General features: G+C 36.6%; 5 protein-coding genes across 9 annotated transcripts; 3 read left to right on the plus strand and 2 right to left on the minus strand.

The window, feature by feature from the left end:
• The first annotated feature begins 53,229 nt into the window (after positions 1 to 53,229).
• Positions 53,230 to 63,558, plus strand: dnaja3a (DnaJ heat shock protein family (Hsp40) member A3a). Of its 2 annotated transcripts, XM_059561814.1 has the most exons (12): positions 53,230 to 53,458; positions 54,136 to 54,272; positions 55,219 to 55,302; positions 55,384 to 55,590; positions 59,643 to 59,795; positions 59,871 to 60,018; positions 60,092 to 60,156; positions 61,314 to 61,442; positions 62,346 to 62,461; positions 62,540 to 62,637; positions 62,732 to 62,834; positions 63,460 to 63,558. In XM_059561814.1, the coding sequence occupies exons 1-11, from the start codon at positions 53,293 to 53,295 to the stop codon at positions 62,818 to 62,820; spliced, it is 1,392 nt and encodes a 463-aa protein (XP_059417797.1). In that variant the 5' UTR covers positions 53,230 to 53,292; the 3' UTR covers positions 62,821 to 62,834; positions 63,460 to 63,558. The 2 variants fall into 2 exon arrangements, with proteins under 2 accessions (XP_059417797.1, XP_059417805.1); XM_059561822.1 differs by lacking the exon at positions 62,732 to 62,834 and having other exon boundaries at positions 53,232 to 53,458.
• Positions 61,626 to 79,240, minus strand: hmox2b (heme oxygenase 2b). Of its 2 annotated transcripts, XM_059561935.1 has the most exons (7): positions 79,042 to 79,240; positions 78,639 to 78,680; positions 77,780 to 77,878; positions 77,549 to 77,666; positions 75,717 to 76,208; positions 71,684 to 71,813; positions 69,674 to 70,932 (listed from the first exon to the last, which is right to left on the minus strand). In XM_059561935.1, exons 3-7 carry the CDS (start codon positions 77,857 to 77,859, stop codon positions 70,805 to 70,807), a joined length of 948 nt encoding a protein of 315 aa, XP_059417918.1. In that variant the 5' UTR covers positions 77,860 to 77,878; positions 78,639 to 78,680; positions 79,042 to 79,240; the 3' UTR covers positions 69,674 to 70,804. The 2 variants fall into 2 exon arrangements, 1 of the variants encoding a protein (XP_059417918.1); XR_009436599.1 differs by lacking the exons at positions 78,639 to 78,680; positions 79,042 to 79,240 and adding an exon at positions 61,626 to 61,652 and having other exon boundaries at positions 70,054 to 70,932; positions 77,780 to 77,974.
• An 837-nt stretch (positions 79,241 to 80,077) lies between these two features.
• cfap70 (cilia and flagella associated protein 70) lies at positions 80,078 to 95,487 on the minus strand. Its single transcript, XM_059561309.1, has 26 exons — positions 95,279 to 95,487; positions 94,554 to 94,737; positions 94,040 to 94,138; positions 93,857 to 93,942; positions 93,582 to 93,761; positions 91,637 to 91,819; positions 91,461 to 91,555; positions 91,285 to 91,378; positions 90,341 to 90,475; positions 87,766 to 87,915; positions 86,707 to 86,781; positions 86,526 to 86,617; positions 86,378 to 86,438; positions 85,981 to 86,175; positions 84,612 to 84,743; positions 84,317 to 84,442; positions 82,962 to 83,095; positions 82,770 to 82,885; positions 82,421 to 82,615; positions 82,193 to 82,344; positions 81,778 to 81,930; positions 81,540 to 81,701; positions 81,372 to 81,461; positions 80,686 to 80,787; positions 80,350 to 80,397; positions 80,078 to 80,264 (listed from the first exon to the last, which is right to left on the minus strand). The coding sequence occupies exons 1-26, from the start codon at positions 95,345 to 95,347 to the stop codon at positions 80,184 to 80,186; spliced, it is 3,189 nt and encodes a 1,062-aa protein (XP_059417292.1). The 5' UTR covers positions 95,348 to 95,487; the 3' UTR covers positions 80,078 to 80,183.
• Positions 95,488 to 95,518: 31 nt separating this feature from the next.
• Positions 95,519 to 105,179, plus strand: LOC132152560 (tubulin epsilon and delta complex protein 2). Of its 3 annotated transcripts, none has more exons than XM_059561325.1 (10): positions 95,519 to 95,654; positions 96,203 to 96,315; positions 96,411 to 96,457; positions 96,551 to 97,052; positions 97,559 to 97,612; positions 98,114 to 98,192; positions 98,800 to 98,929; positions 99,148 to 99,246; positions 100,503 to 100,690; positions 103,087 to 105,179. In XM_059561325.1, the coding sequence occupies exons 2-10, from the start codon at positions 96,212 to 96,214 to the stop codon at positions 103,231 to 103,233; spliced, it is 1,350 nt and encodes a 449-aa protein (XP_059417308.1). In that variant the 5' UTR covers positions 95,519 to 95,654; positions 96,203 to 96,211; the 3' UTR covers positions 103,234 to 105,179. The 3 variants fall into 3 exon arrangements, with proteins under 3 accessions (XP_059417308.1, XP_059417299.1, XP_059417302.1); XM_059561316.1 differs by having other exon boundaries at positions 95,608 to 95,740; XM_059561319.1 differs by having other exon boundaries at positions 95,608 to 95,740; positions 96,554 to 97,052.
• Positions 105,180 to 112,200: 7,021 nt separating this feature from the next.
• LOC132152579 (transmembrane protein 100) lies at positions 112,201 to 114,777 on the plus strand. The gene has a single exon (XM_059561333.1). The coding sequence runs from the start codon at positions 112,382 to 112,384 to the stop codon at positions 112,766 to 112,768; it is 387 nt and encodes a 128-aa protein (XP_059417316.1). The 5' UTR covers positions 112,201 to 112,381; the 3' UTR covers positions 112,769 to 114,777.
• Positions 114,778 to 116,668: the final 1,891 nt, after the last annotated feature.

A 116,668-nucleotide genomic window follows, 5' to 3' on the forward strand; every position in this document is an offset into this window, starting at 1 on the left:
TTATCATTTCAGTTAATTAGATTTATGTATTAATCAAATAAAAAAGAAAACATAATTAAAAATAAATAAATACAAATTTTAATTTATAAATTAACAAGAACCTTAGATTACAATTCAAATGCATTACATTTCTATTAATTAAATACATAAATAATGTAAGTATTCTCATTAAATCTGAATAATAATATCGCAGTGCTTATTGCAAATCAAATTTATTTTACAGTCATTTCCTTTTTTATCAGCTTTTATATGAACAGGCAGTTCATTTCTGCTTTTTTTTGCATGGCTAGTTCAATACCAAATGCCAGCTTCAGCCAGTCTCATGGTGAAAAATTAAAAGACTAAGAAACATTGTGAAGGGCAAGAGGATGTGAACAGCCGCTGCCTACCTTGAATTACAACAAGAAGCCCGAGGACACACATTTTTGCACTGTGGGTGACTTGAGGAACACACACACACAGTGTGGAAGTGCAAACACAGGCCTCATAAAGCAGTGCAGCTAGAGGGGCTCAGAGCGTGACACAAGGAACACGGCCCAAAAACACAGCCTGCAGTCATAGATCCTGCTCATGAAAGAACAATATCTTGTGTGTGTGTGCGATTGTGTGTTTGTGTGCATTCGTACTCCACTGTCCCTCACAGAGAAAGCCTGAGCGGGATTCAGAAGCAGCTGTGTCGAACCACACAGACACAGACACAACACAAACACATCTTTGGTCACATAAAGGGCTCTTTTCTTGTGTGTCAAAACTGAAAATACAAAAACTTCCTGAAAGCTTGTAAAATCATTAAGGTTTGGAACTGAGAACCAGAACCAGAACTGAACACAAAAAGAATCAGTGTATTCAACCAAGTAGTTCAGTAGATTCAGAACTGAATGAGTCTTATGAACTGGTTCTTTTTAGTGAATCAAAATATACTGTACCATGCAACTAGTGAAGTTTAATTCCTGAACAAATGACTCTTATGAGCTGATTCTTTTAAGTGGATCAAGACCATGCAGCACAAACAGTGTAGTCTGATTCCCAAACTTTAGAATCTAATGGTTCTTTTTAGGGAATAAAAAGCATACAGTGCAACTTGTGTAATCCGATTCCTGAACGAATAACTCTTGTGATTCAAGTCTTTTTAGAGAATCAAAATCCTACACCTCGATCAGAGTAGGCTGATTCTAGACAAAAAAAAATATTCTTATGATCTGGTTCTTTTTAATTGTTCGAAAACTACAGCACAACTTGTGAAAGAATGATTCTTATGAAATGGTTCTCTTTAATGAATCAAAACCCAATGTATCATCTGACTGACTCTCAAACAAATGACTCTTATGAACTGGTCCTTTTTCATTGAATCAAAAACACGCACCATGATCATTGCAGTCCAATTTCCAGACAAATGACTCTTATGAACTGGTTCTTTTTAATGAATCAAACAGTATAGTTAAATTCCTAAACGACTAAATGAGTTGATTCTTTTTAGAGAATCAAAAACACAGAGCGTAGCCTGACTTTCAAACTAATGACACTTCTTGGTTTGGTTTTCCAGCATTTCCTTTCTCAGATTTTCCTTTCAGAGGTTCCTTGTAGTAAACCAAACACATCCGGCCTACAAATTTAAATCAGTGTAGATTCTCACCGGTTGTTCAAGTTTTTAATACTGTATATATGCCCAAGGCAACTTGATTGGATTTAAATTTATGCCTGAAAAAAAAGAGTCACTAAAAAATCTAAAAAGAGTGTGTTTTGATTCACTAAATATAAACTGCTCATAGAAATTTTATAAAAAATTCAAACTGCACCAGTCACAGTATATTTCCGATTCACTAAAAAGAACCGTTCATAAGAGTAATTTGTTCAGGAACCAAATGACAGATGTTTAGTTTTAGTGATCGCCCGCATTTCTTCTGAAGCACACAATTGCACACCACAATTAAAAGGATCTTCTACGATTCGCTTATTTTGAGTGAAATGAAGTCGAACTAACTCCACTAACACATGCTTGGGTGGGCCACAACATCAAATCTAGTTAAATCCCAAACTCAACAAACGCACGGCCGTCCCACTCTCACATAAATGCTCATAAAGAACTTCTTATATACCGCGAGCCAGGAGGAGACGTGACCTCTGACCGGCGTGACCTCGGCGAGCGCTTCAACAAACAGACGCTCACATGCAGTCACAGAGCAGGTAGTTGTTCAGAGAGACGCATGTGCTGGACTTTAATTGCAGGAAGAGTCTGGACATTGACATGCTGTCTGAGTCTGATTCACACTGAGAGCCTGAATGACAGCTCAGGAAGCACATAAGCTTTATGAGATGTTGTCAGGCCAATTAAGAAGCAGTTTAAACCAGCAGAACCATCAAACATGAGCACAAGAATGACACTGATGGGGAAAAGGAGGAGAAATAAGAAAACAAACGCTAAAAATTAGGCAAATAATAACTAAATCAAGTTAAAGTGCACTCAGAAGGGACGTTTTACTCATCCTCATGTCGTTCCAAACCCGTATGTTGTTATTTTTTCCGTGAAGCACAAAAGGAATAATCTTTACAAAGCTCATTTCCACACAACAATATATTTGAAGTCTTCTGAGGACATATGATAGCTTTGTGTGAGGAGCTGATGAATTGTCTGTGCTCGAATCTCATTCTCCAATTGCAAATCTTAACCGACAGCTCGTGTTTGCTTACAGCGCATTAGAAAACCAATGCAGTTTTGGCATCAATTGCATCAAAACCAGCCGTTTTTTTATATTTGTACAATACAATGGTGAATGAGATGTGACAGTTTAGGAAGACTGTCAGTGAATAAACAAACTTTTTAGTTTCCTCACGCAAAGCTATCATGTGACTTCTGACTCTACTGTAGCAGATGAGTCATATGGACCACTTATATGATGCTTTTTAAAGCGCTTGATGGCTAAAGTCATTTGTTTCTTTAAAATGTCTTCTTTTGTGTTAAATGCAACAAACAGCTTTAACAAAAAAAACAAACAGCTTTAGAATGAAATGAAATAACAAAATAATGACAGAATTTTTGTCATCAAATAATAATGACATTTTTAAAATTATTTTTGTATAATATTTTATATATTTAGTTACTTTAGACTTGAATAATAAAATATGGATTATACACACACACACACACACACACACACACATATATATATATATATATATATATATATATATATGGTACAAATAAAGTCCGATGCAACAAATGTGGAAAATGTAGTATTTGAATCAATATTATGACAAAGCTATCGCTTTTCTTATTCAAACTTTTTTTTTCTTTTAATGAATATGATTGACCTCAAGAACGAAAGCTATATCATACACTTGGAAAATGATGAGCTATTTCACCGCTTATTTACACTAGCTGTGTGACAATACTTATCTCATGAGATGAGACAAAATACAGGTATTTGGAGACAATAACAAAATATTTGTCTTTTAATCACAAAAAGTAAAACAATGCATATTTTGAAATGTTTTATCTAATCTAAGGCTGTAACTAACAATTACTTAAAAATCCATTTATATGCAATACACAATCTATGAAAACAAATCTTGATATCTCATGCACTGTTGCTTCTCCAGCAAATGTATCTTATGTCTAAATAAAACTGATTTCTGCAGTGCGTCCATTTGTCCAGCTCACACTGAGCAGTCCTCTCTCGAACATCTATAAACACGGCAAAATGGGCAAAAATGGTAACCACTATCCAGCTTTAAGATGGTTTTTGTTTGCGAGCTCAAGGCCGTGCGCTCCACCAGCCCACAGCACGGCCTGGCTCATGAGTGTGTGGTTCAGAGCGTCTGCTCTCTCTGTAATAAACCCACCAAACACAAATACCAGCGTCCACTCGCAGCCTGACGCCGATCCACTCCCCAGTGGAAAATGCAGATCAGCCCTAATGCCCCTCGTCCGACGGGCTCACGGACGCTCGACCACAACAGCTTCTAAATCCATCTCCTGAGAGAGAGAGATGAGGCCTGGGGAAACTCTGCTCCTCGCCACAGCATTTTTACCTCTGAAGAGATGTAATTTAAAATGAACCGCAGAAAGGTCAACATTGGAGCCAGCTCCTGCAGCCAGCATTCTTCATTTCCCGTCCTCGCTCGCGTGGATAGGTGTCTATTTATTCGGGGTCACATCCAGAAAGGTGGTTTGTGGAGTATGGGTTGAGATACGTGTCGTGTTGGTGCGTATGCGCGGTTTCTCTGCCGCTTTAAAAAGAAGTCTTTCTTTTTTAGGCTCTTATGTTTTCCATCGCACTCAAATTGAGGGGCAGTTTTGCTCCGGTGGGCTTCAGGACGCTGTGGTTTCAGCGCCTGCTCTCACACAAGAAGATTGTTATGTACGGGGAAAAGTCCCAGAAGAAGACCAACACAAGACGAACATTCACAAAAGCGAAACGGACACAGATGAATGCCAATCTCTGCAAATCGCTTCTGCTAGAAGACAAAGAATAATAGACAGATCAAGACATCAAACCATACTGTCAAAAAAAACCTTTGGTTTCTCAGAAAGTACAACCAGACAAATGAATCGTTAGTGCTAGTGAAGCGTGATAGACACACACACTCCAAACTCCATGCAGTCAGTCATCTTCCTCACCTAGAGACGGGGAACACTCACACCAGCAAAACTGAGAGTGTGATAGAGTGACTGACTACCAATACTTGTATTTATAGTCCAACATTATGACCTTTTCTTTATTTCTACAGAACACACAAGAACATATTTTAAAGATCACTGGTGACCAAACAACATTAGAGCTTACTGATTTCCATTGTATGGAGAGAGAGAGAGAAAATAAAACTCTAGATGGTGCAATCTGACATAATTACATTATTACCACATGGTCCAGCTGATTGGTTCTTTTCGTATCTGCAGTCAATGAGCTCGCTGCTCAACATTCAAATGCTGTAGCAGTTGCAGCCCACTTCAGACACCCTCCACCATCCCCAGCTCCACCTGTATAGATCTGCTATGGGGTAATTTAATGTATGTTATATATGGGGGGTTATTTCATATATATTATATGTGCAACAGCAGTAGTTCTTACATGCTCACAGCAGCATGTTGTGGATGGATTGCCATTAGTGAGTTTCAATACTTCCTCTGTCACAGCAGCATTTCAGATCTACCATATATATTAAAGGGGTCATATGATGCTGCTTAAATGTTATGTTATAATTATTTTGTGTATTTGGTGTAATGAAATGTGTTTATTAGGTTTAAGGAAAAAAAAAAACATTATTTTCCACATAATGCCTTTCTGAAATGTGTCATTTTTTACAAAGCCCATTGGCATGAAAAGTGAGGTGTGCTCTGATTGGCCAGCTATCCAGTGCATTGTGATCGGCCGAATGTTTCAAGCATCAGACGGAAATGTTATGCCCCTCAACATATACTGTTATGTTGTGTCCCATATAGTGTGTCAGAACACCGGTGTGACAGGACAAAAACAATAAAGCCCATTGCAAACGAGGTATTTGTTGCATCCAGTGGGGACATAATTACTGATTATAATGACATACTGTTTTTTACGCATTGCATATGGTGGGGATATTAAAGGAGTGGTGAGGGCTTGCAGCAGAATGAGCCATTTTAGGAGGTCGCGAACAAGTCTTAACTTTAAAAAGAATATCTCTTTGGATTTGAGACTTTAGTCTTTGCATTTCTACAGATCTTCTTCATGCACCAAGAGCTTGTAACACTCCAAAGAGAAAGGACAAATTGAAATCGCATCATATGACCCCTTTAATGTATATCACCATGCTTAACTCTGTTGTCATGACAGAAATATAATTTCTGCAGTGTTCTGATGTGTTAAGTGCTGATCATCTATAAAATGACCTTGGATGTCATAATAAACAGCCAATGACGTCAAAGAGGAGTTCTAATGTCATAATCATCAGCTGATCCAGGGGTCAGATTTAAAGTCTTACTCAAACAACGCTGCCTGCAGCCAGAGTCAAATAAAAATGACTGCAAAGACCAAAAACACACTTGGAGGCATGACTTTGGGTAATAAAACAGGCGTAAAAAACTATAATCATACAGGAATGTGGATATGACACTGTGATTTGTGTTAGTCTGTGAGTGATACATACATCTGTTTTATAGCACCTACCTTTTGAGCCAGCTTGATGAAAACTGGCTTTCATCGTTATCAACACATGCTGACTGAACCATCTACATAAAATCACAACACATTAAACATGTCCACAAATTAGAATAAGATGATGCTTAAACTTCACATTGAAGCCCTAAAATACATTTCAAGCACAATGAACAAAACAGAGAGGAAAACTCATCATGAATGACCGCTGCTGTTCTTTCAAAAGCCTCCCCACCTTTTCTTTTCATTCTCCTTCTCCCAGCATGAGGAAATTCTTTCGTTTCCCACCCACGTCCCACTTGGATGAAGTTGGGAATCTCATTAAAGTCCTAATTTCTTCCGCTCGCCCTCCACGCAAGCAGGTGAATGACTTATGCTGTCAAAACATCTTGAGGACCTGACAGACAGACCCATCTACACCAACCCAAGGAAAACTTCCTCAAATTTGTCCACAAACACTCAGACTAAAAGTGCATCGGATCGCTAGAGTAATCGAGCGGCTCTTCAACTGACACTAATATGTTTCTGTTATACTATGGACAAACAAACAGCATCAGATCACAGCGTCACACACTTTACCTTCCTGACAGGAGCTAAATGCAACATGTTTGCTAATAACACAAACGCTGACATGAAGTGAATGCTGGTAAAAGTAACAGACACATGAAAGAAAACTCTCACTTCAACCATTGATTGTGTTTGACATTACAGAGACCAAAAACAGATGAAAATGCAAAGGTAGTCAGACAATTTTACGGCATTGGTTTTGGCGATTTATCGGAGAGAAAATCTAGATCATTACTTCCAGATCAGTGGTTTTCGACAGGTGCGTCATGTACCAAAAACTGGTCGCCGGTCTGTTCTGACGTATATGGTAGAAGAAATCAATGCTAAACGCAAATAATACGATGCTATTAACCATATAGATCTCTCCAACATGAGGCTGCAAACATGAAAGCCAATATTATAATCAACCTGTTTAACAGACAGCCAAAACATGGATAAAACGATACAAAATAATTCCCAGATCTAAACAAAACCAGTGTCAGGACAGTTTAAAACGCCACATAAGAATAACAGCAGCTCAGCAGATGGAAGAAGAACAAAATTCTAATTAAAACCATATTTGCGGAGGGGGAAAAAAAGGTGGAAAAGGGAGCATTTTTCTTCTTTTACTTTTTATTATTCTTTTTCGACGGCACAAAAAGGAACTTGTTCCACAGACACTTTGAAAATACCTGTGGGACGGATACAAAGACGCCAGGGATTTATGGGGGATTTCAAGCGCCAGCTGTCAAATATTTCCACATCCATCTTTCCAAGAGGCCCGAGAGCTCTTTATTAGTCCTCGGCATGCGCCCTTTAATTGGAATCCCATTGCGTTTGAGTTGGAGGTCACCAGGTAAAAAGCGCAGACGTGGGGGGAAAAGCAGCGAGTTTTTGACATCTTACGCAAGCTCTGGAGAAAAGATTGAGCTGCGGTACTGTACTGGGCCGTATTCGGCGTCCCATTATTTCCACCTCAACCTTTTCATCCCAAAACGTCTGCCCATCACCTCAAACTCTTTATTTCTCTAAACTAAAGCCCCTGAAATGACTAACAGCTTCCATTGACCTCAAAACTGGGTCGATTCACCTCAACACCTGGACTCTGAATCCTGACGTGACTTTCGCATCCAGATCTGAGCAAGACCGCAGCTCTGGCTCTGTCCACGCAAAGTAGCTCAAAAGAAAACCAACTGACGGCAAAAAAGAGCGCCGAGGGAGGAAAATGGAACTACTGTATGCTCTGCCCAACACACGCCAAATGTAAACACTGCGTTCCCCCTCTTTTTGCAGCGCTGGTACTTGGAGTACAGCTGCCGGTAATCCAGGCCTGCCGGCTTCATCTGGGTTTGATTTGAGAAGCGGGGAGGAGGGGGGCGTTTATTAGCCAGGCTCCTCAATCCGGCTGATTAAAGCCAGTTTGGATGGATTACAGCAGATGCCTGAGCGTGCTGTGGCCGAAGCAGGACCAGAATGAATAGGCAAGTCAAATAAACCAACCCCACCCAAGCCCCTGAGACCCTGTTAAACACAAAAGACCCGTAGAGATCCAGGACTTGACAATTTTGTTCGCTGTCAACAGTTACAACACGTCCTCAGCAGAGAAAAAGCGAAAGGCTTTCAGTCCTCTACAATCTTACTAATAAAGGGAGATCACACTGTGATGCGTTTTCATTCCCCAAGGAGCCTTTCGGTGATCCGTTCTCAATAGAATGTTGAAGAACATTCTAAAAAACATTTTCCATTATAAAGATTCTTTTGTGAAAAAGAAAGATTCCATGGATGGTCTAATTGGAACCATCAATGCCAGTAAAGCCATAATAATACGTACATTTTTTAAACCTATGAGGTGGAGTTTTTTTTTTCTTTAGCTAGAGTGCAGCTTCCATGGTGCACACTTGATTTGTGGCATGAATCAAGAGAAAGTTCCAGCTATCAATATTTTACATAATTTTAAAATAGAAAAGTTTTTATTTTTTATGACAGAAATTAGATAACAATTATACGTTTACAGAATTTTTATTGTTATAGATATCGGAATTGTATAGACGTTTTGTTGAAATTACAGAAATTATATGGCAATAATGGAACCTTATTTTTAAGATACCATGGTACTGCCACAGTACTTATAGCCTATACAAATAAATGAATAAATAAATAAAATTAGGGCTGTCAAATGATTAATTGCACTTAATCGCATCCAAAATAAAAGTTTTTTTTTTTGTTTACATAATATATGTGTGTGTGATGTTTATATTTATTATTTATATAAAAAAACACTCACATATAGTATATAATTTGAAAATATTTACATGTATATATTTATATTTGTATAATTTATATTTAATATATAAAAATTTTTTTTCTTAAATATATACATGCATGCATGTGTATTTATATACACATAATAAATATACACAGTACACACACATATATTATGTAAACCAAAAGCTTTTATTTTCGATGCGATTAATCGCCATTAATTGTTTGACAGCACTACATAAAATATACAAAATAAAAAAATATTCTCAGATATTTATGATTCAAAACCACAGAAAAAATTGCAATATCTGTGTATTATATTATTATTACAGTTTCTGGAAATTAACATTTTTAATTCAATTTTAATATTTATTTTCATTTCTAAAATATATGTATATATATATATATATATATATAGAGAGAGAGAGAGAGAGAGAGAGAGAGAGAGAGAGAGAGAGAGAGAATTTCTGTGGTTTTGAAAAAGAATTACAAACAAACCAAAATATTGAAAATAAAAACATTAATTTCTAAAATAAAAACATTATTAAAACACATATTAAAAATCAAAAGATATTTTTTAATTTAAATTCATTAAAATGTAATCAATTCATTTCCAAAATTAAACAAATATATTTCCATGTTTTCTATGGTTTTGTAAAACAATTATTTGAATATATATATATATATATATATATACATCCAGGATTTCAATGACAATACATACATTTACATTTAGTAATTTAGCAGATGCTTTTATCCAAAACAACTTACAAAGGACAACAGAAGCAATCAGAACCAACAGAAGAGCAATGATATGTAAGTGCTGTGACAGGTCTCAATACTTGTTACTTTGATACACAGTATAATCCATTAGAAACAGAACAGCAGCCCAAAAAGTAGGTTTTTCACATGAGGCCGAAGGAGAACCATTTTTGGTTCCCTGAAGATCCATTCAGCGAACAATTTTTAAAAGAACCATTTTTTTTAGTATGAGGAAAATTTAAACCATCTATAAAGAAACGTTTCCACTTTAAAGAACCTTTTATGGAATGGAAAGGTTCAATGGATGTAAAAAATTCTTCATGGAATCATGCCAATAAAGAACCTTCATTTTCCAGACTGTGTTAAAGCTGCGAGAAACACTTAAACATCTCCAGTGCTTCACAGTTGGACACAGATTCATGCGATTGCATGTTAGCAGTACACATGGATGCATATATTTGTAGATATTTGCAACAACTGTGGACAATTAGCAAGCGAAACTCAAGTCTCCTGCAGGGTTTATGGTTTTTGAGCTACATGGGTAGCAGACAGACCTCCATTCCCCACAGCAAGACCAACTATAGAGAAACAAACAGCCACTAAACCCCCTCTCCATGATCAACTGCCTGTCTGTGTGTGATTGTCCACCTGAGTTTGTGTCCTGGAGGAAGAGAGTCTCCAGAGAAAACTAAACTGCCAATGTTTACTCAAAAAGCTGGTTGCAATTGAGTAAAATTGTAAAGTTTGCTGATTGCAACCGGGCCAGAAGGTCCAATTAAAGTCATTATAATTATGTTTATGAGGTGGGGGTGTGGACACAACAAGCTCCAATTGAGATTAAAATCAGTTCAATATGGAAAACAAGCATGAGGACTGTTCTATTCCATACCAATTAAAACACCCATCCATTTACCACAACTAGTCCAGCTTCAGCCCCACATATGGAATATACAGACTACAATGCATTTATTACAGAAAAAAATACAGTGTCAGGGTAAAGTCACTACATGGAAAAAAAGGGGGTGGGGGAAGTGTGTGCGTGCATATGTACGAAATTAGCAGCACTTGATAGATAAAATAATACAATTATATAAAAATTACAAACAAAAATTATTAGAAATGTTTATTATTATTAAATATAAATATTTAATAAAAAAAAAAGAATGGTTATTTTTATAACTAATTATTAGATATAAAAATGTAAAACAATTACAATAAAAAAGGATATTTTTATAATTATCAAATATAAAAATATAAATTGAATGCAAAAAAAAAAAAACTAATTATTAAATAAAATATAACCAAGTAAAACAGACATCAATTATGTCCATTTCTATTAATTAAATATACTTTTTTTTATATAATGATAAAATAAAAGAAAAGAAAATGCTATGGGAACCCTTTAATACCATGTCCCTGTTATATATATATATATATATACATACAAAGTACCACTGTTCTAAATGGGTGCCATATTCATGTACCATGGTAATTGGATAGTACTCCGAGGTCCAAAAGACATGTTACCATGGCACTGTCCAAAAAAACAGTTGTATTATTATTATTATTATTAAAAAATAGAAAAGGTACCTTTTTAGTGTCATATTTGTCAGTCCAGGATTTAATATGACTATTTACGCAAACACCAATTTATCCAGAATTATTGCAGAACTACAAACACGCACAATCAGCCTTCTTTCCATCCGTTTCTGAGAAACAGCTCGTAACGAAAGATCAATCGCACCACAGTGTTTGGCTGCAAAGTCAATCACAACACAAAACAGGCAAGACCCATAAAATCGTTATTAAACAAAGCAAACAAAAGGGTAATTCCTCTTCAGCGGCCTCAGGAGGGCAGTTACTTGTGGCTAATTTCATTTATAAACACAAAGAGGTTCAGCAACATGATCCTGCCTCAACTGACTCGATGTTTACAGTGCATTATTGCTAAAAATCCACATCCAATTGCTTTATCTACAAGTGAGCAAACAGGACTGTTGAAGCCAGTGCATGGACCATCACTTCAGTCAAACTCCTGCGACTTGAAATGTTTTCTGCAGTCTGAATAAAGCACAAGAGCACCGTGATGACTTCTCAGCAGGAATGCAGTGATTATCTGGCTGGTATTTCAGCGGTAATGCAGTGAGACATTAGTTTGCGTCGCAGCCAGTGCCAGAGAACGAGATCAGGATCTAGCAGTATCTCTCCTGGCTCGTTACGCTACACATTTTTAGATAGTGGACAACAGCTGACCTCCTGTTTTTTTGCTAGTGAGGGGAAGTGGTGATTGCATTTTCCCCCTAATTTACTTCTTGATTCCAGTTTGTGCTGGACTGCGACCAGTCGCGCAATTAAGTGCAGGGAAACTCGGCTCTGGAGGACAAAACTCTGGAAATAAGAGTAGTAGAGTTGATAGAGGATCAGCTTTCACTCAATCCGCTCTGATATGAGCAGATTATGAAACATAGTCACTGGAAGCTTTATTTTTAGGAGCGAACTGAAGCGTTTACGGCTGTCTATGCTGGTGTTGACATAAGGAAAATGGAAGAATGCTGGACAGCTTGACACCAGATGATCTGTCTCCGCTCTGTCAACCAGTAACACAACAATGGCAAATACTTCATCCCTCCTCCAACCAGTCAAGAACAGATTCACAGATGTCTCACATGTTTCAGTCCAAGCATTCGAATAAAGTCACAATCTGGTTGTTGAAACAATCTCCACCAATGAAGCACCAAGCATAAAAATAAAAATTTCGATTCCGTTCCATTGTTTCTATTGGGAAAAGGTTCTTTAGATTACTGAAATGTTTTTTATGAAACAACGGTTCTTCATTGGGAAACCAAAAATGGTTCTTCTATGGCATCACTGCAAAAACAACAACTTTTGGAATCTTCCATTCCACAAAAGGTTCTTTAGAACATTAAATGTTATTCATTCTAAGAAAAAATGTTCTTTTAAGAACTGATCAATGGAAAGGTCATTTTCTGGAAAGAATGGTCCTTCTATGGCATTGCTGCAAAACCCCCCATATTTTTAGTGTGAGGTATAAGAGTTTTCTTTATGAGGGGGATTTTGTGTCTGTTTTCCACAAGGCCAGACCTGGAGAGCTGGGTTTTTAAAACCCTACTGCGTATAACTCAAGCAAAAAAAGCATTATCCTTAGAGAATAACCTCTGTGTGTTCTTGTTGGAGAATCACCTCTCTGCTCGCCCCATACACACCTCTACGGCTGTCCAGAGCCGTGTAAACAGTGTGTTTCACTGCAGGGTTTCTACTGTAAACACACGAGTGCTGCTCGTCTGAATCTCCGCCATCACAACCAGAGCGCACAGCCACACTTCCCAAATAAACTCCAGAACGCAGAAACATGCATGCAGGAGCAAGCATCATAAAACTGCATGCATTTTTCCATTTCTTGTATTCTTGCATGTTGTTTAAGTCGCATTGATTATTAATGAACTCATGATGCATGATGCTCTCAAAGACAAAGCTTCGGTTCTGTCCAGCAAATGCATTCACACACCGCCAGACTGCAACACTTTTGCCTTCACAAACCACAGGAAGTGCATTAAATCCCATCACATGTAAAGCACATGAATCAGTTTGCTGTGTTTGACTTACGCATTGGAGGTGGCCAAAGACAGCGAGCTAAGAGACGAGGTCAACTTCCTGTTGTCCCAGAGTCTAACTTCCTGCTGCCTCATAAGTGCATTTCAACACAGATGCACTTACACATTACATTGAATTATAAACACCTCAGAGAAGCAAACCAATTATAAATGAGTGAATTATTACATTTACATCAAACTAAATGTTTTTTTGTTTGTTTGTTTTTTACTGTATGTTTAAGCATGTAGAAAACTTCAAAAGTACCTGGTTTAAGCCAGTAGAGAGTAAGTTGCCATCTTTGACCCAAAGGACATGAGAATCTCTATTCCCCTTATTCCCCTGGACACACTGCAGAGACACAGAGAGACACATTATCTTTTTTATTTCAAAAATGACAATATTTTAAGCTATTTTCTTATGTAGAGATAGAACAGAGAGATGTATAGAGATGAATGGCTTGTGTTCTTCCTCAACGAAACCTCTTCAAATACACTGTACCACAGAAAAAACACCTGATAAAGTCTGACATGACCATTGACTGATGTCTCTGAAAGCACTAGACACTGTTTTTGAAGCTGGAGTATTGATGGCACGGGTTAAAGAGTGACACAAGAGGAAGGAGGGTTAGTGTGAGTTTGGGTGTGGAGGTGATCATCTGAGTTTTGGATGTGAGCACTTATTGATTTCATCCGGATGGAATCTTATCTCCACTCCTGTTAGTTCAGGAGGAGTCAAACCACACACATTCATCATTTCCTGTAGCTTTAGTCATCCGGACCTGAATCACCAAATCTGAACAGGACAAAAGACTCAGTTGTGTTATGCTTTCTAAGACAAGATCCATTTGTCTGCCTGGGCCAAACCCACATTGGCATTATTGAAGACCCTTTAACACCCATGGAACCTTTCAAAAGCACAAAAGGTTATTTAAAGTGGAAAAAGGCACTCCAAAAAAAAAAAGGTTATTTTAAGAGATGTTCACTGAAAGGTTCTTTGAGGAACCAATAATGCAATGCATTGCTACAAAAAAAAAACACCAAAGAGAATTATTGTAGAAGTTAATTTATGAAATCATATATTAGGCAAATATTGAATTATTAGGCATGCAAAAAATACAGTAATGACATGATTGGTTTGACATATGATACGATATTTACAACAAAAACAAAATAGTTAAAATGGTAAAGTAATATATACATTACTATTTTTAATGTTTTTGAAAGAAGTTTCTTCTGCTCATCAAGCATGCATTTATTTGATCAAAAATACAGAAAAAATGTAATATTGTGATATATTATTACAATTTAAAATTATCATTTATTTCTGTGATGCAAAGCTGAATTTTCATTATCATCATTATCACCTGATCCTTTAGAAATCATTCTAATATGATGATTCATTATCAAAGTTGGAAACAGTTCTGCTGCTTAATATTTTTTCAGAACATGTGATACATTTTTAGGATACTTTGATGAATAAAAAAAAAAAGAAGCTATGTTTTTAAAATATAAATATTTTGTAATAACAATATACACTACTGGTCAGTAATTTGGGGTCAGTAATTTCTTTCTTTCTTTTTTTAAATAAAATCAATACTTTTATTCAGCAAGGATGTGTTAAATTGATAAAAGTGATAGTAAAGAAAATATATTATTAGAATTTCTTTTTATTTTGAATAAATGCAGTTCTTTTTAACCTTTTATTCATCAAATATATTAGACAGCAGAACTGTTTCCAACACTCATAATAAATCAGAATATTAGAATGATTTCTAAATGATCATGTGATAGACTGATGTTACATGTGACACTGAAGGCTGGAGGAATGATGCTGAAAATTCAGCTTTGCATCACAGGAATAAATATTTTTTAAGTATATTCAAATAGAAAACTATTATTTTAAGTTGTAATAATATATCACAATATAACTGTTTTTTTCTGTATTTTTGATCAAATAAATGCAGGCTTGATGAGCAGAAGAAACTTCTTTAAAAAAATTTAAAAATAGTAATGTTTCCAAACTTTTGGTCTGTACTGTATATATATATATATATATATATATATATTACAGACCAAAAGGTTTGGACACACCTTCTCATTCAAAGAGTTTTCTTTATTTTCATGACTATGAAAATTGTCGAGTCACACTGAAGGCATCAAGGGCTATTTGACCAAGAAGGAGAGTGATGGGGTGCTGCGCCAGATGACCTGGCCTCCACAGTCACCGGACCTGAACCCAATCGAGATGGTTTAGGGGTGAGCTGGACCGCAGACAGAAGGCAAAAGGGCCAACAAGTGCTAAGCATCTCTCGGGGAACTCCTTCAAGACTGTTGGAAGACCATTTCAGGTGACTACCTCTTGAAGCTCATCAAGAGAATGCCAAGAGTGTGCAAAGCAGTAATCAAAGCACAAGGTGGCTACTTTGAAGAACCTAGAATATGACATATTTTCAGTTGTTTCACACTTTTTTTATGTATATAATCCATATATAATTCCACATGTGTTAATTCATAGTTGTGATGCCTTCAGTGTGAATCTACAATTTTCATAGTCATGAAAATAAAGAAAACTCTATGAATGAGAAGGTGTGTCCAAACTTTTGGTCTGTACTGTATATATATAACTATTATAATTCGCCATTTCTTTGCAACTATAAAACACCAATAATATACTTCTATTCAAAACCCAATCCATGAACACAACTCTTAATATTTTACAGTGTTGCTTCTTGTTTTCATTTATCAAATTGCATCGACATTTTGTTATTGTGATGAACTGTGACTCAATATATTGCTACACCCATGTCAACGGTCAATAGCGGATAACTTCAGCAAATTAGGCCAAAATGATCCTGTGCCCTAGATTAGTTTTCAGACAGGTGGGGCTTCACAAAACATGCGTTCACACCAACTAAACAACAAACCGCTGACGTCAAAGAGGCAAGAGCTCTGGTGTGAAACGGCCTGAATCTCTGCTCCTCATGAATGCGGTCTGGAGTTCACATGAAGGCATCTATCAGCAGCGCACACGCCCAGCACATTAAACCACTCTCAATATATGTCCCTCAGGGGGGACGTAGCTCTCGGGCCATATTGTGCTCCATCGGACCTCATCTGGAAGGTATGGAGATCTTTGGTTCACATCCTTGAAGAAATACTGTTGCTGGATGAGGACCAAACATCTTCAGTCTCGGGGTCGAGGATGTGCAAGGAGAGAATCACAGAACATGGCTCAGATCTGTAATCGCTCGCAATAAACAAATCAACAGTAATGAGGGGGACATTTTTTGAAACTTGATACAAAAGATGCACTTAATTTTAATGTCTGCTCTTTTTCATTTGGAATTTTTCAGGTAGAACTTTAAAGCCAGTGCATCTCTGTTGAGAATACGAGTCTGAGCCCCGAAGATCAACAAATCAAAGTGAGAAGGAACAAGAGCTGAAGACAACAAGACGTGGCAGGAGTCCCTGGTCTGTCGTTGGAGTGTGTTGCCTGCAGATGGATGACTGAGAACACACACATTCATCAGTCTGTGTGAACTCTCAACCTCTCTTTCTCTCCGGCTCCCCCTCCTTTCCCTTTTGTCCTTATCGTTCTCCCTCTGTGAACTGGCTTGGCCAGGCCTCCGAACGACCTGCAACAATGTGTTCGCAACGCTTTGAAAAAACACTGGCAGGACTCGTCCTGAGAGAGACCGCTGGCCGAAACTCAGGACTGGAGATTGAGCTGACTCACGCTTCACATCCAGCCAAACCACACGGCACAAATCAACCCATGATTAGAAAGGAAAACACACCGAGGTGACCGATAATGTCAGATCATTTCCCATGCATTATCAAATATGTTTATCTTTCAGAAAATGAATTCAGTGTCTGATCAAGTTTCTGTTATTAATAATGTTGTTTAAACAGCCGGATAAACTTTTTTTGTGACTATAACAGCAAATCTGATCATTTCTGACTTTGATTCTAACAATATGCGTTCAAATGATAATTCAAATTATACGCTGTGGAATTCTTGATTCTGATTGGCTAGCAGGCACTCCAATAATAAATTAATAATACAAATAAAATCAATCGTTTTAAAAAATACAACTGCATATGGATATTATTTAAATATATATACACACACATACTGTATATTCTGCATTTTTAGTATAACAAAAATACTATAGTTCATTACTATACTGTAATTTAAAAACATTATTATTTATTATTTTTATATTTACATATTGTTTTTCATTTTAATGTTTAAAGCTGAATATAATTATAGTTTTTCTTATATATTTTGAAAATATTCTAATATTTTTATTTGAATATTTAACAAATACAACCCGAAATCCGGAAAAGTTGGGACGTTTTTTAAATTTTAATAAAATGAAAACTAAAGGAATTTCAAATCACATGAGCCAATATTTTATTCACAATAGAACATAGATAACGTAGCAAATGTTTAAACTGAGAAATTTTACACTTTTATCCACTTAATTAGCTCATTTAAAATTTAATGCCTCAAAAAAGTTGGCACGGGGGCAACAAATGGCTAAAAAAGCAAGCAGTTTTGAAAAGATTCAGCTGGGAGAACATCTAGTGATTAATTAAGTTAATTGATATCAGGTCTGTAACATGATTAGCTATAAAAGCTTTGTCTTAGAGAAGCAGAGTCTCTCAGAAGTAAAGATGGGCAGAGGCTCTCCAATCTGTGAAAGACTGCGTAAAAAAATTGTGGAAAACTTTAAAAACAATGTTCCTCAACGTCAAATTGCAAAGGCTTTGCAAATCTCATCATCTACAGTGCATAAAATCATCAAAAGACTCAGAGAAACTGGAGAAATCTCTGTGCGTAAGGGACAAGGCCGGAGACCTTTATTGGATGCCCGTGGTCTTCGGGCTCTCAGACGACACTGCATCACTCATCGGCATGATTGTGTCAATGACATTACTAAATGGGCCCAGGAATACTTTCAGAAACCACTGTCGTTAAACACAATCCGCCGTGCCATCAGCAGATGCCAACTAAAGCTCTATCATGCAAAAAGGAAGCCATATGTGAACATGGTCCAGAAGCGCCGTCGTGTCCTGTGGGCCAAGGCTCATTTAAAATGGACTATTTCAAAGTGGAATAGTGTTTTATGGTCAGACGAGTCCAAATTTGACATTCTTGTTGGAAATCACGGACACCGTGTCCTCCGGGCTAAAGAGGAGGGAGACCTTCCAGCATGTTATCAGCGTTCAGTTCAAAAGCCAGCATCTCTGATGGTATGGGGGTGCATAAGTGCATACGGTATGGGCAGCTTGCATGTTTTGGAAGGCTCTGTGAATGCTGAAAGGTATATAAAGGTTTTAGAGCAACATATGCTTCCCTTCAAACAACGTCTATTTCAGGGAAGGCCTTGTTTATTTCAGCAGGACAATGCAAAACCACATACTGCAGCTATAACAACAGCATGGCTTCGTCGTAGAAGAGTCCGGGTGCTAACCTGGCCTGCCTGCAGTCCAGATCTTTCACCTATAGAGAACATTTGGCGCATCATTAAACGAAAAATACGTCAAAGACGACCACGAACTCTTCAGCAGCTGGAAATCTATATAAGGCAAGAATGGGACCAAATTCCAACAGCAAAACTCCAGTAACTCATAGCCTCAATGCCCAGACGTCTTCAAACTGTTTTGAAAAGAAAAGGAGATGCTACACCATGGTAAACATGCCCGTCCCAACTATTTTGAGACCTGTAGCAGAAATCAAAATTGAAATGAGCTCATTTTGTGCATAAAATTGTAAACTTTCTCAGTTTAAACATTTGCTATGTTATCTATGTTCTATTGTGAATAAAATATTGGCTCATGTGATTTGAAAGTCTTTTAGTATTCATTTTATTAAAATTTAAAAAACGTCCCAACTTTTCCGGAATTCGGGTTGTATCTTTATATTTAACATTTTAAGTTTAGTTGAATTAGTAATTTTATTTTTATTTTTATTTTTTTTGTGCAGTAAGGTAAACTAAATGAAAATGAGATATGTTGCCTTGGACACTAGCTAATATAGTTTACTTTTTTAAAATTACATTTGACTTCATTCTTCATTCTTTTTATGTACTTTTTTTTTTTTGGTTTTACATTCAGACACTTAAAGTTCTTGAATACTAACAATACTACTAACAATACACTTTAAAGCCCTTTAAAGTATTCAAAATACAGTGTATGAAAACAAGTTTAATATCTTATGCAGTGCTGCTTCTTGTTTTCATTTAATCAAGTATTGTGTTTCTAGTGCATAAGAATGTACCTGCTAAGAATATAAACATAAATACACCCATAAGACGTTTAGCAGATGAAGACGTTGTAGGATGATGTCATCGCAGTGTTTCTGCAGCTGCACAGAGCCATTTATCATCGCGTTTGGCTTTATGTACCAAATAAACAGTGGCTGACGTGAAGGGTGTGAGGTCTGTGCCGTATGACACCTCAGCTGGAGACCTCAAGAGTGTGTGTGTGTGTGTGTGTGTGTGTGTGTGTGTGTGTGTGTGTGTGCCTTCAATAACGTCACAGCAATCAATCAATCAATCATGATACTGTATCCTGCATATTTACTTGATCAAATAAACACAGCCTTCACGAGTCCACTTTAAAAACATTTTTTAAAAAAAACTTTAAAATGTAGGACTACATGCACATGGGGTGTGCCTCAGCATCGCCAAGATGCAAGTCTTCAACTCACTGCTCAATTACAAACAAGTCCAATAAGTTCCTGAGATTCATCTTCCTCTCAGAAACACAGACACGTGAGCGAAACGGCCTTTCTTTAGCTGAGGAACAAAGCGCAGCATCCAGAATTCAGCTCACGCTAAACGAGCCGAGATCAAATAAAGTCCATGCCTTCGCACGGCAAACAGAAACCCCTTCAGAGAACGTTTGAGAAAACACACAGGAGAACCCGAGATGATAAAAATAACAGCGAAAAACACCTGAACGCCGGGAGAAAACCAAAGCTCAAAGTCAGCTCCTGGCCGAGCCGGATTTATGTGGAGCTGCGCTCCCAACCAAAACAACCTGAAGGCCCACAGAAGGGCTTTTTTTTGCACAGACGGAGAACGCAGCTGTGTCACTGACAGAGAATGTCGATCCACCCAGCGAGAGGGCTATCAGGTGTCCTCCAGCACATGTGGGAGCAATTTCTTCTCCCGAACTTCATACGCTTGTGGCAGAGAGATCAGTGAGCAGCAGGCCTCAGAAATTTTGTGCGACTTCATATTTTCCCCTGTGTGTAACCATCTCACTCCTTTCATTGCTTTTCCAGTCGTGGAGCGCATCTGTCATTGATGCTGCTGCTGCTTCTGCTGACCTCCGTCAAAGTGATTCAGCAGGAGATTTCCAAACAACTCTTCTGCTGGTCTGCTTTTGAAAAATGCTGCTAAATGCCAGGCATTATGGGGTTGTTTGACATGTAACAGTAGTACAGCTATTTCTGCTGCTAAATAGCCCCGTGTTTTTGAACCCTGAAGTCAAGATGAAAACAAAACCAACCTTATTAACTGTCTTTTCACATGGTCTTATTGCGATTTCTCAGTGCATGTTACCGAAAAGAAAATGCTTTTTTATTAATCCCTCACTGAAATGTAATGCCTCACTGATCACAATCCACTTCTGATGTGACTAAGCAGGATACCGACTCGTCTGTTCTTCACATACAGCATAAATCAAAAATAAAAAAACTGAATAATAATTAATAAAAAAAATATATTAAAAAAATCGTAAAAAATTACTAAATATTTTATATTTAAATATTGGGTCTATAAGAATTTTTTTTTTTTTTGATCAGCAAGGATAAATAAAAACATAATGCTGCGATATATTTCTATTTACTACAAATGCTGTTCTTTAGAACTGTTCATTCCTGAAAAAAAATTAATAAATAAAAAATCTACAAAAATATGAAGCAGCACAACTGTTTTTTTTTTTTTCAACATTTATAATCATTAAAAAATATCAAAAAAATATCAAAAAAACCTTCAGGAGAAGATTTGTTTTCTGAGGTTGCATATCTATCAAAATAAATGAGTTTATGAGATTTTTTTTTTGTTTTAAGTATAAACAATATTTATCTTGATTTATGGATTTTTAGACAGTTATACAGGAAAATGACAAAAACATGAATTAATAGCTCATTAAAACCCATTTTAAAATCAGACATTGCATTACCATGTAAATGGTAGATCAATATCATGTTACAAAATGTTTTCATTCATGAATCATAAAAATGTAAGTTTGGATCGTGCACTATAAAGTCTATGTTCAAAAATGTGAGTGACAGTTTTGAAAAGCAATGTTTTGCAGTATATTGCTTTATAAAACTTGTTGTTTTTGTATATTTTGTAGCTTGATGCCACCCATCCTCGTTCACTTTCGTTGCATGGACATACTGGTGTCCTCCAGAAAATGTGATTATAGTTGGGACTGTAACATGAGCATGTGCTTTGACAGGGTTAATGAGCAGAGCGGGATTTATTCACCTGACCCACGTCCTGATTAAAGAGCCTCTGTTTCCTGTCCCGGAGTGATTTGGACGGCATGTCTGGTGTACGTCACTTGCGCCGCATCTGGGATTGTCCTTCCCTTCCAAACTGTGCTTTATTTAGCTCTAACCATCTTCTAATCAGAAGTCCTTGATGTTTTCTTCAGCGTTTGTTGTTTAATTGGGATAAAGCTGCTCTCAAGCTCTGTTTGCAGTAATGGCGACCCCTTCCCTCTGTAAACGTTTAGTTGGCGTAACACCGACGGAATGAAGAAAACTGAATTCGAGGGGAACGGACAAAATGCAAACAGTCCATTTAATTCCTCCATTTCCTGCACAGTCTACTGCTACTTCGCCTGATGATTAAAACCATCTTCCTGCTGTCAGCTGCTATTTTTCCTGTACCAAAACTACATAGTTAAGAAAGATGCCATAGATGGAACATTAAGAAAGCGTAACAGACTGTAAGTCTTTCCAGGAGACCCAGAAACTTCTGCAAACAGCTGTGAAAGCATCTACTTGTTGTAGGCCTCTATACAGTATATGTCGGGTCATGCCAACACGTGATTTCGGTTCAAGGCATGCATTTGTGTGCTTGGGACACATGCACACACTCACACAAACACACCAGGGTCAGGATCTGAGCTGATCATGCTTTGTACAGTAACAGAAACGGCTTTCTCTGAGCTCGAGTGCCTGTGGCAGAGACTCCTGACCTTTTTGTTTAGTAAGCGCATGAAACACACGCTCCCTTCTGAATACAGAGAGAAATTACAAAATAAATAAATAAATAAATATTAATACAACAAATAATAACATTGTTATTTGGGTTAATACATTGTTTATTTTAAAATATATTATATTAAATAAATATTTATTATTTTATTTAGAATACAAGGACTGAGTAGAACATGCTCCCCCTCCTGAATACAGACAAAAATAATAATTCATTCATAAATAAGACATTAATTGGTTTATTAATAAATAAATAAATAATTCAACAGCATTTATTATTATATTATAATAAGTAAATATATATATATATATATATATATATATATATATATATATATATATATATATAAATATACAATAACTGCTCTTCCTTCTGAATATAGTGAAAGTAAATAAATACATTAAAAAAAATTATTTATTCTAAACAAATATGAAATAATTCAATGGTGTTTAATATTCAAATAAATAAATATTTATTTATATTCAATTTAGGACAAGAACTGAAAGAAAAACTTCTGAATACAAAAAAAATAATATTAAATAATTTAATAGCACTAAATAACTAAATAAATGTTTATTTGTTTATATTTTATTTAAATACAATTACTGAAGGACATTCAATGTTTTATAACAGTTTTTGAAGGTCTCTCATTGTATTTAACAAAGCCAAATGCATGACAGTATCTCAACTAATTTTTTCCAATGTATTTTTCGAGAGCAAGCATGATAAACGCACTTTGTTTTGGTCATACAGTACATTTTGCACACAGCTTTACAGCCAATTGAGCTGAGAAAGAAATTAAAATCAGATCAAACATGCTCTCGAATGTCCTCTGAGCTGGTGAATCATTTTCAGTCCAAGTGAATCAACTCACTGTCGAGTCACGGTTCCCAACACTAGAAGTTCAGCCAGTTTCAGTTTAGAAAATGATTCACTAACTCTGCAAAGATGCTTTGGAGAATAAACAGACAACATGCCTTTCAAATGCAGTGTCCTCGCTGGCAGAGGTGGAAAGTAACGAATTACATTTACTCGCGTTACTGTAATTGAGTAGCTTTTTTGTGTACTAATACTTTTTAAAGTATTTTTTTAAATCTGTAATTTTACTTTTACTTAAGTATATTTTGTTTAAAGTATTGTACTTCGCTACATTTTAAAACACATTAATTACTGAGTAAAAAAAAACAACAACAAAAAAAAATCGCTCCCTGGAAACTACGTCAGTAAATAATGGGCAGGAGGGCAAACTGGCGCTAAAATCACAAGAAAGATGCAGACGGACAAAACAGGCGTTAGTGGTGCAGACACCGCTGAAAACGAAACCCCGTCATATTCTGAAGTTGAACTCGAAGGAAATGAAGTGTACCCCTGGCCATATGTATGCTCTATTATGCAGTGTAAGCTGTACTTGCCTAGGAAGACCAAACTAGCAGCTTATAAAATCTCGACAAGACATCAACCCTTCGCAAGAATGTAGAGGTAAGCTAAATAATTGCATCGTTGCATTGGTGGTTAAAATGAAGCTTTGACATTTTAGCAAGAGGTTTTGCACAAATTAGCCAAAAAGACAGTGGTGAGGAGTGTGCTATATATATCATCTGCGATGATATCATATTTTTTGTTTTAATGATGTGCGCGCTTATAGTGCGTTCTTTCACTGTGTGATTCAGTCTCCTAAAATGCATTTAGAATCATAGGCGCCGATACCGTGGAGCACCCACGGAAAATACCGAGCACCCACGGAAAATGAGCACCCACGTGTGCCAGTGCCAGACTGCCAGTAGGCTACATTTATTTAAAATTAAACATTGCAGTTGGCGCTATGAAGCGTCTGCCACACTGTGATTGGTTATGTTGTTGTCAGTGACAGTGACATAACCAGTCGCATGCATGTTCCATATCCTATCCACCAATCACAGCGTTTCTGAAAACGTCCCATCCCCCACTATACAGTGCCGTGCGAGTATGTAATCATTTAATGCTTTCCGTAATCACTAATCATTAATCAGACTAAAATGGACAGATTTGTTATAAAAAAAAGCCAAACCTATTAATATTGATATATCGACATTATTTTACTGGATCTAGTGGCTTTGGCTTTTTGTGAATAAACGTCCAGTATTTTTTCTCTTTCAAAGTTTTGTCTGTCATGTTCTTCCACCTCATTTCATACCCAGCAGTACGTTAATATGTAAATGTTACGGTACATTCCCTAGACTCCTTAAAGTTCGTAACAGGGTTTAAATGGGAACATTTTTCTGCTCAAGTATAGGCCTATATACGGTTTAAAAGAGGAAAAACTAATGGACACAAAAGTAGCCTACTTTTGGACAGAATACAAGTTCTTTGTTAAATACATAAAATAAAAAAATATTTTTTTAGCCTATATGAATAATGGATTCGAAACCTCAAAGAAAAGCCATGCCACTATCAAAAGAAACCTCGAAACATAAATGAGGTAGACATTCCCAGAAACTCATTATTTTAGTCGCAACAATCGGTTAATGGAAACGCTGTCCTTTCGCAATAGTCTTTTAATCAATATTTACAAAACATTAATTTCCCAAGAAGCTGAACGCATTAGCGGTTACGTGTCAGTTAAACTTTTCATCTCCAATCCTGTTTGTATTTTTGAGAAGTGACGCTGTTGTGTGTGTTTGTATCGGCCGCTGTCCATTAGCCTAAGGTTCTGAAATGCAATATTTTTTTAATAGCCTAGTCTATTTTTTAATTTTTTAAATGGCTTGCGCCCTTGAGCACCCACGGAGAAAAACATAAATCGGCGCCTATGTTTAGAATGATCACAAAATTGAAGATATAGGGGCAGAAAATTCACATATTTATATAATTTCATACATTAAATCAAAATCACACAAAGAATGCCGTCTTTTCCTCCAAAAATCATCATGAATATATACATACATACATATATATATAACAGTTCAGTAAACAAGTTAATTAAGAGACTTGCGTTTTAGACACCATATTGCCTTTTTTAGCTCTATTTCTAAAACAGAAAATAATTCCAAACACAGCCACCAAAGCACAGTTTTGCGTCTCTGAGCAACGTGACAGTGTTTCGTTCCTGAATGAATCAACCGTTTAAATGATTCGGTTCAATCGCAATGACTCACTTATTAACAGTGACTTGCTGACACATACTGGCCATTTTAATATCACATTTAAAGTATCTTTTGATTTTTTTAAATAATTAATTTCTTATAATTTCAAATGAGTATTCAACATTTTATGTTTTGTATATCAAAACATTATTCATGCATTTGTAACTGCAGGTTAAATGCATTCTTGTCCTGCACTAGTGTAATACATCTAAATGCCACTTCCAATGAATCTTCTGCATTTCCTCTGCATTAAAAGATGAGTTTGTTGATACTGATTTGCCTGGTAACAGCCCAAATGTTTTATTATTCTAAATAACTGATTCCTTTAATTAAAAACAACTAGTTTGAGATTAATAGACCTATACCAGGGGTGTCAAACTCAGTTCCTGGAGGGCCATAGCCATAGTTTAGTTCTAACCCTGCTCCAGCACACATATCATGTAGTTTTCAAATAAACCTAAATGATTAGATTAGCTGGATCAGGTGTGTTTAATTAGGGTTATATCTAAACTGTGCAGGACTGTGGCCCTCCAGGAACTGAGTTTGACACCCTTGGCCTGTCCCATTTTTGACTCCCTCCCACTGTTAAAATGTAACTAAGTAATTTTTACTCTGAGTAAATTTTAAATGAGCTACTTTTTACTTTTACTTGAGTTGATTTTTAGACTGGTACTTTTACTTGTACTTAAGTAAAATTTCATTAATGTAATGGTACTTTTACTTGAGTAGAATATTTTTGTACTCTTTCCACCTCTGCTCGCTGGTGTACAACAAACGAATAGTAGAGCAATACTAAAACAACTCATGATCAAATGACTATTATTAGCTGGTCATTGAATGAATCAGTCAATCAGACTCACTTACTTTATGAACCTGAAGCCATTTGAACTGTATTATGTGCACTTAAATCAGTAAAATTACTGATTGCTTGTTCATATGGCACAAAAAGCACATTGAAATGTTACCCGAAGCTATGTTTATCTTTTACTTACAGCAGCATTGATACCTTCTCCAAAGGAATATAACATGATTCCATTTAATGATTCTTTATGGTTCTCATCAGGAAAGAAGGACAGACACTGATTATAAGATGGATAAACCTAGAATTAGAGCCGAAAGAATAAATGTACAGTACGAGAGACGGAAAATAAAGATGGGACAGCGGAAAAGAGAAACCCAAAAGGAAAGACTTTGGGATAACCATCATCCCAGAGAGATCAACGGAGAGTCCCAGGACGCCAAACCCACTAGACAGTTAGAAAGATGGAGCAGCCAAACGAGTCCATTTAAACACTAAACTGGATCTCCTGGAGATGAAGAAGCACATTATGAAAATACATTATTTTGTTGATTTATGTCGGCTAGGAAAATGAATACTGCAGAAATCAGAAACTCGTATTTTCATACACACTCAGTGTGCGCAATAACGCAGATGTGCATGCATCACTAGCTTGTATTTTCATAAACCGCACCAGCCAGGAATATTTCAGTGGAGTAACAAATGCGATGGAGAAATGCACTTGCCATTAACTTAACTGTCATGAAAGCTCATTTAACAGTTCGTGAAATGAACATCAGCGCATTTGCTCACATTTATAGAAATGGAGAGCTGTTTTATATATTCAAATTATTAGGGAGGAAAACTCTAGTAAAAACAGTGACTGATAAAATTGAAAACGTAAAATAAATAGATAAATAAATAAATAAAGTTTCCCACCCTGCACGAGTTTGCATTTTGATTATTGGTGTTTTTCTTTAACTACAGGCACTTTTATGATGTTTATTATAAACAACGGATTGTTAAATAAAGGTCATATTAAAACGGTTTTGGAAGCTTTCTACCACGCCTTCATCATTTATTTATTTTTGCTACTTTTCAAATGCCTTTTATGTTTAGGTTTTATTCATCCACGTTCCAGACTCAAGACTTCAATGGTAAAATATTAAAATCATAAAAAATAATGGCATTTTCAAAACCATGACCTAATCTAAGAGGAAAAACAAACATAAAGCTATTTGAAATGATTTATATAAATCATTTTGCTCAAAATAAATATTTTCTGCATATTTATCGAGGGGACAACAACAGAGAACTTGAGATTAAATGTGAAAGTGAAGAAATACATTTGATTACTAACTATGAAATGATCCTTAGCAAGACAAATAAGATGATAATTTTATATTTTAAAAAAAGGTTACATTTTAATTTCATTCATCATCATGTGAGAGAAATTGTGTGTTTGTGTGTGTGGGGGGGGGGGGGCATGGATAAAAAATAAAAAAATACTTAAAAAAAAGATTTTTTTTTAAACCTGGTGCAAAACCGTTTGAGTCAGAAATTGCCAGTAAATTTTACAATTAACAAACAAATGACAACTATGGAGGCCTTTTTCCTCTACATTACTGAATAAAAAAAAATATGATTGCAACTTTTTATCTCGCAATTCTAACGTTTTTTTCACAGAACTGTGACATAAATCAAATAAAGATTATTAAGTCAGAAATGCAAGAAGCTTGCAATTGAAATTGCAAAAAAAAAAAAAGCCAGAGAAGTGTAAGGAAAAAAAAGTCAAATTTTCACAATGTTTATATCTTGCAATTTTGACTTTCTTGCAATTGCGAGTTTATATCCCACTATTCTGACTTAACTCGCAAATGCAAGTTTGTCACGCAATTCTGACTTAAAAAGAGATTAAAAAGTCACAATTACCTTTTATTTTTTTAGTTGAACACATTGAATGAACCATTACATTTATAAGAAATAGTAAAAATAGTATTTTTGTTGTGTAAATGTATTCCAATCATCTTACTTACAACTTTTCACTTTTTATAGCACAAGAAGTGTTTAATCTCTGAACGTCCACATGATCAAAAGACTCCACAGCTGAAGAAACAGTCCATAAATAAATACCAGCCACCTCTACAACATTGCTGATCTTAATTGGAAATGACTAATAACTACTGAGATGTAATGGCTGTTCACATGTGTTGATGCAGACGCTCAGACACACCTACAGCAGGAGCCGCTTGAGGGCTATTTTGAAAAGGCATCTTGTGTGGATTAAAGGTCTGCGCTCTTTGACTGACACAGGGCTCAATTTCTAAACTCTGCTCTTCCTTTGAGACTGATCGGCGTATAATTGCTCACCACACAGACGTCACTGCCTGCCATCGGAAAGAAAGACAAATATTGGCACCGGACTCAAACTGCCAGATGGAAAAATAAAAAAGATGGGAAAAACCGATCAAATGAGTGCTTTAGAAAAGAATGAAGAGGAAGAATATAAGGAAGTGGAAAAAGTTTGACAATGAGGTGCAGACCGATAGTGACTGGGAATCAAATCAGTAACAAAACCGGAAAGAGGCCTAACTACTGATCTACCTACCCACTGTACCTACTTCTATATCTTCTGTCAATCTGTCTACCCATCTACCAATCTACCTATCTATCCATTTCTACATCTCCCAACCTATCCCTCCAGCCATCAAACTATGGACACACCTACCAAACTACTTATCTACCAATTAATGTATATATTAGTGGTTGCAACGACTAATCAACTAGTCAACTTTAATGCTCTGCCAGGACACTTTAAGCTTGACGTCGACTAGTCACTGGTCCTATAGAGGGCGCAACAGGAGAAGAAATCTTTGAAGGACTTCCACATTTACGCTCCGTTTCCAAACAGTTAAAATGACAAATAAATGCATACTCCAAAAGCGCTACAAGACCTGTGTGATTATATTACTGGATGCCTGAAACTCAACGTTTTAAACAACTTAATGTACATTTAAGTTAATCGCCATTCTAATCTAATGCACTGCTGCACTATAATGCACACACATAGACTACAGACAGTAGCGCGTACATCTCACGCAGATCACGGGCACCAATCATTCAGTTTGGAAATGTATTGTCAACACTGTTCTGCGATTTCTCAATAAAATAGCTCAGAAACTGAAAAGTTCTATAATTTATTTCTTAACTAAATCCCACAGCTACACTACTAGTAGAGAGATGCTGCCAGGTAGAATGAATTCACTCACACAATGGCTCTCACTACTGCATTAATATGAATGTTATCTTTACTGTGCTATTTTATCTGTATCTGATTTAGAACCAGCAGTAATCTGAGAGAAATATAATGACCCAAAGACAAAATAACTGATAAAAGTGAGCTGTCTTCCTATATCTACATCTTCTTATATACCCATCTATCTACTCATATAGCTACCCATATGTCTATATCTACTTATGCAAATACCTGCCCATATATTTACCTACCCACCTACCTATCAACCTATTTAACAGCTACCCATCTATCTACCCATCTACACATTCATCTATCCATTTATCCATCAATCTACCCACTAACCCATCACCCCATCAAATTTATCTACCCATCAACCCATCTATCTGCCCATTAGCCCATCACCCAATCCATCCATCCATTTATCTATCTACCCACCTATCTATCCATCAACCCATCTATCAACCCATTAGCCAACCAACCAACCCATCCATCCATCTATCCATCTGTTTGGTAAAAAATGTTAGCCTGAATGCACTGTAAGTCACTTCGCATAAAAGCGTCTGCTAAATGCATAAATTTAATTTAATTTTAATTTAATCTATCTATCTACCCTTTAACCCATCAACCAATCTACTTATTCAGCCATTACTAATCAACCCATATACCTACCAATATATCTTCCTACCCATAAAGGTAAAGGATTTTTATTGATTTTACATAAACCCATTTATCTACCTATCAGCCTATCTATTTATCCATCTATCTTCCTACCTACCCCATCTATCGGTCACGGGGTCAGACGTGAGATTAGCAGGCAGAAGGTTTGCCGTTTAACTAGCTCCATGTCTCCTGCGAGGGAGGCTAAAAATACAGAGAGAAAGACGGAGGTTGAACAGACGTTCACTCTCTGAGATGCTTTCTCACCGGTGTTGACTTACAGCGCCTGGCACTCGACGTCCAAACAACTCCTGCGGCCTCACTCACTTCCTGAAGATCTCTATACCTCCTCATCCAGCAGCACAGCCCATGACCAATACAGTTACATATAATGTAAACACATGTCCGGGGAACATAATCACAGAACATATACTGTCGGCTTCTTTTAAATACCTATAAAGTCGAAGACACAGATTAGCATTCATGGAACTTCTCTGATAACCAACACCGGTGGGAAAGTCGTACTCTGTTAGCACAGACGTGTGCCGTTCGCACGTATGCTGATGCAGCATTTTCAGAAATAGTCCATCACAGGTTGTGTGCTAAGATAACACACAAACACACAGCTAACACTTCACAAGTGCTACCCTTAAGCAGAAAAGGTAACCTGAGGATTTCAGTGTCAACCTTTTAAAGGTAGTCCTGGTTTTATTTAAAAGCTGTGTTTCCGGAACAAGCATCGAATCACGATGGACGGACGAACGCTTTGCCAAGAGGAGGTCAGGGTGTCCAGGGCAGCGGGGCCTGACGCAAACAGAGGGGGAAAGTAACTCAATCCAGGTCCTGTGATTGCTGGGAAAAACGTCACGGTGCAAAAAGCATTAGTGATTGCGAACGCCAAGTCGTTGAAAGTCATATTGAGTCATGAAAAACCACTGGAGGCCACGGCATTAATTTTCATTGAGGCCACATTGCTCAACAGCATCTGTTAAGGCGATATAAAAGGCTAAAAACAGCTTTTAAGAAGGGAAAATAAAAACAAAACTTTCTCATATAACTCTCAAGCAGCTGCTCTGGGGAGATGAAAACAGTAAAACTGATAACAAACTGATAACTCGTCTGGATTTAAACAACACATCGCACACAGATGAACATGTAGAGCCAAGAACAGATTTCCCAAATCAAGCTGCAGAAGATTTGGAGAATTCAAACAAGACACTGATTGTCAACTAAGTATATACAAGTTGTCTGTCATTTGTAAAAACTATCAAATAAAATCTCAAATAAATGTTTTAGATCTGTAATCTGGCAGACAAATGATAATAATAATAATAATAATAATAATAATAATAATAATAATAATAATAATAATAGTAATAGAAATTGAAAGGAAAACAATTCATAAAAGAAAAGAAAAAAGGAAAATAAATATTAAGTATACAAATAAAAATCTGATTTGGATAAACAAAATTCAACAACATAATAATAATAAAATAAAAAGTACAAGTAAAATATAATAAATATTCTATTCATTATTAAATATAAAATATACTGAAAAGAAAAGAAAAGAAAAGAACCCTGTAATACCATGTCTGATATCAGACTGAAATGGAAAAATTCTGGCAAATCTTACTCTTTAAAACTTTAATTAGAACAATAAAATTAAAAATAGAAAAACAACATTAAACAGAGAAAATTATGATCTATCGTTCAAAACAAACACACAACCAAAAAGCCTAGCTGTCAGGAAAGCTTCTCTAACTGAAGAGATCCATTAGTGATCTTTGTCCTAAGCTGTTAAATGTAAGGCTTTAATTGTGTGAAACCGAACGGATTAGTGTAAAATAAAACAGCACAGAAGTGGAAGAAAAACCTCTCGTTATTTTGCCACGACACTAATTGTCCTGAATCGCTCTGAGGAAGAGTTTACCAGACTGCGGTCGACCTCAGGACGGGGGGCGCTGGATTGGCCACATGTGGAGAGAGAACCTGGCACGACCAGCCGGTTCAGACGGGACACAGGGGCCCCAAAGGGAAAAGACAGGGGACACTTCAGATTACAATGAGAAGGACAGCGTGACAAACCTCATCCACATAACACCACAATAACAGTAAAGCAGTTATGTAGTGATGAAGATAGAATTGATCAAAACCTTTTTTAGTTTAAGTCCTCTTTAAAAAAAAATCTGACTCTTATTAATAAAACTTTAATATCTGAAGAGTTTAAATATATATATATATATATATATATATATATATATATTCATTTATTTTTAATTGTGCACAATAAAACAAAAAATAAGTTTTGAACAAGGTCAGTGTTAATTGCATGTTAACTCTAACGACTACGACGCATGATCCAAACTGTGAAATGCGAAGAGAAAAACATGCTCCTCTGTTAATCGTTGTAAATGAAGTGGCTGGACATCAGAAATCTGGAGATGTAATTAGAGGGAATCCGGCCTGAGCAGCGTTTACAGATCACTTCGCTGGCTTTCATTTCCTCACAGCCACATTAAAAGCGCTCAGTCTTCAAAGCACAATGTGCAAACTCAGATCAGAGCTTCGCACATGTGAAGACCTGCAGAAATCAGCAGCCAAATCACAGACAGATAAACAGACTCAGCAGTACTCTTGACTTCAACGTCCTGGCTGAATAAGTGAGACTGTATCCGAATCATGCGCCTTCTTCCTCGCTTTCTCAACACGAACGCTTAGAGATGCTGGAGGTGAAGCTCTTCATGCTTCAGACACATAATCATGTCAATCAATCCCTTGCACTTCACTTTTTACTCTTCCCTTTAAACATACAAAACTACATAATAAACCAATAAACCACAGGTGCCCAGTCAGCTTTACATGGATCACAAGATGTATTAAAAGACCAAAAACAATTCAGGGTCATTATATATTTTTGTGTCGCTTTATTTCACTATTTATTTTATTTCTCAAAAGAATTAAAGAGTTGTATTGTATTGTGCATTTACCGGTTTAAAATATGCAAATATGTGCATATTAAATGTCACTAAATATATGTTTTTGTTGTTTTATTTTATTATTTATTTTATTCCACAAATGAATGAATTATTGAATTGTATTGTACTGTGCATTAATCAGTTTAAAATAAGTAAATATGTGCATTAGTTTTAATATGTTGATTAATTTGGATATTATAACAACTGCCCCGCTCCGCCCACTCTATCTTTTCGGCTGTGGGCCACACACCTGACAATCATGTGACTCCAGCAGGGGACCGCCTCACACTCCTGCTCAACAGCAGAGCACAGATGCCCAATCCAGCGCTTCATTAGCTGAAGTCAGCGGATCTGAGGTGCGTCAGGAGACCAGCACCTCCAAATCTGCTCCGATGGGCTTGAATTTCATCTGCAGATGGCCTCGCCACCGCCAACGGAAAATGTGTCCTATTAACAGACGCTTTCCTATCCAAGACCAGAACTGGAAGAGAATATTGGTTTCATCTGCAGTAATGCTTCATGTGGCTGTGAAGACTCAAACAAAGAGCTCACTTATCAGTGTTGGGGAAATTCACTTTGAAAAGTAATGCATTACAGTATTGTGTTACTCCATGAAAAACAACTAAAAGTGTAGTTGAAGAGTTCAGATGCAAAAGCCTCTAAGTGCCATCTGAAATTTTCATCTAATATTAGGATTTTTATCAGGCTCGAATATTTATGTTCAGTTATTTCACTTATGACTCAACCTAATCATAGGAGCTTGATAAAAATCCTAATTTTAGATGAAAATTTCAGATGGCACTTAGAGGCTTTTGCATCTGAATTCTTCAGTTACTTTTTATGGAGAGTAATGCATTGGGTTACTTTTGTGTTACTTTCTGTCACCTGGGCTGTGCTTGTTTATTTGTGTTTAATAACAAAAAACCCAAAAGTTATATTTTTGGCAACTGTAAGGTCCGTTTTACATTAAACATGAAAAAAAATACAACTATTTAAAACCTTCAAAATTAAATTTTAGCAGTGACTACTGAAGAAACTTATTACATCTGATCTTGACAATACTGTGTAAAAGGATCAGATTTCATCTGCAAAATGAAAAGCCAATCCTGAAAATTGGATTTGAAAACCAAATCAGATTTGTGCGCAGCGTAAAGTCTTAGATTTCATCACTCTAGATGAAAGCGTAACACATTTCTTGAGATTTCACTAGACGTATGAGACACAAAGTCCTGCTGAAAGCTCAGCATCAGCTGTAATCAGTGTGAGCAGCCTGTGAAAACACGTCACACAAATAAACCGCTGAGGAAAAGACACATTAGTGCAGTGACACGAGGCTTCGGAGATCAAGCAGAACCTCCCTCTTCATGATGGATACGGCCATCAGCGGCTTTCACACTCGCTCTCTAGTTTACTCTACTAATGAGTCACAGAAGAGGGATGTGTGGAGAGGACAGACTGAAAACAGCGTCCCAATCATAGGGACATTCAGGCCATCAGTGCTACTGCTAATCATGAGCTCTCTACTCAAATACACACAGTTATATTATTAAACACTGGGATAACGTCCATATGATCCCACTAAACATACATATACATAACACTACAGAGATACAATAAAACAGGAAAAGATCAACCGTAAGAAATATATAATTAAATATTTAATTAATCAATAGATGAATAAAAGTAGGTAAAAGTAAATATACAAAAGTGTGTATATATATATATATATATATATATATATATATATATATATATTTTTTTTTTTTTTATATAGATATTTTTGTATGTATTTATTCATTTATTTATATTTACTTTATAATCTATATTTACATTTATAATTTATTTATAAATTAAGTTATATTTAGGTTAGTGTTTTTAAGTAGAAATTAATAAATAAAATAAGCAAATGATTAAGTAAAATTAATACATAACTGTAAACTCAAATAAAAATAAGTAAACATAAATACATAATAGTTAAACAAAAGAAAAAAAACATTAATTAAAATAAGCAAAAGTAACAGTAAAAATATATAAATATATCCATAAGTAAACAATAAATAAAAATAAGTAAATATAAATAAAAACATAAAATAAGTATGAATAAATAAACAAACAAACAAACAAACAAAAATAAGCAAAACAAATAAGTACAGGTAACAGTTAATAAATATAACTATATCCATACATAAACAAAAAGTAAAACATAAATAAATAAATAATGAAAAGGTTAAATAATAAAAGTAAAATAGTAAAATAACAAATAAGAGTTAATAAATATGTAAAATAAATAAATCCATGAAGAAGTAAAAATAAATAAAAAGAAAGTAGTAACAAGAACAAACAAATTGAAAAATAAACAAAAAATAATTATAAAAGAAAATAAGTATAAATAAATGCACAGAATATTCTATAATATTCTAAATAAATCTTTTTTCCTCCCTGTGTGTCCTGTATTCATAGTGTACATCTGCACTTTGAATTGGTTACAGTAACAGAGCAATGCTATGAATAGTATTTATTTGTTTGTATTTTCTTCAATCAATATTCCAGCATCTATGACTATATTCATAGAGAGAAGCAGTTCATCCATGCACAGGTTTATCTTACACACAATTTGGAGGAGGGACACTTTAGAAGCTTCACTTGACCTAAGCTGCATGTCTTTGGGCAGTCTTTGGGCAGTGGGAGGAAACCGGAGTGATGGGGTACAGAAGAATCTGTTGTCAGAACAAAACAAGCATATCATTTCCTCTGGTAATGCATCACAGAAGTTTGACTGACTGTAAACAGTGTCCCAAATATTCACACTCCACCTCTGAGTCAAATTAAAATGTTAAAATCTCAACTCCGTCCAGTGGGGAAGTTCTTATGTTCAATGCCACTGAGATCAGCAGATGAGAGGCTTGGGAAGAGCTGGAGTTCACACCAGCCACAAGTCTTGATCTGGTCTGCTCTTCTCCTCCGGTTCCCTGGGGATTCAGGGTGTCATCTTCAGGCCCCAGCGGATGATTGAGAGCTCCGCCGCACAGCCTCCATCTTGGCTCCAGGTGTCAGACACATGTGTGCGCTGGGATAATTAACTAGAAGAGGAACGTCTCTGGGCAACAGCTCTGCTAATGAGGCCTCGGCACTGAAAAACACACACTCACATGTACAGAGTCAGTGCCAGCTGGCCCAAAAACAGACAGAGCCTCTTCATTAGCACCACCAGAGCAAAGATCTCCAGACTCCTTCACACGCTTCAATCCCGCACAGAACCTCCAGATTCTTAAAGGATTTTCTCTATTGATTTTGGCGGGAAAATCTGTGGAACTCTGCGGAATGGATTGGAATGTTGAGATTTGAATTCCAATTTAAATCAAACAGATTTATGAAGTGGATGTGCATAATTTTGTAAATGAAGATACGGCCATATGCTTGTTTATACAGTAGCTAGCAATTTTACCAGTTAGCTCAACATGTTCTCAGTGAAAAAACTAGTAACCACAAAACATAAGAGACAAACATACAGAGGCAAATGAGTCAATTAAGTCCAAAAAAGAAAAATGAAACCACATTTCTAAAGGACCAAAACATAACTCAGTCCTCACATCTTTAGAAATGCTCTGATGTATATGTACATAATTGTGCAAATGAAATTGTGTAAAATGCATTTCTTTTTAAAAAAATAACATTATGAATAATATATAAACTATAATACATATTATATTAAACATTATATTTAGATACAATTTTAAATGAATTCAATGTATGCTTATATTTTAATATAGTATATAAAATATTACAAAATGTATAATTTATTTTTAAACAAAACTACATCATATAGGTATATTATGTATACCATGTTTATAGTGTATATATATATATTTTTTTATTATTATTATTATTTATAAATAATTACAATCAAGTTTTTTATATATTAATTGTACTGTATATTACATTTTAAATGCACAATATATGCTTTTTCGTTTATTCAGAATTAAATTTTATTATATGGAATATAAAAAGTCTATGTATTTTTTATTTTGCAAAATAAAAGAATAAATATTTTATAAAATATTACAATATGTATTATCGATTTTTCAATAATTTATCATAGATGGTATATTAACCATACCATGTACATCGCTGTGTAAAGGAGATTCTTTTTTACATATATAATTATAGAAAATGTTATAATATAACATTTCAAATATTTTATATTAATAATAGTTTTAAAATAGATTTTTACATATATATATATATATATATAAATTAAATCTCAATTTAAAGTAAAATATATTATGTATTTATTACTTTATAATACAATGGAATATTATAGAATTTTATATATATATTTTTTTTTATATTCTATATTATAGATGAAATATCATGTATGAAATTTATATGAGTTACTATATAAAATGACAACTATATATATTTATTTACAAAAACATTATAAAAAGAAATTATATAAACTGTGGTTATATGTTATGTATGTATCTATTCTTTTGTTAAATGTAAAATAAAATACTATATAATGGTATAAAGTAAATCAATCAATCAATCTAAATAGTTATCTATCCATTCTGCTGGCTTAAAAAAAAAAAAAACACATTGGTGTCCAAAATTACACTAGACAGATCTCGGATATGTAAGATCACAATGTGTTACATGCACTGTAAAGAAAATAACTGCCGGAAATCATTAGATGAATGAGAAGCATGTGTGTCTGTCATACTGGCGGTCAGCCACGGGTCTGTACCTGACGGCCAACACTAACAAAGAGCCCAAAACACAGCACACAACCCGACCGCAGCGAGAGTAGAGAGAGAGAAGAAAACAGACGAAGATCAGCAGGCAGGTGACGCTGAAGAATTCACACATGGCTCCAGCACTCCTTCATACGAGCTCAAACAGACCTGATGGGAAAAACATCACACTGATCCGCTAGTGTGTAACTACACCTGAGGCAGCGGTCTGGACCGCACAGACGGCCAGTGATCAGAAAGTGAGAGTAAAACCATTATCCTCTTATCACAGATTTGCCTGGCAGTCGAGAATGAGGCCTTTATGAAAACTGGCTGCTTCATCTGCAAGAACAATGATAGACAGATATTAAAGAGGAAATCATGAGCTCTGCGTCACTACAGAGAAATATGACGCCAGACATAGATTCATGTCACAATACTGTTAAACACTGTGATTCGGTTGATTCTGACTCAAGAAAAGTGAGTGAAAATATAATTAATAAATTATAAATAGATAAAACTAAATAGGTACAAAATTCATTTATTTATATATATATTATATTATATTATATATATCTAAAGATTTTTATACCTACAAACACACACATACAAATAATTAAAGGTAAATAATAAACCAAGTAAAAATAAATGAATAAATGAATTTATAAAAAATTTAAATAAAAAAAAACAGGTAAAGAATACAAAATAAATTAATACATTAAAATGTATAATTAAATTCAATAAAATAAATGAATTAATAAATATACAAAAACAAATAAATGAACAAATGAGATTAGGTAAATATATACATAAAATAGGTAATTACATAAGTGAAATTATTAAATTCATAAAAAATAAGTAAAAAATTATAAAAAAAAATAATAACAAATGTTACAATTTAAATGAAAAATAATTCAAACTAAATATATGTAAACACAAACCAAGTATAAATGAACAAAAAATAAAAAATAATGTAAACAAATATTTTTGTCATACCAATTTTTTCAATAAAAATGGGCTAAGAATACAGAATAAATAAATAATACAAATAGGTAAATAAATATGAACATAAAATGAGTAATTCTATAAGCGAAATTAATAAATATTTAAAATAAGAATGAAACAAGTAAAAATAAATAAATGCAAAAAAATCAAATACATGCATTAAAAGTAAAAATAAATACATTAATTAATCAATCAATTAATATAAAAAAAGCTAAATGATAATAAATCAACTTCACATTTTTTCACAATACTACTAATATTTTCCTGGAACAAGACAATAAATGTTGTATACCACATTTACAAATGTTGATGCTATAGAGCGTAATGTTTGTATTACACATCTCCTAACAGAAAACACTTATTTTCTCCATTTGGAAATTGCACAGCCAGCTTCACTGGTTTTCATTTCAGACTTCGACAGAAAGTCGTTTAGAAGCCAGAAACGCTGGACTGCCTTAAGATCCAGCTGCTCACTTCACCAGCTTCTCATCATCTGAAGTCAGAGAAGATGCAGGATAAGCGTATACCCAGCGTCCTCGTTCCTTCTTCTGTGAAGCGTCTGTGTGCGTCTCCCACAAACCCCTGCAGTCGCTCAGTCTGCGTTTTTTCCCTTTTCATACCAAAGCCTCTCCGATTTCACAAAAAGCAGCAGAAGCCGAAGCCGAAATCGAGAAATCTGGCCCCCGTGTCCAGAAAATATTCCCTTTCCTGTTTCCCCTCGCTGCCAGGGACCGCACCGCGCCAGCACGGCCTCAAACTATGAGGAGTATTTTCAGCTCTGTAATTTGAAACACACACACAGAGAGACACATACATCAAAAACACACGTCTCCTAAAGACCTGCTTGACACCGTGAGTTTCCTAATGAATGCAGACCACAAAAGACCCGCGACGCAGCGAGAACGTAAACAACAGCCGCGATACCTGACAGCAAAGCATGCTGGGTATGAACCACCATCAGATTCAATGACCCTTCAGAGGTTATGAGTTATGTTTCAGATTCAAGCAGCCAGCGTTTAAAAACAGAAACGTGAGGCTTGTATTTCTGTTAAAGCGCTTACATGAATCATTCAGTAAACGAGTGTTTATTATTGGAGCTGTGAAGTGTCTAAATCGCTCTTTTAGCGGCGGGACTGATTAGACGGATGAACTACTGACAGAAACAGATGCGAAAACAGGAGAGTTTCGTCACGTCCCTTGCACAGTGTCATGAAGTTAAAAATTCAATAAAGCTTTTATTTTTATTGATTTTAGATATATGAATAAATAAAATGAATAACAAAATTTTAAATGTTTACTATCTAAACATTTATTTTAAAAAAAAGTAGTAATTATGATTTTCACTTGAATAATAGTTTAAATTAAAGAAAAAACATTAGAATTAAAATAATATAATAAGAAGAAAATAAATATTGTGATTTTTATTTGACAAATGTGTTAATACATGGATAAATAAAGAAATAACGGTTACTTATTGTTATTATTAATTATTGAATTAAATTACATCTTAAATCTAAAATAAAATAAATTAAAATTAAACAAAATTAATCAAGTAAACATTGATTTTGAAATGTTGTCCTATATTGTGGTCTCTGACAAATATATTAATTGAATTAATAAATAAAATAAAAACTAAATAAAATTTTTATTTATACTTAATATATTTAAAACATAAAAATAAAAATTAAATTAAATCAAATTTAATTAATGAAATGAAACACTGATTTTCATATAGTGTGCTATATTGTAATATTTGACAGACATACCAATAAAATCAATAAACGTTCATTTCTATTTAAATTAAAACCACAATAAAAATGTAATAAAATTAAACATTGTGACTGATAAATTGTGCTATATTCTGATATTAATTTGACAAATATATTGATAGAAATAATAAATAAAATAAATAAATGTTTACTTAGGAATATTTAAATAAAATACAATTAAATAAATATGTACATATGATTTTACCTTACTAAATGTTTAAACTAAATGTTTATATCTAAAATATAAGCACATTAAAAGAAAAAAATTTAAGTATTATTAACGACAAATTTTGTCAAATGAATTAATAAATATTAACAAAGGTATGATTATTGTATATAATAAAAAAATATATAGAGCATTATTTAAACACAATAAATAAATATTTTGAAAACATACTATAAATAATAAAATCAATATTATTTTCTAGAAATAATGTCAGAAATGCTGTTGATATAGTGTGTATCTTCTATTTAAATCTAAAACCGAACTAAAAATGGATAGCTGCATCTCACGGTGATGAGGAGATGCACAAACCACAAGCCAGAGTCTAAAAACAACAACTAGTCTGAGCTCGGAGCGGTTTGGTGCGAGTGAGGCCCCTTAATATGCATTTATCATCTAAAAATCAAGACGCAGCAGGAAATCTCAAAGCGAGCGGCTCTGGAAACCACAGTTTGGAGCACAGTCGCTCGTGCCAGCCACCTAAATACAGCCGTGTGCTCGAGCGTGCGCGAGCGCTGATTACAGATCGCTCTCGTGCCGTCCAAAAGCGCAAATTACACCGTTTCCTAAATACCACGTACAATTAGCCTCTATTTTTACCCCACCTGTCGAAGAACGGCGCTCGCTCCATGAACGGACGGTGTTCATGAAAGCGTTGTTTTACAGGCTCTGCTTTGGCCTTGAGCTGGAGTCTAGAAACAACACGGCAGGCTGTTTACACTGCGGCCGGTGCATCAGTGCCGTGGAGCTGTCAGTGGCGCTTTGTGAGTAAACAGAGGCCTGTCAGACTGGGTTTTGTTAGGTTTGGCCCGTGTCGGCTCATTAAAGGCGCTGGAGTGAATGTAATGTTAATGGGGGTTTCTTGAGGTGCCAGCTGGATGTGGTCAGAAAACAAGCCGCTCTGTGAGGAGTCAGTCTCAGTGTGAGAGGCTAGTGGGGTCGAGATGGAGAGAGGATAAATCAGACTTCTCATCTCATGTATTTGCAAAGTTTCAGTTTTTTTTTTTTTTTTTTTTTGATGTTTTTTTTTTTTTTTCCAGAATTTAGCATTCTCAAAAAAAAAAAAAAAACTATCAATAGCAGTACCTTTCAAAAGGAACAAACAAGTAGGCCTGGCCTACCATTTAGGAACTAATAGGTGCCTTACAGGTATTAAAATGTAGCGTTAAGGGACACACATGCACCTTTAGAGGTAAATAAGGTACAAAGACGTAGGCTACCTTTTAAAAAAGTACCAGTTGTAGAGAGGAAAACGAACAAAACAGTTACAAGTTTTTGATCCTTTTTTAAAAGATAAATTCACTTGCAAAGCAAAACTACAAAAAAGTACCTGAAATGTACTTTTTTCTTTTACTTTTTACTAAAAAAAGGAAAGGAAAGGAAAGAAAAGGAAGCTTTTTGCACATTTTCCAACTAAAATTCACTTAAAATTAACGAAGTATATAAGCACATATATTTTCCTGGTTTAAGAACAAGAAGCAAAATTAGTTTGATGTTTTTTTGGTTGTTTGTTTTTTGAATGAAGGACATTATAACTTGTATTCAAAGATCTTGAATTAAATATTACATTTATTTTACTGCTTTCAATTTATTTATTCTCTCTTAACGACTAAAGAATATCTTCTTTTTTTTCATAAATCAAACAAAATGTTTGTGAGGTTTATGACATTATTAAGGCATTTTTGTTTTTTCAAAAATTAAAGAAAAATCCTGAAAGGAAAAAATGAAAATTCTTAAGAACAATATCTTTTAAAACTAATTCTCCAAGAAAAAGTAAAACATTAAATAAAATAAATAAAAAATAATAACATAATTGAAATTTTTGCTTGATTAAGAAAGAATGAATGAATGCATTAATGAATGAATAAATCCATGAATGCATGAATGAATTTATGCATAAATGAATTAATAAATCCATGAATGCATGAATGAATTAATGCATAAATGAATGAATAAATCCATGAATGAATGCATGATTGAATGAATGAATGAATGAATGAATGCATGATTGAATGAATGAATGAATGAATGAATGCATGAATGAATGAATGCATGATTGAATGAATGAATGAATGAATGAATGAATGCATGATTGAATGAATGGATGAATGGATGAATGAATGAATGAATGAATGAATGAATGAATGAATGATTGAATGAATGAATGAATGAATGAATACATGAATGAACACATGCATGAATTAAACCATGAATAACTGAAAGAAATTTGGTTTTTGCTTGATTAATTAAAATCAATGAACAAATGAATGAATAAATGATCTTTCAAAACTATTTGAAATTGTTTTGAATTATTTATAAATTATAAATTCATGTATTGATCCAGCAACCAAAACACATTTAAAGTTATTCAAAACTGCACACAATGGGTTAGATTTCCAACAGTGCCTCTAAAGTCATCTTTGGTCCATAGATGCCTACATGTAAAAGTACAGTGGCAAATGTTTAAAGGACTAGCCGAGTTGTGGCTGCTCTCATCAGGAAACATGAGCACTGAGTGCCCACTGATCGGCTGGAGCGTACGTCTCCGAAATCAGCAAAGCAAATTTTCAAACAAATTTTCAAACCGCAGATTTGAGTTTCAAACAACTACATTCTCGCCTGAATTACTCTTAGAGCTGCAATTCATGACAAAATAACAGTAATATTTAGAAAATTATGTTGGTTTTCTCCTCCGCCATTAATGCTTGCTCATTGGTACGAAATGCATTCTGGGATACCTGGCTGCCTCAAGTTGGCCTCAAGTTGAAGTCACTTCAGAATGCATCCCTGATAAAAGAACTGTACTTGGCCAGATGAGAACTCTGAATTGGAACAGTAGTTGGGGACGACGACTGACGATGTTTCAAAAACAAACTGAAAGTCTTGCAACTTCTGCTTACAAGCAATTGGTTGATAGAAGAATAATCTTAGAGTAGAACAGAAGGTTACCTGAGGGTCGAAGAGACGCAGCTTCTTGTCCTGAAGAAACAAAAACAGCATGAGAAATATAAGAACAAAGAAATACATTTTTATTATTAATAATACAGTTAAGGCAACATTAGAGAGGAATGATGGGCGGTAACAGTAAACTGAATCATATCCTGCATCTACATTTACCAACAAGACTGCCCTCTAACATCTACACCATGCCACATCAAATCTTTTGTAATGACTGTAACGTGACTCTTTAAGCGTTTGTTTCAGTGCTGTTCCTGCTTTATTATGATACGGCAGAAATGGCTTCATATGGTATTTGTTATGAGTCTGTCAACAGAGCTGCAGCGTAAATCCTGCTGCAGACCGAACTCGCCGTCAAAATCAGTTCAGTCACTCAGTGACCATCAGACGACCCCGTCACTCTCAAACTATCACAGCCAATCAGGACAGAGAGAGGAAACGAGCGCTAATGGGAACAGCCTGCGACACAACAGATCCTTAATGAAGAGCAGAGACTGATGCAAAAACACAGATAAGAGCCAGGAAATACACAGACAGTCAGTAAAATACTCCATTTCTGATCGTCTTTAGTATTTCAATGGCATGCTTCTCTTTGAACACAATAAATATAGGTGTATTTTTAGTCAGTGCTGTTCTTTCAGTGCTTTTAAATGCCGCCTACATAGGCAGCTCACTAGTGTGGTTTCAGTGCTGAGAGACAGACATTGGGAATAATGCTTTTTACCCATAAGACATCGTCAGTAACCACTGGCAGCTCCTCTCCAGACACAAGTCATCCAAATCAAGGCTGGGCTCACACACAGAGCCACACAGCTGAACAACAGCAACTAAAGATTTCAAACACTACTGGACGACTCTTATGATCTCAGTCAAGCTTTATGGTCACTATTCATGTCTCTCAGCTGTTCCTGATCTCTGTTATAACCAGCTAAAGACTTTTCATGTGAAATGAGTAATGATGAGTTTTGTAAAGTGAAAACTAATGTTACTTGGAGCAGGATAGTACCCTCCTACATTACTCTACTACACGTACTATACTCCTCACACCATTTCATCAGTATGCAAACTACATGAGTGGAATAATAACATAAGTTACTATATCTCACAAGAAGTGCAGTATATAACAGATCAAACTGCAGAAAACTCCATACCACAATGCAAAATTTTACATTTAAATAAAATTAAAAAAATTAAAAAATGTATTATTATTATTATTATTTATTTTAGTTTTTTTGGTTCAAAGTAAAAAATGTTTATTTGCAGTTGAGATTATTTCTGATGAAGACTATTATTATTTTTGATGTTGGTAAAATATTAAATATAGCTTTTGTTATTTGGTTTGAAGTTGAAATATGTTTTGATCATTTTGTAATAATAATAATAATAATTTATTATTATTATTAAAAATCTAAGTATAATTTTTTTTAAATAAAATTATTATTATTATATTGTCTTATTATTTGTCTCAAACCAGGTTTGGTCGTTTTGTAAATAATAATAATAATAATAATAATAATAGTAATAAATAAACTAAAAAAAATAATTATGATTATTAAAATAATTACAAATTAATAACAAATTAACTTTTTGATTATTTATTACCATTATTATTATTCATACTACTACTACTAATAATAAACTATTCTTTTTAATGATTATTAATTATTATTGTTATTTGTGATATTATCATTATTATTATTACTGTATATCAACTGTAAATGAACACTCTTAATTTGTCCCTAACGAGTGGATCAGATGATCAAAAGTTGATGTTTGACCAGAAAACTGCATGTAAGAGCTTATTTACTTCATTAAAGATGGTAGTATTGAGGCTGTATGAGAATCAGTGCTGTAGTATTTGAAGTGACCCTGCATAATGCACCCCATCCACCACATGCTATTTAAAAAACATATGATTGTGTAATGAGTGTGCACTACACAGTATGCAGTCAGCTACTGTCTCATTCGGAACACCGTCTACTATATGGTGGCCTTCATCAAACCCTTAGTGTGAAACCAGCAGCAGCTAGCAGCTTCCCTCACAGTCTGTTACTGAAACACTCGGTCACGTCATGCAATGTCATGCTCAGCCCACCCACAATGCACTGCAGTCCCGAGAGAGAGGGGTCAGACTCACACCTGAGCACTGATCCTCAGTCAAATCCTGATCACACATCAAAGTCTGTGCGGCTTTTATTACACGTCTGACCCCTGACGCCCATCACAGAGAGACCCAACGCCATCAGACACACGCTCAATCTGTGTGTGTGTGTGGTTTCAGCTCACATTCATTCAAATGAGCTTCACTCCTGCTCAAGTAAACATCCCACAATCCTCTTTGCTGCCAACAAACTGTGAACGGCAGCCCTTGTTGCTATAGCACTTAAGTTCATTACTTGTCAAGCAAACAAGACGAAAACTTAACAATCAAGATATTTTTTATACTTGCTTATATTCTTTAGGGTTTTAAGGAGGAATATAGCATATATAGGAATATGTGATACAAATTGTTTTTATCTAAATATACTGTAAATAAAAATCTTCAAAAAAATTGTTAAATTATAAAATTGTGTGTGTGTGTGTGTGTGTGTGTGTGATTAAAGACAATTTGTTCCATTTTGGCATCCACATCAAATTAAAATTATTTTATATAAAAAAAAAACATAATAAATGCAAATAAAGTGTCTGCTTTAATGTTTCAAAGTCATTTTTGCTTTAATGTGTCAAAGAGTTTTGTAAAAAATAAAATGAATACAAAAATATTTTAAAATACATATAAATTAATATTAAATAAATTGATATACAATTAGTATAGACAATTAATTAATCTAAATAATTACATGATGTGTCGATTAATTAATATAATTAATCACAAATTACATTTGGCTGTGAAAATACCCCAAAAGAAAGTATTAAATAGACATTACAAATAGTAGCTTTAGATAAAAATATTTGATTCAACATAAGATGTGTTACACATAAACGCTTAGACTACAACAGCACACCTTTGAAGTGAAGTGACATTCAGCAAAGTATGGTGACCCATACTCAGAATTTGTGCTCTGCATTTAACCCATCCGAAATGCACACACATAGAGCAGTGATAACACACACACACACACTGTGAACACACACCCGAAGCAGTGGGCAGCCATTTATGCTGCGGCGCCCGGGGAGCAGTTGAGGGTTCGATGCCTTGCTCAAGGGCACCTAAGTCGTGGTATTGAAGGTGGAGAGAGAACTGTACATGCACTCCCCCCACCCACAATTCCTGCCAGCCCGAGACTCAAACTCACAACCTTTCGATTGGGAGTCTGACTCTCTAACCATTAGGCCACGACTTCCCCCGACTTTGTTATCAACAGTCTTCAAAACTGTATTGATCCACAAAAGAAAGTCAGTCATTCAGGTATGAGTAAATAAGGTTTGTTTTTTTTCTAGGAGGAGGGGGGGGGGGGGGGTGAACTATCCCTTAAATGTTTTTTTCGCCCTCTTTAAAGAAATTAAATCTGCCAGCAGGTGGCAGTAAATGTCTTTATGAGTCTTTCATTCACACAATTCGTCCAAAACGCAGATTCATTCAGAAACTAATAAGTTTAATACTTAGAAGTTTGTTAAATAATATTTTATTTAAAAAATATTTTAATTTATATATATATATATATATATATAATATTATATATAATAATGATGCTTAACTAAATAAATGCCACTGACTTTTAAACAAGGAGATAACACGTGGCGAAAGTGTTTACTAGATGCAAAGAAAATAAAAAGAGAAAAACTAGCAAACATTTTTAAATAAAATATGTTATACTATAGTATAGATAAAAAAACAGAAATACCTGCGCACACAAGAGCACAATCAGTCACGCACTCGCAGTCACAAGCCCATAAATCAACACCTGCTTTAATGCTTTGATCATGTTTTAATCATAACCATCCACCGAGTCTCTGTGGATGAAAGCCGTGTTGGTGTTGTAAAATATGCGCGTCCATGCCTCCAAACGAGGCCGAGGCCAGTCACGAGGCGCGCTCCCCTCTTCTCACGTTCACCTAACGGGGAAAACGGCTGCAACTGAACACACATGTTGGCTGATTTGCTTTAATAAAGTGGATCTGGGGAGACTGAAGGACCTATTCACTTAAATTACAGCTCGACTCGACTGAGAACACAACCTCTGAGCTCAGTCTGTGAGCCAGTCTCACATTTCCCACTTTGCCCTGTTTTTGTTTTTCGCTCTTGATATTTTAGGATGAATTCTGGTCCACTATTACACAGTAAAAAAAAAAAAAAACATTATATATATATATATATTAAAAATTATTTTAAACATTAATATAAAAATAAACAAATTAAATGAATCTTTTTTATACATAAATACAAATAAAAATGTATTTAATAAATTCACATTCAAATACTTTTTAAAAACAAATATAAGCTTAAGATAAATATGATAAATATAAATATATAAATATTAATCAAATTAAGTATACATATTTTAAAATGCATAAATATAAAAAATAAATAGTAAAATATATAAATATAAATAATTTATAAAAATAATAAAATAATAATACAAATAATTATATTTTTAATTTAATTTAATACAATATTATCCAATACATAAATACAAATTAAAATGTATTAAATGAATTAAAAAATCTTAATATTTGATTATAAGTTGACAATATTTTCATAAATGTATATAAAATGTATAAATAAATGAAATATACATGTAAATAGCTATTTAATTAAAAAATTTATATATTTTAAAATTATAAATGTAATTTAAAACTTTTTAAATATCTAAATATAAATAATATGTACATATGTACACATCTCCAGTATTTTGCACAATATAAATGATACATGTTCATACAGGAATGAGTATCCTCTAGCAGCAGGGGGTGAGAGAGAGAGAGAGAGAGAGATAGAGAGAGAGAGAGAGAGAGAGAGAGACAAAGCATTCAGTGCAAACTCAACTTTTTCCTCATAATCTAATCCTAAAATCAGTCATGCAGCCATAAACTCCAGCATCTTTGGCTCTGCACCTCTGAGAGCATTGAACAGACTCTGCAGCTCTGTTTTTATTTCTTTATGGATTGCTCTCCATTTCCTCCTGCGGGGCGGCTGAGCGTAACTCTTCGTACCCCGGTCAGACTCTGTGTTTTAGGGTGCTAAATCAGCCGCTCCGGGGGTCTGGTGCCCCTCTCTGCAATACTTCAAACACAACAAAGTCTAGCTGTAGATGTCAGGTGTGCTCTCAGCAAAACTGTTATTAATTTGACACACACACACACACACACACACACACACACACACACACACACACACATATATATATATATATATATATATATATATATTTCATTTAAAATATATACATTAAAATAATACATTTCTATAAAAATATTACAAATGTATTAAATTATTGATATTACATTAATTTATCTTTTTTTAAATATTGCATATTATTTTTTATTATGTTTAACTTTAAAAATATATAAATAGAAAGTAAAAACATTTAAATTGATATAATACTTTAATATTAAAATATTAAACATTTTCTATTTGTTTATTTCTATTCTGCATTTAAACATTTATTAATTTATTATCCTTTTTATAAGATGACTGCAGCAGCAATATTAAAGTGGAAAATAACGTCATCAAATTTACATTTTCATCACTAAACTGAGGCAAGTAGGTTTTCCTGCAGTTGATTTAACAAAGCTCCTTCCATAAACTCAATCAAAACTCTGCTCCTGCCAAACACAAACCTTTGTGTCCAAAAATAAAATAGAAAGTCTTCTGTGTGTGGTTCACCGTTTCAGAGGATTTACAGACGCGTGTCATACAGTAAGTGTTTGTCCTCCATAATGTAATAAGATGTGCAATTAACATTAAGCAAACGAGTGAAGGGCAGATTTTCAACGGCCAGATGTAATAAACTTCCTGAAATCAGATGTACTGACAGAATCCTGTCACACTGATCATGTGTGTTTCACTAATAAAGCCAATCTTGATGTGAAAACACACGCTCTGGTGTCATCTCCTGGTGAGAATGTGCTGCAGCCCTTTCAGAAAACTCCTGTAAAGATCATATATGCAGAAGTAAATGTGCCTCCTGGCAGTAACTTTGAATCCATCAGGGACACAAGAGGCAAAAAGATGAACAACAGCTCTGATGTGCACTGCCATTAAATCAATTCAAGTATATTGTAATTTGGGTTTATATGCTGTGTGCAAATGCACTGTTAAAACCATCTGAATCTGTGTTGTTACTGTTAACTGAACTAAAACTATTTAATGTTCTCAGGGAAGTCGTGGCCTAATGGTTAGAGAGTCGGACTCGCAATTGAAAGGTTGTGAGTTCGAGTCTCGGGCCGGCAGGAATTTTGGGTGGGGGGAGTGCATGTACAGTTCTCTCTCCACCTTCAATACCATGACTTAGGTGCCCTTGAGCAAGGCATCGAACCCCCAACTGCTCCCCGGGCGCCGCAGCATAAATGGCTGCCCACTGCTCCGGGTGTGTGTTCACAGTGTGTGTGTGTGTTCACTGCTCTGTGTGTGTGCATTTCGGATGGGTTAAATGCAGAGCACAAATTCTGAGTATGGGTCACCATACTTGGCTGAATGTCACTTCACTTTTATTCTGTAAAAAAAAAGCTACAATAAAATAATAAAAAGAAATCGGATAAAAACATAAAACACCAGAAAAGTACAAATGTTGCTTTAACAACTAACTGCAAAAATGTATTAATTAATTTCCAAATAACCAGAATGACTTAAAATAAAATAGAAACTAAATAGAACTATATTACAAATATTACCAAAAAAGCACATAAAATTACTCAAAGTTAGTAATTTACAAAAATGACAGGAAAAAAAACTAAAATTACAAAAAAAACTAAAACTAAAATAAAATAAATATAAAAAATAGAAGTTAATTAAAAATATCAATAAACACTTATGATACTGTACAAATAATACTAAAATAACACATTTTAACCATAGTGTACTATCTTTATTTATTATATTTAATTCTACAGTTTGGGAAAATCACTTTTTTTACATCATCTGTTATTTATTTGCCAGTCAAAAAACTTTTTTCTTGATGTACTTCAACTACTAAAACTGAAATAAAAATATTAAAAACTAGATAAACAAATCAACAAGATCAACAAAACTTTAAAATAAAGTTCTAAAAATTCAAAATAATCATGAAAACTATAATAGCATCTCAACGACACAAAAAAATACTATAATAATAAATTGTCTCTATTCTAAATATTCACAACACTTATATAAAACAGGTCACTTTTGAAATCAGAAACGTCTCCATTTGTAAGGCAATAAGCCTACTTACAGGTATTTTGCAATTCTACCTACACACAATTACAGCTGCAATTATTTTTTGCATTTAGCACTGATTTTTCTGGCTGTCTACAAGCCATCAGAACAGACGTGTGACCCATTTGTAAAAGAGTAAATAGAAGAGCTGGTGCTGTAGAGATTTGACCTTGCAAGATGAAGCCAGCAGAGATCCGTCTTCCTTCCAGGCCAAACCCTGCAGCTGATCCTCATGCTGCTCCAGTACTGCACACACACACCACATCCAGAAGATCAACATTTAACACAAGTTCACTAACTCTCAGATGTTATTTCAGTGAGGACACACACACATCTGAGCATAACACACGTGTGTGCATGTTAGGGGAGTCTGCTAAAGCAAACCAATGCACTGGGAAAAGCTGCTGTGATGCGCCAAACACATCTCAGAGAAACTAGGCATTTAAAAATATTACATTAGAAATCTTGCCTTGGCAACTCACTGAAATAAAATAAGTTAAAGTACTAAAATTACTGAGTTAGAACTGAATTAAACAAAAAAAATATGAATAGAAAGATTTTTTTAAAGCACATAAAATTACTATTAAAAAAAGAGAAAATTGAAAATATAAAAAGTACGAGGTGAATCAATTGCCAATGCAACATTTCTCAGTTTCTCAGAGATCCAGTTATGTAATATATAAATAAAAAAAAAAATAATAAAAAAAAATAAAATAAAATAAAATATATATATATATATATATATAAAATTAAATATATACAAAATAAACATGAAAAGATAAGAATGAATAATAATAATAATAATAATAATAATAATAATAAAATGGGCTATATGGCGATGTAACCTTTCTCCAGTTCTCAGAGATCCAGATATGTGGTGCTGGATTGGTTTTGCTTGAGGTGACTGGTGTAAAACAACAGACTAATGAGCTCAAGCACATGAGAGCAATGAAGGAAGACAGTGATGTGAGATGTTAGATGAGAGATGTGAGGTGAGCAGGTCCATTTCTTGTTTCTCTTCATTAAAATTTAAAATTAAAAGTTATTCTGACCTCTGATTATTATTATTATTTATTTATTTTAATATGCGTGTATACACGCATATTATGTCTATGGTCCACTCTTCTTCAGCTCACACGCGTTCATCAGGATCAGGGGGGATGGGTTTCATATTTTTTGAAGCACCCCTGGGCACACCTGTTGTTAGCATTCCATTGACTCCCATTCATTTTGCCATCACTTTGACAGCGAATAACTTTACATCTGAGGCGTTTAAAGACTCCATTTGTCCATTAATTATATCTAAAGAAACACAAAACTGTATAAAAAGCTCCATTACCTTGTATCCTACGTTATGGTCCCGTAGAAGCAGTTTTTGTAAAAAAAAAAAAATAGGCTAATGATTGTGTCATAACCAGCGACTCTCTGTCGCACAGTAGAGAAATTACCGTATGGACAGGAGGAGAAGCTCGCAGGCAATCTTTTACTGTCTATGAGGCTATCGGGGGGACGAGGAGGCATAAAGTCAAGGGAGATAATTAATAAGAATTCTTACCAAAATGTGCTCCTGTTCACGCTCGCCTTCTCTGCAAGATTCGGTGGGTGATTCAGATTTCTCTTGGCACAGCGATTAGAAGACGTACATGTTGTTCACGTGACATCTACGTCATCAAGCTCAGTTTGAGTCTGCGCAGTACGCCCGACCCCCAGGAAGTGCGTGCTTCTAATTGACTTCATTACTCTCCGTTGAATCCAACGGGGTCGCTGTGTCAATTTCTTGTACTGTCTATGACCAGGATAGGACAGGCTAAGCTAACCAAGAAACTCACTCTGTACAGTAGTGCGCATGCGTGCGCCGCTCGCACATGCGCAGTCGCTCTCGTGTCGGTGAACGAGTGAGTGACGAAGATGGCGTGCACCGTGACTCGCAGCTCCGCGCGCTGGATCGCGACGGCTCTGTCCTCCTCCGGTCACAGACGGGCCTGCCCTCCTCTCCTGTCCAGCGCTGTCCAGAGCCTCTCGACGCTGTCGGGCCGCCGGGTGTGGACCGCGGTGACACTGAGAGGCCCGACGGGTGAGAGACAGAGGCCCGAGCATCATAACACACACACACACACACACACACACACACACACACACACACACACACTGCTAACTCCGAGTTCAACATATGCAGTTATAAATCAGATCTGACATACATTCAGCTTCATTTGACAGATGACATTATGATGTAGCCATTAAACGTTCACGTTAGGTCAGAAAGCAAACACAGTTATTGCATTCAGCTCTAAATCAACAATACATGCACACGTGATCACTTTGATCAAGAGCTGTCTAATTAATAGTGTGTGTGTGTGTGTGTGTGTGTGTGTGTGTGTGTGTTTGTGAGACAGAGTGTGGATCAGAGGAGAAAGCTCTCGCCTGCTTCGGCTCAGTTTCCAGTAACTTCTCTGACCTTGAAGTTCAGCAGTGACTGCCAGCTAGACACATAAACACACTTTAATAGTCCTGTTGTGAAGAAAAAAAAATTAGTCATCATGTTCATTATTCATGGAAACTGATTCTCTAATCAAAAAGTCTCATAATAATGTCATGTTTTTTTTTACATTCACCAAATTAAGATACCGTGGTATTACCATCTAACGGCATTATTGTCCCGTGGTGCCACCATGGTATTTTTTGGTAGGCCTAACTGGGATTTTGGTCAAAACCCTGCGGTTGATAATTGTGATGATGGTGTGTGTGTCGCAGCGGTGAGCCCTTGTTCTCGTGTGGTGTGTAAGATGTCGTTTCACACCAGCTGTCCTGCCAGAAAACAGGACTTCTACCAGATCCTAGGAGTCCCACGCTCAGCCACGCAAAAGGAGATTAAGAAAGCTTATTACCAGGTAAGACACCTGACACCTGTCGTCTTACTGTGAATGTAGACCGGGGCTAGTTGTCACAAACATGCTGTGTTTTAGTAACTATGATTTGAGTTAGAAGTATAATTACACAAATACTAGCAGTGGAGCATGTTAATGTTTTGTAATTTTATACATATAAATTATCTACATTTTCTATTGGCCATAACAATGTTTTATAGATGTATTTTTTTTTTTTTTGCTGTATTGTTTTGCTGTTATAATTCTTTTTCTTTTTTTCTTTATTTATAAATAAAACCGTAAACCAATAAAAATGGCCCTTAAATATTAATCAAAAATAGTCTTTTAATACCTTACAATGACTGTTGTGCTCGAGATGATTGTTTATATATGAGAAAAGAATATTCTGCACCAATCATTGTTAATAAACGAAGCAAACGAAGGATGAAATAAATCTCATCTTAAATTTATGTACGTTTTCCAGCTCAGAAAAATCCCAAATTGTTTTGCAAATATAGGTTTCCCCTAAATGTTTGGGGATATTTATTTAAATATTTATTTTATAATATAATAAAGATTAATAATAATAGATTGTATAAAAGATGTAGGATAATATTTACCGGTAATATAAAACATAAATACTATTCTATGTATACAATATTATGCTTATAATGTAGATATTTATTAGTACCACTAAATCTATTTGTTATAATCTAATTTATATATATATATATATATATATATATATATATATATATATATATATATATATATATATATATATAAATTATATTATTAACACTGCATTCAAACTAAAGCTTCACACATAATAAACAGCAGGTGTCTATTCTTAGATGAATTTTCCACATTGAGATGAATATTCACTGGAGTAAAAAGTGTGATGATGACTATTTGCAGTCTCATTTTCGTCAGTTGACCGCTTGTATATCTGTTTTTTTCCTTCATTCAGATGGCGAAGAAGTATCACCCCGACACTAACAAAGACGACCCTCAGGCGAAGGAGAAGTTTGCACAGCTAGCTGAGGCCTATGAGGTTTGAAGCGCTCGCTCTGTGAAAGCGTGTTCTGGCATCGGTGAGGACTAATGAACGAATGAATGAATGTGTTGTCCTCAGGTGCTCAGTGACGAGGGGAAGAGGAAACAGTACGACACGTACGGCTCTGCTGGGTTTGATGCAGGACAGGCCGGCGCGGGACATCAGCAGTACTGGAGCGGAGGGAGCAGTATCGACCCTGAGGAGCTTTTCCGCAAGATCTTTGGCGAGTTCTCCGGAGCTCGAGGCTTTGGGGATTTCAACGCCGTCTTCAATCAGCCACAAGAGGTCAGACGTGGTCTCCTCTGGAGATAACAGTCAGATTGGAGCATGCTGCTGATATTTTCATGTTTGGTATACACTGGACAGTTAGGGCTCTATCAAATCAGTTTTTTACCCAAAATTAGTTTTTTTATACAGAGTTTAGTTTTATATTTTCTCAAAAAAAATTGTTCTCTCCAAATGCCACTTTATTTTCTCCCCAAATTAATATATAAATATATATATATATATATATATATATATATATATTAGGGGTGTAACGATACGCGTATTCGTATTGAACCGTTCGGTACGAAGCTAATTAATTATACGTTGGACTAATTAATTATATTTGAAAAATAAATAAAATTGTGAAATATAATGATATGCATTCAACAAGGTAGCCCAATAACCCAAAAAACGTAACAGGCAACGCCCCTGACACCCCCGAAGAAGAAAAAAACACCAACTTATATGTTTATGTTAGGCTACTCAGTCAGGCGCTCGCTCACTCAGTACGCGCTGAAGGCTCGTTGCAAAATGGCCAATGCGTTTAACAGACCAGAAATAGAAGATCCTCCAATAACCAACAGGTCTGGTGTTTGGGTGCACTTTGGATTCCCTGTAAAGCCTGGTTCACACGGCAGGATAATTAGGCCGATTTTAGCCCCGATTGACACCTTCCGACAATCTTAAGGATGCTCCGATTATCGCAAAATAATCTGATCAGATGTGGTGTGGTGTGTTAAGACTGCTCTCCTCTGCTCGGAAGGACGTCGGGACCGCTCCGATCTCAAATCGGGGATATCCAACATGTTGGATTTATTTGGCTTCTCGTGTGTGGTGTCCCCCGAGGACAAACGATCACGCAGCCTGTGGACTGTGGCGTGTAGCCAATCAGAAAGCGAGGTGACGAGGCGGCGAGGAAGTACCGGGAAACAAAATCAAAACAGCCGGCGGCATGGCGCACCAGAAAGTCCGGTGGACGTCGGAGATGGAGGACTTTGTCTCCACTTCTTTGACCATCGCCTTTTGTTTTTCTTATGTTTTTTTCGGTTACAAACAAAGCACAAACTATGGCCACTGCATCCTCTTCGTCCGCCATGATTGTTTACTCTGAAGTCACGTTTGATCTCGAGGGATTTTGCGAGATTTCCCGTCTGACCTGGGAATGCTCGGGAGTCAAATCGGTTCGTGTGTGATGTGTTGATTTTGCCATGTGGCTGCACACCACACACTGTACAACCAAAACTGTTAGACCCGTGATTTTTTATCGCCGTGTGTGGGGTCTCTCAGGTTTGGAAAATCGGCCGACAATTTTAAAATCGTCCCGTGTGAACCAGGCTTAAGCTATAATGGTGATGGCAAGAGAGTGGTGGATAAAAAAATCAACGATATGTCTCATCTAGGGTAGCCTATACCAGCGGGAATGCAAAAAAAAAAAAACCACCAGCGGGAATACTTGAAACATGTCAACTCATTTACGCCGACATCACCTTAGTGTGTCAGTATCTGGGAAAAGACGGAAAAAAGGAGAAACATACACGCAACAAACTATCCCCGCAGCATTTAGACAGACATTTCCAACGGATTCAAACAGGGCAAAAGACATCACCACGGCGATTGGTAAGGCTACATTTACGTTATAGCCGCGGATATGAGGCCTTACTATTTACCATTGATTCTATCATCACCATTATAGCTTACAGGGAATCCAAAGTGCACCCAAACACCAGACCTGTTGGTTATTGGAGGATCTTCTATTTCTGGTCTGTTAAACGCATTAGCCATTTTGTAGCGAGCCTTCAGCGCGTACTGGGTGAGAGAGCGCCTTACTCTGTAGTGAAAAACGTAGGTTTTAAGAACATGCTTAATGTAATTGAGCCCCGTTACAATATTCCTTCACGAGCCCATTTCAGACAGACCGTAATTCCTGCTTTGTTCCAAAAAACATAAGCCCTATAGAGAACCAATTGAGTAAAAACACACTCAATATAAAGAGTTATAGAGTTCCATATAAAAAGTTACATCTTTGTATTTTTTCATAACTAATATAACATTTTCATTTTTTTTTTATATAAGGAGCTGTTTTTGTTTTATACAGTATGCTGCTAAGAAAACACCATAGAAGATGGGTAAAGAATAGCGCCATCATTGTTCAATGTAAAAAAAAAAAACATACTTTGTTAGTTTTAATAAATAAAACGTTTTTTAAAAATCAAGGAAATTTATCTGCCAATTTTTTCTTTTTGCTGTATCTAAAACGTACCGAACAGCACCGAACTGTGACACCAGTGTATCGTATCGAACCGAACCGTGAATTTTGTGAACCGTTACACCCCTAATATATATATATATATTAGTGCTGTCAACGTTAATGCATGCAATTAATTTTTGTCTGGTTTAACGTGTCAAAATATTTAACGTAATTAACGCAGCATCCGTATTTTCTGCCATCCGTTGGCTAGCTTTACATTATATGATCACGCTCTTATTCATTTAAATGCTTTTAAACATTTCAAGCACGGCAAGACAAAAGAGAATGCGCTGTCTGTGAATGCCCTTATGTGACACATACACACGTACACACACACACACACACACACACACACACACACAATGCATAGACAGGGCGCCAGAATCCAGTTCTCTTAAGCGCTTGAACTAACAATAAACATCCCAAAGTGCCAGTTTTGTCGATTATCCTCATAGGAGCAATCTTAAATGATTTATATAAAGTCTAAAATGAACAAAAAGAGTTGTGAGAGAATGAGGCGAGATCCATAGACAGTATATAAACGGTGAGATCCGCGTGTCTGTCTGCTCTTAAAGGGACAGCAGCCAATAAAGCTTCCTGTCAGTAAAGTTAAAGAACAAAGGGAACAGAGAAAATGACTCGCTGCTCTTGACTAAATAACTTTTGTAGCTTTAATAAGGATTAACTATTTAATTTATAGTTTATGCAGTGCAGACTGCATATAACTTTGATAACTTTATTAAATTTCTGTATATTTCCTAACTGTTAAGACAGGAAGGGCAGGAGTAAACATGACATTTATTATGGGTTTATGTTAGCATTGTTTTAAGTTTACTTAAATTAAAAACTGTTATATTTTTGAAGCCTAATAATAAATGTAAAAAAAATAAAAAAAATCAGTAGCTGTATTAATATCAGTAATACTGGCCTTCATTCATAAAAAGATGTCATTTAAACAAGTATTTAAATTTAACTGTGAAATTATTACATAAAAAAATATATTAAAAACGTACAAAAACATTTCTTTTTTTATTGCGATTAATTGCGATTAATCACAGAAAAAATGTGTGATTAATCTAGTTAAAGTTTTTAATCGATTGACAGCACTAATATATATATATATATATATATATATATAATATTAATTTCATTATTATTAATTTATTTTCTGGATTCCATTTTAATGGTCTAATTCAATTTTAACCCTTTAAGAGGCGGTTAAATTCAAATGTAATTATTAATTTACAATAAAACATTGCACTATTTATTTCTTTTTGGAGGTTTCAAATAGAGTTCTACGCAACGGAACTTTACTGTATAAATTAAAACTTGGCTGTTAAAATCTCTTAATATTCCATGAAATAATAATACACTACTAATATTAATTATAATAACAATTGATATTTTTATAAATATTTCTTTGAGGAAAATCCAATACAATAGTAAGACATTTCGTAATGTATTATAAATGAATGCACACTATATTAATAGCATTTCATAATAATTCCTAGTTAACTGGACTTTTATTTTTGCTGATTGTCTGTGTTTGACATGATAGCAGTATGAGTTGTACAGCTGCAGTGACGAAATGCTCTTTAAAAACGTGCAGAACATGTTTAAATAGCAGTCCTTTTTAATGATTTATATATTGTATATTCAAGAATTGAATCATCAGTGATGCTCTTTTATATCACGGTTTGCCTTGCTTCATGTATTTCCATGACATCCTCCGCTATACAGTAAATTCAATGTTTATGCCTGGCATCATTGAACTCCTAGAGCCCTAGACGCTCAGTGAACCCTCTGCTCTGTCTGCTAACAGTATGTGATGGAGCTCACGTTCGCTCAGGCTGCCAAAGGAGTGAACAAGGAGATGACGGTGCACCTCGAGGACACGTGTCAGCGCTGCGGTGGCAGAGGCCATGAGCCCGGGTCCAAGGTCCAGCACTGCGGCAGCTGCAACGGGACGGGGATGGTGAGTGACGCCCTCGAGCGCACACACTCATCTAGACGTGTCTGATGACTGGGCACCTGTGGTTCGTCCCTGCAGGAGACGGTGAACACGGGGCCCTTCGTGATGCGCTCCACCTGTCGGCGCTGTGGCGGGAGGGGCTCGGTCATCACCTCGCCCTGTACGGCGTGTCGGGGCACGGGACAGACCAAACAGAGGAGGACCGTCACGGTGCCTGTTCCTGCTGGTGAGTTAGCCGCTCCTCTTCTGGCTTCGGGGAATGGGCGGAGCTTTGAGGGTTTGTTTACTGTGATGTGCAGGAATCGAGGACGGGCAGACGGTGCGAATGCCTGTGGGGAAGAAAGAGATCTTCATTACGTTCAGAGTGAGTACATCAACACTGAGAGATTACATTTAAATCAGCCAATCAGAATCAATGATTCTACAGCCCTGTAGTATAGGTACAGTTGTGTTCAAAAGACAAAGTCTGTGTTGAAAATGTTTGTGTGTATACAAATTAAGTTTATTTACAAAAACCAATTAATGCCACTTATATATATATATATTATATATATATATATATATATATATTTATATATATATATATATAGCGAGATCTGAACCCTAAACATTGCGGTAACAAGCGCAAGGTTGGGTGCTCGAATCCCAGGGAACACGTTAGGAGAAAAATTGTTAGCCTGAAAGCAATGTAAGTCGCTTTGGATAAAAGCATCTGCTAAATGCATAAATGTAAATGTAAACACCTTTTGTCAGAAAAGCCAGTATTGTCCACTTCTCAAGGCGACAAGCATCCGTGTTGTTTGTGAACAGAAGCCCATAAGTCCATCGTAGCGAATCAGCACGCTGTATTCAGGTCAGGTGACAGGTGAAAAGACATGCTAGCTGAGAGGAGTTTCATCAAAGCTGACTAAAGTGATGGAGGACGGAGAACTTTGACGAACTTGATGAACCTGTGATATCTTCTTAAAGGAAAACAAAATCTAAAATAAAAACGCAGTTTGATATGATATGTGGTTTTTGTTATATTATTGTATTTCCTTAACATGTTATACATGCATCTATTTTTATTTTATAGATGTTTACATACATATTTTCATGAACATATTTTTAAATATTTATGTATTTTTTAATTATATGTATTAATACTTCTCAGTAGTGTTTATACATTTTGATAATAATTTTTTCCCCTGTCTTTGCTGATAACTGGTGTTAAAAATATACAGTTTTGACCGATTTATTTCTTTATAATTATTAATAATAATCAGACGAAAGCTCCAATTTACTATTTTATTTGCCTCCAGTAAAGTTTTTCCTAACATTTATAATTTACAGCAGAAAAGTGTTTAATACCTTTAAAATATTTGGGACAATTAAATTTTTTTTGCTTCTCATAAATTAGACTGATGCTGATAATGAAGCTAATATTCGTTAGCAGTTCAGATATCATGTCTTTGTCGTGTGTCTGGATTAGATATGTTGGCTTGTGTATTGGACACTCACTGTCTGTGTTAATGCTCTCAGGTCCAGAAGAGTCTGATCTTCAGGAGAGACGGCGCTGACATCCACTCTGATGTCATGATCTCTGTGGCTCAGGCCATACTGGGCGGCACGGTCAGAGCACAAGGACTCGACGAGAACATCAATCTCTCGGTGGGACATTAAACATAACCATACTGTCAAATTAAAGAAGCAGTTTGCCTAAAATTAATTCATGAAGATGTACTCACCCTCAGCTCATCCAAGATGTAGATGAGTTTGTTTCTTGGTCAGAACAGATTTGAGGAATGTAGCATTACATCAATTGCTCGTCAGTGGATCCTCTGCAGTGAATGGGTGCCGTCAGAATGAGAGTCCAAACAGCTGATAAAAACATCACAAGTAATCCACACCACTCAGATGTCCATCAGTCAACATCTTGTGAAGTGAAAAGCAAAATTAGGGTTTGTTTTTACATTCAAACTTATGGTTATAGAGTCGTCTATTCAAATATATTGCTTTCTCAATTGAAAAAGTCATCTGGTCTGAATCAGGAGAGAAATATGCACAGATTAAGCACTATTTAAGTGTAAACCATACAAAAGCGGTTATGAATATGTTGGTGGATTTTGATATGGGAGGACTACAATGGAAAGACTTCTTCACTGGAAGAAATGTTATTATGGTTTATAGACTCAAATGTTGGTCAAAGCAATAGTTTAAAGTTAAATCGTCTCAATGAATTTATGAATTATTTCTTATAAGCACACAGTTTTTGCTTCACAAGTCATTCACTGATGGACTGGAGTGATGTGGATTATTGTGATGTTTTTATCAGTTGTTTGGACTCCCATTCTGACGGCACCCATTCACTGCAGAGGATCCACTGCTGAACAAGTGAATTAAAGCTACATTTCTCCAAATCTGTTAAACTGAAAAAACTAACTCATGTACATCTTAGATGGCCTGAGGGTGAGTACATTTTCAGCAGATTTTCATTTTTGAGTGAACTTCTCAGTTCTAGATATTCTTCTGCATTTAAAAAAACAGTTATTGAGTCTGGGAATGCTCTTGTAGATCCCATCTGGGATCCAGGCCGACCAGAGGATCCGGCTCTCTGGGAAAGGTATTCCCCGGGTCAGCGGCTACGGTTATGGTGACCACTACGTCCACGTCAAGATCAAAATCCCAAAGTAGGGTTATACAAATGGGTTTGTGTTGCTGCTGTTTAAGGTTAAGACGGCTGATCCATCCCTGTGTCTTGTGTCCAGGATGTTGACAGACCGGCAGCGAGCCCTCATGATGAGTTTCGCGGAGGACGAGAGCGATGTGGAGGGAACGGTCAATGGAGTGAGCAGCTCATCCGCAGGTACAGTCATCACTGGAGCAGTGCGGTACATCACTCACATCTACTGAAGAATCAGAGACGCTGATGTTAAAACCACAACCTGTCTCTGTCCCAGGAGCGGCCAGTGATCACACCGGCACGGGGCACAAACAGAAAGACCAAGGCTTTTTCTCCAAATTAAAGAAAATGTTTAGCTCCACCTGACAGCCACAAACCAGGTAGGATGATTGTTTTAAGATACAACTCCCTGAAATCATTGTAATGATTTTAAGGATTGGGAAAACCTGAATAAAGCACTATTTTAGAGGTTCAGTACCTGGTTTGTGGCTGTTTGTGAATTCAGTGGCTTAAGAGTGCTGGAAATAATTACAAATTTCATATATTTTTATATATATATATATATATATATATATATATATATATATAGACACACACACATATATATATATATATATATATATATATATATATATATATATATATATAGACACACACACATATATATATATATATATATATATATATATATAGTAAATAATAGAAATTAAAGTAAATAAACATTAGATTAAAACCAATCACGAATAAGCAAATAACACAAGTAAACAAAAATATATTAAACTAATACTATATACTGTACTATAAAAGTTGTCAAATATTAATATCATAAACTAAATCTTTTTACATTTTAATAATTTTTGCAAAGTATAGATTGGGTAAAATAAACCCCTGTTAAATTTTAGGATTGTGATCTCTTACTCTCGGGTGGATGTCCGTGGCATTCAAAAGATTGTGAAACCCTACTGGATCTGACAGATTCATTCTTGTATTTGTTTGTTTTCCCAGGTAAAAGATCCAGTGGAAACTGAGACTCTAGTGGAGATTCAGATTCACAGTGAACCTGATGGACACAGAAGACAAGGAAGCGAGACTTCTGCTGTGGACACACGCAGCATTGAGTTCATCTTCAACGCTCCTCAAATAATGAAGAGCTGTGGATGCGTTATTGACTTCTAAGAGAAGATCCCTCCAGATCCCAGAGGAATATGATCTGCGCACATGCACCGTCTTTACCTGAAACATTGTGATATCAGCCTTGGCGCCTACATGAACTATAGATCTAGTCTTTGGTCTGTAATTTTGCGTTACGGTTTCACATGGTCAGGTCTTTCCTTTTCTGATGTTTTGAAGCGATTCACTAACAGAGGGGAAATCTTTACTTCAGTAATAATATCATTTCAGATTAATGAAGGGCCAATTTTGAAGATCTTAGTTTGTGCTGACACCTCACTGAACGTTACATTCTTCTGCTTGATTAGTAGTGTACATAGACAGCTGTTGATATTAAGATCATTTTAATGTGTTGTTGTAAAGATAAATATGCTAATAAATCTCTGTGTGACAACTGTAAATTACTTTGTTGTTGAATATATGGTGTGCGTTTTATTATTCACGGAAAATAAACGGTTTTTGCTTTAGGACCATACTAACTTTGTTAAATATGGAAAAACTGGTAAACGTTGCTAGTAAGTTACTTCTTGAATTTTACACTTAAGATTAACCAAATAACAGGTTAAAAACTACTATCCATAATCAGTCTAAATCGCTTTTTCGCCCAAGTTATGTTTGCTTTGCTATAGAAGAAAATTGGCAGTATTTATAGTAGGACTGCTACCTTAACGTTATATATATAAAGCATAATAATAATAAAAGGTAATAATAGCAAGTTTAGTTGTAACGTTAACCGCATCCAGAATAAAAAAATAGCATTTAAACAAAGTGTGCGTTTCCTAATTTGTAGGCTATTTACTTTGTCATAGAAAACCATTATAACTCATCCTTTAGTTTGTAAGAAATAACACAAAATCGTGTTTATACTAACTGCAGGCTGATGCAACATCAGACCAATGAGGGCGCTCGCGCCCTCCATGCCACTTCCCGCCGAAACGGGTGTGGCCTAGCCCTATAAAGGGAGCTCGAAAAGGCTGACTCACCTGATTTATTTCATCGCTGAAGCGAACCAGAGCGAATCGTACGCACGGCAGAGAACGCAGTACTCGTTCCCTCTTCTAGAGAAACCGAGGTTACATTAGTAACCGAGTACGTTCTCTTATGAGAGTTCTCTCGTACTGCGTCTTAGCTAAGACGCTACGGGAACCCAATGTAAAACGCCGTGCGTGCAGAGATCACACACCAATAAACCTGGAAGCGACGCCCAGGATTTACAGTGCACAGTCACCAGAGGGACTCACAGAGAGTCCTAGAACAGGAGGGGGAAACCCTCCGTCCCATATCTAGCAGCGTCCATAGACGCGGCAATATGACATCACATAATCAAGGCAAGGCCTGACCAATGTGGGAATGTGGGTCTTATGCAATACTGCCCATATAACAGTCGGCAGCGCCTCTCGCTTGCGATCTCAGAGTTCCAATCAGGACACCGATTCAACTATACCGACAACAGCTTTGCTTGCAGAGCGGGAACCTCTAGGTTATAGAACCTGATTAATGTAGACGGCGAGGCCCATCCTGCCGCCATAAATATATCCTGTAAGGAAATCCCACTAGACTACCCCCACGATGAGGCGACGCCTCTTGTGGAGTGTGCTCTGACAACCAGTGGGCACTGAAGGCCCCTGGAAGTGTAAGCTAACGCTATAGCTTCAACTATCCATCTGGATAGGCTCTGTTTCGAAGCAGCCATTCCCCTGGAACGTCCACTGAACGAGACAAACAGCTGCTCAGTCTGTCTGAACACAGCAGAGCGAGACACATAAGTTCTTAAAACCCTAACGGGGCAAAGAAGACTTGTGTCTCCATCCTCTTCTGACACCGACAGGGCAGACAGGGAAATAACCTGAGCCCGAAACGGTGTGTTGAGGGATTTCGGCACATAACCGTGCCTAGGTTTGAGTATGACTCTTGAGTCATTAGGCCCAAACTCCAAGCACGTCGGGCTCACCGAGAGCGCGTGCAGGTCACCCACACGCTTCACTGAAGCTAGAGCCAACAAGAACACTGTCTTGAATGACAGATGTTTGAGGCTAATCGTTCGGATAGGCTCGAAAGGGGAACCTTTCATGGCCTCCAAAACCGTTGAGAGGTCCCATACAGGGACTAACGGCGCGGCGCGGGGCGACGGCCGGTAGAGCGAGAGCGGGGTCTAGAGCTGCGTTGCTGACGCTGTTGCGATGAAGCAGCAGGAGGCGGGGGGGGGGTGGCTGAGAGCTTTGCGGGGCCGGTCTAGCACGACTCGCTGCAGAACCGGAGCGCTTCGGGAGGAAGTGCTTGAATGCTTGCGACGCTTTCTGGTCCTCGACGAATCTCTCAACGAACTCGTTGACAGAAGATCCGAAGAGGCCAGCGGGAGTCAGCGGGGCGTCGAGGAACGCAGTGCGTTCAGACTCTGCCATGTCTGACAGCGTCAGCCATAGATGCCTCTCAGCCACAGTAGCGGAAGCCATAACTCGTCCCATGGCCTGTGCAGCGGACTTAGTAGCGCGAAGAGAGAGATCCGAAGCACTCCTCAAATCCGTGAGACAGATTGCCTCAGGTCCCATCTCGTCCAGCTTACGGAGGAGATCACCCTGGAATATCTGCAGTGTGGCCATGGTGTGTATTGCAGATGCAGCCTGTCCAGCAGCAGAAAAGATCCGCGCAAGCAGAGATGAAGTCATGCGGCAGGCTTTAGATGGCAACACCGCTTTCGTCCGCTGTCCAGCAGAGGGCGGGCAAAGGTGCGTCGCTATAGCCTGTTCCACCGGCGGAAGTGACTGGTAGCCTCTGTTTTTAGCATCATCCAGTGTGGAGAATGCTGGTGAGACAGACGAACGAGTTCGCGCTGAATATGGAGTGTTCCAAGCCTTTGCCACCTCTTCGTGAAGCTCAGGAAGAAATGGGGCGGGCTTTGAGTTCGGAGAAGTACGCTCATCCGAAAGAAAACTACCATCCAGCCGGGAACAAGAGGGGGGCGCTGGTGCAGACCACTCGAGGCCGAGGCTCATCGCGTCCAGCGTGAGCACTCGCATCAGCTCCTTCTCGATGTCAGCTCGTCTGCTGGGTTTCTGAGCAGAAAGCGCGAGATCCCCGGAGCTCGCCCAGCCTTCACTGCCCGAAGCTAGCAGAGAGCACGTGTCCTCTTCCCCCGACGCGGCCCTGAGATCGACTTCCTCGGAAGACGCGGCGGCAGACAGCGGGCGCTGACCATCGGGAAGCGATGCAGGGGAGGCTGGTGAAGCAGGGCGAACCGGCGAGCTCGGTTGAGCTGGAGACGGTTCCGGAATCCGCTGGGAGCGGCCCTTTTTACGGCGCAGCGGGGAATGCAGGCTCGGATAAAAATGCCAAGCGAGTCCTCAGAGTCACCATTGGCAGTAGCTCGCAGTGAGGGCAGCCGCCGTCAGCGAGCGCTGCATGATCCTCACCCAGGCAGGAGACACAGATGACGTGACGGTCTCCCTCGCTGAGCGGGGCTCTGCACGAGCCGCAAGAGGGCATCTTTAAAAAGACGCGGCTCTGTTCGCAGGGCGAACACACACACACGAGGATATGAAAAAGGATATAGGCGCCGGAACGCGCAGCAGGAACGGCAGTGGAAGGCGGCGTTGGCCAGCGGCTTCAGGAATGGCTCGTCCCGCTGAGATGCTATCGGACGACACTTGCTTCCTCTCGTGATCCAACGATGCGTGAGCTTCGCTGAAGAGATGAAAAATCAGGTGAGTCAGCCTTTTCGAGCTCCCTTTATAGGGCTAGGCCACACCCGTTTAGGCGGGAAGTGGCATGGAGGGCGCGAGCGCCCTCATTGGTCTGATGTTGCATCAGCCTGCGCTCGATAGGCTTGTGCAGTTGCCGCAGAGCAGCCAATGAGCGAGCGAGCCGTCTCGCCTATGGCTGTGTGCTGCTGCAAATGCGCTTTACAATAATTCAAAATTAAGGATAATTTTTTGTTTCAGTGTATCGTGAAAAGACACTTTTCCCGTAGCGTCTTAGCTAAGATGCAGTACGAGAGAACTCTCGTAAGAGAACTGTAATTCCTTTCATGACCACTAACTTATAGCTGATACGAATAACGTAAACTCTTTACTCGTTAAAACCGTTCAACAAGAGGTATCCAACAGCTTTTTAACTATAATTTACTTAAGTCAAGGTTAATTTCTTTTTTTTTTTTGTATTATGTTATGCAGTACTTAATTTTATTTTAATACAACATTTTAATGCATGTTTTAGCAAAAATAGATACAGGTTTTAACTCTTACATTTTAAGAATGATTTTCCTTAAAAAAGAATGCATGTTGTTATTTTCTCTCGTAAATGTCAAGATGACACCTACACGGTGCATAGAGCTTAAAGGGCTTTGTACACGGGAGTCCAAAATAATTGTCTGAAATTTTCGCAGGTTAAAAAATAAATATGACCAAACCAGTGAATGCAGCACACTTGTGAATTTATTACTTATTACAGTGAACACAGAGCTGGAGGAAAAAATGAACATACATCTGATAAAAGAATTAAAAAAAAAAAAAACACTCCACAAAAACCTCTTCTAAACCTTCAAATTAATATAACACTAAAAGACATTTAGTCTAAAACACTGTACTGTATATCAACACCATTCCTCTCAATGTGCTTTAAAAAAAAACTAAACTAAAAGCGGTCAGTAACTCAAAACACAAAATATGCATTAAACCCAAACACAACCAATTATGCTAATTTTTACATACAGTGGGGGTCTATTTTATAATCTTTTTAGTAAAGTAACAATTCCTTTGGTTCAGAAAGCCCAAGTCCTGCACAAAGCCGTCCAGGTTCGGTCCCTCAGGATTTGGGATTTCATTTAACACTCTTCAAGAACAGTTTTCATCAGTAAAATGATGTGATCGTGTTAGTTGTTCTATAAACTAAACCATACATGCCTTTCTGAGAAAAATACCATTAGTTGAGCACATGCATCAGTAAATAAGGACGGATACACAAACCCCCACAATCCTTTTCAAATGCATCGTGTCACAGTGCCTTTGTCAACATTGCACACGTTAGTGTGTTAATACATAACATCAAAGGGAACAAAATCATTAATGTCTCCTTTTCATGAAATTATTGCATCCAGAAATGTTAATATTATAGTTATCGCCAAGTCAGATGAATGAATCACCTAAAGAAAAAAACTAAAAATTTTATTCTAGCTTGTACAAATACAGTGTACTAATTCAGCATTGTTCCCTTGTTTAAATTGCTTTCAAATAATCAAATAATATTGGCTTATTGGTAATATATGTCCCCTAGATATCATTGGCCATTTAAAAACTAATTTCTGGGCAACCACTATTAAAAAAAAAAAATACAGAAACCGGTTTCCACCACTGAAAAAAATAAAAACCTTGCAAATCTTTTTATTATTATTATTATTATTATTTTAGAATTGAGTGATAGAAACTCAAAATTGAAACAATTGCTTTTTTCACTATTCTTGAGAAAAGAAGAAGTCAGAATTGAGAGATATAAACTCACTTTTGCGGGACAAAACGTAGAACCGCGCGGAAAAAAAAACCAGAATTGCGAGAAAAAAAAACTTTATATCCCCCAATTCTTTATAACTTGCAATTGCAACTTTGTTTTTTATTCAGTGGTAGAAACAGGCTTCCATGTGAAACAGTTCATCTTGATTCAGTGAATCTAAAATCCAGAAATCTTGTGCTTCAACCGTCTGTGTAGAATAACCCTGAATGCCAAGTCTGTAACAGATCATGTGTGATGAGACAAACACGACCTTAATGTGCAATTCTCCCATCCTTTACATTCTAAACCTCTTCAAAAAGGCTTTTCTTCATGAACCGTTGTGCCAGTCATTTCTTGACGCAGAGTCTCAGTAGTCTGGCCTGCAGAAGCACTGCTCTTCTGTGTAAATGCTGCATGGATGCATAGCATATCTAGTTTGAAAGCATTCTTGACAAATGTGCCAATGGAATCATGTCCTTTTTTGTATAAACATACTCTGAACATGTAAGTGCGCAAAGGTTTTGCATGTACCTTGTCCTGTTGTACATGAACATTTATATTACTTTTGCAATATCGAACATTAAATGGGTGATAACATTTCCTTAACATGAGAAACTGATTGTAGTAGTCATCAATTTCCACAAATGCCATCTATAGCACCCCTTATGGTGATGCATGAGAATGCAACAATTACAAAGACTTATGAAATCAAGCTTGCGTAGCCAGAAGCGTATACATTCATGTACTTGTATAGAGTATGTTTCGGCCCATAAGTTGACTTGGTGCTGCGATAAAACTATAAAAATACTCTCTGCATATTGCAACAGCTCTTCTCCAGCCTTGAAGGGGTTCACCCAAACATTTAAATTTACTCACCCTCAGGCTATCCAAGATGTAGATGAGTTTGTTTCATATAAACAGATTTGCAGAAATGTATCATTACTTCACTTGTTCAGCAGCGGATGCTCTGGAGTGAATGGGTGCCGTCAGAATGAGAGTCTAAACAGCTGATAAAAACATCACAAATAATCAACACCACTCCGGTCCATCAGTTAATATCTTGAGAAGTGAAAAAGCTGTGTGTTTGTTAGAAACACATCAATCATTTAACTTTAAAATATGAGTCTATAATAATCCACATCATCGTTTTCTCCAGGAAAAGGGCATCTCGTCTGAATCAGGAGAGAAATATGCTCAAGATCAAGCACTGTTTACAAGCGAAAACAAATATACTGGTGGATTTTGATGTGAGAGGACAATAAAGGATGAATTTTTATCAGCTGTTTGGACTCTCATTCTGACGGCACCCATTCACTACAGAGGATCCATTGGTGAGCAAGTGATGTAAAGCTGAATTTCTGCAAATCTGTTAACGTGAAGAAACAATCATCCTCTTGGATGGCCTCAGGATGAGAACATGTTCATCAAAGTTTCATTTTTGGGAGATCTGTTCCTTTAACTTCATCAACACTGACAGGTGCAATAGTAACATCTGTCACAATAAAACACTATGCTCAAACTATGCTATCCTGCGTTTAAACAGTTTATGTTCATACATTAAGATTAAATCACATTTACCCAAGAATGAGGGGGCAAATGGGATGCACTAAGAGGGAAATGCATTGGAATGCCTCACAACTTTAAAGCAGAACAAACCATGTTCTCATCTATTATCTGAGCCCTCTCTCCTCTCATTGGATCACATGAGGTACCACGCAGCCAATCCGGCGAGAGCAGCGATCCAGGCAGCCAATATGACTTGACCGGAGGGATGTTTAAGCACAGTCATGGCCAGATGACAGATGTATGACGACCCACCGCTGGCAGCTGAAGTAGAAAAAATATAAAGTTTCATTTCTTAAGTTTAATGCAGGGTTTCCCAAACAGGTTCACAAAGGAACAGTAGGGGGTTTGTGAATTGATGAAAAACTAATACATTTTAAATTTAAACAGATAAATAGGACTCCATGAGTAATAGAAAATTAAAGGGTAACGGTGATATAACTTAGTGCAATTATAAAATCAAAGGCTGCATTTAAATAAGAATATAATAAGTACTTATGTATAGATATTTTCCACCAAAATAAAAGCCTAAAATTACTACGATCATCAAATATTCATTTTTTTTTATTATTTTGCATTACAATTGTAATATACAAGATTAATACATCTCTGTATTAATTATAAAATCAAAGTTAAAATAAATAATAGTAATGTTAATAATAATTTCATTTAAACGTCTTTAAAATAAAACCAAAAAAATAAATAAAACGCTTACTAAAAATAAATATCAAATATTTTATTGGTTTACTTGTATGTCATGTGACCATTAACCATTGCCAGAGAACCATGAATATGCAAATGTTCAATTAAATTATTAAAATATTAATTTTTATTAAAAATGAAAATGTGGAAAATAAATACAGAAATAATGCAATACATAATTTAATATGCGTATATTTATATATCTATTTCAATATATTCAAAATAAACAAATACTGACAAATAAAAAAAGGTTTGTGAACCCCTGGTTTAAGGCGTAATTAAGGTATGGATTAAATGATCTGGTCATGTTTACCCATTTTGGCCGCATAATACGGACACTGGCTGAGGTCTCCTTGCATCTCGCCATGAGCCCCATGAACAGGAGCCGCATCCAAAACATCGTCCTGAAGGGTTTTTCCAACCTCCTCTAGTTCTCCGAAAATCTGCAGCAACACAAAAGAAGGTTTACAGTAACAGATGACGGGAAACATTGAGCAAGCAAGGAGGAAATTGTCATGTGCGTTACATAAACATATTCAATTACATCTCACAGCAAACATTCAGACACTTTGATAAAGGATGCTGGCAAAATCTGAGACACTGTTTTGACCCAGTTTTGTCCATTTAATTTCAGCGCTCATTTGTAATCTGCTGCGAGGACAAAGCCTCCATCTGCTGACGGATGAAACTCCAGCCACACAGAGCGGAGAGACACTCATCTTTGATTACACGCTCACTGGAGAGAGAGTGATATTAACACAGTGACAGCGGGCTCAGCCGAACCGATCAGTCTAACAGAGAGACTCCAGGTAATGACAGAGAGAGAGCAATTATCAATGCTTTCATTCATTCTCTGTTAGTGGAAAACCTCAGAGTAAGTGCAGATTTAATGATCTGAGTCACAAACAAATCAAATAGAAAAATAAAGAATATAAAAGAAAAATCATCAGTTAGTCAATTAAAATGTAGTTAAATGTAACACTAAATTAAAAACGATGTACATTTTAAATGTATTTACTTTTTAAAATTGCATTTACCTTTCTGAATTAGCAAATAAAATTGTAATAATAGGTAATAAGTAGGGGTGTAACGATACGCGTATTCGTATTGAACCGTTCTGTACGAGGCTTTCGGTTCGGTACGCGGTACGCATTATGGACCAAACGGTTCGTTGGACTAAATAATTATATTTGGAAAATAAAAAAATTGTGAAATATAAATGATATGCATTCAACAAGGTAGCCCAATAACCCAAACGACGTAGCAGGCAACGCCCCTGACACCCCCGAAGAAGAAAAAAACACCAACTTATATGTTTATGTTAGGCTACTCAGTCAGGCGCTCGCTCACTCAGTACGCGCTGAAGGCTCGTTGCAAAATGGCCAATGCGTTTAACAGACCAGAAATAGAAGATCCTCCAATAACCAACAGGTCTGGTGTTTGGGTGCACTTTGGATTCCCTGTAAGCTATAATGGTGATGGCAAGAGAGTGGTGGATAAAAAAAACAACGATATGTCGCATCTAGGGTAGCTACTAGGGCTGGGACAACGCGTCGAGGTAATCGATGACGTCGACACAAAAAATACGTCAGCGCAAAATATGCGCATCGATTCGTCGACCTGTTTTTATTTCTCTAAAAAACGTTTGCAAAACGTTTACCTTATGTGCATTGAATATACGCGATGGCCGGATCAACATTCTGTCCAACATTATATAACCAATCCAGGGGTTTTTCTGCATTGATCTTTTTTTTTGGCGGCTGTCAAAGCCTTATTTGATCGGTGAGTGACAGTGACAGGGCGCGTACGAGAGAGAGCCCCGGCTGCGCGCGCATTCACAGTCTTCAAACAACACGAGCGCTTCTTGCTCTCTCCCTCCCTTGTGCATATTAACCAAAATCATTAGACACGATAGTAAAAGGGCGGAACGCCAAAGTTTCACGTGGAGCATTAGGATTTTTTTTTCTCCATGACAGGCTGCTGGCTCCCACTGTTAATTTTTTTTTTTTTTTTTTTTGTAAAAGCACTCTCTGTATTAGCTTAAAGCCCTAAAGTTTACATTTACATACTGTATTCTTTCAATTGCTCTAAACAAGCATTTTGGGTGACCTTTTTTATTGAATACTAGACATCAAGTTGTTGTTATTTTCATCTGAAAGAACTTCTTTTTTTCAGTAAGCTAGGCCCTATGTGTTCAGTAAGCTTGTTTCAGTAAGCTATGCGTTTTCAAGGCTTCAAGGTTTTATTGAAAGCTATCTCTATACAAGTGCAAAGTAATGCATTCTTAGTCAGTCTTTTATTTTGTAATTTTAAGAGCAATAAACATATATTGCAATGTTAAGGAATTGATGTTTTTTTTTCATTCAGATATGTAAATCAACATGTATAAATTGTTAGTAGTCAATTAATGGGGAGATAATCGAAATCAAATCGGTCTGAAAAATTAATCGTTAGATTAATCGATGCATCGGAAAAATAATCGCTAGATTAATCGTTTAAAAAATAATCGTTTATCCCAGCCCTAGTAGCCACACCAGCGGGAATACAACAACAACAAAAAAAAAAAACACCAGCGGGATTACTTGAAACATGTCAACTCATTTACGCCGACATCACCTTAGTGTGTCAGTATCTGGGAAAAGACGAAAAAAAAGGAGAAACATACACGCATGAAAACTATCCCCGCAGCATTTAGACAGACATTTCCAACGGATTCAAACAGGGCAAAAGACATCACCACGGCGATTGGTAAGGCTACATTTACGTTATAGCCGCGGATATGAGACCTTACTATTTACCATTGATTCTATCATCACCATTATAGCTTACAGGGAATCCAAAGTGCACCCAAACACCAGACCTGTTGGTTATTGGAGGATCTTCTATTTCTGGTCTGTTAAACGCATTAGCCATTTTGCAACGAGCCTTCAGCGCGTACTGAGTGAGCGAGCGCCTTACTCTGTAGTGGAAAACGTAGGTTTTAAGAACATGCTTAATGTAATTGAGCCCCTTTACAATATTCCTTCACGAGCCCATTTCAGACAGACCGTAATTCCTGCTTTGTTCCAAAAAACATAAGCCCTATAGAGAACCAATTGAGTAAAAACACACTCAATATAAAGAGTTATAGAGTTCCATATAAAAAGTTACATCTTTGTATTTGTTCATAACTAATATAACATTTTCATTTTTTTTTTATAAGGAGCTGTTTTTGTTTTATACAGTATGCTGCTAAGAAAACACCATAGAAGATGGGTAAAGAATAGCGCCATCATTGTTCAATGTAAAAAAAAAAAGGTAAATTACAAACAAACAAAACATAGAAATATAAATTAACAATACATTATAAATGTTAGAAAAAATTAATAAAACAATTATATATATATATATATATATATATATATATATATATATATATATATATATATATATATATATATATATATATATATATATACACACACACACACACACACACAAATAATAAAATAAACAAATACATTTATATTTATTGTTTTTTAAATTTCAACAATGAAAAAGAATATTTGTAAATCAAATTAATTATATTACATATAAAAATTATATATAATAATAATAAACAAAATTGTGTAAGTTAATATTTATATATGTACACGTCCATTTAATTTCAAAATAGAGAAGCAAAATTTAAAACAAAATTGCTTGTATTTAACATGTCTATTTAATTGCATGTCTATATAATTCATTAATAAACATATGTACATCTAATTTCAAAACAGAAAAGTGATAAAACATTACCAAAACATTCTAAACCCCTGTTCACAGCAAGAGTGTTAACTATAAAGACAACAATGTTAGCGTCTCGTCTGTTCATTCTAAGTGCACACGCGTCTGCCGCTTTAAATTCTCAAGCTCGTTAGAGCAGAACGGATTCTGATTGGCTGTCAATGTTGTTATCGTTCTTCAGCAGGAGAAAATCGTGATTCCAACAATATCATTTCTCTGTAGCTTTATCGTTACAGCTATCGTTTATCGTTTTTAAAATATATTTTTATTGCTATCTTTATAGTTATCGTTCTTGGCCTTAACAATGATGACAATGACTTTCTATATATGCACAATAAATAAATAAATAAATCATAAATAATGATATTTATGCACGTCTATTTAATTTCGAAATGGAATTGATAATCTAGGAACACAATCATAAACTAAATCACATTAACAACTAAATTAAACATTTATGGTGCAAAACCACACTTCCTAGACATTATAAGTCGACCACAGGAAATGCAAAAAAAAAAAAAAAAAAATTGAACCCTTTCAATGGTAACTGAAACACTGGTGTATTTTCCAGCAGCGCTCACCTCCATGTTGAACTGGAAGGCCAGGACGGCTTCGTCCACGATCTTCTGCTTGGTGAGCGAGTCCAGCTCCAGCTCGTTCATCCGGCTGCGGTACAGCTGTTTGAAGGCCTTGGCGCTGTGGATGCCGTCAAACTGGTAGAAGTTCAGGCCTTCTCCTGTGGGCGGCAGCTTCATGGCGCGCTGGGCCACCTTCCTCAGCACCTGGCCGCCTGAGAGGTCCCCCATGTAGCGGGTGTAAGCGTGAGCCACCAGGAGCGCGGGCTGGTCCCGGCCCATCTGATGGATACGCTCCACGTAGCGCTGAGTGGCGGGAGAGATGCTGATCTGGTCCTGCCAGTCCTCGCCGTAGAAGTACTGCAGGTCCCGAGCCAGAGCGTCCCGCCGGTGCAGCTCATGAGGGAAGTAGAGCGCCGCCAAATCAGGATGCTCCTTGTTTCTCTCCATCTCCTCTTCTATAGCCGAGTACGTGAAGTATAGAGCCACGTGACCGAGCTGACAACACGAACACACAGCTACATATCACAATCACGTCACACTAAACCAGTTTCTTTGTTTTACTTTAGCTGAAATAAAGAAAAATCTAATTGAAATATTTGATGAAAAAGAAAAATGTTGCCTTGGCAAATAACCTAAAAAAAAAAGAAAGAAATAAAATTAAAGCTGAATAGAAATATTTAAGGAAAACAAATAATAATAATAAAATGAAACAATGTAAAATAAAAATAAAATAATACAATTTAAAAACTATTATAATAGTATATAAATAGTAGTAAAATATGTGAAGCATTAAGTATCATTGATATACTATTGTCTTTTATTAATGTTATCAATATAATATTATTAAAATGTTTCCTATATTTACTGTTTTCATTGTAATTTCAGATTTGATTTAAGAATTTTGTTGGACAATGTAAAAATGTGACATTTTTATTTAAAAAAAAAAAAAAAGTGTTTTGTTTCAATTGTAATTATTTTAGTACTTCAAATTGAGACACTGTCTCGCCAACTAGATTAAATATTAAAAACATAAAAATAAAAAAGGATTTTATATATTATATTTATTATTTTATTGTTTCAGTTCACATTTATTTAATTTCAGGTAACAAAAATGTTTTATTTTATTGTTTTATTTTTAGTTGTAGTTAATAATAATAATAATAATAACCCTGGATATGAGGACGCGAATTAGTCGAAGTCTATCATTATAAGTATAAGGGATTTGTATCAAAAGTAATACATGCCAAAGTTTAATATGATAAAGTAATAAATCAGATCCCAGTACATTATGAAAGTGAAATGCGTTGTGAATGTAGGGCTGGGAAAATAAATCGATGCATCGTGAATCGAGAAATTATTCAGCATCAATTGTCAGATTTTCAGAATGCGTCGCGAATCTTTCTTGAATTGATTCTGAGCTTAGTTTTGAACAGCAGATGGCACTGCATGCTTTAGAAACACCCGTACTCTGCTCGTTTCCAAATCATTACACACACTTGAACCTAAAATAATCATCCATAAAATTAAAAAAGGTTGAAGCGAATTACAAAGGTGTTCACAGTGGGCTGTTTTTACATTATTCTTGCCTCATAAAAGCATTCTAAGATGAAGTGAAATTACATGACTCAGCCGAACACACAAGCGCTCTTTAGCACTCTTCTTCATGAGCATTTGAGTGTGTGGATCAAAACTAGATTAGAGTGCCATCTGCTGTTTAAATTAAGCTCAGAATCGATTCAAGAGGAATCGCGATGCATTCTGAAAATCTAAGCATCGATTTATCGTCCCAGCCCTATGTGAATGGAATTTCTAAATGGTCTCTAATATCCGTGTACCTTAAAGAGCTCTTTGCGGATGCGTCCCTTCAGGAAGTCTTTGACGAACTCTGTGTTTTCGGCCTTCTCGTGAACTTCTTTGGTTCCTGCCGCCAACATCTCTGAGAGATCTGTAGGCCTGTAGGGATCAGAACACATTCAGGGGTCGGCAATGAAACTGAACTGTTATTTTATTTTATGAAGTTTTATTTTGGTTTCTTTGAGTTTGTGTTTCTGGAGTGTGTGGTGCACCTGAGGACGGTGACGCCTCCCTCCGGACACACTCCTCCTCCTCCGTTAGCAGCAGCATCTTCTGTTCTCGCAGCACTCATCCCAGCGTCTTGTGTGGATCTGAAACTCACTCACAACAACACACTTCCTGTGACACACACAGATCATCTTCCTGAGATCTACACACAACACATCCCTGCTGTCTCTAACACAGATTACAACTCATTTATTAAAACATTATCTATCTATCTATCTATCTATCTATCTATCTATCTATCCTGTGCTATTAACTAAAAAAGAAAAAATTTAAAAGATTAAATAAATAAATACCTGAAAATGTTGCCTTGGCAAATAACTTAAGTTTAGGTAGAAATACTAAAATTACTTTAAAGATATATTAAATAAAATACAAAAAAAATAAATAAATACAAAATTAAAGATCAATCGAAATATTTAAAAATGACAATTGACAATTTATAGAAAATATTGAATGAAAACTGACAAAAGCACATTAAATGACTAAAACTTAATCTTAAACAAAAAAAAATTAAACAAAAGCTAATTCGAAATATTACAATACAATAATAGTAAATGTAAAAATAAAAAAAGTAAAAATAACTATCATCTTTCTCTCTACCAATATTTATCTAGCCAAATTTCAGATCAACATAACACACACATTAGAAAACGAATTCATCCTTTTCATTAAGTAAAAACTATTCTCTAATCTATTTGATTATATTTGAGGTATGACCTCCTGAAAGAACATCTCATGTTTTCAGTGTTATTATGGAAATGTAATCAGAGCAGCTCTAAACTGATTTAAAGTCTCCAAAGTTTGTGAAGAAGACAATTCACTGTAAACAACACAACCTCTTACCTCAGTGACTGAACCTGCTACAGATGATGGCTAGAGATGTTCCTGAGGACACACACGGACACACACACACACACACACACACACACACACACACACACACACACACACACACACACACACAGACTGAGGCTGTTCAACAGCGTTTGTTTGCAGGGAAAATGAAAACACAGATGTGTGCAGTCTCAACAAAAGAGCAGTCACGAACGCTCTGGTGTTGGCCACCCAATCTCACTGTCCTGTGATCAGCATCCATTTAAATGCACAAGCAGATTAAATTAATCAGCTGTCACTATACAAGTGAACTAGTGCTGACGTAAGGCATCATTAGTGTAACCCACTAGCAGGCACGTAGCACAAGTATGCGCCCTCATTTGCATACTGGAGAACTGAAACCAATACTTACGATCCAGCTCTTCAGCGAGTCCTGCGTCAGATCAGATAATAATGATAATTCTAACTGGTCCGATCAGGCTGTAGGAATGATAACAGACTGGTAACTGATTAGAGAAATGATCAGTAGTCGGATTCTCGTTTCTTTTGTCTGCGGAGATCAGGATCTCCGTTATGAACTCAGAAAGCAGGAAGCTGCCGGATGAAACCACGTGTCTATCGGAGCTGGCGCTTAAAGGCGCAGCGACCATTAAATTCAAGCATTTTTTGTGCGTGTGTGAGAAACGGTTTAATATGAATCCGAGAGTGTCAAAGTGCAGTCAACTTTCTTGTTACAATAGGTCGTCACTTCGAAGATTTAGTATATTACAGTATATTTCCCTTTGAGCAGAGGGCTTTCCCAAGCTACATTTGTTTAGAGATGCTTTATTTAACTTTGCACCACTCATGGTTCTGATGTAGCTGACCTACACATGGGGCAATCGTGTTCATGAATAGACCTAAACAAAGACCCCTGCAGACTATGAGGATGCGTCCTTGTGTAACTTCTTGTTTCTGTTCAATAAAATTCAGTTTAGTTGTTTATTAAAGTGTTTGCAAAACTTTTCTACATGATGATGAAATTTAGACGAACACTTCTATGTCTGCTGTCCGCAATATACATATTTATCATGTTTAATGAATTTCAAACAATCAGTTTATCAATCTGTAAAAAATATCTGTCTGGTTTGTTTATAAATGTGTACATTTTTACAACCTTATTTAAAAAGGCTTGAAAACTAGCCTTTATTTTTCCTGTTTTCTCTTTAATTGTATGTGCCGTTTTAGTAATTATGTTATGTATAAAAGTCTGGTAGATTCGGATTGGCTGTCAGTGTTTTTATCATTTATTAGTTGAACAGTGATTTCAATATCGTTCCTCAGTGCCGCTATCATAGTTGTGGAGTTGAAACGATTAATATTAATACTGTATATTGTTTATTTGTTATCATTATCATCCTTGGTGTGAACTTTAAACGTGAAGGCCAAAACAAAAACACATTAGCTGATTATGGTTAAAATCATATTTTATTATCATTTACACCTTTTTTATCATTAGGATTAAACAAGGAACCTTTTTATAGTTGAAAATGACATTTATGTGGATAAGAGCGATCAGAAGGAAGGGTTCCCAAACCCAACACGTGACTGCAGCTCGTGAATCTCCTCTAGAAGGGACTCCTCTTGCAAATTCATCTAAAAAAACCAAACTTATAAGAGGTCAGAATTACATGTGGATACCATAGACTTCACAAACACGTTGACATCAAGCATTACAAACCTTTAGGGCATATTTATATGACTGCTCTGCCTCTAGTTTTCGGCCAGTCTGGAAAAAAAGTCAAAACTACAGTCAAAATAATGCTTCTGTTGAAATGCTGAAAGAATCGTGTAACCAAACAGTTTCATTTCCCATTGACTTGATATTTTGTCCATAATATAGAAGTCAATAGATTTGGTAACCAACATTCTTCAAAATATCTTTTTTTGTGTTCCACATGAGAAAGGAACTACATTACTTAGAATGTAAAATGATGGTAGAATTTTTCATTTTTGTGTGAAGAAGTTTAAAGAAAGAAGGGAATAAATGGGAGAAATGCATGTGTCAGTCACTCACCTGTAAGCAGACTAGTGACAGGTAACCCCACACCTCTGGATTCCTGTTATTCAGAGCGTTGGCTTCAGTCAGCGCCTCTTCAGCCTCGATTAGCTCCTCCAGCTGATCAACAGCACATTTAACAACAAGCCAAGACAACTAACCCTAGAGCCTACCGCATCATAATTGGATTGGAAGCAAAACCTTGCTGAAAACCCTGACTTCTGTTGTCTGATTCATAATTTATACTTTTTTAGCAAGTAAAAGGCCTTTTTGTATATTTGCTTGATTAATTCTGATTTTTATAAAGTAAACATAAGAATAACTTTTATGTTGTTAGCAATATTTCCAGATGAACACATACGGGACTGAAACAACTTATGAAAAATCCTGTTAAAATGCATCAGATATGATTGTTAGGAAGGTTTATTTGGTCATCTGTCAATAATCCTTGTATTAAATGCTTCAAAACTACAGAGCTTTGATCATAAAACTAAACATTTGAATATCATCTTACTGAGCCATTGTTGCAGATTGTAACAAGGTAACAACTGATATTCATCTGAATTTGATGTACTGAAATGCATCTTCACAATAGGAGCAGGAATATGTAACTAGGGTCAGTTTTGACTTCAACCAATTACAGACTTTACTTCTACTTTGGCTCCAGCAAAACTCTTCTGAATGCATTATGGGTTTGTACTCACTCTATAGCAGGCGATTCCCAGTCTGAGCCAAGTAAGACATGACGGAGAGCTTTTGCAGGCACGCAGGAATACAGGTTTGGCTTTATCACACTACAGAGGCAATGAGGCACTCATGAAAACTGCTTTATTGAAACCAAAGACACTCCAAAGCAGTCGATCTGAACTCACTTCTCCTTTCTGCAGATAGATGGAGCCCAAGCGAAGGAAGATGGAGTGTGTGTCCGAGGCGTCCAGCACAGAATCCAGCGTCCGCTCGTAGCAGCTCTGAGCCTGAGCGTAATCGCCCTTCTCGTAATGCAAGTGACCCCACAGGGCCCATATGTCTGGATTCTGTGAGGAGGAGAAATAATGAATTTGAAGTGCGTCTCAAATCAAATCTGTAGAAAGGACAAGGAAAGATGCAGACCTGGAAGTTGTCGGTCAGCGCCTCCTTCAGGCTGGCCTCGGCGCTGTCGTGTGCTCCTCTCAGCAGGTGTAGTTTAGCGAGAGCGAGGTGATACGAGCTGATGGTGCCTCTGTCTGGAGACAGCAGCTCTAGAGCCAGAGCACGCTGGGCCATCTGAGGACACCAACACAATCCAGCATTACCTTCAGCCTCGATCAGACTTATTTCCAAAACATTAAAAGACTTCTCTGACACTAAACTTTGTAAGTCATTTACATAAAGAAGTCTTAAAGAAACAGCAGCAAAAACGGCCTTTCAACAAAGGGTCAAAATAGCCATAAAACAGTAAATTATGCCTGTTGTTGGTGCAAGAAACCTTCTACAAGAAACCTACAAATAGATTTGTAAAGATTTCCTTTAATGTAACTGGGGTGACCTGTAATGCATAGTTCTGCAGGAGAAACCACACTGTCTCCATGTAGATAGATGTTTGGACGCTGGTTGGGGGAACTTGCTGTTGTACTTCCTGTTTGCTCTCCTGGTCATTCTGTGGCAGTTCTTCTTCATGTACAGCATCTTTATTGCCTCCTTTAAAGCAAATGATCCCAGATCAGCTATAAATGAAAAGCTTTTGTCAAAGAGCAGATGGACATGAGGCGGTCACCTGTCTCCTCTGTGTTTCCAGCTGGAGTCTCACGGCTTTCATCTTTCAGGTCCTTCTTCTGACCAGACTGAGTCTCTGAGCTGACCTCTGGTCTAGATGCGGATTCAGTCTGCAGGACTGCATTAAGCTGCTTACTGGCTTCCCGGAAAGCCATTTCTGCCTCTATTGACTTCTCCTGAGTCTGGCAGAATATACCTGAGGACACACATTTTCATCATTTTGAAAAATAAAATGTAAAAAATATTTTGTAAACTCGAATGATATCCTTTTGCAGTCAGAGTAAAATAAACATAACTGAATGAAGTATATTTATTTCAGCATTTGTATGTACTGTGTAATCTATTCTCACCGAACAAAGCCCAGGCGACCACATTGTTGGGTTCCACACAAGTCGCCCTTTCAAAGAAGGTCTCGGCGTCCTCATAGTGTCCGTTCATCTCTGACAGCACGCCACACATGAGCAAACTGCACCGAACACAACAGAAGAATGAGTCAAAGCACTCGTTTAGAAAACTAGTCTGAGTCATTTGTGTCTGCTGACCTCGTGATGTGTGTTTGCTGGATGGATAAGGCCTGTTGAAAGCACTCCTCTGCCTTCAGGTGGTCAGCGGTCAGCATGTGAAACGCTCCATAATCACACCAGTGGGACGGCTCGCTGCGCTCCCGAATCAAACACTACAGAGAGACGTGACTCACATCCAATGATACTGGCATTAGAACATGCCATTTCAAAGAAATTCATTGGATATGCATGAGATACTATAATTACATCCTTCATTTTTCACAAAATGCAGTGCATTCATGCTTGAAATGCCCGTGTGATTGCAATTTACATTACATTAACATTCAGGGACTTAGGAGGGCTTTTTGGACTTCTCATTATGGTTATCATTCTCATTACTGTAGCACTATGTTTGTTTGCTTTTTAAATCAACATAAATTAAAGACAATACAGCAAATAATACCATTATTTATATATATATATGTATATATATATATATATATATGTATATATATATATATATATATATATATATATATATATATATATATATATATATATTCTACTTAATTTAGTTCTTAAATAAGTGGCTTTAAATAAAATAAGTGTCTTCCAAATAAATGCACTTACTGTATTTTAAATAATAGTATTTCCACATTACATTAATGAGAGTGGGGTGCTTAATTGTCATAGAATAATGTCACTAATGCAACGTTTGCTAAAATAGCTTGTTTATTTCAGCATAAATGTCATATTTTATTGCTTTGATTTCATTTGTGGGTGGAATATGATCCAGACATGCGGTTTAATAGTTCATAAACAATAATGTAATTTACAAAGCACCCTAAACACTGTAAAACACAAACAGTTTTTAGATTTGCAATGCTTTCATCGATAAATGCATAATTTTTACTATTATGAGTGCATTATTATGACCACCCCAGTTCTCATTAATTCATCCAGGAGTTAAGCTTTTTTGAGTGTTTTTTTCTCTTGTTTTGAATTTTTTCATTATTCTGAATGAATAAATCAGCATATTTTAAATGCACTATAGAAAATACTGCCATAATATATGCATACAGTAGATCTTACTTTATTTACTTGATATATAATTTTTTATTAAATAGTATATAGTGAATTATTTATATTATATATATATATATATATATATATATATATATATATATATATATATATATATATACATTTTTTATTTATGGGTAAAATATGACTCAGCATGAAACAATGTACTTGTATATACTACAGTGAATAATGTGTTTTACACTGTTTTATAAACTACTGTGAAAAGCATGCGGTGTACATTATAAGGATGGGTAGAGAGGGAGTGTAGTGTGATAGTATGTTTAAGGAGCAGAAGAGCTGTAATGCTTCACCTCCTGATAGTACTGTGCTGCCAGCTGGTAGTCCGTGTTAAGTTCGGCCTCTCTGGCGAAGTGTTTGAGTTGAGCACAGCTCAGGACAGGCTCCTGATGAGCGTCCTGCGAGTCCACTGACAGAGTCTGAATCAGTGCATGAAAAACACAAGACACTTATAAAGCACCACGGCTTAATAATACAGGTTAAAGCTTTGTTCAGATCAATAAGCCTCACTTTTAGTAACAGTAATGCTTCCCCTAACAAATAACAGAATTTATTCTTTTTTTTTTTTTTTTTTTTTTGAGGCATCACCTTATTAAGAGTAGCATGCATCTCGTCCACCAGGAACACGTATAACTGACTCAGGAACGCTTGCAGCTGTTCAGGGTCTGAGAAAGCCTCTGTCCTCAACATCTTCTCTCTTACGATCCGCACCACAGAGTACTGCCACATACAACATCAGGAGCTCATTTACATGTGCTCTGATAAACCACAGTATGAAGCAGAACAACGTTTGTTTCATATAGAAGTCCAAAACAGTGTTGTTTTTGACAATTAAAGTGATAGTTCACCCATAAAATTAACGACACACCCTCATGTCATTCCAAATCCATAAGACCATCGTTCATCTTCAGAAAAGTATTTAATTTAAATTTTTGATTAAATCTGACACAATGCATGCACGTGGCGCTACTTGTTACATTAACATGCAAATGCGTTGTTTACAATAAGGAGAAGCAAACGCATGCATCGTAATACTCTTTCCACAATGACGTGAAGGGATGAGGAGAATACATTTTTACTTACGTCGTTATTTTAGTTTTCTTTGCACACAAAAAGTATTCACGTAGCTTCGTTAAATAGCGGTTGAACCCCTGATGTCACATCGACTATTTTAGCAATGCCCTTGCTACGTTTCGATCTTGCACAGATCGAGGGTTGGATAAAAAAAAGAATATGTGGATCAGCTGTATTAGATTTTACAGCTGCATTTGACTTTATTGATTATAAGCTTGTTATTTGATAATCTGGAGTTATAGATTCAGACAATCAGTTATTGCTTGGATGGAAAGTTATTTGGATAATAAATCTCAGAGATTTTTTTTTTCAAATGGAAGTTATTCGGATAGAAGGGCAATGGAATGTGGAGTTCCCCAAGGGAGCTGTTTGGGACCACTTCTCTATTCCATTTTTACAAATAATTTATATCTGGTATTAAGAAGTGCTAAATTAACAATGTATACAGATGATACAAAAGTTTATGCATCTGCACAACCATTGGTTGAAATTATGGCTTTTTTGAATAAAGAGTTGGAGAGTATAGAAAAGTGAATTTTAGAAAACAAGCTGATACTAAATACATCTAAAACAAAGAGTATAGTATTTTGGGTCTAATTATTCTCTACAGTCCAAATCGGAGCTGAAATTACATATAAATTAAACACTTATCCAGCAAGTTAAGGAAGCAAAACTATTGGGTATCTCCCTGAATAATAAATTGTCATGGTCAAAGCATATTGAGAACACAGTGAAGAGAATGGGAAGGATAGTAGCTGTAGTAAAGAGATGTAGACAATGTTTTACAAAGGAATTATGAAACTTTAAATCATGACTGTTTTGTTGCAAGTAAGTAACCTTGCAAATGGACTTCAAAAACACATTAAACCTGACTGAAATTGACCTTCATCTGTTCCTTGAAGGCAAAGTATTTTCCAGAGTAGTTGAGCTCTCCGAGAAGCTGGTTTTTCCGCTGTTCCTGCAGGACTGGGTCCACAGGTTTCCCACCCGGCACAAACACTGCCCCGAACAGCTGCTGGTACTGATCCAACACCTGAGCGGCCACACTCGCTATCTGAGACTGGTATTCCTGTACTGCCTGAGAATATCATGCACATTTATTAGTCATATTATTCTCATTTATTATACAGTATGACCAAGGCATTTCATAGTACGTCTCAGCCATTGTATTTTGCTATGATCGTATAAATTGTCATAGACAAAAGATTTCCCACATCTGACTGTGAGCAAAAACTAAACGACAGAAGCGGTGAGAGAACAATAACAAATGTTGTTTTTACTCTTTCTGCTCCTGCTGGTCGTCGAGGCAGTGGAGGTCTGGGAGGAACCAGCTCCATCACCCTGTGTCAGACAGAATCAATACACATGAAGCAGCATATCTGAGGACAACACAATGCTTTGAATTTGAATGAAACTCTTTCCTATCACCGTTTGGCCAGCTCCTCCGGCGGTCTCTTTGGAGCCAGTGGCTTTTCCACAGCAATTTCAATAACAATGTACGATCTTGAATCGGCGTACATCTGAGTCGGTGAAAAATCATACCTTATTAAGGGTGGTTTTTTAATATTCGACTGCTTCATTTTAATATGTGATTGACAGATGAACTGACCTGTCCCTCAGTGTTCACCTGAGGCTCTAGTCCAGACACACTGTCAGTCTGAGCACATTTTCCCTGAGAATCTGGCTGTAGAAACACAACATCAGTCAGAAGATCCATAATTATGTACTTCTAAAATGTTTTGTGTGTATTAAAATTAACATGAAACAGGATTCGAAACCTATTTTACTTGGAAAACTTGGATTTATTTGGAATTGATTCACTCATTTGTAAGTCTCTTGTGATAAAAGCATCTGCTAAATGATTAAATGTAAATGTAAATGGATAATGTGATGTACGCTACTATTCAAAAGTTTGGGTCAGCAATATTCTTAGAAAGAAATTAATAAATTTATTTAACAAGGAAACATGAAATTGATAAAACATTTAATGTTACAAAATATATCCACTTCAAATAAATACTTTTCTTTTGGCATTTTAATTCAGACAGCAATCAGAATACAGAATACAGTCTAAATAGAGTAAACAGACATAAAATTTTTGTTATTTTTCATTTCAATGTTTCAAAAAGCACTCAGTTTTGCCAACGTGAGTCAGAGATCTCAATACAAACTCAAAATCAAATAATCAATGTTAATTTTATAACGCAAAATTTTCTCCACTGGCATTGCTGTAAGCGAAACTTTGAACATTGTCTCTTCTGGGACTCTGATAAAGGTTTGTTTGTGTGTGTTGACTGAGCGGCTGTTATTTGTGTCGCGGGCAGCTGCGGCGTCAGATGCTCAGTTGGTGGAGCGGCTGTGTGTTCCTCCCCTCTCACCGTCTGCTGTGGTGTCACGGGACGTCACAGAGGGGCAGATGAGCAAAGGAGATGATTCACCCAGCAATCTGCTGCTATTACATCTAATTGGTTCGGGAAGCGTCTCTCAGCCACAGATACAGATTTAATTAGAGGGGATATCGAAAACGAGCCCCATTACAGCACGGAAAGGGGAAGAGATGGCATCTGCTCCAAATGATCTTCTCATTTGAGTAAAAACGTATATGCTTTTGTGCATATATGTAGATATTGGTATAAAAAAATAAATTAAAACAAAGTATTTTTTGTACCTTTTTGGAAATATCGTTGTTTCCTCTTTGGTTCTCTGTGGTTCTAGTCTGAAAAGCCTTTAAGGAGTTGACGGAGGAGTTGGCTCGGTTTCGGCCCAGTGCTGCCGGGGCTTTGCTGCACTCCTTCAAAACACTGTAGGTCCTCTGAGTCTGGAACAGCACCGAAGAGAAGATTCACTGTCAGACAGTCAGTCTTAAGATAGCATGTACGTTTCTGACCATTTCAAAATATTGATCAAAGCACTTTAAATTTTTATGGTGTAAAACTAGTCAAGTCACATTTGCAGTATTTATATAAACACAATACTGATCATTTCGAAGCAGCTTCTCATTAATAAACAAGAAAAGCACAGTGTTATTAATGTAAAAAATCTATTATGAAAATAAATTACATTTCAGCTTTAAAGCAGCTCTGCAGAAGTCAACAGTGTCATTTTTCAGCTCGATTCAGGTCAATAACCACATCACTAGTGCCATTATCCAGCTCAGTTTAGTTCAAATCTTGTTTTCAGCTTAATTGATAATGTTACTAAATATTAATTGTCTTTTAAACCACAACTGAGCAAGACAGAGGCAACAATGGCACACATTTAAAATTAATTGAATTTTACCACTTAAAATTATTAGTGGAGACATTAGCTTCATCACAACAAAAATGATCTTCTTAATCAATATTATTTTTATCTTATTAACTGTGGGAATTACTGGGTCAGCTCTGGACTGGTTTTCCTCCTATCTCTCCGACAGGAGTTTTTCGGTGTCCGTAGGGAAATATATGTCAGATTCTGCTCCTTTGTCCTGTGGTGTGCCCCAAGGGTCTGTGCTTGGCCCTCTGTTGTTCAGCCTGTATATGCTTCCTCTTGGGAAGATTATTAGTAGCTTTGGAGAAATATCATATCACTGCTATGCAGATGATATTCAATTATATTTTTCTTTTAACTCTGATAGACTAGACAAACTGTCCTTGTTGCATAACTGCCTAGCCTCCATCAACAATTGGATGGCAGACAATTTTTTGCAGCTAAACCAAGATAAAACTGAGGTGCTGATTTTTGCTCCTGACAACATTTTTCCCAAGATTAAACTGGCCATTGGGGCTCTATCACCCTCAGAATGTAATGCTGTGCGAAACCTAGGTGTCATTTTTGATAGATCTATGTGTTTTAACAGTCATGTTAAATCTGTGGTTCGTTCCTGTTTTTTCCATCTCAGGAATATCGCTAAAATCAGATCTGTAGTTTCTAATAATGAGATGGAGATGCTTGTTCATGCTTTTATTTCATCTCGTCTTGACTACTGCAATGTATTGTACACTTGTTTAAACAATTCCTCCATGGACAAATTGCAAGTAGTTCAGAATGCTGCTGCTAGACTTTTAACAAAGACCAAAAGAAGATCTCACATTAAACCTATACTCAAGGCTCTTCACTGGCTTCCAGTTAGTTTTAGAGTGCAATTTAAAATTTTAACCATTACTTTTAGAGCCTTGCATAATCAAGCTCCGGCGTATATCCAGGATATACTTCATGCCTACACTTCAGGCCGTTCTTTGAGGTCTTCGGGTCAAGATCTTTTAACTGTTCCTAGAACACGTTTAAAAACGAGAGGTGACCGCGCTTTTTGCGTGGTGGCTCCAAGGCTCTGGAACGCTCTTCCATTAGACTTGAGAGCTTTGGACTCTGTAGAAATTTTTAAAAAGCACCTAAAGACACATCTTTTTAGACAAGCTTTTAACTAGTTTTATGTTTTCTTTTTTATTGTGGCACATATACTGTATATGTGTAATTTTGTATTGTATGTGCATTTATGTTATGTGTATATTTTTAACTCTGTGAAGCACTTTGTGACTCCATTGTCTGTGAAAAGTGCTATAGAAATAAAGCTTACTTACTTACTTATTATCTAGTACAAATATCTAAACACTATTTAATCAAGGTATATTCACTTGAGATGTTGAAAAGTAATATTATGTAGCATATTAAAGCAATAAGCCCTAAGAAGCCGTGGTTTACAGTCAATTTATAACAGCTAAGGGGTGTCTTTAGGCACGAACGCTTACAAAATGGTTATTCCATGTACTGTAAGTAGTAAGGTTTCACAAAATAAAACAGAGCAAATAAAGTGTAATTATATGAATAAAAAACATTATTTTTCCGCCAAAAAATGTAGTTCCTCAGAAACACTCGTGGTTCCAACACTTGTGGTTGGCTAGCAACACACAGAAGTAAACAAAGGTGTATGTTTGTAGAGGAATTTACAACACCTTCAAACTTGGCTCAACCAATCAGAATCAAGGACTGGAACTACCTGTTTTATAATATGTATCTTTCTTATAAAAAATTTGAGCATTTCAAGTTATTTTCAAAGTTATTTTTCTAACCCTGTGAGCAGATATTTTTCTTGGTTTAAACACAAACTTAACAAGACTTAATATCTTGAGTCATTTTATATAATAAAACTTTTTTTTGCATTGATCTGAAAGTGTCCGAGTTTAATTCAGTGGTATCAGACCGTTCTGTCATCTCTGATCTTGATTTGAAGCATGGTTCATTTCATCTGGATGTGACTCACTCACCTTATTCAGCAGATCAGACTCATAAAACGGGTAGATTCGGTACACCCCGTGTATACGCCGCACTCCAGGGTACAACAACGGTACCAGATCCATGTAAACCACTCCGTGGAATGAGATCTGTGCCTCGTCCTCCCCCTACAACACACCAAAGCAATATTTGTGGTTTATCAATAGGCAAGCACAATAATGGAATCTAAATTAATTGTCATCTTGTTTTGTGTTTTGTTTCTTAACAGAATAGTTCACCCAAAAATGAACATTTGCTGACTATTTACTCCCTCTCAGGCCATCCAAGCTGCAGACGAATTTAAGCAGATTTGGAGAACTGTAGCTTTACATCATTTTTTCACCAGTGGATCCTCTGCAGTGAATGGGTGCCGTCAGAATGAGAGTCCAAACAGCTGATAAAAGTCCTGGCTCATGCTCACTCATAAGGTTTATTTATTTGACTGTTCGCTAAATATATATACATATATTTTTGTGGAATATTGTGCTATAATCTATGCAAAGTTGGTTGATAACATTACTGCAATAAAGTAACATCATAGGTAAAAATGACCTATTTATTGCAGTAATGTTATAAACCAACTTTGCATAGATTATAGCACAATATTCCACAAAAATATATGTATATATATTTAGCGAACAGTCAATTATCAAACTACGCTTTTGGTACAAACACACAGTTTTTACTTCACCAGAAAATTAACTGATGGTCTGGAGTGGAGTGGATTACTTCTGGATTACTGTGATGTGATTATCAGCTGTTTTGCCTCATTCTGACGGCACCCATGCACTGCAGAGGATCCACTGCAAGTGATGTAACGCTACATTTCTCCAAACCTGTTGTGATGAAGAAACAAACTCATCTACTTCTTGGATGAGCAAATTTTCATTTTTGGGTGAACTATCCCTTATATTTTAAAGTTCAGGATACTTCTCACCTGTCTTGTCTTCCCACCTTTGGTTGGTGCCGTCTGTATGGCCTTCATAATCTCAACAGGCCACAATCTACATTCTGCAATCCTGCGGGAAAGACTGAGAAAAACAGGAAAACATGATTGGAGAAAATGGATTTCAGGACACAGGAGTGCATTTATTAAAAGTGTTGTTTACTCACCAGGCCACACCTCCCGCATCAATAAAGCAACGACGTGCCGTATCCCAGCTCACTCTTTTCTGGTTACACTCTGCATCTGCTCTAAAATCCTTGTCCTATAGCACACAAACAGATCAATGTGGTGACATATTCCTTCCACATCCATCACTGAAGTGTCTATTAATGGCTCAAGTCACCTCTATATCAGGAAGGTCTCCGTGATCCGTGTCTGTGGGTTCTGCATCAATATAAAGGCCCTGAATGACCTCAGCCCCTGGTGCGAGAAGAGACCCCAAGGGCCATTTTTTGGGTCTTGGTACTGGCTCCTTCTCACCACCCATTTTTAAAACGCCATTGGAGAATAACAAGACTTGCTCTTTCTGTAAAATGATGAATAAACAATGTAAGACCTTAAATTTTTAGGTGAATAATTATTTTAGACATTAAAACATTTTGCACATATCTAAACATCTGTTGTTTTAGACCAACAAACTTCTTTCAATTCTTCTTTCAATTTTCTAAAACATTTTTTTTTACTTTTTTTTGGAACTTGCTATATGAACAACTTAAGCAATGTATTAATTTTAAAAAATATGAATAGTATTTTAATTACTATTTGTGCTTTCAAACGCGATCGCGATTAATCGCATCCAAAATAAAAGTTTTTATTTACATAATATATCTGTGTGTACTGTACATATTTATTATGTATATATAAATACACACACATACAGTATATATTTTGAAAATATTTACATGTATTTACACATATATATTTATATTCATATAATTTATATTAAATATAAATATATTTAATATATAAAAGTAAGATATTTTCCTTGAATATATACATGTATGGGTGTGTATTTATAACAAATATACACAGTACACACACACACACATATATATATATATATATATATATATATATACACACCGTATTTTCCACACTATAAGGCGCACCGGATTATAAGGCGCACCTTCAATGAATGGCCTATTTTAGAACTGTTTTCATATATAGGGCGCAGCGGATTATAAGGCGCATAGAATAGAAGATACTGCAGTCAAAAGTTTGACTGGGTTTGCGTTGTGCATCCACTAGATGGAGCTGTGCTAAAGGGAACGTCAACATTTGACAGAGTGCCTTGATCCATATATAAGGCACTCCGGATTATAAGGCGCACTGTCGTTTTTGAGAAAATTAAAGGCTTTTAAGCGTGCCTTATAGTGCGGACAATACGGTATATGTGTGTGTGTGTGTGTGTGTGTGTAAACACATTTTTTTATTGTGGATGCAATTAATCGTGATTAATCACGTGACAGCACTAATTACTTCATAAAAAGTATTTATATGAAAATAATAAATGGTTTGTAATTGACAGGTACATTGAAGAACATTGTCTAGTTAGTACAATGAAATCCCCTCAAAATACAAATACAATACAAATACAAAATAGTCAAGAATAAATGTAACTGAAACTAATGCTGTCAAACGAGTTTTTTGACATAATTTATATGTACTGTGTATATTTATTATGTACATATAAATATGCACACATGCAGTATATATTTTGAATATACTGTATTTACATGTTTACATTTATATAGTCATATAATGTATATTATATATAAATATATTTCATATATAAACAAAAAATTTTCTTAGATGCATGTGTGTGTATTTATATACACATAATAAATATACACAGTACACACACATATTATGTCAACAAACACTTTTATTGCGATTAATCGTTTGGTAGCACTAACTGAAACAAACACTTTTATTTTGGGTTCGATTATTCGCGATTAATCGTTTGGCAGCACTAACTGAAACAAACACTTTTATTTTGGACGCAAATAATCGCGATTAATCGTTTGACAGCACTAACTGAAACAAACACTTTTGTTTTGGATATGATTAATCGCAATTAATCGTTTGGCAGCACTAACTGAAACAACACTTTTATTTTGGATGCAATTTATCGCGATTAATCATTTGGCAGCACTAACTGAAACACATTCAGTCAACAGTTTGGAATCATTCAGATTTTTTCACTCCAAAAAAAAAAAAAAACATTCTCAGCAAGGATGCATTTATTTGATTTAAAACACAAGAAAAATCAAACACTTGTCTCTTACCGTGGCTGAGACGGGCATCTGCAGGGCAGCTATATAGTGGGATGGAGGGGTGGAGGCAGGATTCCAGACGTCGGGAACAGAATACGCCGTCTCCACAGTGACCATCAGCACATTAGAGTCAGAACGCTGGGCATCAGTGAGCAACGGCTCGGGAACATGCACCATCACATCCAGTGTGGACTGTGCATAGAAATACATACAAAATGCATAATCAAATATTTTTATATTGTACTTATGTAGTGGGGTAAAAATGTGGTCATGAACATTGTCTTTACTTTTACACCATCCTCATGTACAGCAGCTTCTGCCGGTGATCCAGGCACCGCGTGAAGAAGCACGGTGGATGAGAAGCTGCAATGGCCTAGAACAAAGATATCACCGATATCAAACCTCACGTATATGAGAATCCAATAAAAAGTTCCCTCAAATGTGTAAAGTTTGAATCTAATGGGTAAAACCTCGCAGCAGTGGCAGTAGATCCACGACGGCTTGTCCTACTACAGTGGTTTTCTCCTCTTTTTGTTTTTTCTCTTTTGGTAAGATCTCGAATACCGTCACTGAGAATACACATTTAACCATGAACAATTTAACATTTAAAATCAAGTCAACTATACTGTATGTATATATGGATAGATGGAATATTTATTATTTAATTTGTAGCTAAATTTACACTGTGCAAAAGGTTTTCTTATTTTTGTATTTTGGATATGTTTTCCATTACAGACATCTACAAATTCTTAAACCAGGTTGCATGTGCTTAAGAAGCAAAATGACTTTTGAGATACTTTTAAAACTTTCAAAAAAAAAATCATCAAAAGCGAGTTTACTTTATGTTAAAAATAAGAAGAGGAAAAAAACACTTCATTTTGATATTTCATTTTGAAACAAGAAGTCACTTTGCCCCTCAAGTAAATGTAGCTTGGTTTAAGAATTTTTAGATATCTGTCCCAGAAACGAGACAAAAGTCCTCACGTATGACAGGTTTATGAGCCACATCATCCAGTGTATGTGCCACTTCTGAGCACTCAAAACTACAGCTGAAGTTGTAAACCACATCTTTGTCCACAGGAACGTCCAGTTTCTGTGAGTCTCCCAGCACACATCCATTAAACTCCACCCGAACAAAGCTGAGGCACGAATCAGTCCTACTGCCCCTCTGAAATAATCACAAGTAACTTATAAAAGAAACACAACAGCAAGGACTGTATTATTGTAACCTAGCTTGAACATGCCACACTACTACAGCTATCCTTACTACTGTAACATCATAACAATACATTAATATTCACATTCAAACAGTGCCAGAGGCTTTAAGAATCTCTCTAACGTTTAGTATATTTATACATTTACTTGTTTAAAGTCAGTGGTGGCTGAAGCCAAGTTTGTTTTATATTACCACAGTTTTATTGTAGCAACAGTTGTAGTGGAGACCGGGGCAAGTTGTCACACGTTCACTTCAGTGAATATTATTATTTCTCACAGTAGGATCATTTTTGAAAGTCAGTTTCGTCTCAAATTCAAGACAGTTTTTCAACTTAGTGTTTTAAACCATGTAACGTTGGCGAATTTAAAACTCTAACGTACAGTTATATAGCCGTTCCTCGTGTGACAACTAGCCCCGGTTATGATTACCATTGTTCGATAGAATAATGCAATAACAGACTGTAAAATGTCTAATGATTTAAGTGACTTCCTACCAAATGGTTCGCCGACAGAACACTGATCTGCACCGGCACAGCTCTCCCAAAATCTCTGTGATTCTCCATGTTGAGAAACGAAACGACTTTCTCAGTTTCTCCTCAACGCCAGCCAACTGTTGCTCAGCTCTCGCTTGTTTCCATAGAAACGACGCGCCGCGTCAATCTCGCGATACGTGAGTTGCGTCGTGAGAAGTCGAGCTGTGTACACGGAGCGCACGGAAGTTTGATGCTAAATGTTCAGTTTTCCGACTTTATTTTGACAGTTTTAGTTACATACGATTCATTTAAACCTCCAACGAGCTGGAGGTACACAGAGGATGGATAAAGAAAAGTGAAAGCTGTGTTTTAGACGCTAGCGTGCGCTTCGTGGCGGGTAACTTGAATCATTTCCATGATAAGAGTCTTGAATCTTCATTAATATAGCGTTACACTGACTGAATGAAGACTTACTGTACTGTAGTACGCACTCTTTAGTACGCTTTAGTGGATTAATAACTGAACTTAGTGTCATTTGTGCTTCAAAACCGTCTGCGTGTACACTACCGTTCAAAAGTTTGGGATTAGTATGATTTTTAAGTTTTTTTAACGAAGTTTCTTACTCATTAAGCAGCAGAACATTTTCAACATTGATTATAAATCATCATATTATCATGATTTCTGAATATCATGTGACACTGAATTCTGGAGGAATGATGCTGGAAATACAGCTTTGATCACAGGAATGCCATATATTTGAAAATATATTAAAATAGAAAATCAATATTACAAATTGAAATAATATTTCACATTGAGCATAAGAGACTATACTAAAAGGTGATTAAAATGGTGGAGAAAGAAAAAACATACAGATATAGCATCTATAATTCCAAGCATTCATAAACATGTTTACCTAAGATCTTGTCTATTGTATATTTTCCCCAGATACTGAGCATGTCTCTTCTTCAGGCTGTTGATGAAGCCGTCAAGATGTGCAAAGCTGAAGAATCGAGACTCGCTGAAAACATCCGACAGTGCAAGGAGATTTTACGCTCAATGTGCGCTGATCTAAGTAGTTTGCTCGTTGTTATAATGTTCCTGTGTTGTGAAAAGTTCAAATTTCTTAGCTTAATTTATGCCATATTTTTTGCAGGAGAACGCGTGTGACAGAAACTGCAGCAGCCGTCGGTACTAAAGATGGTTAGAGGAAAATCATTGATCTATTTCTGTTTATTCGTCATGTCATCCCACATCATACATTACACAATCAATCTTTGTTTCTACCTCCCAAAGCAGATATTCAGCCTGAAGAAAAGCAAGAAATTGAATTGTTGGAGCAGGTTTTAAAAAAAGCACTGAAAATCCGCAGCACATCTGAGGCTCATAAAGAACGACACCCTAATGAGAGAAAAAATAAAGCACTCGTTAATCATACTGGTAAAGAGGATGATAAAAGAAAGCTGGTGAAATCTGTCCCTCTCTCTGAGACGTCTAAAAAATCCATTGATCAGAGACGGACCGGAGGGAATGTGACCCACGGGGCCCCCTGGACTCGGCCAGTTCTGGTCCGGAAAGGATCGACTGCTCATCCGGTGGTCAACGGAAGACCGTCAGTCTCAAAGAGCGGTCCAGCGAGGATCTCTTCCACACAATCCCAGCAGAAGATGTGTGTCAAAGCCACAAACGCTGAAGAGTCGTCTGAAGATAATTCCCCGTCAGTCTCCTGCCAAGAAGTGCCGGCATCCAGTAAAGACGGGGAAGTCACAGCAGGAAGTGTGTGCTCAAAGGAGCAATGGTATGTTTATGATCAGATAGTCATCTTTGAAATCATTAATTTGTATTAAATTGATCAAAAGTGACAGTAAAGACATTGTTATATAAGATGTATATATAATGATATATATATATAATGATATTTTAAATAAATGTTGTTCATTTGAACTCTCTATTCATCAAAGAATCCAAAAAAAAGTCAAGTAGAAAAACTGTTTTCAACTTTTATAATAAGGATGAAATGTGTCTTGAGCAGAGGAGAGAAGACTGTGAGTAATGATGCTGGAAACTCAGTTTTGCCCCACAGGAATAAATTACATTTTAACATAGAATTAAATAGAGGCATTATTTTTAATTGAAAATAAAAGAATACTTTTTAATACAACATTTGATACATTTCAAAATTGTAAATACATTTTTTTTTACAAATCTACCTTCCACACATTTTTGTAAGGTATATGTGTTGTTGTATAAATATGAAATATTTTCAAATGTAGCTTTTATGGCTTTGCTTTGTTGTCTTTGTAGGATGCAATCTCCTCTGTTACCAGCTTGGCGAGCACAGAGAACTAAACAGAAGCGGTCAGTCTGAAATTGTCTTTAAAAATTAAAGGAATATTGTAGGTTCACTACAAGCTGAGCACTCTCAGTAGCATTTGAGGCATAACATTAATTAGTAAATAATTCAAACTTTAAGTCAACGCAAAACTTAAAATACTGTTTTGAAATTAAAGTCACAGGACATGTATTTTAACATGAAACCAGTGTAATAAAAACCACTTGCTCATCTTGTCGATGAAATACCAATATTTTTAGTCTTGTTATGAAGATGTAAAGCAGGTTAATCTTTTTTTTTTCCGCACAATACACACAAGTAGTATTTTTAAACGGAGAAAAATCTAAACATAAAATTATGTTAGCTACTAATAAGTCTAGTGCCTAGAAGAGTAGTTATAGTGCTAAGTTCTGACTCAGAAAGCAACTCAAACACACATTTGTAAGGAAGGCTTCATGTAAATGCCTTGCTTCACTAATTTCAATTAATTACACTTATTGTTGTGAGAATAATAATTTTTCTTTCAGATTGTGGAAGAAGGTGTTAACCCAGCAATCAAAGCCAGTACCAGAGAGAACCAAATTCACAGAGAGACTGCGAGACACTGTATCCTTTTCAGATCAGTCCTGTAGCACTTGATGGCTATCACCTCAGATATCATCAGTGTATCCGTGCAGTCATCATTACTCCTGCTGATGTGGACCCTCAGGCTATACAAGATGAGAAGTACATGAGTTTGTTTCTTCATCAGAACAGATTTGGGAAAATGTAGCATTTCATCACTTACTAGCCATTTGCAATGAATGGGTGCCGTCAGAACTGATTACAACCTCACAATAATCCTCAAGTAGTCCACACCAATGTCTTTTTGAAGTGGAAAAAAAGTGTGTTTATAAGAAACAAATCCTTTCATACATGCAACTTTTCATGTTACAAGACATTAACTGATGGACTGGAGTGGTGTGGATACTTGAGGATCATTGTGATGTTTTCATCAGCTGTTTGGACTCTCATTCTGACGGCACCCATTCACTGCAGAGCATCCACTGCTGAACAACTGATGTAAAGCTATATTTCTCCAGATCTTTTCTGATGATAAAACAAACTCATCTACATCTTATATGACTTGAGGGTTCCTTTAAACATGACTTTAAAATGATTAAAATCTTGTAGTATTTTGTTGTTGTATGTTCCTGAGCTGCTGTTGTATCAGTTCCCGTCCGAACTGCCTTCTGTATGTCCTGCTGATATCACAAGAGAGCTGGACGTGCTTTCACAGCGCTGTCTTGACCTGACGCACTGCTTCAACGCTGAGCTGCAGGCCCAGAAGGACTCAGATTCAGGTACCCGGCCCAGGGCAGAACGATGGAGCGCTGCAGGAACACAGAAGTGTGCGGGCTGAGAAATGAGCAACTGGGCAATAAGGATCCTTCCAAGGATAACACTGTCATCTAGCCGTTAGTCACAGGACACTTCAGAATCAGGAAGCTCATTTAGAGTAGATAGAGACCAAGATAAATGTGTGTGTGTGTGTGTGTGTGTGTGTGTGTGTGTGTCACAGGGACCTTGCGTGAGAGAGAATATGAGTCCTTCCGGATGCTGGAGGGTTTGGAGAAGATGACGGCAGAAGTTATTACATGTGCTGATCAACAGAAGAAAGGTACTTCAGAATTTTATTTTCATGTCAGGGTTCCTTGCTTGTGACGTTATTCATTTGCTTAATGAATATTGCAAATTTACACACACACACACAAAAAAATTTTTTGCAAAAAATAGTGCGTTTAAGATTTATCACCTTTTGTGACAACATGCCTCAGTAGAAGATGATGTAATCAGGCAAGTTGTCACAGTTATAGGTTATTAATAGCTTTTAACCATTTATTTTTTTACTTGCAGAAACTGTACTAAAATTTTATAATAAAAAATGTAATTTTATTTATTTATTATTATTATTTTGGATAAATGTAATTTTTATACGATAAATTATAATATCAATATAAATTTAAATGTTAATATTAAATCATGATTTTATGATAGTTTACATTTTAATATTATTTCAATTGTAATTTTATTAAACTCATGTACCAGCTTGTCCCAACCAGACATTCATGAAAATCCCTTTGTCACAATAAACACAAATAAACCTTCCAGTTCAAATCTGCCTTTATTATATAGTGGACTCATGTCAGAACCAACAGATAATTGCAGTTTTACTTCATGATAAACTGAATGTTTTCATTTCAGCACACCGACATACAAAGCCATTTTTTGTGACAGCCAGCCCCGGTCTAGTTTATTCTGGTTGTTCACGTGCTATTTGTGAGTTCAGTCTACACACCCTTCATCTTCAGGCTATTTTGGGTCTAATGTGGTGTCAGTAGCCTGTAATCTGTTCACTCTCCATTAAACACGGCCAGTTGTGTCTGCTCTGTGCCCAGTATCACACATTCAATCATGATTTCCACAAGTGGACACATCGTCCATTTATCCGAGAAAACAGTATCCCCATCCCTTTCTCAATGTCGTTAACGGTTATATATTTTCTAATTTATATTGAAGTGATACCTTAGGATTTAACCGGTAAAATCTCAAAGCCTCTCACATCCTCCCTTCCCTGACCTGGAGGGATCAATATACGACAGTTCTTGGGAAAGCAATTAATGTGCTTTAGATGCTTGCTGATTTTCCATGTTATGCCTTATTCTTGGCTTTTGGTATTATTAAGGATTGTTAAGAAGATTATTTAAAATATATGGTAAAATATTCTAAAATATATTTTATATTTGAATATATTCTAATTTTATTACAGATGTTGCAGTCCAGTCGTGAACTATGTTCAGTGTGCTGTTCATACAGCTTGATCCGGATCATACGGGTTGATGTAGTTCTAATGCAGAACTGCCCTGTGTTTCTCAGACTGGGAGAGCTGGGATATGAGGATCTCTGGAGAGTTGTGTCCCGTCCGGAGGAGAGGTGAATGGGGTGCCCCGGCCGGTTCCTGCCTGCCGCCCGTCCTGTCGTACAGCAGTGAAGCTGAACTGAGAGAGCTGGAGAGCCAAAGGCTCCGAGTACAGCAGCTTCAGCAGGCCATTCATCTTCAGCAGGTTTAAAATACTTAGTCTTTCTTTCTTACATTCAGGAAGTAGCTTTTTCTTCTTGTTTTCTTCTGTTTTCTGAGTGAGCTGACTAGGTAGACAGCAGTCATAGATTTAATCTGTTGTGAGATTGTAAGGCAGAGTTGCATTCATCCGTCATTAGTAAGTCCCACAATACACTGCATGGATCCTGAACTTATTCAATACTAAAAACGGGTAGAATTAAAGTTGCAATAAAATAGAAATAGTAGGGCTGCAAAACGATTAATCGCATTCAAAATAAGTTCGTTTACAAACTATATGTGAGTGTATTGTGTATAATTATTATGTACTGTATATATAAATACAAATATTTTTTTAAAAATAGAAATGTGTATGTAAATATATTTATACTATATAATAGGGATGCACCGAATATTCGGCCACCGAAGATTTTCGGCCGAAAATGGCCCAAAAGAGCATTTTCGGTTTTTGGCCGAAAGACTTTTATCACCGAAACAACACGGCCGAAATGTTGTGATGATGACGCAAACAGAAACCGCGACCTGAACGTGCACCTGCATAGCGCAGACCACGAGCTTCCCGCGACATTCACTTCACACCAGTGAGAACATTCTCTCTCTTCTTATTCCTTTATTCGCAGCACTAAAGCGTCTCCTAACAAAGAGATTGAGACGGACCACGAAGTGAGAACAAAGAAAGGTACAGTCTTATAGAGTCTGTTAGCACACGTCTCACTGAGATCTTTTCGGATCCTCTGCACTTCATCGCGAATGTGCTTGATCCGCGTTATAAAGATCATTACTTGGATGCGGAAATAAGGCAGCGCGCACGAGAAATGCTCCAGGCCGCGCTGGATGCGGAGAACCCGCGTGGAGACGGAGAAGCGCCAAGCGCAGGAGACTGAGATCAGAGCGCGGAAAAAAGACTCGTCTCTTGGCATTCACCCTCGTCTGATATTTTCAGTGAAATTCTGCAAGAAAGTGCCTCAAATAATAATACATTGGCTATTGTTCTAGTTCTTAGGCTACTATATATGTGACATTTTATTTACAGTAGCCTATATATATATATATATATATATACACACACACACACACATATATATATATACATATACATACATAATATCAGATTGTAGCCATATTTCTGCTAGATTTCTGCTTTAATTTGATAAAACAAATTATTTATGCCCTGGCCCTATTTAAATACACTCTCTCAAATATTTCTCAAATGTCAGGCAGATGACAAGCTCAACTGCTCAACAGCTAGATGGTTATCTGTCTGAAGTCCCCATCCCCAGAAGTGATAACAGTCTTGCCTACTGGAGAAGTAATGCACTTTCTAGTCCTACAGAGAACAATTTCAAATGCACTTGACCTAAATGCACTTTGTTTTTATGAGAGAACAGTTCATTTTAAAACCTTTCTGCAGGCCAGTAGGCCTGTACATTATTATTTAATATTCACATGAGTGGGATACATTTTTAGTTTGAATTTTATTTTATACTGTGCATTGTTGCAATGTGCTTAATACATATTGCATAATTTGTAATTATGTATTTTTATGTTTTTTATAATTTATGTAATTGTAATTATCTTTGAAACTTTAATATTAATTTATGCAATTGCAATGTCTTAATTTTAGTAAAGTTAGTACATGGTCATAGCAATAAATGCAATGGAATAATTGGCATAATTTCTTTCGGTGTTTCGGTTTCGGTTTTCGGCCTTGGTTTTCTCTTTTTCGGTTTTCGGTTTCGGCCAAGATTTTTCATTTCGGTGCATCACTACTATATAACTTATATATAAATATAAATATTTTATATATAAATTTAACATGTTTTTCCTTAATATACATGTATGTGTGTGTATTTAAGCAGTTTTTCTTTACATTTATAGCACATTAGACTGATTTCTGAAGGATCGTGTGACACTGAATGAATGACAGAAATAAATGACATTTTTAAATATACGCAAACAGAAAAGTTTTGTGAAATTGTAATAATATTTCACAATTATATTGTTTTTACTGTATTTCTGATCAAAGTAATGCAGCCATAGTGAATCTTCTTACTTAATTATCTTAATTATCATATATATATATATATATATTATATTTATTATATTTAATATTCTTTTTTTTTTTTACTTCAGTTTTAGTTTTAATAGTTTTAGTGCATCACGGTTAACTAAATTAAAATGAGAAATGTTGTCTAACCTGCTTGTAGGAATAAAATATATATATATTTTGCTATATATTTTACTTCAGTCCATATTTATTTTATTTCATATAATGGTTTCGGTTTCATTCTGAGTTTAATAACCTTGTGGCATGCACTGTGTGCTATCTAGGTGGACAGACAGCAGAGCATAATCAAATGTTGCGGGGTTTTCTGTTTTTAGGCGATGACCGATAGCCTTGCGTCGTACTGGAGCTCTCGTCCCGGAGCGGATGGACCCAGTGCTGTGGTTCTGCGGGGCTTGTACTCGCTGCTGGCCGAGGGAGGGGTTCGGTTCCCATCTCTGGTTCTGGATTCAGAGTCAGACTGAGCAAAAACAAGACTGTATTTCAGGGTCAGTGGACTGAATTCCCGGAAGCACGGCAGGGAGGTTTTCCTGCAAATTGACGCAAAGCCGCTCTCCATAGCTCTTCTGTGAGAAACATTTGTGCATTTGACTCAGATGTTTAACAATCGGTCACATGACTGGAGAGTGCAGCTGCTGCTAAGATACTCAAATAAAGCTTCCAGCTGACGTCTCTCAGGATCCATGAGTCAGGATTTCATTTCATGACATATCATTTGGCTCTCTGGTGACTTCTTCCTGTTCAAATTCATTACTCAATGTGCCAAACCACTGGCATCTTTTGCACACGAGTAGCATGTGTCCTGCTGAAGCCTGCGCTGCTGTGTTTGTGCCAGCAGAGGGTGATGTGTCCTGGATGTCTACCGACAGCATGTGTGGCGTGACCTCTGTTAGGAAAGGAAGTCATTTAGACTCATCCTTCAGTTCATGAAAACAAACAAAAGTTGTGTTTACAGCAATGCAATTACTTCTAATGAGCATCTAAACACTAGAGCCACGTCGTACGTCTAAAAATGTGTTATTCGAGCAAAATGTGTCTAAATCATCTGAATCTAGAGTTGTAGGAGTCACTGACGCAGTTCCTGTGTTTGCATTTGTGTCTGTGCAAACAGTCTCGTCTGGTAACCTTGTAAGATTTCGGAGGTCACAACTCGATGTTTTGTGTGGATTGTTGCATTGAAAATGTTCTGCTGGTTCAAGTACAGACTTTAGTCAGCATGGCGCCATATTACATTTTTGACAGGAATGTAAATGAGGCCGTGAGGGAGGAAAGAACAGTGTGTTCAGTGCATTGTACTGTTATAATGATTGTTCAATTGATAAAATGTGTTGGCAAAAAAAAAAAAAAACCCAGACAAAAACTCTGTAAACTGGTTTTGAAAGTTGTGGGTTGTGATTATAATGGGAAGACTGTAAGTCTGTCTCATGCAGACTGCTTTTCATCTGCTTTTAAGTTAATGTGGCATCTAACCTGACTGAGGTCTGTATTAAAAGACAGTCAGATGGTATAATTTAAATGCAGCAAGCAAACATAACCTAGAGTTTTTACCTCCAAAGTCTTTTATGGTGGACATAACACATAATATGAAAGTTATGTCATATGGTCAGGAAAGGAATTTAATAATTGCATGTAACTTCATTGTGTTACTTATGTAAGATTGTTTGACGTTTTCCTCTCTATTCTGAGTTATATCATAGAATTCAGATCTTTTATCCTCTCAAAATTGCAAGAAATAAATGCAGAACTGTGTGATTCTGAGGTCTGAATCTGCGGCATGACGTCTGTTTGTACAGAAAGTCATTTAGACTCGTCCCTTAGTTTATAAAAACAAGCAGAAGTTGTGTTTACAGCAATGCGGTTACGTATAATGAACATCTCAACCCTCTGGAGACAGACTGTAGTCAGTATCTGGTGTGTCAGTGACTGTGAGAGTACAGCGGTCATTGTGGAAAGACAAATGTTGCCCTTGATCACGTCCATAATGACATCTCGCACCTTGCTGTTATATAATGTGACTGGAATAGTTTCTTCATTCACCATTCAGGACATAATCAATCCCATTACTGCCCCTTGTGTGTGAAATGTTAGAAAGTCAAACGACCAGAAAATCGACTTGAAATCTGATCTGACTAACGTTCCTAAAAATTTGATTTAATGTGATCTCTTTTATTTGATTTTATTTAGATTTTAATAGCATTTTCATCATCATTTGACATGTTTATTTTGACGTGTTCATTTGATTTCTATTATATATATTTTTTCATTTTAGTATTGTTTTAAAGAACCAGATTCTGTGTGTTTATTTTATTTGTATTATTTTTATGTTGTTTGTAAGAATCGGATTCCATGTTTATTTTACTTTGAGTTGGACCATTTGTCCAATTTAAAATAATAAAAAATAATGTATATATATATATATATATATATATATATATAAATTCTTATTATTAAAATTACTTTAAAAAATTTTTATTTATTTTTTGATAACTCAAGCCATCCTCATAAAACTCGAAATCAGCATAAAATGTAATATTTGAAATCCACATTAATTATGGATATGGGTTTCCACAGTCAAATAATTTTTTATTTATAAATTTAAATTATTAATTGATTTCATGAAGAGTCATGGAAAATTTTAAAATAGAGAAGTCATGGAAATGTATATAATAAATATAAAATATTATTGTTAAGTTTGGCTCCAAAATGGTTGAAATACAAACTGAATTAGCTTTATATATATATATATATATATATACTGTATGTATATATATATATATATATATATATATATATATATATATATATTATATATATATATATATATATATATATATATACTGTATATATATATATATATATATACTGTGTATATATATATATATATATATATAAAAATAACAAATCATGAACATTCTTTAAGTCTAAAAAAGTGTGGGAACCCTAGCTGATTTAATTTCAAACTGATGTTATATACCAACCAAGAGTTTTTAAGAGTACAGACTAGAGTCAGATACAGCAAAAACAGCTGCTTTTCTAAACTAAGTGAGTATCAAGTTGACTAAAATTAGGCCAAAAAACCTCTCTAAAACTTGTGATGACAGCATGAATATTAAAGTTTCAAATGATGTCAGACGAGCTGCATTAGTCACAGTGGTGAGTATTGCTTTTCCACCTTATATGTTGACTGTATGTAAAATGCCATTGGTTTGTGTGGCTGGGATGGTTCATCTCTTGACTGTTTAAACCTCTGAGTCACCACAAGTGGAGAACAAAGGAGGTACTTCTCATTGATTTCATCTCACTTTTAGAGTCCCACATGGTTTTCACACAGGCTGAGGAGCACAAGGCTGTCACAGCCGCAACTGCCAACCCTGTGAGATCGATCGATAAATCACTGTAATAGCAAATCATTGAGCGGATGGTCGTTTTGCGTGCAACCCACCACGTGTAGCAATCCGGGATCGCCTGTGGTGATGTATGCATGCTCGGGATGCTCATTTATGTTCTAAACCTCATTTTAGAGTGCTAAAAATGTTTATTTATGTCATATTCAAGCAGAGCGTGTGAAAACGAGCGATGGCGTGGCTCCACGGGGCCCGTACGGGGACGGTAGCCCACAGACGGGGATCAAGCTGTTCCAGACTGGGAGACAGGTGGCGCTGGGCTCACACAGCGGTCTGTGGGTGGGCGTCCTCCTCCAGCCCCGCCCACTCCACGCTGATGTCACTGACTCCTCCGGACTGATGCTCCCAACATGGGAAAAGTAAAAAACAACAGATGAGTGCATTGGGCTTCTGTCTGAGCGGGTTCAACCAGGACACATTCACTTCAATCTGAAACCTAGTGCGCTCTCTTTGTAAGACAGCGTTTTAAGATGTTGTCTTAGCTGTGCGTGTATCCCAGAATGCACTGCGGTGAGCTTCGTGAACAAGAAGTTTAAAGTTTATTGGCTTAGCAATACTAAGACTGAATTAATGCAGAAAGTACATCAGGAGATACAATTGTAATAATATATACATATACATACATGTCCATACACGCACATAAGCATACATATTTAAAATGTATATAAATACACTCACAATTAAAATAAAAATGTATTCAACATGCGCAGAAGTGCGATTTACAAAAATAAATAAAACAAACCTAAATGTTAAAGAAAACATGGATGGTTAATAAAAGTGAGTCAAATGTTGAAAAGTTTTAACGATTGTTGTTAGAAACATGAAACTTTTTTGGACATGTAGCAGTCCATTTGACTCTTCGCAGGGAGGTTGATTGACAGGTGATCTGACCAATCATAACGCAGAATTCGCCATTTTGCCTGAGAGTAGATTAACTTTCAGTGGACTTAAATTAAAAAATTGTGTTCACTAACGTCTTTTAGTTGAAATAAAATGATGTTAATTCATGTTTATTTCATGCTTTAAGTAATTATGAAAAGACGATCGGTTCACGTGTCGCTTGAACTGAGTAACTAAGAGGGAGGGGCGGGTTTTTGCGGTTAAATTGCAACTTTAGAAATATATTTAAAGAAGGTTTGCATGTGTTTTTGAGTACCATATTTGATGCATCTGGCTTTTATGGTTTGGTAGTAGTGCGTAGTATAGTATGATATAGAGAGAATATGTAACTAGACTATGAACTAACTGCTGTTTGAATTTAAGAAACAGAATTTGCAAGACAGTTTATGTTAGATAGTGCTGATATGAAACCAAAATAGCTGTCTGGAAGTGTTGTCAATATGTCTGCCTAGTGAACTGACTTCTCTTAAAAAGGGCCTGCGGTTAATTCTCTCATGATATTTTTAAGGCCGCTGCCTGTGTATTTTTTGAGCCGTTCCAGATCAGTTATTTGTGAGATTACATATTATTTGCGATGCTCCCGGTGAAGACTCTCAAGGGTTTGGATTTGGAACAAAGCCATTGTGGTTTAAGTCCACTCTGAGCGTCATCATCTCACCATCTTTCCATTCTTCCACAGACCACAAAAGGAAATGTGAGGCAGGACCTCTTTTTACATTTTACACATATGAAAGTAAAAGAGGCCTAGATTGATGTCACCAATGATGTGAGTAACAAGCATTTTTCAAAAAAAAATGTATTTATAGATGTACTTACTAGTGTTGGCCTGTTCATAAGTATTCAGCCCCATTTGAGATTCACATTACTTTGGTGGGATGGAATTTACCCATCATGAAATGTTTCTTGTGTGACTCGTTGGTCATGAGAAACCTTTTTATAGGCCATCATTTGGGACTGAACCCGCTAATATTAATTTCCATTTATATTGCTAGATTTCTACTGGTGTCTTAGTGTTACATCCGTTGCATTTTGCGCCTCACTTTCTTCATGTGTTCAATACTTTTTGCCTGGGTCATTCCACCTTATTACACCGAACTTAATATCTGAACTTATTTGTTTTGTTTTCTTTGTACTGTATGTATGGATTGCTTGGGTTGTTACTGACATCTCCGTTACTGACCAGTTTCAGAAAGGAGGTTAAGTGAAAACTCTTGAGTATGTTAACCCTGAAATGAGGGAAACTCTGGGTTTTCGGTTTCAGAATGGGTGGTTTGTCAAACCCGAGAAAGCAGGGTAAGTCAAGTCCTGGTGAGCATGATTTCACCAAGCACAACATGTTCCTGGAACAACATACTTTTAATCCAGGAACAGCATTCCAAGCAACCAATCAGAATTGAGATATAACTTTTCAGGAAATATCTGGTTTAGGTTTACAATCAGGGTTAGGTGATTCTTCACCCTTGTTAACCAGCTATTATTTCCCACTGATTTTAGGAATAAATTATGGGTATGGTTAGGTTTAGGGGTAGGGATTGGGTTAAGTCTATATTTTGAACAATAATGTTGATCCAGGATCATCAGAAGAGGTTGATCCAGGAACATGTCTTACTTGGCAAAATCACGGCGATCGCCAAGCCCCAAACTTATAATAAGAGTCAGTTAAGTTTTCTTTGTTAAACCCAGAGTTTCTTGTAGTCTCCTCTCCCTTTTTTTAAAGCGAAAGCGATGTTTACATACATCATTCATTCATGCACGCTGCACAAATGCTGAGTATTTTTGTCTCATTTTAAGTACAAATATCTAAAAACTCTTATGCCTACGTGCAATTTATAGATGAAAAATGATATAACATATTCAGTCTTGTTTCCTGGGGGAAACAAGTGCATTTAAGTGCATTTTACATAAAACATGTAAAATTGTCTGCTATAGGGTAAAAACAACATATATATATTATCTTAACGCAAATGGACACTTGCAACACTTTTTATATGAAATATTATACTTGAATACTTTTTTATTAGTAGTATTGTAACACTGAGTTAAGCACTTTGAAACATCCATCAGATTAAAAAATCTGAGATTGATTTTATTTTATTTTTTTCATTGGTTGTTGTTAGTATAAATTGATTTATTCAAATGCTGTCAACATGTTTGAGATCCTCACTGCTTTTGTTTTAGATAAATGCTCGGATTGCTGATTTATTTTATTTTATTATTTTATTGTAGAACACAAGACGGAGAGCATCTTGTGTTGGACACAACCTCCAAGAAAAACTAAATAAATGAACACAAATTATCAAATGATTTAAAAACAAAACAAGGAGCAAGAATTGAGACACAGAAGAAAAATACTTATACATATACATACATACATACATACATACATACATACATACATACACACACTTAGGTTTTATTCATTGCAATTTAAATTACTTTTTAAGTCCTTTTTTTCTTCATTATTTCATTGACAAAAGTGCAGACATACATCATCTTTTGTGTTCCACAGGAAAAAGAAAGTCATAAGGATATGACAAGTTATAATGGTGAGTAATTGATGACAGAATTTTCATTTTTCTTTTCTATTTAACAGAATGACTGCACTCTGTGCAGAAAATTATCTGCAGCATATGAGGCAAGAAATATTACAAATGCATGACTTTCAGCTCTTGAACCTGTATTGCAGAGTGAAGGGCTTATCAGTTCTTGACTTTAAAGCAGTCTCCATGCATCACATTTGCCTTTCCAACAGCTTTAAAGGGACATTCTGCTGTTTATTCCTCCAACCATGTCAATAAAACATTTTCTGCCCTCTCATTCACATGGGTCTTCATTCAGCAGAGCCCCACGGGTCTTCCTCGTCGTACAATGCTTTGAGAAAGGAAGGAATAATAATGAAGAGAACAGAATAAATAGTGTTGTCAAAAAAGGAAAAGATTGTGTGTGAGCTGTTTGGGATCATTGAAATGTCAGATCATGTTCCCTTTAAGTCCAGTAATAACATTTATCCCAAGCTTCCCAGGAATACCATCGACCCTTCCTGGGAAAAACAACAGTAATGTACAGGAAAAGGAACAGTGAAGTAACATAATAATCCTTAAATTGCCCTGTACACCCATGGAGACAAATCTTCAAATCTGGTGGATGTAATAAAGACTGGCACACGTTCAAAGGGCTTTTGTGCTTTTTATGTGTCTTCCCTGGATCTTGTGGACTTCTTGAGACAAATCTCCTGTAGAAGATGCTATTATAAGAATATTTTGTTGTTTTCAACTTTTAAGTCTGCGTATAGATTACATACTGTTGATTAATAAAAGAACATGGTCATTTTGTAAAAAATGTGAAAAATTATGTATTTGTATTATGAAAATTTTAAATGATGTATTTGTATTATGAACATTTTAAATTATGTGTTTTGTAAAAAATTATGCATTCAGCAGATGATTTCATCTTACAACATAAACCAAGAGTACTAGCAGAGTAGTAAATGAACAGCTCGCCACAAATTAGCAAGAGAAGCATCACTGAATGCAGTCCTTCTGTGGTCACACTTTCTGTCCGCTTGTCTCACTCATTTGCCACCCCCTCTCTTTATTATCCATCTTTCCCACCCAGTCTCTCTATCTCTTTCTCTCCTGTGTCTTGATTTCTCCTTACAGTATGTCCATGCTGGTGTGGAGCAGCGACTGTTGAGTCAGTTGAGTGTTTACGCTCCTCAATTGGTTTCACCCCACTCATTTGGCCAGTGGGATAAACCGAACAGGGACCACTTATTATTATGAATGTCAGAGTCTTATTAGACATAATATTTGGCTGTGCATGGAGGACAGGCTTGGATCCATTGCTTATTCCGTGAACTCATTTTGAGTGTATTTGACAAAGGCTTTCATAAACCGCTGTTATGGTCTTTTCAGGCTTTGTTGTCTTTAATCGATGGCATGAGCAGAATGGATGGGGTTTTCTACAGCAGACGGCATAAGTAATGTCTGACTAACAAAGACATAGGAATCAGTGATTGATCCTTTAAGCCTTATTTAATCAATAAAGTGAGAGACGGATGCACAGCATAGCTGTAATACACACAATGTATGCCTTGGGTGCTACTGCTCATTCCTGTCAGGGTCCTGCATTTGATTTGAGGGCAGCAAACAGGATGCAGGACTCCTTTTTTTTCCTGTGCAGTCATGCAGGGTTTGCATTCACAGTGACTCCAAAATCCTGCTTAAGTACATTGTGCTTAATTTTTCCTCTTCCTGTGTGGACAGACGCATAAGTTCCCCTTGAAAGCCTTCTGTTAGGACATGGTATTAGGGACATTTAAAATGCGAATAGATTTTTTAACCAATTCAGAATTACCCGAGGAGGAGTGTTCACCCGTTGTTGTCTTAACCTATTGTAATAATTACAAATCTTCACACCTCATTGTTTATCAATACTTCCTCGCTGTAAATGGAGAAATGATTTCACGTGATAGACAAGACCGGGGTGATAAATTGCATCGGTGTTGCTGTAAGCATGTACGATCTCTCTCTCTCGCTCTCCTTCAAATTGATTTTTCCTCCAGTGCACAATCTGTGACAGGGAAAGGACTCGATAGGATTAAAAATGGACATCCACTCAGAGACCGCTCATCAAGCTTTTGGGAGTGTTTTGTGTTAGTGCTGTGTGGGAGACTGAAAGTGCGTGGGCGCACAAGCGGGGTCTCTGGATACATCAGTTATCTGCCGGCATGCGTTTTTGCCATGCTGTCGGATTGAATTAATAAATGCTGCACAACATGCTCCCATGGCTGTGTTACCAAATAAAACAATCTGGCAGTCTCATTATTTAATGAGCACTAAAATAGTCATGTTCCCATCCCGGCATCCCCTCTGTAGGATGCATGCACTCATTCTCTTACAAGCAGGAGAACACAGAAGGAGTGGGTGGATTTCAGTGGACGGTGCTTGAATGGTTAACTCCACCCCTCCTCCCCCACCTCTTTCCTGTTTGTGCTTCGCTGCCCAGTCTCATACTATGGCACTTTACGTCAGAGTGCAGCTGCAGCCAATCAGGAGCTCCGGGCTGCCCCTCTGCAGCTTGACTCCACCCCTTCTTCTGGAGACATATATAGCAGTGCTCATTCTGTCTGCTTGAGTGTTCAATGTGCTGCCGTGTGCTCGAGAGACAGAGAGCCGTGGCACTGACAAACCCACAGACATTGTGAGTGGATCTCCACGTTTCCTTCCCTAAATTGCCTTTCCTCCCAGAGCGTCTCGCTCATACTGAGCGCATCTTTATTGTTGTGTTCCCAGCATCCAGTCGCAAGATGGGATGCACCACGGGGCACTTCACTTGCCAACCACAAACGACGACGGCCCCAACCCTGGAAGGCCAATCGCAAGAAGGAGCCCCCAAAGTCCCAGAGGTGCTGTCGTCCCTAGAGCGGCTCTCGCAAGCCACTGGAGGGATGGAGAAGTCGTGGTACCGCTGCATCTTTCCATTTGGGATAATCTCGCTGGTGATTGGAGTGGCTGGAACTGGAGTGACATACACGTACAATGATCTCCCGCAGACCAAGGTGGTTTCTGTGATCCTGTTGATCGTGGGGCTGGTCCTTGTACTGATGGCGACCGCTTGCTGGACAGTCCACAAGAAGAAGCGCAGGAAAAAGAAGGAAGGAGGTTCCTTCAGCTCAGAACAGTGTCCCTTGTGAGAGAGCACCCCCCCAAAAAAACTAGATGTCCGTCCGCTCAGGTATCCGTGGTGGATAAGTCATTAAGGACAGGTCCTCTCTGAGAATCCCATGGAAAATACGGCATAAGGCTGGCATGAGGGTTCACCAGAGTCACACATGCAGTTTACCGTTGCTCAGCAGGTGTCTCGTATCAAAACAAGCCTGGAGAGGGACACACAATCCCGCACACACACAGTAAACTTAACACTAGCTGCGAGCCTCTCGCAGAGCCTCTGCTGCCATCAACGCCACTGTCAGTCTCCTGCATTCCTGTGACGCCGAAGAAGTGGGCCAACGGCGGCAACCGGACACCGCAGCGAAAGAGGAGTTCACCTCCGTCACCGTCGCACGTCATTCACCCGTCCGGTGACACCGTAGCAATGCACAAGCTTTTTTACTGAGTGGAACTTGAACCTGCATCTGCTAGCTAGAACCGGCAGCTGCGGATCAGGACAGGAAGAAAGCACGGACTGGAGAGTACGAGAATGTGTCCGTCTGCATGTGTGTGTGTGCGTAAAGTGTGTGCTGGATGGATTAGATAGACAAGACACCTGCTCGGCCTCTTTCGCTGTCAGCCCTCCGTCAATCGTAGCTGCTAATGATTTAGGACAGGGGTGCAGCACCTGATATGAAGGACGCAAAGACCCGAGCTTGATTTATTGGGAATTTTACACAGTGTACAGTGTGTTGAAGGAGTTTTGCATTGGATTGTGTGTTTGCCCATGTGTGAGTGTATCTGATTCTATCTGGCAAATCCAGGACTCTTCAAGGACCTCATATAGTCGGTATTTGGAAAAAAGACACAGACACGGTTCAGAGAAAGGCAAGCAAACTGAAGGGCCTTTTGTTCTGAGACAGCCAGAAAAGAAAATTAATTTCCTGTCTGAAAGATGAGCAGGATTACTAGGGGAGGGGAGTGTGTGTGGAGGGGTGGGGGGGGGGGGTGTTCAAGATGCCACAAGGGTACACTAGAAGTCAAAATTGTCAGTAACGTTTTGTTCTTGTTTTAGTGCCTTGAGCAAGCGATAGGACTTTGCATGGTACAGTAGCTATGTTTTACCCCTCCGTTTCACTTTTCCTCTTCCAGGGTCAGCTTTAAAACTCAAACTCAGCTGTTTTAGCAAGGTCTCCTCGCCCCCAAAAACAACACACATGAATACGTCGTCGCTTTGACCTGGTCAGAGCCCACAAAGGCTGGAGCTTACATCCGTTTTCACAATGGGAATACTGCTTATTTACACTGCCTTGATCTGGGAAGCATTTGGCACATTTCATTATGGACACAGTGGGTGGGTAACAGATAATGAATTAAAGGGACAGGTCAGCTAAAAATGAAACTTCTGTCATCCTCGTGTCGTTCCCAGTCTGTACGACTTACTTTCTTCTGAGGATTACAAAATAATGTATTTTGAACCTCGTTGGGGTCCAAAACAACTCTTTTGATGTTCTGTGCATGAAGAAGAAAAAAAACTGGCATTTTTCAAAATATCTTCTTTTATGTTCCACTGCAGAAAGGAAGTCGTACCAAGTTGAGGGTGAGGAAATAATGACAGATTTTTTTCTTTTTGGAAATGTTCAGCCTTCAAATGTTTTATAGGTCCTGTTAACACTCAGAAAACTCTGTGTGAAGACTAAAATTCGGAGACTGACAAAAATCCATACCAATTCAGAGGTTAATACCCTTTCCATTTCGCTAAAAGCTTATCGATTGAGATGTTTCCACCGTGTTGAGGAGTGGATTTGAGAATCCTTGTGCACGAGAGAAAAAAAAAGAGACGGCATTAACAGCCTTGAGTAGTTAAAAAAGGCTGTTTTTGAGGCATTTAGCTGTTAGCAAATGTGCTAAGCTCGTATTACTGGACTTGTTTGAGCCCCGAGGAAGATTTTATTGCTCTTTCTTAGCTCAGGATATTACATTCTCAGTTGTGTCTCAGATGTTTCTCCTAAATTTACTTTAAAGAAATAAAAATGGACACAAATGCAGACAACTGTTAAAATACAACTTGTGCATAGAGCTATAAAACTAATCTGGCTATCTGAAATAATTACAACATTTGTTTTTGTTGTAGTTTCACATTTTGTGAAACCACGTATGAAATGACTGCCTCTTTTTCTTCATTTGACATTCATTTAATCTCATTGCTGCCTGGGAGAAACATTTTAAGATATGAACGAGATCTTATTTGTGATTAAATAGATATAAGTTTGAGATTATAGTTTTTGTAACTAAAAACATGTTTCTTGAGAGTGTGTGGACGCATGGCATGCAACACGGCAGTCCTGCGCTTGGGGCACGTCCAGGTGGAATTGATTTCTAACGGTGACGCCTGACCACATGGCTATGGATAAAACAGTGCCTTTTTGTCGACTGATGTACATGCTGTAAAGCTGCCTGTGCCTCCTTTAGCATTTTTAACTGCTTCATGCTAGAATGTGGTTTTTGTCCCTTTACAGAAACCGATTGCCGCCTTGTGTTTTTCCACAGCTTGCTACGAAAAGCAGCGAAGGGAGGGCATCTAGAATTTCAGACTGCATTTTAAACACTATTCACAATGCTCTTAACAAACAACATAGACCAGAATCAGGGATGAAGTAGATATTTGAGTGGGAAAAGGGACCAGATGAGTTCATTTGGGATATCGGTGACCGACCCTTATGGGGCGTCTGATTGTATCATGGAAAGCCAGTAATCCAAGATAGCTGTTTACATGAGCACATCAAGATCAGACGTTCAGATCTGAGTCATCAGGAAAACATGATGCTGCTCCCCACAAATCAAGAAATGCAATGGTTTTTGCCTTGTTATTTTCAGGAAAATTATCTAATCGTCCTTAAATAGTAGAATTGTGTGAAATTTAAAGATGTCTTTGCAAAGAATATATCTTGTTTTTAGCATAAAGATGTTAAAGATAAGATATATCTATACATATACACACACATATACAAACATATATATACATCCATATATATGTGTGTGTGTGTATTATGAAAAGATCTCTTTAAATCTGATTCTTTTTGACATCTTTAAATCTGGCAGTTTATACACGCATATATAAATCTTTATCATTGAAAGTAATGGTTTTTAGATATTTTAGCAAAAATACTTAAACAGGTGCAGTGCAGTTTAAGTTTTGATGCCTGAAAAGATTGTCAAGGGTAAATAAACACGTTTCTTTTATATTATTTGATAATCCAGTTTTTGGCCTTCCACGCAGATTGTTTCCATGCATATCTGGAAGTAGTCGTTCGCTTGATTTCCTCCAGATTTCGGATTCTCTTCAACCCTTTTTACGTGAGCTGGAAGGAGGGAGATTTATAGAGGGTGAACGCATTTACTGAGTTGTGCAATTTCATTGAAAATACGTGAGTGGAATGTCACGGCTGTACAGTCGCAGACATACTGTTCTCATATATGTGTTCGGTCTCGTTTATCACCTCGCAGTCTTCTGCTGTACATAAATCCACATCTGAATTCCCAATTGTCCATGCGGTTTTGTTCTTGTTTAATGTCAAACGTGGCAAAGGTGTTATGACTGTGCGAGTCGTGAATGTACCACTGTTCTGCTGTTTCATTTTCTGGAATGAGAAAGAGTCAATCTACCTCTCTAGTTCCTGTTTTCGCCATCCTTACATTCTCCAGAATGCTTTTTCTCTTTACGCTGGAGGCAACAAATGCCAAAATCTGTATTCTGTGTCCAACTATGTGATGTAAATAGTAGTTATTTATATTTTTACATTTATATTCATATTAAAAATACTTTTGAAAAGTTGTATTAAAGAACTGTTACGTGAAATAGTTCATCACTGTGTCATTTTACTTTGTGGTAACCTGTGTTGCGAAGTAAGTAACAGTAGCTTTTACTAGGAAAGTTAAGTAGC

Source organism: Carassius carassius, chromosome 1 (genome assembly GCF_963082965.1).
Source record: "Carassius carassius chromosome 1, fCarCar2.1, whole genome shotgun sequence".
Lineage (NCBI taxonomy): Eukaryota > Metazoa > Chordata > Actinopteri > Cypriniformes > Cyprinidae > Carassius > Carassius carassius.

Bases quoted from the DNA above. Each gene is read 5' to 3' on its own strand.
- dnaja3a (XM_059561814.1), top strand. From the start codon at position 53,293: ATGGCGTGCACCGTGACTCGCAGCTCCGCGCGCTGGATCGCGACGGCT. The intron at 55,303-55,383 runs GTTTGAAGCGCT...TGTTGTCCTCAG, and splicing joins AGCTAGCTGAGGCCTATGAG to GTGCTCAGTGACGAGGGGAA. The intron at 60,019-60,091 runs GTGAGTTAGCCG...TGTGATGTGCAG, and splicing joins CACGGTGCCTGTTCCTGCTG to GAATCGAGGACGGGCAGACG.
- hmox2b (XM_059561935.1), bottom strand. From the start codon at position 77,859: ATGAGTGCTGCGAGAACAGAAGATGCTGCTGCTAACGGAGGAGGAGGA. The intron at 71,814-75,716 runs GTGAGCGCTGCT...GTGTTGCTGCAG, and splicing joins CCTTCCAGTTCAACATGGAG to ATTTTCGGAGAACTAGAGGA. The intron at 70,933-71,683 runs GTAAACATGACC...TTTCTACTTCAG, and splicing joins GTATTATGCGGCCAAAATGG to CTGCCAGCGGTGGGTCGTCA.
- cfap70 (XM_059561309.1), bottom strand. From the start codon at position 95,347: ATGGAGAATCACAGAGATTTTGGGAGAGCTGTGCCGGTGCAGATCAGT. The intron at 84,443-84,611 runs GTGATGCCTCAA...GCACTGATTCAG, and splicing joins TGCATGCTACTCTTAATAAG to ACTCTGTCAGTGGACTCGCA. The intron at 81,931-82,192 runs GTCACCCCAGTT...TGGTGTCCTCAG, and splicing joins TGCAGAACTATGCATTACAG to ATGGCCCAGCGTGCTCTGGC.
- LOC132152560 (XM_059561316.1), top strand. From the start codon at position 95,720: ATGAAGACTTACTGTACTGTA. The intron at 98,193-98,799 runs GTATCCTTTTCA...CTGTTGTATCAG, and splicing joins CAGAGAGACTGCGAGACACT to TTCCCGTCCGAACTGCCTTC. The intron at 100,691-103,086 runs GTTTAAAATACT...TTCTGTTTTTAG, and splicing joins AGGCCATTCATCTTCAGCAG to GCGATGACCGATAGCCTTGC.
- LOC132152579 (XM_059561333.1), top strand. From the start codon at position 112,382: ATGGGATGCACCACGGGGCACTTCACTTGCCAACCACAAACGACGACG.